Source organism: Cylas formicarius, unplaced genomic scaffold (genome assembly GCF_029955315.1).
Source record: "Cylas formicarius isolate icCylForm1 unplaced genomic scaffold, icCylForm1.1 PGA_scaffold_16__1_contigs__length_5364039, whole genome shotgun sequence".
NCBI classification, from domain to species: Eukaryota; Metazoa; Arthropoda; class Insecta; order Coleoptera; family Brentidae; genus Cylas; species Cylas formicarius.
In genome coordinates, this window is record NW_026844246.1 from 3,390,628 (window position 1) to 3,534,806 (window position 144,179).

A 144,179-nucleotide genomic window follows, 5' to 3' on the forward strand; every position below is an offset into this window, starting at 1 on the left:
TAGAGAATCTGATTTCTAGTCAGACGCCTTAACCGACAGACCAGGGCTAAATCTGTTTGAAAATAGGACTATTTCTGGTGATGTGCCATTTGAAATATAAGGGCATATGTATGCATATTGTTTTAAATTTATGCACTCAATCCCCATAATTGACAAAATTTTCTGGGCTGAGCTGCTAATTACAAAAATTATATTTCAAGCAAAATAATGGCCGTTTGCAGTAGGTAGGTTTCGAACCTACGCTGCCATAGAGAATCTGAATTCTAGTCAGACGCCTTAACCGACAGACCAGGGCTAAATCTGTTTGAAAGTAGGACTATTTCTGGTGATGTGCCATTTGAAATATAAGGGCATATGTATGCATATTGTTTTAAATTTATGCACTCAATCCCCATAATTGACAAAATTTTCTGGGCTGAGCTGCTAATTACAAAAATTATATTTCAAGCAAAACAAATGGTCGTTTGCAGTAGGTAGGTTTCGAACCTATGCTGATAGAGAATCTGATTTCTAGTCAGACGCCTTAGCCGACAGACCAAGGCTAAATCTGTTAGAAAGTCGAACTATTTCTGGTGATGTGAAATGCGTTGAAATATAAGGCCATTATATTTTTATAAATTTATGTAGTCAATTCCCATATTTGAGGAAAATTTCTGGGCTGACCTGTTAATTAAAAAATATATATTTCAAGCAAAACAATGGCCGTTTGCAGTAGGTAGGTTTCGAACCTACGATGCCATGGAGAATCTGATTTCTTAACCGACAGACCAAGGTTAAATCTGTTTGAAAGTCGAACTATTTCTGGTGATGTGCCATGCGTTGAAATATAAGTCCATTATATTTTTAAAAATTTACGTACTCAATCCCCATATTTGCGAAAAATTTCTGGGCTGAGCTGTTAATTAAAAAATATATATTTCAAGCAAAATAATGACCGTTTGCAGTAGGTAGGTTTCGAAACTACGCTGCCATGGAGAATCTGATTTCTAGTCAGACGCCTTAACCGAGAGACCAAAGCTAAATCTGTTTGAAAGTCGAACTATTTCTGGTGATGTGCCATGCGTTGAAATATAAGGCCATTATATTTTTATAAATTTATGTAGTCAATCCCCATATTTGAGAAAACTTTCTGGGCTGAGCTGTTAATTAAAAAATATATATTTCAAGCAAAACAATGGTAATTTGCAGTAGGTAGGTTTCGAACCTATGTTTATAGAGAATCTGATTTCTAGTCAGACGCCTTAACCGACAGACCAAGGCTAAATCTGTTTGAAAGTCGAACTATTTCTGGTGATGTGCCATGCGTTGAAATATAAGGCCATAATATTTTTATAAATTTATGTAGTCAATCCCCATATTTGAGAAAAGTTTCTGGGCTGAGCTGTTAATTAAAAAATATATATTTCAAGCAAAACAATGGCCGTTTGCAGTAGGTAAGTTTCGAACCTACTCTGCCATAGAGAATCTGATTTCTAGTCAGACGCCTTAACCGACAGACCAGGGCTAAATCTGTTTGAAAGTAGAACTATTTCTGGTGATGTGCCATTTGAAATATAAGGGCATATGCATGCATATTGTTTTAAATTTATGCACTCAATCCCCATAATTGACAAAATTTTCTGGGCTGAGCTGCTAATTACAAAAATTATATTTCAAGCAAAACAAATGGTCGTTTGCAGTAGGTAGGTTTCGAAATTATGCTGATAGAGAATCTGATTTCTAGTGAGGCGCCTTAGCCGACAGACCAAGGCTAAATCTGTTTGAAAGTCGAACTATTTCTGGTAATGTGCCGTGCGTTGAAATATAAGGCCATTATATTTTTATAAAATTATGTACTCAGTCCACATATTTGAGGAAAATTTCTGTGCTGAGCTTTTAATTAAAAAATATATATTTCAAGCAAAACAATGCGCGTTTGCAGTAGGTAGGTTTCGAACCTACGCTGCCATAGAGAATCTGATTTCTAGTCAGACGCCTTAATCGACAGACCAGGGCTAAATCTGTTTGAAAGTAAAAATATTTCTGGTGATGTGCCATATGAAATATAAGGGCATTATATTGTTTTAAATTTATGAAATCAATCCCCATAATTGACAAAATTTTCTGGGATAAACTGCTATTTACGTAAATTATATTTCAAGCAAAACAATGGTCGTTTGCAGTAGGTAGGTTTCGAACCTATGCTGATAAAAATTCTGATTTTTAGTCAGACGCCTTAACCGACAGACCAAGACTAAATCTGTTTGAAAGTCGAACTATTTCTGTTGATGTGCCATTTGAAATATAAGGGCATATGCATGCATATTGTTTTAAATTTATGCACTCAATCCCCATAATTGACAAAATTTTCTGGGCTGAGCTGCTAATTACAAAAATTATATTTCAAGCAAAACAAATGGTCGTTTGCAGTAGGTAGGTTTCGAAATTGTGCTGATAGAGAATCTGATTTCTAGTGAGACGCCTTAGCCGACAGACCAAGGCTAAATCTGTTTGAAAGTCGAACTATTTCTGGTAATGTGCCATGCGTTGAAATATAAGGCCATTATATATTTATAAATTTATGTACTCAATCCCCATATTTGAGAAAAATTTCTGAGCGGAGCTGTTAATTAAAAAATATATATTTCACGCAAAACAATGGCCGTTTGCAGTAGGTAGTTATCGAACCTACGCTGCCATGGAGAATCTAATTTCTAGTCAGATGCCTTAACCGACAGACCAAGACTAAATCTGAAAGTCGAACTATTTCTGTTGATGTGCCATGCGTTGAAATATATGGCAATTATAGTTTTATAAATTTATGTATTCAATCCCCATATTTGAGAAAAATTTCTGGGCTGACCTGTTAATTAAAAAATATATATTTCAAGCAAAACAATTGCTGTTTGTAGTAGGTAGGTTTCGAACCTACGCTGCTATGGAGAATCTGATTTCTAGTCAGACGCCTTAACCGAGAGACCAAGGCTAAATCTGTTTGAAAGTCGAACTATTTCTGGTAATGTGCCGTGCGTTGAAATATAAGTCCTTTATATTTCTATAAATTTATGTAATCAATCCCCATATTTGAGAAAAATTTCTGAGCTGAGCTGTTAATGAAAAAATATATATTTCACGCAAAACCATGGACGTTTGCAGTAGGTAGTTATCGAACCTACGCTGTCATGGAGAATCTAATTTCTAGTCAGATGCCATAACCGACAGACCAAGGCCAAATCTGTTTGAAAGTCGAACTATTTCTGGTGATGTGCCATGCGTTGAAATATAAGGCCATTATATTTTTATAAATTTATGTATTCAATCCCCATATTTGAGAAAAATTTATGGGCTGAGCTGTTAATTAAAAAATATATATTTCAAGCAAAACAATGGTCGTTTGCAGGAGGTAGGTTTCGAAGCTATGCTGATAGAGGATCTGATTTCTAGTCAGACGCCTTAACCGACAGACCAAGGCTAAATCTCTTTGAAAGTCGAACTATTTCTGGTGATGTGCCATTGGTATTGGTATTGGTATTAAAGGGGTGCGCCCTCGCGGGCGTCCAAGCACTTAGGCCACCAGATGGGCCCGTTGTGCCCCCAGGCCGCTCTAGAGGGCGTCCAGAATGCCGCCCCTCCTGTAGAAGGTCAGCAACTCCTTTAGCCCAATACCGTGCACTGAGTCCGGATCGATCAGGGCCGTTCCGAAGACTCCCAATCTTGCCCATGTCAATTCAGGGCACTCGGTGAGCAGATGATACGGGGTCTCCTCCCCTTCCATGCACTACCTACACTCCGGGTCGTCTCCAATGCCTAGCAAGCAGAGATGCCTCCTAATCCTGCAATGTCCTGTATAGGCCCCTGTTAGTGCTCTACACTCCCTCCTGGTCAGTCTAAGCAGCTCCCTGGTGCGAGGAAGGGCGGGCCCATCCATCATAAGCCTCGCCTGCCTCATTCCCGGAGCAACTCTCCAGCCCCCCGCGGCCCGGTCTCTCGCCCAGTCTTCGAGAGCTCCCCGCCTCACACACGGGGCGATCCCCAAGCGGGGCTCTGACCCTATATGCCTATGCGAGGATCCCTCCCTGGCTAAGGCGTCCGCTGCCTCATTGCCCCGGACACCGGTGTGACCCGGGACCCAGACCAACGTGACCTTTCTCTCCTCAGCCACCCTCCTCAGTACCCCTTTGAACTCCCTTATCAACAAGGAGCGCGTACGCACTGACTTCAGCGCCATGAGTGCAGCCCTACTATCCGAGCAGAAGAAGACTCTCCTGCTTCCGTAGTTGACCCTAAGCACCTCTCTGGCCGCCATCAATAAAGCGAAAATTTCCGCCTAAAACACAGTGCAGTACTGACCCAGAGGGACCGACAAGCTTGATCCCGTTGTCTCGCAGTACGCTCCAGCTCCGGCCAGATCTCCCATTCTGGACCCGTCCGTGTACCAGACAAGTCCATCCCAGGAGCCGACTCTGCCCTCTCTCCAATCTTCCCTTGATGGAAAGAGAAAGGTCAATTTATCAAAGAAGGTCATCTCGGGGATCATGACGTCACTCGGCATGCCCATGACCCCGCGATCCCCGCGACAGCCCTCTAAAATGTCGTACGAACCCCGATTGAGGGTTCCCTCCCTCCAGAGCCCGCAGCTCGCCAGCCTCAAAGCTGTCCTGGCCGCCTCCATCTGCACCCGATCCGCCAGAGAGGGCAGCCCTACCAGAGCCTCCAGGGCCCTCGTGGGCGCCGTTCTCATGGCGCCCGTTATGCAGAGGCAAGCCAATCTCTGCAGTCTGTCAAGAACTAGCCTTGCTCCCGCTCTTTTGGTCCCCGGCCACCATGCCACTGCCCCATGCGTGAACATAGGCACCACCATGGTACCGTAGATCCACTGCATGATCTTCGGCCCCAGGCGCCAAGTGCCCTCTACCGCTCTCCGGCACGCCCACAGAGCTCCAAAGGCCGACCTGGTCCTTGATCTTATATGTTCCTGGAAGGTCAACTTAGAGTCCAACCATACGCCCAAGTACTTGACACTTCCGCTTGCAGAAAGAGGCACCCCATCCATCGAAATGTTGAGGTTGCACTCCATCTTTCTTTTCCTAGTGAAGATGACCATCTCCACCTTGCTAGGATTGACAGCCAACTTGCTGTCCATTCACCATTGTGAGAATCTTGCCAATGCCCCGTTCAGGAGCCCCTGCATTCTCCTCACGTCCGTCCCCTGCGTCATTATCACAAGGTCGTCTGCATATGCCTGAGCATAGACCCCGTGTTCTTCCCTCAGAATATGCAATATCTCGTTCACCACCAGGCACCACAGGAACGGGGACAAGACCCCGCCCTGTGGACAACCCCGTGATGAATCGATGGAGACCTGCTCCCCACCCAGTCTTGCCTCGACCCTCCTGTCTGTTAGCATGGAGCGGATCCACCTTACAATGGCCGTCCCCACTCCAGTACTCTCCACCGCCCTGCAGATCGAGTACAGGGCCGTGTTATTGAAAGCCCCTTCGATGTCAGCGAACACGCACACCGACAGCCGTCCCGAGCCCATACCCTCCTCCAACCTGGAAGTCAGATGGTGAAGAGCTGAGCCCACAGACCCGCCACTTCGGTACGCATGCTGAGCTGGCTCTAAAGGGGCCTCCAGCTCCACCCAGTCCCTCAGATACCGGTCCACCAGCCTCTCCAGAGTCTTCATAATGAAGCTGGTTAGGCAAACAGGCCGGTACGACTTCGGGTCTGTATAGTCACTCTTCCCTACCTTGGGAATGAACACTACCCTGCTGTGTCTCCACAGCTCGGGCACGTACCCCCTCGCAATGGAGGCCCTGAACAGGTCCATCAGCGGGCTGGTCAGGAGACCTCCGTCCCTTTGCAGCAGAGCCGGAAATACTCCATCCCCGCCCGCCGACTTGAAGGGGCCAAAGCTGTCAATAGCCCACCTCAGCCTACTATGGGTAACCACCCTCCTTGCCGTGGCGTAGTCGCCTCCAAGACGACCCCCGGCTTCAATATTCCCCCCTGTGTCCGGATCAGCGGACCCTGGGAAGTGCGTGTTCAGCAGCTGTTGTAGTGTGTCCGCTGGTCCCGCTGTGTAGCCACCGCCGGTCCTGCGGACCACCACCAGTCTTCCCGCAGGGTCACTTCTGAGTACCCTAAGGAGCCTAGCCGCGTCCGGGGTATTCATTACTCCGTCGCAGTAGCCCCTCCAGGCCCTCCTCCGTGATGCCCGTAGTTCTTTTTTGTACTGTCTGCGGACCTCCCTATAGAGATCCCAGTCCGCACCTTGGCTGCTGCTCCCCGCTGTATTGAACAGCCTCCGCACTTTCCTCCTGAGACGCTCCAGGAAAGAGCTCCACCAACGAGTCCTTTCCGCCCTATGCTCCTCTGTCTCAGGGCAACTATTCTCGAACGCCCGCATCATAGCGGAGCTGACTCGGTCGGCGGCCTCGTCAATCTCCTCCATTGTGCGGTGTTTCCTTGGTAAGCCCCCTAGACGCCAAGCAAGTTCCTCTCTATAGAGTTCCCAGTTTGTTGCCCGGGGGTTCCTAAATCTAACGGGTTCCCGAACACCCATCTCCAACCCAAAGGTGATGTATCCATGGTCCGACATAGAGTCTTCCCCACAGACACACCACCCAGTTATTTCCGGGAGCAGAGCCCTGGTACAAAGTGTTAAATCTATGACCGAGCTCCGACCCGTCGTGAAAAACGTGGTTTCTACCCCTCTGTTGGCCACCTGCAGCCCTGCAGAGGCCATGAACTCCACGAGGTCTCCCCCCCTTCTATTCGTTGCCGCGCTGCCCCACAAAACGTGGTGAGCATTGCTGTCGCAGCCAATCAAAAGAGGAAGATTCGCCTCCTCGCAGTAGGAGACCAAGTCACTGATCTGATGCGGAGGACAGCTGCGGTCGCCTGGAAAGCACGCAGAGGCGACCACTACCTCCCTCACGCCGTCCCGAGTGGGGGATCTGACCAGAATTGGAACCAGGTCCCTGGACGCCTTATCCCTTAGGAAAAAGGCCTCCAGCCCCATGGTTAGAATACAGGCCCTGGGACCGCCCTCTAAGGAGTCGACACTATGCAGCATCGATCCTCCCAGAGATAAGCCCCTAACCCTTGATTTTACAATCCAGGGCTCTTGGATCAGTACAATAGATGTACCGCTCTCCGAAATTTTCCTGCATAAGTGGGCCGTTGCAGCCCTGCTGTGTTGCAGGTTAATCTGTAATATCCCCGTGAAGATGTTATTGCGGGAATACCACCTGCGGGTCACGATGCTAGCCTCAGCCCGAATCCGAGCCCGAGGTAGCACCTCCCTCCGCTTCCGCTTCCTGACTGGTGGACCCTGATGGGATTCCCCGGTCAACTTCGATCTGAGATACCTCCTCGGTTCTCGCTTCCTCGGAGGGCCCTCCGGAGGTCTCCTCCACAGAAGCCGTGGGCGCCGCCTCTCCGACAGGCCCGCCAACCTCCATGGACGAGCCCTCCTCGCGTGAGCCCCCCGCGGCCACCTCATCCCCCTGCGGCCTCGGCGCCGCCAGGTTCACTTTTACCTGTGTCGCCAGGCAGAAGAGAAGTGAGCCCTTAGCCGTGATGGCGCTTGCCCACCACCAACCTTGTGCCCCTTACATCCTCCGTCCTCTGCCAGACCCTCCAGGCACGGCAATCTAGGCCATTCTGAGCTGCCAGGCAGCGGACTAGTGCCTCATTCGAGACACCCGCCCCCAGGCCCGGAATCCATATCGCCGCCCTTCTCAGTCTCAATCCTTCCGGATCGACCTCCACCAGGTTTGCGAGCCCCCAGGGCCTGACGTTAATCAGCTCCCTGCGAACCCACTCCCTGGTTTCTTCATCCATCATCTCGATCAGGATGTGGCTCCTCCACAGCATAACCGAGCGTATCCGGGGAGGGGGTGTATTGCCCCCCCTGCATGATATACATGCTTATGCGGAGGTTAAGAGACCCTATGAACCGCAGCAGGTCCTCGGAAGACAGGTCAGTTTCCTGTCCTCTGAGGCCCACCACCAGTTCAGGCCCCCCCGCCTCCGCTTGTGCGTAGGACCGAGCCCCCCTCTCAGAGCCCCCCCGGGACGGCCCGCCTTTCCCGGGCCTAGCTTTCGCCGGGCCACGTGTCGGCCGCCGACCCCCGGCAGGTGCCCCAACCTGGGTGATCTCTCCCATTTTTCTTTTCCGTTTCCCGCCTGCCGTTTCCGGTGTGCCCCCTATGGAGCCCTCCGTTGACGGCGTGGCAGGATTCCTGGGCGACGGAAGAGAGCCCGTCTGCGGTTCCGAAACCGTCACCGCGAGTCTCTTCTTCTTCGCCCTCCTTTTTTCCGCCCCACTCCTATGTCTGGGGCGGTGTGTCATCGAGGTGGTGTTCCCGGTTTGTACCGAGCCCTCCACCCCGCTGGCGACCTGGGGATCCTGTTCGGATCGCATTTGGAGGGGGCCTACCTGAGGACGCCCCTGCTTGCTGGAGCCCCCCTGGGTCCCCTCCTCTTTCTTCATTACTTCGCATTTCATTTTTGGTTCCATAAAGGTCCCACGAGTAGCTAGGGAAACATAACGGTCCACCTCTGCAGAGCCCCGCATGCAGAGGTAAGGCTTCCTTCCCCGAGGTGCGCCCGGTGCCTCGGAGTTGGGATCGGTAGAGACTGATCTTCTATTCAGAGATGCATCCCCTAGGCCCGACCCCCCAAAGTAGGATTTAGGATTTTTATTGAGGTTTACTCCTCTTGGTCCAAGTGGTGGAGCTCAGACCCCCCGCGTCGCATGCCCACTCGTCGAGCCGGCCCCGACGCCTGGTTTATCAACCGACTACAAGCCAGTTGGCACCGTTATACCCTGTGCAGGCCCTTAGCCACGACACGACAGCTGGGCAGGGTGAGCTGATCCACGACTGGTTATCTGTCAGCCCTATTGGATTTTTACCTCCTCATGCCTCCTTATTCCCAGCCACCCAGGCCCGTGAGGGCCTGGGCGCCCCCATCCGCCACCCGGGGTGCGCGCCTCATGGATTGCTCAACCACAGAGGGTGATGTGCCGCGCGTTGAAATATAAATCCATTATATTTTTATAAATTTATGTAGTCAATCCCCATATTTGAGAAAAATTTCTGGGCTGACCTATTAATTAAAAAATATATATTTCAAGCAAAACAATGGCCGTTTGCAGTAGGTAGGTTTCGAACCTACGCTGCCATAGAGAATCTGATTTCTAGTCAGACGCCTTAACCGACAGACCATGGCTAAATCTGTTTGAAAGTAGGACTATTTCTGGTGATGTGCCATTCGAAATATAAGGGCATATGTATGCATATTGTTTTAAATTTATGCACTCAATCCCCATAACTGACAAAATTTTCTGGGCTGAGATGCTAATTAAAAATGATTTTTAGTCAGACGCTTTAACCGACAGACCAAGGCTAAATCTGTTTGAAATTCGAACTATTTCTGGTAATGTGCCATGCGTTGAAATATAAGGCCATTATATATTTATAAATTTATGTACTCAATCCCCATATTTGAGAAAAATTTCTGAGCTGAGCTGTTAATTAAAAAATATATGTTTCACGCAAAACAATGGCCGTTTGCAGTAGGTAGGTTTCGAACCTACGCTGTCATGGAGAATCTGACTTCCAGTCAGACGCCTTAGCCGACAGACCAAAGCTAAATCTCTTTGAAAGTCGAACTATTTCTGGTGATGTGCCATGCGTTGAAATATAAGGCCATTATATTTTTATAAAATTATGTACTCAATCCACATATTTGAGGAAAATTTCTGGGCTGAGCTTTTAATTAAAAAATATATATTTCAAACAAAACAATGCGCGTTTGCAGTAGGTAGGTTTCGAACCTACGCTGCCATAGAGAATCTGATTTCTAGTCAGACGCCTTAATCGACAGACCAGGGCTAAATCTGTTTGAAAGTAAAAATATTTCTGGTTATGTGCCATATGAAATATAAGGGCATTATATTGTTTTAAATTTATGAACTCAATCCCCATAATTGACAAAATTTTCTGGGATAAACTGCTATTTACGTAAATTATATTTCAAGCAAAACAATGGTCGTTTGCAGTAGGTAGGTTTCGAACCTATGCTGATAAAAAATCTGATTTTTAGTCAGACGCTTTAACCGACAGACCAAGGCTAAATCTGTTTGAAATTCGAACTATTTCTGGTAATGTGCCATGCGTTGAAATATAAGGCCATTATATATTTATAAATTTATGTACTCAATCCCCATATTTGAGAAAAATTTCTGAGCTGAGCTGTTAATTAAAAAATATATATTTCACGCAAAACAATGGCCGTTTGCAGTAGGTAGGTTTCGAACCTACGCTGAAATGGAGAATCTGATTTCTAGTCAGACGCCTTAATCGACAGACCAAGGCTAAATCTGTTTGAAAATCGAACTATTTCTGGTGATGTGCCATGCGTTGAAATATAAGTCCATTATATTTTTTTAAATTTATGTATTCAATCCCCATATTTGAGAAAAATTTTTGGGCTGAGCTGTTAATTAAGAAATATATATTTCAAGCAAAACAATGGCCGTTTGCAGTAGGTAGGATTCGAACCTACGCTGTCATGGAGAATCTGACTTCCAGTCAGACGCCTTAGCCGACAGACCAAGGCTAAATCTCTTTGAAAGTCGAACTATTTCTGGTGATGTGCCATGCGTTGAAATATAAGGCCATTATATTTTTATAAAATTATGTACTCAATCCACATATTTGAGGAAAATTTCTGGGCTGAGCTTTTAATTAAAAAATATATATTTCAAACAAAACAATGCGCGTTTGCAGTAGGTAGGTTTCGAACCTACGCTGCCATAGAGAATCTGATTTCTAGTCAGACGCCTTAATCGACAGACCAGGGCTAAATCTGTTTGAAAGTAAAAATATTTCTGGTTATGTGCCATATGAAATATAAGGGCATTATATTGTTTTAAATTTATGAACTCAATCCCCATAATTGACAAAATTTTCTGGGATAAACTGCTATTTACGTAAATTATATTTCAAGCAAAACAATGGTCGTTTGCAGTAGGTAGGTTTCGAACCTATGCTGATAAAAAATCTGATTTTTAGTCAGACGCTTTAACCGACAGACCAAGGCTAAATCTGTTTGAAATTCGAACTATTTCTGGTAATGTGCCATGCGTTGAAATATAAGGCCATTATATATTTATAAATTTATGTACTCAATCCCCATATTTGAGAAAAATTTCTGAGCTGAGCTGTTAATTAAAAAATATATATTTCACGCAAAACAATGGCCGTTTGCAGTAGGTAGGTTTCGAACCTACGCTGAAATGGAGAATCTGATTTCTAGTCAGACGCCTTAATCGACAGACCAAGGCTAAATCTGTTTGAAAATCGAACTATTTCTGGTGATGTGCCATGCGTTGAAATATAAGTCCATTATATTTTTTTAAATTTATGTATTCAATCCCCATATTTGAGAAAAATTTCTGGGCTGAGCTGTTAATTAAGAAATATATATTTCAAGCAAAACAATGGCCGTTTGCAGTAGGTAGGTTTCGAACCTACGCTGTCATGGAGAATCTGACTTCCAGTCAGACGCCTTAACCGACAGACCAAGGCTAAATCTGTTTGAAAGTCGAACTATTTCTGGTGATGTGCCATGCGTTGAAATATAAGGCCATTATATTTTTATAAAATTATGTACTCAATCCACATATTTGAGGAAAATTTCTGGGCTGAGCTTTTAATTAAAAAATACATATTTCAAACAAAACAATGCGCGTTTGCAGTAGGTAGGTTTCGAACCTACGCTGCCATAGAGAATCTGATTTCTAGTCAGACGCCTTAATCGACAGACCAGGGCTAAATCTGTTTGAAAGTAAAAATATTTCTGGTTATGTGCCATATGAAATATAAGGGCATTATATTGTTTTAAATTTATGAACTCAATCCCCATAATTGACAAAATTTTCTGGGATAAACTGCTATTTACGTAAATTATATTTCAAGCAAAACAATGGTCGTTTGCAGTAGGTAGGTTTCGAACCTATGCTGATAAAAAATCTGATTTTTAGTCAGACGCCTTAACCGACAGACCAAGGCTAAATCTGTTTGAAATTCGAACTATTTCTGGTAATGTGCCATGCGTTGAAATATAAGGCCATTATATATTTATAAATTTATGTACTCAATCCCCATATTTGAGAAAAATTTCTGAGCTGAGCTGTTAATTAAAAAATATATATTTCACGCAAAACAATGGCCGTTTGCAGTAGGTAGGTTTCGAACCTACGCTGAAATGGAGAATCTGATTTCTAGTCAGACGCCTTAATCGACAGACCAAGGCTAAATCTGTTTGAAAATCGAACTATTTCTGGTGATGTGCCATGCGTTGAAATATAGGTCCATTATATTTTTTTTAAATTTATGTATTCAATCCCCATATTTGAGAAAAATTTCTGGGCTGAGCTGTTAATTAAGAAATATATATTTCAAGCAAAACAATGGCCGTTTGCAGTAGGTAGGTTTCGAAACTACGCTGTCATGGAGAATCTGACTTCCAGTCAGACGCCTTAACCGACAGACCAAGGCTAAATCTGTTTGAAAGTCGAACTATTTCTGGTGATGTGCCATGCGTTGAAATATAAGGCCATTATATTTTTATAAAATTATGTACTCAATCCACATATTTGAGGAAAATTTCTGGGCTGAGCTTTTAATTAAAAATATATATTTCAAACAAAACAATGCGCGTTTGCAGTAGGTAGGTTTCGAACCTACGCTGCCATAGAGAATCTGATTTCTAGTCAGACGCCTTAATCGACAGACCAAGGCTAAATCTGTTTGAAATTCGAACTATTTCTGGTAATGTGCCATGCGTTGAAATATAAGGCCATTATATATTTATAAATTTATGCACTAAATCCCCATAATTGACAAAAGTTTCTTGGCTGAGCTGCTAATTAAAAAAATTATATTTCAAGCAAAACAATACCGACAGACCAGGGCTAAATATGTTTGAAAACAGAACTATTTCTGGTGATGTGCCATTTGAAATATAAGGGCATTATATTGTTTTAAATGTATGCACTCAATCCCCATAATTGACAAAATTTTCTGGACTGAGCTGCTAATTACAAAAATTACATTTCAAGCAAAAAAATTTCCGTTTGCAGTAGGTAGGTTTCGAACCTACGCTGCCATGGAGAATCAGATTTCTAGACAGACGCCTTAATCGACAGAACAAATCTAAATCTGTTTGAATGTCGAACTATTTATATGGCCATTATATTTTTGCAAATTTATGTACTCAATGCCCATATCTGAGAAAAATTTCTGGGCTGAGCTGTTAATTAAAAAATATATATTTCAAGCCAAACAATATCCGTTTGCAATAGGTAGGTTTCGAACCTACGCTGAAATGGAGAATCTGATTTCTAGTCAGACGCCTTAATCGACAGACCAAGGCTAAATCTGTTTGAAAGTCGAACTATTTCTGGTGATGTGCCATGCGTTGAAATATAAGGCCATTATATTTTTATAAATTTATGTATTCAATCCCCATATTTGAGAAAAATTTCTGGGCTGAGCTGTTAATTAAAAAATATATATTTCAAGCAAAACAATGGCCGTTTGCAGTAGGTAGGTTTCGAACCTACGCTGCCGTGGAGAATCTGATTTCTAGTCAGACGCCTTAACCGACAGACCAAGGCTAAATCAATTTGAAAGTCGAACTATTTCTGGTGATGTGCCATGCGTTGAAATATAAGGCCGTTATATTTTTATAAATGTATGTATTCAATCCCCATATTTGAGAAAAATTTCTGGGCTGAGCTGTTAATTAAAAAATATATATTTCAAGCAAAACAATGGCCGTTTGCAGTAGGTAGGTTTCGAACCTACGCTGCCGTGGAGAATCTGATTTCTAGTCAGACGCCTTAACCGACAGACCAAGGCTAAATCTATTTGAAAGACGAACTATTTCTGGTGATGTGCCATGCGTTGAAATATAAGGCCGTTATATTTTTATAAATGTATGTATTCAATCCCCATATTTGAGAAAAATTTCTGGGCTGAGCTGTTAATTAAAAAATATATATTTCAAGCAAAACAATGGCCGTTTGCAGTAGGTAGGTTTCGAAACTACGCTGCCATGGAGAATCTGGTTTCTAGTCAGACGCCTTAACCGACAGACCAAGGCTAAATCTGTTTGAAATTCGAACTATTTCTGGTAATGTGCCATGCGTTGAAATATAAGGCCATTATATATTTATAAATTTATGTACTCAATCCCCATATTTGAGAAAAATTTCTGAGCTGAGCTGTTAATTAAAAAATATATATTTCACGCAAAACAATGGCCGTTTGCAGTAGGTAGGTTTCGAACCTACGCTGAAATGGAGAATCTGATTTCTAGTCAGACGCCTTAATCGACAGACCAAGGCTAAATCTGTTTGAAAATCGAACTATTTCTGGTGATGTGCCATGCGTTGAAATATAAGTCCATTATATTTTTTTAAATTTATGTATTCAATCCCCATATTTGAGAAAAATTTCTGGGCTGAGCTGTTAATTAAGAAATATATATTTCAAGCAAAACAATGGCCGTTTGCAGTAGGTAGGTTTCGAACCTACGCTGTCATGGAGAATCTGACTTCCAGTCAGACGCCTTAACCGACAGACCAAGGCTAAATCTGTTTGAAAGTCGAACTATTTCTGGTGATGTGCCATGCGTTGAAATATAAGGCCATTATATTTTTATAAAATTATGTACTCAATCCACATATTTGAGGAAAATTTCTGGGCTGAGCTTTTAATTAAAAAATACATATTTCAAACAAAACAATGCGCGTTTGCAGTAGGTAGGTTTCGAACCTACGCTGCCATAGAGAATCTGATTTCTAGTCAGACGCCTTAATCGACAGACCAGGGCTAAATCTGTTTGAAAGTAAAAATATTTCTGGTTATGTGCCATATGAAATATAAGGGCATTATATTGTTTTAAATTTATGAACTCAATCCCCATAATTGACAAAATTTTCTGGGATAAACTGCTATTTACCTAAATTATATTTCAAGCAAAACAATGGTCGTTTGCAGTAGGTAGGTTTCGAACCTATGCTGATAAAAAATCTGATTTTTAGTCAGACGCCTTAACCGACAGACCAAGGCTAAATCTGTTTGAAATTCGAACTATTTCTGGTAATGTGCCATGCGTTGAAATATAAGGCCATTATATATTTATAAATTTATGTACTCAATCCCCATATTTGAGAAAAATTTCTGAGCTGAGCTGTTAATTAAAAAATATATATTTCACGCAAAACAATGGCCGTTTGCAGTAGGTAGGTTTCGAACCTACGCTGAAATGGAGAATCTGATTTCTAGTCAGACGCCTTAATCGACAGACCAAGGCTAAATCTGTTTGAAAATCGAACTATTTCTGGTGATGTGCCATGCGTTGAAATATAGGTCCATTATATTTTTTTTAAATTTATGTATTCAATCCCCATATTTGAGAAAAATTTCTGGGCTGAGCTGTTAATTAAGAAATATATATTTCAAGCAAAACAATGGCCGTTTGCAGTAGGTAGGTTTCGAAACTACGCTGTCATGGAGAATCTGACTTCCAGTCAGACGCCTTAACCGACAGACCAAGGCTAAATCTGTTTGAAAGTCGAACTATTTCTGGTGATGTGCCATGCGTTGAAATATAAGGCCATTATATTTTTATAAAATTATGTACTCAATCCACATATTTGAGGAAAATTTCTGGGCTGAGCTTTTAATTAAAAATATATATTTCAAACAAAACAATGCGCGTTTGCAGTAGGTAGGTTTCGAACCTACGCTGCCATAGAGAATCTGATTTCTAGTCAGACGCCTTAATCGACAGACCAAGGCTAAATCTGTTTGAAATTCGAACTATTTCTGGTAATGTGCCATGCGTTGAAATATAAGGCCATTATATATTTATAAATTTATGCACTAAATCCCCATAATTGACAAAAGTTTCTTGGCTGAGCTGCTAATTAAAAAAATTATATTTCAAGCAAAACAATACCGACAGACCAGGGCTAAATATGTTTGAAAACAGAACTATTTCTGGTGAAGTGCCATTTGAAATATAAGGGCATTATATTGTTTTAAATGTATGCACTCAATCCCCATAATTGACAAAATTTTCTGGACTGAGCTGCTAATTACAAAAATTACATTTCAAGCAAAAAAATTTCCGTTTGCAGTAGGTAGGTTTCGAACCTACGCTGCCATGGAGAATCAGATTTCTAGACAGACGCCTTAATCGACAGAACAAATCTAAATCTGTTTGAATGTCGAACTATTTATATGGCCATTATATTTTTGCAAATTTATGTACTCAATGCCCATATCTGAGAAAAATTTCTGGGCTGAGCTGTTAATTAAAAAATATATATTTCAAGCCAAACAATATCCGTTTGCAATAGGTAGGTTTCGAACCTACGCTGAAATGGAGAATCTGATTTCTAGTCAGACGCCTTAATCGACAGACCAAGGCTAAATCTGTTTGAAAGTCGAACTATTTCTGGTGATGTGCCATGCGTTGAAATATAAGGCCATTATATTTTTATAAATTTATGTATTCAATCCCCATATTTGAGAAAAATTTCTGGGCTGAGCTGTTAATTAAAAAATATATATTTCAAGCAAAACAATGGCCGTTTGCAGTAGGTAGGTTTCGAACCTACGCTGCCGTGGAGAATCTGATTTCTAGTCAGACGCCTTAACCGACAGACCAAGGCTAAATCAATTTGAAAGTCGAACTATTTCTGGTGATGTGCCATGCGTTGAAATATAAGGCCGTTATATTTTTATAAATGTATGTATTCAATCCCCATATTTGAGAAAAATTTCTGGGCTGAGCTGTTAATTAAAAAATATATATTTCAAGCAAAACAATGGCCGTTTGCAGTAGGTAGGTTTCGAACCTACGCTGCCGTGGAGAATCTGATTTCTAGTCAGACGCCTTAACCGACAGACCAAGGCTAAATCTATTTGAAAGACGAACTATTTCTGGTGATGTGCCATGCGTTGAAATATAAGGCCGTTATATTTTTATAAATGTATGTATTCAATCCCCATATTTGAGAAAAATTTCTGGGCTGAGCTGTTAATTAAAAAATATATATTTCAAGCAAAACAATGGCCGTTTGCAGTAGGTAGGTTTCGAACCTACGCTGCCATGGAGAATCTGGTTTCTAGTCAGACGCCTTAACCGACAGACAAAGGCTAAATCTGTTTGAAAGTGGAACTATTTCTGGTGATGTGCCATGCGTTGAAATATAAGTCCACAATATTTTTATAAATTTATGTACTCAATCCCCATATTTGTGAAAAATTTCTGGGCTGAGCTGTTAATTAAAAAATGCATATTTCAAGCAAAACAACTTCCGTTTGCAGTATGTAGGTTTCGAATCTACGCTGCCATAGAGAATCTGATTTCTAGTCAGAAACCCTGACCGACCGACCAGGGCTAAATCTGATTGAAAGTAGAATTATCTATGGTGATGTGCCGTTTGAAATATAAGGGCATTATATTGTTTTAAATGCTTGCACTCAATACCCATAATTGACAAAATTTTCTGGACTGAGCTGCTAATTACAAAAATTATATTTCAAGCAAAGCAATTTCCGTTTGCGTTAGGTGGGTTTGGAAACTACGCTGCTATGGAGAATCTGATTTTTAGTCAGATGCCTAAATCGGCATACCAAATCTTATTCTGTTTGATAGTAAGTTTGATAGTGATATTTCTGGTGATATGAAATGCGTTGAAATATAGGGCCTTTATGTTTTTATAAATTTATGTACTCATTCCCCATATCTGAGAAAAACTTCCGGACTGAGCTGTTAATTAAAAAATATATATTTCAAGCAAAACAATTTCCGTTTGCAGTAGGTAGGTTTCGAACCTACGCTGCCATCTAAAATTTGATTTCTAGTCAGACGCCCTTATCGACAGACCAGGGCTAAATCTGTTTGAAAGTTGAACTATTTCTGGTAATGTGCCATGTAAAATATAAGGGCATTATATTGTTTTAAATGTATGCACTCAATCCCCATAATTGACAAAATTTTCTGGACTGGGCTGCTAATTTCAAAAATTGTATTTCAAGCAAAACAAATGGTCATTTGCAGCAGGTAGGTTTCGAACCTACGCTGCCATGGAGAATCTGATTTCTAGTCAGAAACCCTGACCGACAGACCAGGGCTAAATCTGTTTGAAAGTCGAACTATTTCTGGTGATGTGCCATGCGTTAAAATATAAGTCCATTATATTTTTATAAATTTATGTACTCAATTCCCATATTTGAGAAAAATTTCTGGGCTGAGCTGTTAATTAAAAAATATATATTTCAAGCAAAACCATGGCCGTTTACAGTAGGTAGGTTTCGAACCTACGCTGCCATGGAGAATTTAATTTCTAGTCAGACGCCTTAACCGACAGATCAAGGCTAAATCTGTTTGAAAGTCGAACTATTTCTGGTGATGTGCTATGCGTTGAAATATAAGTCTATAATATTTTTATAAACTTATGTACTCAATCCCCATATTTGAGAAAAATTTCTGGGTTGAGCTGTTAATTAAAAAATGTATATTTCAAGCAAAACAATTTCCGTTTGCAGTAGGTTGGTTTAGAACCTACGCTGCCATGGGGAATCTGTGATTTCATGTCAGACGCCTTAACCGACCGACCAGGGCTAAATCTGTTTGAAAGTAAAACTATTTCTGGTGATGTGCCATTTGAAATATAAGGGCATTATATTGTTTTAAATGTATGCACTCAATCCCCATAATTGGCAAAATTTTCTGTACTGAGCTACTAATTACAAAAATTATATTTCAAGCAAAACAAATGGTCGTTTGCAGTAGGTAGGTTACGAACCTACGCTGCCATGGAGAATCTGATTTCTAGTCAGACGCCTTAACCGACAGACCAAGGCTAAATCTGTTTGAAAGTAGAACTATTTCTGGTAATGTGTCATGTAAAATATAAGGGCATTATATTGTTTTAAATGTATGCACTCAATCCCCATAATTGACAAAATTTTCTGGACTGAACTGCTAATTTCAAAAATTGTATTTCAAGCAAAACAAATGGTCGTTTGCAGTAGGTAGGTTTCGAACCTACGCTGCCATGGAGAATCTGATTTCAAGTAAGACGCCTTAACCGACAGACCAAGGCTAAATCTGTTTGAAAGTCGAACGATTTCTGGTAATGTGCCATGCGTTGAAATATAAATCCATTATATTTTTATAAATTTATGTACTCAATTCCCATATTCGAGAAAAATTTCTGGGCTGAGCTGTTAATTAAAAAATGTATATTTCAAGCAAAACAACTTCCGTTTGCAGTATGTAGGTTTCGAAACTACGCTGCCATAGAGAATCTGATTTCTAGTCAGAAACTTTGACGGACAGTCCAGGGCTAAATCTGTTTGAAAGTAGAATTATTTCTGGTGATGTGCCGTTTGAAATATAAGGGCATTATATTGTTCTAAATGTATGCACTCAATCCCCATAAATGACAAAATTTTCTGGACTGAGCTGCTACTTATAAAAATTATATTTCAAGCAAAACAAATGGTCGTTTGCAGTAGGTAGGTTTCGAACCTACGCTGCCATGCAGAATCTGATTTCTAGTCCAACGCCTTAACCGACAGACCAAGGCTAAATCTGTTTGAAAGTCGAACTATTTTGAAATATTAGTACATTATATTTTTATATATATGTACTCAATCCCCATATTTGAGAAAAATTTCTGGGCTGAGCTGTTAATCAAAAAATATATATTTCAAGCAAAACAATGCCCGTTTGCAGTAGGTAGGTTTCGAACCTACGCTGCCATGGAGAATCTGATTTCTAGTCAGATGCCTTAGCCGTCAGACCAAGGCTAAATCTGTTTGAAAGTGGAACTATTTCTAGTGATTTGCCATGCGTTGAAATGTAAGGCCATTATATTTTTATAAATTTATGTACTCAATCCCCATATTTGAGAAAAATTTCTGGGTTGAGTTGTTAATTAAAAAATGTATATTTCAAGCAAAACAATTTCCGTTTGCAGTAGGTTGGTTTAGAACCTACGCTGCCATGGGGAATCTGATTTCATGTCAGACGCCTTAACCGACAGACCAGGGCTAAATCTGTTTGAAAGTAAAACTATTTCTGGTGATGTGCCATTTGAAATATAAGGGCATTATATTGTTTTAAATGTATGCACTCAATCCCCATAATTGACAAAATTTTCTGGACTGAGCTACTAATTACAAAAATTATATTTGAAGCAAAACAAATGGTCGTTTGCAGTAGGTGGGTTTCGAACCTACGCTGCCATGGAGAATCTGATTTCTAGTCAGAAACCCTGACGGACAGACCAGGACTAAATCTGCTTGAAAGTAGAATTATTTCTGGTGATGTGCCGTTTAAAATATAAGGGCATTATATTGTTCTGGATGTATGCACTCAATCCCCATAATTGACAAAATTTTCTGGACTGAGCTGCTAATTACAAAAATTATATTTCAAGCAAAACAAATGGTCGTTTGCAGTAGGTAAGTTTCGAACCTACGCTGCCATTGAGAATCTGATTTCAAGTAAGACGCCTTAACCGACAGACCAAGGCTAAATCTGTTTGAAAGTCGAACAATTTCTGGTGATGTGCCATGCGTTGAAATATAAGGCCATTATATTTTTATAAATTTAGGTATTCAATCCCCATATTTGAGAAAAATTTCTGGGCTGAGCTGTTAATTAAAAAATATATATTTCAAGCAAAACAATGGCCGTTTGCAGTAGGTAGGTTTCGAACCTACGCTGCCGTGGAGAATCTGATTTCTAGTCAGACGCCTTAACCGACATACCAAGGCTAAATCTGTTTGAAAGTCGAACTATTTCTGGTGATGTGCCATGCGTTGAAATATAAGTCCACAATATTTTTATAAATTTATGTACTCAATCCCCATATTTGTGAAAAATTTCTGGGCTGAGCTGTTAATTAAAAAATGTATATTTCAAGCAAAACAACTTCCGTTTGCAGTAGGTAGGTTTCGAACCTACGCTGCCATAGAGAATCTGATTTCTAGTCAGAAACCCTGACGGACAGACCAGGGCTAAATCTGTTTGAAAGTAGAATTATTTCTGGTGATGTGCCGTTTAAAATATAAGGGCATTATATTGTTCTGAATGTATGCCCTCAATCCCCATAATTGACAAAATTTTCTGGACTGAGCTGCTAATTACAAAAATTATATTTCAAGCAAAACAAATGGTCGTTTGCAGTAGGTAAGTTTCGAACCTACGCTGCCATGGAGAATCTGATTTCTAGTCAGACGCCTTAACCGACAGACCAAGGCTAAATCTGTTTGAAAGTAGAATTATTTCTGGTGATGTGCCGTTTAAAATATAAGGGCATTATATTGTTCTGAATGTATGCCCTCAATCCCCATAATTGACAAAATTTTCTGGACTGAGCTGCTAATTACAAAAATTATATTTCAAGCAAAACAAATGGTCGTTTGCAGTAGGTAAGTTTCGAACCTACGCTGCCATGGAGAATCTGATTTCTAGTCAGACGCCTTAACCGACAGACCAAGGCTAAATCTGTTTGAAAGTAGAACTATTTCTGGTGATGTGCCATGCGTTGAAATGTAAGGCCATTAAATTTTTATAAATTTATGTACTCAATCCCCATATTTGAGAAAAATTTCTGTGCTCAGCTATTAATTAAAAAATGTATATTTCAAGCAAAATAACTTCCGTTTGCAGTATGTAGGTTTCGAATCTACGCTGCCATAGAGAATCTGATTTCTAGTCAGAAACCCTGACGGACAGTCCAGGGCTAAATCTGTTTGAAAGTGGAATTATTTCTGGTGATGTGCCGTTTGAAATATAAGGGCATTATATTGTTCTAAATGTATGCACTCAATCCCCATAATTGACAAAATTTTCTGGACTGAGCTGCTAATTACAAAAATTATATTTCAAGCAAAACAAATGGTCGTTTGCAGTAGGTAAGTTTCGAACCTACGCTGCCATGGAGAATCTGATTTCTAGTCAGACGCCTTAACCGACAGACCAAGGCTAAATCTGTTTGAAAGTAGAACTATTTCTGGTGATGTGCCATGCGTTGAAATGTAAGGCCATTATATTTTTATAAATTTATGTACTCAATCCCCATATTTGAGAAAAATTTCTGGGCTGAGCTGTTAATTAAAAAATGTATATTTCAAGCAAAACAACTTCCGTTTGCAGTATGTAGGTTTCGAAACTACGCTGCCATAGAGAATCTGATTTCTAGTCAGAAGCTTTGACGGACAGTCCAGGGCAAAATCTGTTTGAAAGTAGAATTATTTCTGGTGATGTGCCGTTTGAAATATAAGGGCATTATATTGTTCTAAATGTATGCACTCAATCCCCATAATTGACAAAATTTTCTGGACTGAGCTGCTACTTATAAAAATTATATTTCAAGCAAAACAAATGGTCGTTTACAGTAGGTAAGTTTCGAACCTACGCTGCCATGCAGAATCTGATTTCTAGTCCGACGCCTTAACCGACAGACTAAGGCTAAATCTGTTTGAAAGTCGAACTATTTTGAAATATTAGTACATTATATTTTTATATATATGTACTCAATCCCCATATTTGAGAAAAATTTCTGGGCTGAACTGTTAATCAAAAAATATATATTTCAAGCAAAACAATGCCCGTTTGCAGTAGGTAGGTTTCGAACCTACGCTGCCATGGAGAATCTGATTTCTAGTCAGATGCCTTAGCCGTCAGACCAAGGCTAAATCTGTTTGAAAGTGGAACTATTTCTAGTGATTTGCCATGCGTTGAAATGTAAGGCCATTATATTTTTATAAATATATGTACTCCATCCCCATATTTGAGAAAAATTTCTGGGTTGAGCTGTTAATTAAAAAATATATATTTTAAGCAAAACAATGGCCGTTTGCAGTAGGTAGGTTTCGAACCTACGCTGCCATAGAGAATCTGATTTCTAGTAAGACGCCTTAACCGACAGACCAAGGTTAAATCTGTTTGAAAGTCGAACTATTTCTGGTGATGTGCCATGCGTTGAAATATAAGTAAATTATATTTTTATAAGTTTATGTACTCAATCCCCATATTTAAGAAAAATTTCTGTGCTGAACTGGTAATTAAAAATTATATATTTCAAGCAAAACAATGGCCGTTTGCAGTAGGTAGGTTTCGAAACTACGCTGCCATAGAAAATCTGATTTCCAATCAGACGCCTTAACCGACAGACCAGGGATAAATCTGTTTGAAAGTAGAACTATTTCCGGTGATGTGCCATTTGAAATATGAGGTCATTTTATTGTTTTAAATTTATAAACTCAATATCCATAATTGACAAAATTTTCTGGGATAAGCTGCTATTTACGAAAATTATAGTTCATGCAAAATAATGATCGTTTGCAGTGGCGAACCTATGCTGATAGAGAATCTGATTTCTAGTCAGACGCCTTAACCGAGAGACCAAGGTTAAATCTGTTTGAAAATCGAACTATTTCTGGTGATGTGCCATGCGTTGAAATGAAAGGCCATTATATTTTTTTAAATTTATGTAGTCAATCCCCATATTTGAGAAAAATTTCTGAGCTGAGCTGTTAATTAAAAAATATATATTTCAAGCAAAACAATGGCCGTTTGCAGTAGGTAGGTTTCGAACCTACGCTGCCATGGAGAATCTGATTTCTAGACAGACGCCTTAACCGACAGACCAAGGCTAAATCTGTTTGAAAGTCGAACTATTTCTTGTGATATGCCATGCGTTGAAATATAAGGCCATTATATTTTTTTAAATTTTTTAGTCAATCCCCATATTTAAGAAAAATTTCTGGGCTGAGCTCTTAATTAAAAAATATATATTTTAAGCAAAACAATGGCCGTTTGCAGTAGGTAGGTTTCGAACCTACGCTGCCATAGAGAATCTGATTTCTAGTCAGACGCCTTAACTGACAGACCAAGGCCTATTCTGTTTGAAAGTCGAACTATTTCTGGTGATGTGCTATGCGTTGAAATACAAGTAAATTATATTTTTAAAAATTTATATACTCAATCCACATATTTAAGAAAAATTTCTTTGCTGAGCTGTTAATTAAAAATTATATATTTCAAGCAAAACAATGGCCGTTTGCAGTAGATAGGTTTCGAACTTACGCTGTCATGGAGAATCTGATTTCTAGTCAGACGCCTTGACCGACAGACCAGGGCTAAATCTGTTTGAAAGTCGAACTATTTCTGGTGTTGTGCCATTTGAAACATAAGGGCATTACATTGTTATAAATTTATGCACTCAATCCCCATAATTGACAAAATTTTCTGGGCTGAGCTGCTAATTACAAAAATTATATTTCAAGCAAAACAATGGTTGTTTGCAGCAGGTAGGTTTCGAACCTACGCTGCCATAGAGAATCTGATTTCTAGTCAGACGCCTTAACCGACAGACCAGGGCTAAATCTGTTTGAAAGTAGAACTATTTCCGGTGATGTGCCATTTGAAATATAAGGGCATTATATTGTTATAAATTTATGCACTCAATCCACATAATTGACAAAATTTTCTTGGCTGAGCTGCTAATTACAAAAATTATATTTCAAGCAAAACAATGGTGGTTTGCAGCAGGTAGGTTTCGAACCTACGCTGCCATGGAGAATCTGATTTCTAATCAGACGCCTTAACCGACAGACCACGGCTAAATCTGTTTGAAAGTAGAACTATTTCTGGTGTTGTGCCATTTGAAATATAAGGGCATTACATTGTTATAAATTTATGCACTCAATCCCCATAAATGACAAAATTTTCTGGGCTGAGCTGTTAACTAAAAAATATATATTTCAAGCAAAACAATGGCCGTTTGCAGTAGGTAGGTTTCGAACCTACGCTGCCATGGAGAATCTGATTTCTAGACAGGCGCCTTAACCGACAGACCAAGGCTAAATCTGTTTGAAAGTCGAACTATTTCTGGTGATGTGCCATTTGAAAGATAAGGGCATTATATTGTTATAAATTGATTCACTCAATCTCCATAATTGACAAAATTTTCTTGGCTGAGCTGCTAATTACAAAAATTATATTTCAAGCAAAACAATGGTCGTTTGCAGAGGCGAACCTATGCTGATAGAGAATCTGATTTCTAGTCAGACGCCTTAACCCACAGACCAAGGCTAAATCTGTTTGAAAGTCGAAATATTTCTGGCATATAAAACCATTATATTTTTATAAATTTATGCACTCAACCCCATATTTGAGAAAAATTTCTGAGCTAATTTGTTAATTAAAAAATATATATTTTAAGTAAAACAATGGCCGTTTGCAGTAGGTAGGTTTCGAACCTACGCTGCCATAGAGAATCTGATTTCTAGTAAGACGCCTTAACCGACAGACCAAGGTTAAATCTGTTTGAAAGTCGAACTATTTCTGGTGATGTGCCATGCGTTGAAATATAAGGCCATTATGTTTTTTTAAATTTATGTGGTCAATCCCCATATTTGAGAAAAGTTTCTGGGCTGAGCTGTTAATTAAAAAATATATGTTTCAAGCAAAACAATGGACGTTTGCAGTAGGTAGGTTTCGAACCTATGCTGCCATAGAGAATCTGATTTCTAGTCAGACGCCTTAACCGACAGACCAGGACTAAATCTGTTTGAAAGTAGAACTGTTTCCGGTGATGTGCCATTTGAAAAATAAGGGCATTATTTTGTTTTAAATTTATGAACTCAATCCCCATAATTGACAAAATTTTCTGGGATAAGCTGCTATTTACGAAAATTATATTTCAAGCAAACCAATGGTCGTTTGCAGAGGCGAACCTATGCTGATAGAGAATCTGATTTCTAGTCAGACGCCTTAACCGACAGACCAAGGCTTAATCTGTTTGAAAGTCGAATTATTTCTGGTGATGTGCCATGCGTTGAAATATAAGTAAATTATATTTTTATAAATTTATGTACTCAATCCCCATATTTGAGAAAAATTTCTGGGCTGAGCTGTTAATTAAAAAATATATATTTTAATCAAAACAATGGACGTTTGCAGTAGGTAGCTTTCTTACCTATGCTGCCATAGGGAATCTGATTTCTAGTCAGATGCCTTAACCGACAGACCAAGGCTAAATCTGTTTTAAAGTCGAACTATTTCCGGTGAAGTGCCATTTGAAATATAAGGGCATTATATTGTTATAAATTTTTGCACTCAATCTCCATAATTGACAAAATTTTCTTGGCTGAGCTGCTAATTACAAAAATTATATTTTAAGCAAAACAATGGTCGTTTGCAGCAGGTAGGTTTCGAACCTACGCTGCCATAGGGAATCTGATTTCTAGTCAGATGCCTTAACCGACAGACCAAGGCTAAATCTGTTTTAAAGTCGAACTATTTCCGGTGAAGTGCCATTTGAAATATGAGGGCATTATATTGTTATAAATTTTTGCACTCAATCTCCATAATTGACAAAATTTTCTTGACTGAGCTGCTAATTACAAAAATTATATTTCAAGCAAAACAATGGTCGTTTGCAGAGGCGAACCTATGCTGATAGAGAATCTGATTTCTAGTCAGACGCCTTAACCGACAGACCAAGGCTAAATCTGTTTGAAAGTCGAAATGTTTCTGGCATATAAAACCATTATATTTTTATAAATTTATGCACTCAACCCCATATTTGAGAAAAATTTCTGAGCTGATTTGTTAATTAAAAAATATATATTTTAAGCAAAACAATGGCCGTTTGCAGTAGGTAGGTTTCGAACCTACGCTGCCATAGAGAATCTGATTTCTAGTCAGACGCCTAAACCGACAGACCAAGGCTAAATCTGTTTGAAAGTCGAAATATTTCTGGTATATAAAACCATTATATTTTTATACAATTATGAATTCAACCCCATATTTGAGAAAAATTTCTGAGCTGAGCTGTTAATTAAAAAATATATATTTCAAGCAAAACAATGGCCGTTTGCAGTAGGTAGGTTTCGAACCTACGCTGCCATAAAAAGTCTGATTTCTAGTCAGACGCCTTGACCGACAGACCAGGGCTAAATCTGTTTGAAAGTCGAACTATTTCTGGTGATGTGCCATTTGAAATATAATTGCATTATATTGTTATAAATTTATGCACTCAATTAACATAATTTACAAAATTTTCTTGGCTTAGCTGCTAATTACAAAAATTATATTTCAAGCAAAACAATGGTGGTTTGCAGCAGGTAGGTTTCGAACCTACGCTGAAATGGAGATTCTGATTTCTAGTCAGACGCATTAACCGACAGACCAGGGCTAAATCTGTTTGAAAGTAGATCTATTTCTGGTGATGTGCCATTTGAAATATAAGGGCATTACAGTGTTATAAATTTATGCACTCAATCCCAATAATTGACAAAATTTTCTTGGCTGAGCTGCTAATTACAAAAATTATATTTCAAACAAAACAATGGTCGTTTGCAGCAAGTAGGTTTCGAACCTACGCTGCCATAGAGAATCTGATTTCTAGTCAGACGCCTTAACCGACAGACCAGGGCTAAATCTGTTTGAAAGTAGAACTATTTCCGGTGATGTGCCATTTGAAATATCAGGGCATTTTATTGTTTTAAATTTATGAACTCAATCCCCATAATTGACAAAATTTTCTTGGCTGAGCTGCTAATTACAAAAATTATATTTCAAGCAAAACAATGGTGGTTTGCAGCAGGTAGGTTTCGAACCTACGCTGAAATGGAGATTCTGATTTCTAATCAGACGCCTTAACCGACAGACCATTGCCAAATTGGTTTGAAAGTAGAACTATTTCTGGTGATGTGCCATTTGAAATATAAGGGCATTATATTGTTATAAATTTATGCACTCAATCCCCATAATTGACAAAATTTTCTTGGCTGAGCTGCTAATTACATAAATTATATTTCAAGCAAAACAATGGTCGTTTGCAGCAGGTAGGTTTCGAACCTACGCTGCCATGGAGAATCTGATTTCTATTTAGATGCCTTAACCGACAGACCAGGGCTAAATCTGTTTGAAATTAGAACTACTTCTGGTGATGTGCCATTTGAAATATAAGGGCATTACATTGTTATAAATTTATGCACTCAATCCCGATAATTGACAAAATTTTCTTGGCTGAGCTGCTAATTACAAAAATTATATTTCAAGCAAAACAATGGTCGTTTGCAGCAGGTAGGTTTCGAACCTACGCTGCCATAGAGAATCTGATTTCTAGTCAGACGCCTTAACCGACAGACTAGGGCTAAATCTGTTTGAAAGTAGAACTATTTCTAGTGATGTGCCATTTGAAATATAAGGGCATTATATTATTTTAAATTTATGAACTCAATCTCCATAATTGACAAAATTTTCTGGGATAAGCTGCTATTCACGAAAATTATATTTCAAGCAAAACAATGGCCGTTTGCAGTAGGTAGGTTTCGAACCTACGCTGCCATAGAGAATCTGATTTCTAGTCAGACGCCTTAACTGACAGACCAAGGCTTATTCTGTTTGAAAGTCGAACTATTTCTGGTGATGTGCTGTGCGTTGAAATACAAGTAAATTATATTTTTATAAATTTATATACTCAATCCCCATATTTAAGAAAAATTTCTTTGCTGAGCTGTTAATTAAAAATTATATATTTCAAGCAAAACAATGGCCGTTTGCAGTAGGTAGGTTTCGAACCTACGCTGCCATAGAGGATCTGATTTCTAGTCAGACGCCTTAACCGACAGACCAGGGCTAAATCTGTTTTAAAGTTGAACTATATCTGGTGATGTGCCATTTGAAATATAAGGGCATTTTATTGTTATAAATTTATGCACTCAATCCCCATAATTAACCACATTTTTGGGCTGGGCTGCTAATTACAAAAATTCTATTTCAAGCAAAACAAATTTTCGTTTGCAGTAGATAGGTTTCGAACTTACGCTGTCATGGAGAATCTGATTTCTAGTCAGACGCCTTGACTGAGAGACCAGGGCTAAATCTGTTTGAAAGTGGAAATATTTCTGGTGTTGTGTCATTTGAAACATAAGGGCATTACATTGTTATAAATTTATGCACTAAATCCCCATAATTGTCAAAATTTTCTTGGCTGAGCTGCTAATTACAAAAATTATATTTCAAGCAAAACAATGGTTGTTTGCAGCAGGTAGGTTTCGAACCTACGCTGCCATGGAGAATCTGATTTCTAATCAGACCCCTTAACCGACAGACCACGGCTAAATCTGTTTGAAAGTAGAACTATTTTTGGTGTTGTGCCTTTTGAAATATAAGGGCATTACATTGTTATAAATTTATGCACTCAATCCCCATAAATGACAAAATTTTCTGGGCTGAGCTGTTAACTAAAAAATATATATTTCAAGCAAAACAATGGCCGTTTGCAGTAGGTAGGTTTCGAACCTACGCTGCCATAGAGAATCTGATTTCTAGTAAGACGCCTTAACCGACAGACCAAGGTTAAATATGTTTGAAAGTCGAACTATTTCTGGTGATGTGCCATGCGTTGAAATATAAGGCCATTATATTTTTTCAAAATTTATGTGGTCAATCCCCATATTTGAGAAAAGTTTCTGGGCTGAGCTGTTAATTAAAAAATATATGTTTCAAGCAAAACAATGGCCGTTTGCAGTAGATAGGTTTCGAACCTACGCTGCCATAGAGAATCTGATTTCTAGTCAGACGCCTTAACCGACAGACCAGGGCCAAATCGTTTTGAAAGTAGAACTATTTCTGGTGATGTGCCATTTGAAATATAAGGGCATTATATTGTTTTAAATTTATGCACTCAATCCCCATAATTGACAAAATTTTCTTGGCTGAGCTGCTAATTACAAAAATTATTTTTCAAGCAAAACAATGGTCGTTTGCAGCAGGTAGGTTTAGAACCTTCGCTGCCATAGAGAATCTGATTTCTAATCAGACGCCTTAACCGACAGACCACGGCTAAATCTGTTTGAAAGTAGAACTATTTCTGGTGTTGTGCCATTTGAAATATAAGGGCATTACATTTTTATGAATTTATGCACTCAATCCCCATAAATGACAAAATTTTCTGGGCTGAGCTGTTAACTAAAAAATATATATTTCAAGCAAAACAATGGCCGTTTGCAGTAGGTAGGTTTCGAACCTACGCTGCCATAGGGAATCTGATTTCTAGTCAGATGCCTTAACCGACAGACCAAGGCTAAATCTGTTTTAAAGTCGAACTATTTCCGGTGAAGTGCCATTTGAAATATAAGGGCATTATATTGTTATAAATTTTTGCACTCAATCTCCATAATTGACAAAATTTTCTTGGCTGAGCTGCTAATTACAAAAATTATATTTCAAGCAAAACAATGGTCGTTTGCAGCAGGTAGGTTTCGAACCTACGCTGCCATGGAGAATCTGATTTCTAGTCAGACGCCTTAACCGACAGACCAAGGCTTAATCTGTTTGAAAGTCGAATTATTTCTGGTGATGTGCCATGCGTTGAAATATAAGTCCATTATATTTTTATAAATTTATGTACTCAATCCCCATATTTGAGAAAATTTTCTGGGCTGAGCTGTTAATTAAAAAATATATATTTTAATCAAAACAATGGCCGTTTGCAGTAGGTAGCTTTCTTACCTACGCTGCCATAGGGAATCTGATTTCTAGTCAGATGGCTTAACCGAGAGACCAAGGCTAAATCTGTTTTAAAGTCGAACTATTTCCGGTGAAGTGCCATTTGAAATATAAGGGCATTATATTGTTATAAATTTTTGCACTCAATCTCCATAATTGACAAAATTTTCTTGGCTGAGCTGCTAATTGCAAAAATTATATTTCAAGCAAAACAATGGTCGTTTGCAGAGGCGAACCTATGCTGATAGAGAATCTGATTTCTAGTCAGACGCCTTAACCGACAGACCAAGGCTAAATCTGTTTGAAAGTCGAAATATTTCTGGCATATAAAACAATTATATTTTTATAAATTTATGCACTCAACCCCATATTTGAGAAAAATTTCTGAGCTGATTTGTTAATTAAAAAATATATATTTTAAGCAAAACAATGGCCGTTTGCAGTAGGTAGGTTTCGAACTTACGCTGCCATAGAGAATCTGAGTTCTAGTCAGACGCCTTAACCGACAGACCAAGGCTTAATCTGTTTGAAAGTCGAACTATTTCTGCTGATGTGCCATGCGTTGAAATATAAGTCCAATATATTTTTATAAATTTATGTACTCAATCCCCATATTTGAGAAAAATTTGTGGGCTGAGCTGTTAATTAAAAAATATATATTTCAAGCAAAACATTGGCCGTTTGCAGTAGGTAGGTTTCGAAACTACGCTGCCATGGAGAATTTGATTTCTAGACAGACGCCTTAACCGACAGACCAGGGCTAAATCTGTTTGAAAGTAGAACTATTTCTAATGATGTGCCGTTTGAAATATAAGGGCATTACATTACACTACATGACCAAAGCTAAATCTGTTTGAAAATCGAACTATTTCTGGTGATGTGCCATGCGTTGAAATAAAAGGCCATTATATTTTTTTAAATTTATGTAGTCAATCCCCATATTTGAGAAAAATTTCTGGGCTGAGCTGTTAATTAAAAAATATATATTTCAAGCAAAACAATGGCCGTTTGCAGTAGGTAGGTTTCGAATCCACGCTGCTATAGAGAAACTGATTTCAAGTCAGACGCCTTAACCGACAGACCAAGGCTAAATCTGTTTGGAAGTCCAAATATTTCTGGTGATGTGCCATGCGTTGAAATATAAGTAAATTATATTTTTATAAATTTATGTACTCAATCCCATATTTAAGAAAAATTTCTGGGCTGAGCTGGTAATTAAAAAATATATGTTTCAAGCAAAACAATGGCCGTTTGCAGTAGGTAGGTTTCGAACCTACGCTGCCATAGAGAATCTGATTTCTAGTCAGACGCCTTGACCGAGAGACCAGGGCCACATCGTTTTGAAAGTAGAACTATTTCTGGTGTTGTGCCATTTGAAATATAAGGGCATTACATTTTTATGAATTTATGCACTCAATCCCCATAAATGACAAAATTTTCTGGGCTGAGCTGTTAACTAAAAAATATATATTTCAAGCAAAACAATGGCCGTTTGCAGTAGGTAGGTTTCGAACCTACGCTGCCATAGAGAATCTGATTTCTAGTAAGACGCCTTAACCGACAGACCAAGGTTAAATCTGTTTGAAAGTCGAACTATTTCTGGTGATGTGCCATGCGTTGAAATATAAGTAAATTATATTTTTATAAATTTATGTACTCAATCCCCATATTTAAGAAAAATTTCTGGGCTGAGCTGGTATTTAAAAATTATATATTTCAAGCAAAACAATGGCCGTTTGCAGTAGGTAGGTTTCGAAACTACGCTGCCATAGAAAATCTGATTTCTAATCAGACGCCTTAACCGACAGACCAGGGATAAATCTGTTTGAAAATCGAACTATTTCTGGTGATGTGCCATGCGTTGAAATAAAAGGCCATTATATTTTTTTAAATTTATGTAGTCAATCCCCATATTTGAGAAAAATTTCTGAGCTGAGCTGTTAATTAAAAAATATATATTTCAAGCAAAACAATGGCCGTTTGCAGTAGGTAGGTTTCGAACCTACGCTGCCATGGAGAATCTGATTTCTAGACAGACGCCTTAACCGACAGACCAAGGCTAAATCTGTTTGAAAGTCGAACTATTTCTTGTGATATGCCATGCGTTGAAATATAAGGCCATTATATTTTTTTAAATTTTTTAGTCAATCCCCATATTTAAGAAAAATTTCTGGGCTGAGCTGTTAACTAAAAAATATATATTTCAAGCAAAACAATGGCCGTTTGCAGGAGGTAGGTTTCGAACCTACGCTGCCATAGAGAATCTGATTTCTAGTAAGACGCCTTAACCGACAGACCAAGGTTAAATCTGTTTGAAAGTCGAACTATTTCTGGTGATGTGCCATGCGTTGAAATATAAGGCCATTATGTTTTTTTAAATTTATGTGGTCAATCCCCATATTTGAGAAAAGTTTCTGGGCTGAGCTGTTAATTAAAAAATATATGTTTCAAGCAAAACAATGGCCGTTTGCAGTAGGTAGGTTTCGAACCTATGCTGCCATAGAAAATCTGATTTCTAGTCAGACGCCTTAACCGACAGACCAGGGCTAAATCTGTTTGAAAGTAGAACTGTTTCCGGTGATGTGCCATTTGAAAAATAAGGGCATTATTTTGTTTTAAATTTATTAACTCAATCCCCATAATTGACAAAATTTTCAGGGATAAGCTGCTATTTACGATAATTATAGTTCATGCAAAATAATGATCGTTTGCAGTGGCGAACCTATGCTGATAGAGAATCTGATTTCTAGTCAGACGCCTTAACCGACAGACCAAGGTTAAATCTGTTTGAAAATCGAACTATTTCTGGTGATGTGCCATGCGTTGAAATAAAAGGCCATTATGTTTTTTTAAATTTATGTAGTCAATCCCCATATTTGAGAAAAATTTCTGAGCTGAGCTGTTAATTTAAAAATATATATTTCAAGCAAAACAATGGCCGTTTGCAGTAGGTAGGTTTCGAACCTACGCTGCCATGGAGAATCTGATTTCTAGACAGACGCCTTAACCGACAGACCAGGGCTAAATCTGTTTGAAAGTAGAACTGTTTCCGGTGATGTGCCATTTGAAAAATAAGGGCATTATTTTGTTTTAAATTTATGAACTCAATCCCCATAATTGACAAAATTTTCTGGGATAAGCTGCTATTTACGAAAATTATAGTTCATGCAAAATAATGATCGTTTGCAGTGGCGAACCTATGCTGATAGAGAATCTGATTTCTAGTCAGACGCCTTAACCGACAGACCAAGGTTAAATCTGTTTGAAAATCGAACTATTTCTGGTGATGTGCCATGCGTTGAAATAAAAGGCCATTACATTTTTTTAAATTTATGTAGTCAATCCCCATATTTAAGAAAAATTTCTGGGCTGAGCTGTTAATTAAAAAATATATATTTTAAGCCAAACAATGGCCGTTTGCAGTAGGTAGGTTTCGAAACTACGCTGCCATAGAGAATCTGATTTCTAGTCAGACGCCTTAACTGACAGACCAAGGCCTATTCTGTTTGAAAGTCGAATTATTTCTGGTGATGTGCTATGCGCTGAAATACAAGTAAATTATATTTTTATAAATTTATATACTCAATCCACATATTTAAGAAAAATTTCTTTGCTGAGCTGTTAATTAAAAATTATATATTTCAAGCAAAACAATGGCCGTTTGCAGTAGATAGGTTTCGAACTTACGCTGTAATGGAGAATCTGATTTCTAGTCAAACGCCTTGACCGACAGACCAGGGCTAAATCTGTTTGAAAGTCGAACTATTTCTGGTGTTGTGCCATTTGAAACATAAGGGCATTACATTGTTATAAATTTATGCACTCAATCCCCATAATTGACAAAATTTTCTTGGCTGAGCTGCTAATTACAAAAATTATATTTCAGGCAAAACAATGGTTGTTTGCAGCAGGTAGGTTTCGAACCTACGCTGCCATAGAGAATCTGATTTCTAGTCAGACGCCTTAACCGACAGACCAGGGCTAAATCTGTTTGAAAGTAGAACTATTTCCGGTGATGTGCCATTTGAAATATAAGGTCATTATATTGTTATAAATTTATACACTCAATCCACATAATTGACAAAATTTTCTTGGCTGAGCTGCTAATTACAAAAATTATATTTCAAGCAAAACAATGGTGGTTTGCAGCAGGTAGGTTTCGAACCTATGCTGCCATGGAGAATCTGATTTCTAATCAGACGCCTTAACCGACAGACCACGGCTAAATCTGTTTGAAAGTAGAACTATTTCTGGTGTTGTGCCATTTGAAATATAAGGGCATTACATTGTTATAAATTTATGCACTCAATCCCCATAAATGACAAAATTTTCTGGGCTGAGCTGTTAACTAAAAAATATATATTTCAAGCAAAACAATGGCCGTTTGCAGTAGGTAGGTTTCGAACCTAAGCTGCCATAGAGAATCTGATTTCTAGTAAGACGCCTTAACCGACAGACCAAGGTTAAATCTGTTTGAAAGTCGAACTATTTCTGGTGATGTGCCATGCGTTGAAATATAAGGCCATTATGTTTTTTTAAATTTATGTGGTCAATCCCCCTATTTGAGAAAAGTTTCTGGGCTGAGCTGTTAATTAAAAAATATATGTTTCAAGCAAAACAATGGCCGTTTGCAGTAGGTAGGTTTCGAACCTATGCTGCCATAGAGAATCTGATTTCTAGTCAGACGCCTTAACCGACAGACCAGGGCTAAATCTGTTTGAAAGTAGAACTGTTTCCGGTGATGTGCCATTTGAAAAATAAGGGCATTATTTTGTTTTAAATTTATGAACTCAATCCCCATAATTGACAAAATTTTCTGGGATAAGCTGCTATTTACGAAAATTATATTTCAAGCAAACCAATGGTCGTTTGCAGAGGCGAACCTATGCTGATAGAGAATCTGATTTCTAGTCAGACGCCTTAACCGACAGACCAAGGCTTAATCTGTTTGAAAGTCGAATTATTTCTGGTGATGTGCCATGCGTTGAAATATAAGTCCATTATATTTTTATAAATTTATGTACTCAATCCCCATATTTGAGAAAAATTTCTGGGCTGAGCTGTTAATTAAAAAATATATATTTTAATCAAAACAATGGCCGTTTGCAGTAGGTAGCTTTCTTACCTACGCTGCCATAGGGAATCTGATTTCAAGTCAGATGCATTAACGGACAGACCAAGGCTAAATCTGTTTTAAAGTCGAACTATTTCCGGTGAAGTGCCATTTGAAATATAAGGGCATTATATTGTTATAAATTTTTGCACTCAATCTCCATAATTGACAAAATTTTCTTGGCTGAGCTGCTAATTACAAAAATTATATTTTAAGCAAAACAATGGTCGTTTGCAGCAGGTAGGTTTCGAACCTACGCTGCCATAGGGAATCTGATTTCTAGTCAGATGCCTTAACCGACAGACCAAGGCTAAATCTGTTTTAAAGTCGAACTATTTCCAGTGAAGTGCCATTTGAAATATGAGGGCATTATATTGTTATAAATTTTTGCACTCAATCTCCATAATTGACAAAATTTTCTTTGCTGAGCTGCTAATTACAAAAATTATATTTCAAGCAAAACAATGGTCGTTTGCAGAGGCGAACCTATGCTGATAGAGAATCTGATTTCTAGTCAGACGCCTTAACCGACAGACCAAGGCTAAATCTGTTTGAAAGTCGAAATATTTCTGGCATATAAAACCATTATATTTTTATAAATTTATGCACTCAACCCCATATTTGAGAAAAATTTCTGAGCTGATTTGTTAATTAAAAAATATATATTTTAAGCAAAACAATGGCCGTTTGCAGTAGGTAGGTTTCGAACCTACGCTGCCATAGAGAATCTGATTTCTAGTCAGACGCCTTGACCGACAGACCAGGGCTAAATCTGTTTGAAAGTCGAACTATTTCTGGTGATGTGCCATTTGAAATATAAGGGCATTATATTGTTATAAATTTATGCACTCAATTAACATAATTGACAAAATTTTCTTGGCTGAGCTGCTAATTACAAAAATTATATTTCAAGCAAAACAATGGTCGTTTGCAGAGGCGAACCTATGCTGATAGAGAATCTGATTTCTAGTCAGACGCCTTAACCGACAGACCAAGGCTAAATCTGTTTGAAAGTCGAAATATTTCTGGCATATAAAACCATTATATTTTTATAAATTTATGCACTCAACCCCATATTTGAGAAAAATTTCTGAGCTGATTTGTTAATTAAAAAATATATATTTTAAGCAAAACAATGGCCGTTTGCAGTAGGTAGGTTTCGAACCTACGCTGCCATAGAGAATCTGATTTCTAGTCAGACGCCTTAACCGACAGACCAGGGCTAAATCTGTTTGAAAGTAGAACTATTTCTAGTGATGTGCCATTTGAAATATAAGGGCATTATATTATTTTAAATTTATGAACTCAATCCCGATAATTGACAAAATTTTCTGGAATAAGCTGCTATTTACGAAAATTATATTTCAAGCAAAACAATGGTCGTTTGCAGTAGGTAGGTTTCGAAACTAAGCTGATAGAGAATCTGATTTCTAGTCAGACGCCGTAACCGACGGACCAAAGCTAAATCTGTTTGAAAGTCGAACTATTTCTTGTGATATGCCATGCGTTGAAATATAAGGCCATTACATTTTTTTTAATTTTTTAGTCAATCCCCATATTTGAGAAAAATTTCTGGGCTGAGCTGTTAATTAAAAAATATATATTTTAAGCAAAACAATGGCCGTTTGCGGTAGGTAGGTTTCGAACCTACGCTGCCATAGAGAATCTGATTTCTAGTCAGACGCCTTAACCGACAGACCAAGGCTTATTCTGTTTGAAAGTCGAACTATTTCTGGTGAAGTGCCATTTGAAATATAAGGGCATTATATTGTTATAAATTTATGCACTCAATCCCCATAATTGACAAAATTTTCTTGGATGAGCTGCTAATTACAAAAATGACATTAAAAGCAAAACAATGGTCGTTTGCAGCAGGTAGGTTTCGAACCTACGCTGCCATGAAGAATCTGATTTCTAGTCAGACGCCTAAACCGACAGACCAAGGCTAAATCTGTTTGAAAGTCGAAATATTTCTGGTATATAAAACCATTATATTTTTATACATTTATGCATTCAACCCCATATTTGAGAAAAATTTCTGAGCTGAGCTGTTAATTAAAAAATATATATTTCAAGCAAAACAATGGCCGTTTGCAGTAGGTAGGTTTCGAACCTACGCTGCCATAGAGAATCTGATTTCTAGTCAGACTCCTTGACCGACAGACCAAGGCTAAATCTGTTTGAAAGTCGAACTATTTCTGGTGATGTGCCATTTGAAATATAAGGGCATTATATTGTTATAAATTTATGCACTCAATTAACATAATTGACAAAATTTTCTTGGCTTAGCTGCTAATTACAAAAATTATATTTCAAGCAAAACAATGGTGGTTTGCAGCAGGTAGGTTTCGAACCTACGCTGAAATGAAGATTCTGATTTCTAGTCAGACGCATTAACCGACAGACCAGGGCTGAATCTGTTTGAAAGTAGATCTATTTCTGGTGATGTGCCATTTGAAATATAAGGGCATTACAGTGTTATAAATTTATGCACTCAATCCCAATAATTGACAAAATTTTCTTGGCTGAGCTGCTAATTACAAAAATTATATTTTAAGCAAAACAATGGTCGTTTGCAGCAAGTAGGTTTCGAACCTACGCTGCCATAGAGAATCTGATTTCTAGTCAGACGCCTTAACCGACAGACCAGGGCTAAATCTGTTTGAAAGTAGAACTATTTCCGGTGATGTGCCATTTGAAATATAAGGGCATTTTATTGTTTTAAATTTATGAACTCAATCCCCATAATTGACAAAATTTTCTGGGATAAGCTGCTATTTACGAAAATTATAGTTCATGCAAAATAATGGTCGTTTGCAGTGGCGAACCTATGCTGATAGAGAATCTGATTTCTAGTCAGACGCCTTAATTGACAGACCAAGGTTAAATCTGTTGGAAAGTCGAACTATTTCTGGTGATGTGCCATGCGTTGAAATATAAGGAAATTATATTTTTTTTAATTTATGTAGTCAATCCCCATATTTGAGAAAAGTTTCTGGGCTGAGCTGTTAATTAAAAAATATATGTTTCAAGCAAAACAATGGCCGTTTGCAGTAGGTAGGTTTCGAACCTACGCTGCCATAGAGAACCTGATTTCTAGTCAGACGCCTTAACCGACAGACCTGGGCCAAATCGGTTTGAAAGTAGAACTATTTCTGGTGATGTGCCATTTGAAATATGAGGGCATTATATTGTTATAAATTTATGCACTCAATTAACATAATTGACAAAATTTTCTTGGCTGAGCTGCTAATTACAAAAATTATATTTCAAGCAAAACAATGGTGGTTTGCAGCAGGTAGGTTTCGAACCTACGCTGAAATGGAGATTCTGATTTCTAATCAGACGCCTTAACCGACAGACCAGGGCCAAATCGGTTTGAAAGTAGAACTATTTCTGGTGATGTGCCATTTGAAATATAAGGGCATTAAATTGTTATAAATTTATGCACTCAATCCCCATAATTGACAAAATTTTCTTGGCTGAGCTGCTAATTACATAAATTATATTTCAAGCAAAACAATGGTCGTTTGCAGCAGGTAGGTTTCGAACCTACGCTGCCATGGAGAATCTGGTTTCTAGTCAGACGCCTTAACCGACAGACCAAGGCTAAATATGTTTGAAAGTCGAAATACTTCTGGCATATAAAACCATTATATTTTTATACATTTATGCATTCAACCCCATATTTGAGAAAAATTTTTGAGCTGAGCTGTTAATTAAAAAAAACATATTTTAATCAAAACAATGGCCGTTTGCAGTAGGTATCTTTCTTACTTACGCTGCCATAGGGAATCTGATTTCTAGTCAGATGCCTTAACCGACCGACCAAGGCTAAATCTGTTTTAAAGTCGACTATTTCCGGTGAAGTGCCATTTGAAATATGAGGGCATTATATTGTTATAAATTTTTGCACTCAATCTCCATAATTGACAAAATTTTCTTGGCTGAGCTGCTAATTACAAAAATTATGTTTCAAGCAAAACAATGGTCGTTTGCAGCAGGTAGGTTTCGAACCTAGGCCGCCATGGAGAATCTGATTTCTAGTCAGACGCCTTAACCGACAGACCAAGGCTAAATCTGTTTGAAAGTCGAAATATTTCTGCCATATAAAACCATTATATTTTTATAAATTTATGCACTCAACCCCATATTTGAGAAAAATTTCTGAGCTGATTTGTTAATTAAAAAATATATATTTTAAGCAAAACAATGGCCGTTTGCAGTAGGTAGGTTTCGAACTTACGCTGCCATAGAGAATCTGATTTCTAGTCAGACGCCTTAACCGACAGACCAAGGCTTAATCTGTTTGAAAGTCGAACTATTTCTGCTGATGTGCCATGCGTTGAAATATAAGTCCATTATATTTTTATAAATTTATGTACTCAATCCCCATATTTGAGAAAAATTTGTGGGCTGAGCTGTTAATTAAAAAATATATATTTCAAGCAAAACATTGGCCGTTTGCAGTAGGTAGGTTTCGAACCTACGCTGCCATGGAGAATTTGATTTCTAGACAGACGCCTTAACCGACAGACCAAGGCTAAATCTGTTTGAAAGTCAAACTATTTCTGGTGATGTGTCATTTGAAATATAAGGGCATTATATTGTTTTAAATTTATGCACTCAATCCCCATAATTGACAAAATTTTCTTGGCTGAGCTGCAAATTACAAAAATTATTTTTCAAGCAAAACAATGGTCGTTTGCAGCAGGTAGGTTTAGAACCTTCGCTGCCATAGAGAATCTGATTTCTAGTCAGACGCCTTAACCGACAGACCAAGGCTAAATATGTTTGAAAGTCGAAATAATTCTGGCATATAAAACCATTATATTTTTATACATTTATGCATTCAACCCCATATTTGAGAAAAATTTTTGAGCTGAGCTGTTAATTAAAAAAAATATATTTTAATCAAAACAATGGCCGTTTGCAGTAGGTAGCTTTCTTACTTACGCTGCCATAGGGAATCTGATTTCTAGTCAGATGCCTTAACCGACAGACCAAGGCTAAATCTGTTTTAAAGTCGACTATTTCCGGTGAAGTGCCATTTGAAATATGAGGGCATTATATTGTTATAAATTTTTGCACTCAATCTGCATAATTGACAAAATTTTCTTGGCTGAGCTGCTAATTACAAAAATTATGTTTCAAGCAAAACAATGGTCGTTTGCAGCAGGTAGGTTTCGAACATACGCCGCCATGGAGAATCTGATTTCTAGTCAGACGCCTTAACCGACAGACCAAGGCTAAATCTGTTTGAAAGTCGAAATATTTCTGCCATATAAAACCATTATATTTTTATAAATTTATGCACTCAACCCCATATTTGAGAAAAATTTCTGAGCTGATTTGTTAATTAAAAAATATATATTTTAAGCAAAACAATGGCCGTTTGCAGTAATTAGGTTTCGAACTTACGCTGCCATAGAGAATCTGATTTCTAGTCAGACGCCTTAACCGACAGACCAAGGCTTAATCTGTTTGAAAGTCGAACTATTTCTGCTGATGTGCCATGCGTTGAAATATAAGTCCATTATATTTTTATAAATTTATGTACTCAATCCCCATATTTGAGAAAAATTTGTGGGCTGAGCTGTTAATTAAAAAATATATATTTCAAGCAAAACATTGGCCGTTTGCAGTAGGTAGGTTTCGAACCTACGCTGCCATGGAGAATTTGATTTCTAGACAGACGCCTTAACCGACAGACCAAGGCTAAATCTGTTTGAAAGTCGAACTATTTCTGGTGATGTGCCATTTGAAATATAAGATCATTATATTGTTATAAATTTATGCACTCAATCCCCATAATTGACAATATTTTCTTGGCTGAGCTGCTAATTACAAAAATTATATTTCAAGCAAAACAATGGTCGTTTGCAGAGGCGAACCTATGCTGATAGAGAATCTGATTTCTAGTCAGACGCCTTAACCGACAGACCAGGGAAAATTCGTTTTGAAATTAGAACTATTTCTGGTGATGTGCCATTTGAAATATAAGGGCATTATATTGTTTTAAATTTATGCACTCAATCCCCATAATTGACAAAATTTTCTTGGCTGAGCTGCAAATTACAAAAATTATTTTTCAAGCAAAACAATGGTCGTTTGCAGCAGGTAGGTTTAGAACCTTCGCTGCCATAGAGAATCTGATTTCTAATCAGACGCCTTAACCGACAGACCACGGCTAAATCTCTTTGAAAGTAGAACTATTTCTGGTGTTGTGCCATTTGAAATATAAGGGCATTACATTGTTATAAATTTATGCACTCAATCCCCATAAATGACTAAATTTTCTGGGCTGAGCTGTTAACTAAAAAATATATATTTCAAGCAAAACAATGGCCGTTTGCAGTAGGTAGGTTTCGAACCTACGCTGCCATAGAGAATCTGATTTCTAGTAAGACGCCTTAACCGACAGGCCAAGGTTAAATCTGTTTGAAAGACGAACTATTTCTAGTGATGTGCCATGCGTTGAAATATAAGGCCATTATATTTTTTTAAATTTATGTGGTCAATCCCCATAAATGACAAAATTTTCTGGGCTGAGCTGTTAACTAAAAAATATATATTTCAAGCAAAACAATGGCCGTTTGCAGTAGGTAGGTTTCGAACCTACGCTGCCATAGAGAATCTGATTTCTAGTAAGACGCCTTAACCGACAGACCAAGGTTAAATATGTTTGAAAGTCGAACTATTTCTGGTGATGTGCCATGCGTTGAAATATAAGGCCATTATATTTTTTTAAATTTATGTGGTCAATCCCCATATTTGAGAAAAGTTTCTGGGCTGAGCTGTTAATTAAAAAATATATGTTTCAAGCAAAACAATGGCCGTTTGCAGTAGGTAGGTTTCGAACCTACGCTGCCATAGAGAATCTGATTTCTAGTCAGACGCCTTATCCGACAGACCAGAGCTAAATCTGCTTGAAAGTAGAACTGTTTCCAGTGATGTGCCATTTGAAAAATAAGGGCATTATTTTGTTTTAAATTTATGAACTCAATCCCCATAATTGACAAAATTTTCTGGGATAAGCTGCTATTTACGAAAATTATATTTCAAGCAAACCAATGGTCGTTTGCAGAGGCGAACCTATGCTGATAGAGAATCTGATTTCTAGTCAGACGCCTTAACCGACAGACCAAGGCTTAATCTGTTTGAAAGTCGAATTATTTCTGGTGATGTGCCATGCGTTGAAATATAAGTCCATTATATTTTTATAAATTTATGTACTCAATCTCCATATTTGAGAAAAATTTCTGGGCCGAGCTGTTAATTAAAAAATATATATTTTAATCAAAACAATGGCCGTTTGCAGTAGGTAGCTTTCTTACCTACGCTGCCATAGGGAATCTGATTTCAAGTCAGATGCCTTAACCGACAGACCAAGGCTAAATCTGTTTTAAAGTCGAACTATTTCCGGTGAAGTGCCATTTGAAATATAAGGGCATTATATTGTTATAAATTTTTGCACTCAATCTCCATAATTGACAAAATTTTCTTGGCTGAGCTGCTAATTACAAAAATTATATTTCAAGCAAAACAATGGTCGTGTGCAGCAGGTAGGTTTCGAACCTACGCTGCCATGGAGAATCTGATTTCTAGTCAGACGCCTTAACCGACAGACCAAGGCTAAATATGTTTGAAAGTCGAAATATTTCTGGCATATAAAACCATTATATTTTTATACATTTATGCATTCAACCCCATATTTGAGAAAAATTTTTGAGCTGAGCTGTTAATTAAAAAAAATATATTTTAATCAAAACAATGGCCGTTTGCAGTAGGTAGCTTTCTTACTTACGCTGCCATAGGGAATCTGATTTCTAGTCAGATGCCTTAACCGAGAGACCAAGGCTAAATCTGTTTTAAAGTCGACTATTTCCGGTGAAGTGCCATTTGGAATATGAGGGCATTATATTGTTATAAATTTTTGCACTCAATCTCCATAATTGACAAAATTTTCTTGGCTGAGCTGCTAATTACAAAAATTATGTTTCAAGCAAAACAATGGTCGTTTGCAGAGGCGAACCTATGCTGATAGAGAATCTGATTTCTAGTCAGACGCCTTAACCGACAGACCAAGGCTAAATCTGTTTGAAAGTCGAAATATTTCTGGCATATAAAACCATTATATTTTTATAAATTTATGCACTCAACCCTATATTTGAGAAAAATTTCTGAGCTGATTTGTTAATTAAAAAATATATATTTTAAGCAAAACAATGGCCGTTTGCAGTAGGTAGGTTTCGAACTTACGCTGCCATAGAGAATCTGATTTCTAGTCAGACGCCTTAACCGACAGACCAAGGCTTAATCTGTTTGAAAGTCGAACTATTTCTGCTGATGTGCCATGCGTTGAAATATAAGTCCAATATATTTTTATAAATTTATGTACTCAATCCCCATATTTGAGAAAAATTTGTGGGCTGAGCTGTTAATTAAAAAATATTTATTTCAAGCAAAACATTAGCCGTTTGCAGTAGGTAGGTTTCGAAACTACGCTGCCATGGAGAATTTGATTTCTAGACAGACGCCTTAACCGACAGACCAGGGCTAAATCTGTTTGAAAGTAGAACGATTTCTAATGATGTGCCGTTTGAAATATAAGGGCATTACATTGTTATAAATTTATGCACTCAATCCCGATAATTGACAAAATTTTCTTGGCTGAGCTGCTAATTACAAAAATTATATTTCAAGCAAAACAATGGTCGTTTGCAGTAGGTAGGTTTCAAACCTATGCTGATAGAGAATCTGATTTCTAGTCAGACGCTTTAACCGACAGACCAAAGCTAAATCTGTTTGAAAATCGAACTATTTCTGGTGATGTGCCATGCGTTGAAATAAAAGGCCATTATATTTTTTTAAATTTATGTAGTCAATCCCCATATTTGAGAAAAATTTCTGGGCTGAGCTGTTAATTAAAAAATATATATTTCAAGCAAAATAATGGCCGTTTGCAGTAGGTAGGTTTCGAACCCACGCTGCTATAGAGAAACTGATTTCAAGTCAGACGCCTTAACCGACAGACCAAGGCTAAATCTGTTTGGAAGTCCAAATATTTCTGGTGATGTGCCATGCGTTGAAATATAAGTAAATTATATTTTTATAAATTTATGTACTCAATCCCCATATTTAAGAAAAATTTCTGGGCTGAGCTGGTAATTAAAAATTATATATTTCAAGCAAAACAACGGCCGTTTGCAGTAGGTAGGTTTCGAAACTACGCTGCCATAGAAAATCTGATTTCTAATCAGACGCCTTAACCGACAGACCAGGGATAAATCTGTTTGAAAGTAGAACTATTTCCGGTGATGTGCCATGCGTTGAAATATAAGGCCATTATATTTTTTTAAATTTATGTAGTCAATCCCCATATTTGAGAAAAGTTTCTGAGCTGAGCTGTTAATTAAAAAATATATATTTCAAGCAAAACAATGGCCGTTTGCAGTAGGTAGGTTTCGAACCTACGCTGCCATGGAGAATCTGATTTCTCGACAGACGCCTTAACCGACAGACCAAGGCTAAATCTGTTTGAAAGTCGAACTATTTCTGGTGATGTGCCATTTGAAATATAAGTTCATTATATTGTTATAAATTTATGCACTCAATCCCCATAATTGACAAAATTTTCTTGGCTGAGCTGCTAATTACAAAAATTATATTTCAAACAAAACAATGGTCGTTTGCAGCAGGTAGGTTTCGAACCTACGCTGCCATAGAGAATCTGATTTCTAGTCAGACGCCTTAACCGACAGACCAGGGCTAAATCTGTTTGAATGTAGAACTATTTCTGGTGATGTGACATTTGATATATAAGGGCATTATATTGTTATAAATTTATGCACTCAATCCCCATAATTGACAAAATTTTCTTGGCTGAGCTGCTAATTACAAAAATTATATTTCAAGCAAAACAATGGTCGTTTCCAGCAGGTAGGTTTCGAACCTACGCTGCCATGGAGAATCTGATTTCTAGTCAGACGCCTTAACCGACAGACCAAGGCTAAATCTGTTTGAAAGTCGAAATATTTCTGGCATATAAAACCATTATATTTTTATAAATTTATGCACTCAACCCCATATTTGAGAAAAATTTCTGAGCTGATTTGTTAATTAAAAAATATATATTTTAAGCAAAACAATGGCCGTTTGCAGTAGGTAGGTTTCGAACTTACGCTGCCATAGAGAATCTGATTTCTAGTCAGACGCCTTAACCGACAGACCAAGGCTTAATCTGTTTGAAAGTCGAACTATTTCTGCTGATGTGCCATGCGTTGAAATATAAGTCCATTATATTTTTATTAATTTATTTACTCAATCCCCATATTTGAGAAAAATTTGTGTTCTGAGCTGTTAATTAAAAAATATATATTTCAAGCAAAACATTGGCCGTTTGCAGTAGGTAGGTTTCGAACCTACGCTGCCATGGAGAATTTGATTTCTAGACAGACGCCTTAACCGACAGACCAAGGCTAAATCTGTTTGAAAGTCGAACTATTTCTGGTGATGTGCCATTTGAAATATAAGTTCATTATATTGTTATAAATTTATGCACTCAATCCCCATAATTGACAAAATTTTCTTGGCTGAGCTGCTAATTACAAAAATTATATTTCAAGCAAAACAATGGTCGTTTGCAGCAGGTAGGTTTCGAACCTACGCTGCCATGGAGAATCTGATTTCTAGTCAGACGCCTTAACCGACAGACCAAGGCTAAATCTGTTTGAAAGTCGAAATATTTCTGGCATATAAAACCATTATATTTTTATAAATTTATGCACTCAACCCCATATTTGAGAAAAATTTCTGAGCTGATTTGTTAATTAAAAAATATATATTTTAAGCAAAACAATGGCCGTTTGCAGTAGGTAGGTTTCGAACTTACGCTGCCATAGAGAATCTGATTTCTAGTCAGACGCCTTAACCGACAGACCAAGGCTTAATCTCTTTGAAAGTCGAACTATTTCTGCTGATGTGCCATGCGTTAAAATATAAGTCCATTATATTTTTATAAATTTATTTACTCAATCCCCATATTTGAGAAAAATTTGTGGGCTGAGCTGTTAATTTAAAAATATATATTTCAAGCAAAACATTGGCCGTTTGCAGTAGGTAGGTTTCGAACCTACGCTGCCATGGAGAATTTGATTTCTAGACAGACGCCTTAACCGACAGACCAAGGCTAAATCTGTTTGAAAGTCGAACTATTTCTGGTGATGTGCCATTTGAAATATAAGTTCATTATATTGTTATAAATTTATGCACTCAATCCCCATAATTGACAAAATTTTCTTGGCTGAGCTGCTAATTACAAAAATTATATTTCAAGCAAAACAATGGTCGTTTGCAGAGGCGAACCTATGCTGATAGAGAATCTGATTTCTAGTCAGACGCCTTAACCGACAGACCAGGGCCAAATGGTTTTGAAAGTAGAACTATTTCTGGTGATGTGCCATTTGAAATATAAGGGCATTATATTGTTTTAAATTTATGCACTCAATCCCCATAATTGACAAAATTTTCTTGGCTGAGCTGCTAATTACAAAAATTATTTTTCAAGCAAAACAATGGTCGTTTGCAGCAGGTAGGTTTAGAACCTTCGCTGCCATAGAGAATCTGATTTCTAATCAGACGCCTTAACCGACAGACCACGGCTAAATCTGTTTGAAAGTAGAACTATTTCTGGTGTTGTGCCATATGAAATATAAGGGCATTACATTGTTATAAATTTATGCACTCAATCCCCATAAATGACAAAATTTTCTGGGCTGAGCTGTTAACTAAAAAATATATATTTCAATCAAAACAATGGCCGTTTGCAGTAGGTAGGTTTCGAACCTACGCTGCCATAGAGAATCTGATTTCTAGTAAGACGCCTTAACCGACAGACCAAGGTTAAATCTGTTTGAAAGTCGAACTATTTCTGGTGATGTGCCATGCGTTGAAATATAAGGCCATTATATTTTTTTAAATTTATGTGGTCAATCCCCATATTTGAGAAAAGTTTCTGGGCTGAGCTGTTAATTAAAAAATATATGTTTCAAGCAAAACAATGGCCGTTTGCAGTAGGTAGGTTTCGAACCTACGCTGCCATAGAGAATCTGATTTCTAGTCAGACGCCTTAACCGACAGACCAGGGCTAAATCTGTTTGAAAGTAGAACTGTTTCCGGTGATGTGCCATTTGAAAAATAAGGGCATTATTTTGTTTTAAATTTATGAACTCAATCCCCATAATTGACAAAATTTTCTGGGATAAGCTGCTATTTACGAAAATTATATTTCAAGCAAACCAATGGTCGTTTGCAGAGGCGAACCTATGCTGATAGAGAATCTGATTTCTAGTCAGACGCCTTAACCGACAGACCAAGGCTTAATCTGTTTGAAAGTCGAATTATTTCTGGTGATGTGCCATGCGTTGAAATATAAGTCCATTATATTTTTATAAATTTATGTACTCAATCCCCATATTTGAGAAAAATTTCTGGGCTGAGCTGTTAATTAAAAAATATATATTTTAATCAAAACAATGGCCGTTTGCAGTAGGTAGCTTTCTTACCTACGCTGCCATTGGGAATCTGATTTCTAGTCAGATGCCTTAACCGACAGACCAAGGCTAAATCTGTTTTAAAGTCGAACTATTTCCGGTGAAGTGCCATTTGAAATATAAGGGCATTATATTGTTACAAATTTTTGCACTCAATCTCCATAATTGACAAAATTTTCTTGGCTGAGCTGCTAATTACAAAAATTATATTTCAAGCAAAACAATGGTCGTTTGCAGCAGGTAGGTTTCGAACCTACGCTGCCATGGAGAATTTGATTTCTAGTCAGACGCCTTAACCGACAGACCAAGGCTAAATATGTTTGAAAGTCGAAATACTTCTGGCATATAAAACCATTATATTTTTATACATTTATGCATTCAACCCCATATTTGAGAAAAATTTTTGAGCTGAGCTGTTAATTAAAAAAAATATATTTTAATCAAAACAATGGCCGTTTGCAGTAGGTAGCTTTCTTACTTACGCTGCCATAGGGAATCTGATTTCTAGTCAGATGCCTTAACCGACAGACCAAGGCTAAATCTGTTTTAAAGTCGACTATTTCCGGTGAAGTGCCATTTGAAATATGAGGGCATTATATTGTTATAAATTTTTGCACTCAATCTCCATAATTGACAAAATTTTCTTGGCTGAGCTGCTAATTACAAAAATTATGTTTCAAGCAAAACAATGGTCGTTTGCAGAGGCGAACCTATGCTGATAGAGAATCTGATTTCTAGTCAGACGCCTTAACCGACAGACCAAGGCTAAATCTGTTTGAAAGTCGAAATATTTCTGGCATATAAAACTATTATATTTTTATAAATTTATGCACTCAACCCCATATTTGAGAAAAATTTCTGAGCTGATTTGTTAATTAAAAAATATATATTTCAAACAAAACAATGGTCGCTTGCAGCAGGTAGGTTTCGAACCTACGCTGCCATAGAGAATCTGATTTCTAGTCAGACGCCTTAACCGACTGACCAGGGCTAAATCTGTTTGAAAGTAGAACTATTTCTGGTGATGTGACATTTGATATATAAGGGCATTATATTGTTATAAATTTATGCACTCAATCCCCATAATTGACAAAATTTTCTTGGCTGAGCTGCTAATTACAAAAATTATATTTCAAGCAAAACAATGGTCGTTTGCAGCAGGTAGGTTTCGAACCTACGCTGCCATGGAGAATCTGATTTCTAGTCAGACGCCTTAACCGACAGACCAAGGCTAAATCTGTTTGAAAGTCGAAATATTTCTGGCATATAAAACCATTATATTTTTATAAATTTATGCACTCAACCCCATATTTGAGAAAAATTTCTGAGCTGATTTGTTAATTAAAAAATATATATTTTAAGCAAAACAATGGCCGTTTGCAGTAGGTAGGTTTCGAACTTACGCTGCCATAGGGAATCTGATTTCTAGTCAGACGCCTTAACCGACAGACCAAGGCTTAATCTGTTTGAAAGTCGAACTATTTCTGCTGATGTGCCATGCGTTGAAATATAAGTCCATTATATTTTTATGAATTTATGTACTCAATCCCCATATTTGAGAAAAATTTGTGGGCTGAGATGTTAATCAAAAAATATATATTTCAAGCAAAACATTGGCCGTTTGCAGTAGGTAGGTTTCGAACCTACGCTGCCATGGAGAATTTGATTTCTAGACAGACGCCTTAACCGACAGACCAGGGCTAAATCTGTTTGAAAGTAGAACTATTTCTAATGATGTGCCGTTTGAAATATAAGGGCATTACATTGTTATAAATTTATGCACTCAATCCTGATAATTGACAAAATTTTCTTGGCTGAGCTGCTAATTACAAAAATTATATTTCAAGCAAAACAATGGTCGTTTGCAGTAGGTAGGTTTCAAACTTATGCTGATAGAGAATCTGATTTCTAGTCAGACGCTTTAACCGACAGACCAAATCTAAATCTGTTTGAAAATCGAACTATTTCTGGTGATGTGCCATGCGTTGAAATAAAAGGCCATTATATTTTTTTAAATTTATGTAGTCAATCCCCATATTTGAGAAAAATTTCTGGGCTGAGCTGTTAATTAAAAAATATATATTTCAAGCAAAACCATGGCCGTTTGCAGTAGGTAGGTTTCGAACCCACGCTGCTATAGAGAAACTGATTTCAAGTCAGACGCCTTAACCGACAGACCAAGGCTAAATCTGTTTGGAAGTCCAAATATTTCTGGTGATGTGCCATGCGTTGAAATATAAGTAAATTATATTTTTATAAATTTATGTACTCAATCCCCATATTTAAGAAAAATTTCTGGGCTGAGCTGGTAATTAAAAATTATATATTTCAAGCAAAACAATTGCCGTTTGCAGTAGGTAGGTTTCGAAACTACGCTGCCATAGAAAATCTGATTTCTAATCAGACGCCTTAACCGACAGACCAGGGATTAATCTGTTTGAAAGTAGAACTATTTCCGGTGATGTGCCATTTGAAATATGAGGTCATTTTATTGTTTTAAATTTATGAACTCGATATCCATAATTGACAAAATTTTCTGGGATAAGCTGCTATTTACGAAAATTATAGTTCATGCAAAATAATGTTCGTTTGCAGTGGCGAACCTATGCTGATAGAGAATCTGATTTCTAGTCAGACGCCTTAACCGACAGACCAAGGTTAAATCTGTTTGAAAGTCGAACTATTTCTGGTGATGTGCCATGCGTTGAAATATAAGGCCATTATATTTTTTTAAATTTATGTAGTCAATCCCCATATTTGAGAAAAGTTTCTGAGCTGAGCTGTTAATTAAAAAATATATATTTCAAGCAAAACAATGGCCGTTTGCAGTAGGTAGGTTTCGAACCTACGCTGCCATGGAGAATCTGATTTCTAGACAGACGCCTTAACCGACAGACCAAGGCTAAATCTGTTTGAAAGTCGAAATATTTCTGGTGATGTACATAGTGAATCTGATTTCAAGTCAGACGCCTTGACCGACAGACCAGGGCTAAATCTGTTTGAAAGTCGAACTATTTCTGGTGATGTGCCATTTGAAATATAAGGGCATTATATTGTTATAAATTTATGCACTCAATCCACATAATTGACAAAATTTTCTTGGCTGAACTGCTAATTACGAAAATTATATTTCAAGCAAAACAGTGGTCGCTTGCAGCAGGTAGGTTTCGAACCTACGCTGCCATGGAGAACCTGATATCTAATCAGACGCCTTAACCGACAGACCAAAGCTAATTCCGTTTGAATGTCGAACTATTTCTGGTAATGTGCCATGCGTTGAAATATAAGGGCAATTTATTTTAATAAATTTATGTAATCAATCCCCATATTTTAGAAAAATTTCTGGGCTGAGCTGTGAATTAAAAAATACATATTTCAAGCAAAATAATTTCCGCTTGCAGTAGGTAGGTTTCGAACCTACGCTGCCATTGAGAATCTGATTTCCAGTCTGACGCCTTAACCGACAGACCAGGAATAAATCTGTTTGAAAGTTAAACTATATCTGGTGATGTGCCATCATTTGAAATATAAGGGCATTATATTGTTATAAATTTATGCACCCAATCCCCATAATTGACAAAATTTGCTTGGCTGAGCTTCTAATTACAAAAATTATATTTCAAGCAAAACAATGGCCGTTTGCAGTAGGTAGGTTTCGAACCTACGCTGCCATAGAGAATCTGATTTCTAGTCAGACGCCTTAATCGACAGACCAAGGCTAAATCTGTTTGAATGTGGAACTATTTCTGGTGATGTGCCATGCGTTGAAATATAAGGCCATTATATTTTTTTAAATTTATATAGTCAATCCCAATATTTGAGAAAAATTTCTGGGCTGAGCTGTTAATTAAAAAATATATATTTCAAGCAAAGCAATGGCCGTTTGCAGTAGGTAGGTTTCGAACCTACGCTGCCATAGAGAATCTGATTTCTAGTCAGACGCCTTAACCGACAGACCAGGACTAAAACTGTTTGAAAGTACTATTTGAAATATAAGGGCATTATATTGTTTTAAATTTATGCACTCAATCCCCATAATAGGCAAAATTTGCTTGGCTGAGCTGCTAATTACAAAAATTATATTTCAAGCAAAACAATGGTCGTTTGCAGCAGGTAGGTTTAGAACCTACGCTGCCATAGAGAATCTGATTTCTAGTCAGACGCCTTAACCGACAGACCAAGGCTAAATCTGTTTGAAAGTCGAACTATTTCTGGTGATGTGCCATTTGAAATATAAGGGCATTATATTGTTTTGAATGTATGCACTCAATCCCCATAATTGACAAAATTTTCTGGACTGAGCTGCTAATTACAAAAATTATATTTCAAGCAAAACAATGGTCGTTTGCAACAGGCAGGTTTCGAACCTACGCTGCCATAGAGAATCTGATTTCTAGTCAGACGCCTTAACCGACAGACCAAGGCTAAATCTGTTTGAATGTGGAACTTTTTTTTATGATGTGCCATGCGTTGAAATATAAGGCCATTATATTTTTATAAATTTAAGTATTCAATCCCCATATTTGAGAAAAATTTCTGGGCTGAGCTGTTAATTAAAAAATATATATTTCAAGCAAAACAATGGTCGTTTGCAGCAGGTAGGTTTCGAACCTACGCTGCCATGGAGAATCTGATTTCTAGTCAGACGCCTCAACCGACAGACCAAAGCTAAATCTGTTTGAAAGTCGAACTATTTCTTATAATGTGCCATGCGTTGAAATATAAGTATAAGTATATTTTTATAAATTTATGTACTCAATCCCCATATTGGAGAAAAATTTCTGGTCTGAGCTGTTAATTACAAAAATTATATTTCAAGGAAAACAAATGGTTGTTTGCAGTAGGTAGGTTTCGAACCCACGCTGTAATGGAGAATCTGATTTATAGTCAGACGCCTTAACCGAAAGACCAAGGCTAAATCTGTTTGAAAGTAGAACTATTTCTGGTGATGTGCCATTTGAAATATAAGGGCAATATATTGTTATAAATTTATGCACTCATTCCCCATAATTGACAAAATTTTCTTGGCTGAGCTGCTAATTACAAAAATCATATTTCAAGCAAAACAATGGTCGTTTGCAGCAGGAAGGTTTCGAAATTACGCTGCCATAAAGAATCTGATTTCTAGTCAGGCGCCTTAACCGACAAACCAGGGCTAAATCTGTTTGAAAGTAGAACTATTTCTGGTGATGTGCCATTTGAAATATAAGGGCATTATATTATTTTAAATTTATGAACTCAACCCGATAATTGACAAAATTTTTTGTGATAAGCTGCTATTTACGAAAATTATATTTCAAGCAAAACAATGGTCGTTTGCAGTAGGTAGGTTTCGAACTTATGCTGATAGAGAATCTGATTACTACTCAGACGCCTTAACCGACAGACCAAAGCTAAATCTGTTTGAAAGTCGAACTATTTCTGGTGATGTGCCATGCGTTGAAATATAAGGCCATTATATTTTTTTAAATTTATGTATTCAATACCCATATTTGAGAAAAATTTCTGGGCTGAGCTGTTAATTAAAAAATATATATTTCAAGCAAAACAATGGCCGTTTGCAGTAGGTAGGTTTCGAACCTACGCTGCCTTAGAGAATCTGATTTCAAGTCAGACGCCTTGACCGACAGACCAGGGCTAAATCTGTTTGAAAGTCGAACTATTTCTGGTGATGTGCCATTTGAAATATAAGGGCATTATATTGTTATAAATTTATGCACTCAATCCCCATAATTGACAAAATTTTCTTGGCTGAGCTGCTAATTACAAAAATTATATTTCAAGCAAAGCAATGGTCGTTTGCAGCAGGTAGGTTTCGAACTTACGCTGCCATGGAGAACCTGATTTCTAATCAGACGCCTTAACCGACAGACCAGGGCTAAATCTGTTTGAAAGTCGAACTATTTCTGGTGATGTGCCATTTGAAATATAAGGGCATTATATTGTTTATAAATTTATGCACTCAATCCACATAATTGACAAAATTTTCTTGGCTGAGCTGCTAATTACAAAAATTATAATTCAAGCAAAACAATGGTGGTTTGCAGCAGGTAGGTTTCGAACCTACGCTGATAGAGAATCTGATTAATAGTCAGATGCCTTAACCGACAGATCAGGGCTAAATCTGTTTGAAAGTAGGACTATTTCTGGTGATGTGCCATTTCAAATATAAGGGTATTACATTGTTATAAATTTATGCACTCAATCCCCATAATTGACAAAATTTTCTTTACTGAGCTGCTAATTACAAAAATTATATTTCAAGCAAAACAATGGTCGTTTGCAGCAGGTAGGTTTCGAAACTACGCTGCCAAAGAGAATCTGATTTCTAGTCAGACGCCTTAACCGACAGACCAAGGCTAAATCTGATTGAAAATCAAACTATTTCTGGTGATGTGTAATGCGTTGAAATATAGAAATATAAGGCCATTATATTTTTATAAATTTATGTATTCAATCCCCATATTTGAGAAAAATTTCTGGGCTGAGCTGTTAATTAAAAAATATATATTTCAAGCAAAATAAGGGCCGTTTGCAGTAGGTAGGTTTCGAAACTAGGCTGCCATAGAGGATCTAATTTCTAGTCAGACGCCTTAACCTACAGACCAATTCTAAATCTGTTTGAATGTGGAACTTTTTTTTATGATGTGCCATGCGTTGAAATATAAGGCCATTATGTTTTTATAAATTTAAGTTTTCAATCCCCATATTTGAGAAAAATTTCTTTGTTGAGCTGTTAATTAAAAAATAAATATTTCAAGCAAAACAATGGCCGTTTGCAGTAGGTAGGTTTCGAACCTACGCTGCCATGGAGAATCTGATTTCTAGTCAGACGCCTTAACGGACAGACCAAGGCCTAACCTGTTTGAAAGTAGAACTATTTATGGTGATGCGCCATTTGAAATATAAGGCCATTATATTTTTATAAATTTATGTATTCAATCCCCATATTTGAGAAAAATTTCTGGGTTGAGCTGTTAATTAAAAAATATATATTTCAAGCAAAACAATGGCCGTTTGCAGTAGGTAGGTTTCAAACCTACGCTGCCCTAGAGAATCTGATTTCTAGTCAGACGCCTTAATCGACAGACCAAGGCTAAATCTGTTTTAATGTCGAACTATTTCTGGTGATGTTCCATGCGTTGAAATATAAGGCCAATTTATTTTAATAAATTTATGTACTCAATCCCTATATTTTAGAAAAATTTCTGGGCTGAGCTGTTAATTAATAAATACATATTTCAAGCAAAACAATTTCCGACTGCAGTAGGTAGGTTTCGAACCTACGCTGCCATTGTCAATCTGATTTTCAGTCAGACGCCTTAACCGACAGACCAGGGCTAAATCTGTTTGAAAGTTAAACTATTTCTGGTGATGTGCCATTTGAAATATAAGGGCATTATATTGTTTTAAATGTATGCACTTAATTCTCATAATTGACAAAATTTTCTGGACTGAGCTTCTAATTACAAATATTATATTACAAGCAAAACAAATGGTCGTTTGCAGTAAGTAGGTTTTAAACCTACGTTGCCATGGAGAAACTGATTTCTAGTCAGACGCCTTAACCGACAGACCAAGTCTAAATCTGTTTGAAAGTCGAACTATTTCTCGTGATGTGCCATGCGTTGAAATATAAGCCCATTACATTTTTATAAATTTATGTACTCAATCCACATATTTGAGAAAAATTTCTGGGCTGAGCTGTTAATTAAAAAATATATATTTCAAGCAAAACAATGGCCGTTTGCAGTAGGTAGGTTTCGAACCTACGCTGCCATAGAGAATCTGATTTCTAGTAAGACGCCTTAACCGACAGACCAAGGTTAAATCTGTTTGAAAGTCGAACTATTTCTAGTGATGTGCCATGCTTTGAAATATAAGGCCATTATATTTTTTTAAATTTATGTGGTCAATCCCCATATTTGAGAAAAGTTTCTGGGCTGAGCTGTTAATTAAAAAATATATGTTTCAAGCAAAACAATGGCCGTTTGCAGTAGGTAGGTTTCGAACCTACGCTGCCATAGAGAATCTGATTTCTAGTCAGACGCCTTAACCGACAGACCAGGGCTAAATCTGTTTGAAAGTAGAACTGTTTCCGGTGATGTGCCATTTGAAAAATAAGGGCATTATTTTGTTTTAAATTTATAAACTCAATCCCCATAATTGACAAAATTTTCTGGGATAAGCTGCTATTTACGAAAATTATATTTCAAGCAAACCAATGGTCGTTTGCAGAGGCGAACCTATGCTGATAGAGAATCTGATTTCTAGTCAGACGCCTTAACCGACAGACCAAGGCTTAATCTGTTTGAAAATCGAATTATTTCTGGTGATGTGCCATGCGTTGAAATATAAGTCCATTATATTTTTATAAATTTATGTACTCAATCCCCATATTTGAGAAAAATTTCTGGGCTGAGCTGTTAATTAAAAAATATATATTTTAATCAAAACAATGGCCGTTTGCAGTAGGTAGCTTTCTTACCTACGCTGCCATAGGGAATCTGATTTCTAGTCAGATGCCTTAACCGACAGACCAAGGCTAAATCTGTTTTAAAGTCGAACTATTTCCGGTGAAGTGGCATTTGAAATATAAGGGCATTATATTGTTATAAATTTTTGCACTCAATCTCCATAATTGACAAAATTTTCTTGGCTGAGCTGCTAATTACAAAAATTATATTTCAAGCAAAACAATGGTCGTTTGCAGCAGGTAGGTTTCGAACCTACGCTGCCATGGAGAATCTGATTTCTAGTCAGACGCCTTAACCGACAGACCAAGGCTAAATATGTTTGAAAGTCGAAATACTTCTGGCATATAAAACCATTATATTTTTATACATTTATGCATTCAACCCCATATTTGAGAAAAATTTTTGAGCTGAGCTGTTAATTAAAAAAAATATATTTTAATCAAAACAATGGCCGTTTGCAGTAGGTAGCTTTCTTACTTACGCTGCCATAGGGAATCTGATTTCTAGTCAGATGCCTTAACCGACAGACCAAGGCTAAATCTGTTTTAAAGTCGACTATTTCCGGTGAAGTGCCATTTGAAATATGAGGGCATTATATTGTTATAAATTTTTGCACTCAATCTCCATAATTGAAAAAATTTTCTTGGCTGAGCTGCTAATTACAAAAATTATGTTTCAAGCAAAACAATGGTCGTTTGCAGAGGCGAACCTATGCTGATAGAGAATCTGATTTCTAGTCAGACGCCTTAACCGACAGACCAAGGCTAAATCTGTTTGTAAGTCGAAATATTTCTGGCATATAAAACCATTATATTTTTATAAATTTATGCACTCAACCCCATATTTGAGAAAAATTTCTGAGCTGATTTGTTAATTAAAAAATATATATTTTAAGCAAAACAATGGCCGTTTGCAGTAGGTAGGTTTCGAACTTACGCTGCCATAGAGAATCTGATTTCTAGTCAGACGCCTTAACCGACAGACCAAGGCTTAATCTGTTTGAAAGTCGAACTATTTCTGCTGATGTGCCATGCGTTGAAATATAAGTCCAATATATTTTTATAAATTTATGTACTCAATCCCCATATTTGAGAAAAATTTGTGGGCTGAGCTGTTAATTAAAAAATATTTATTTCAAGCAAAACATTGGCCGTTTGCAGTAGGTAGGTTTCGAAACTACGCTGCCATGGAGAATTTGATTTCTAGACAGACGTCTTAACCGACAGACCAGGGCTAAATCTGTTTGAAAGTGGAACGATTTCTAATGATGTGCCGTTTGAAATATAAGGGCATTACATTGTTATAAATTTATGCACTCAATCACTATAATTGACAAAATTTTCTTGGCTGAGCTGCTAATTACAAAAATTATATTTCAAGCAAAACAATGGTCGTTTGCAGTAGGTAGGTTTCAAACCTATGCTGATAGAGAATCTGATTTCTAGTCAGACGCTTTAACCGACAGACCAAAGCTAAATCTGTTTGAAAATCGAACTATTTCTGGTGATGTGCCATGCGTTGAAATAAAAGGCCATTATATTTTTTTAAATTTATGTAGTCAATCCCCATATTTGAGAAAAATTTCTGGGCTGAGCTGTTAATTAAAAAATATATATTTTAATCAAAACAATGGCCGTTTGCAGTAGGTAGCTTTCTTACCTACGCTGCCATAGGGAATCTGATTTCTAGTCAGATGCCTTAACCGACAGACCAAGGCTAAATCTGTTTTAAAGTCGAACTATTTCCGGTGAAGTGGCATTTGAAATATAAGGGCATTATATTGTTATAAATTTTTGCACTCAATCTCCATAATTGACAAAATTTTCTTGGCTGAGCTGCTAATTACAAAAATTATATTTCAAGCAAAACAATGGTCGTTTGCAGCAGGTAGGTTTCGAACCTACGCTGCCATGGAGAATCTGATTTCTAGTCAGACGCCTTAACCGACAGACCAAGGCTAAATATGTTTGAAAGTCGAAATACTTCTGGCATATAAAACCATTATATTTTTATACATTTATGCATTCAACCCCATATTTGAGAAAAATTTTTGAGCTGAGCTGTTAATTAAAAAAAATATATTTTAATCAAAACAATGGCCGTTTGCAGTAGGTAGCTTTCTTACTTACGCTGCCATAGGGAATCTGATTTCTAGTCAGATGCCTTAACCGACAGGCCAAGGCTAAATCTGTTTTAAAGTCGACTATTTCCGGTGAAGTGCCATTTGAAATATGAGGGCATTATATTGTTATAAATTTTTGCACTCAATCTCCATAATTGAAAAAATTTTCTTGGCTGAGCTGCTAATTACAAAAATTATGTTTCAAGCAAAACAATGGTCGTTTGCAGAGGCGAACCTATGCTGATAGAGAATCTGATTTCTAGTCAGACGCCTTAACCGACAGACCAAGGCTAAATCTGTTTGAAAGTCGAAATACTTCTGGCATATAAAACCATTATATTTTTATACATTTATGCATTCAACCCCATATTTGAGAAAAATTTTTGAGCTGAGCTGTTAATTAAAAAAAATATATTTTAATCAAAACAATGGCCGTTTGCAGTAGGTAGCTTTCTTACTTACGCTGCCATAGGGAATCTGATTTCTAGTCAGATGCCTTAACCGACAGGCCAAGGCTAAATCTGTTTTAAAGTCGACTATTTCCGGTGAAGTGCCATTTGAAATATGAGGGCATTATATTGTTATAAATTTTTGCACTCAATCTCCATAATTGAAAAAATTTTCTTGGCTGAGCTGCTAATTACAAAAATTATGTTTCAAGCAAAACAATGGTCGTTTGCAGAGGCGAACCTATGCTGATAGAGAATCTGATTTCTAGTCAGACGCCTTAACCGACAGACCAAGGCTAAATCTGTTTGTAAGTCGAAATATTTCTGGCATATAAAACCATTATATTTTTATAAATTTATGCACTCAACCCCATATTTGAGAAAAATTTCTGAGCTGATTTGTTAATTAAAAAATATATATTTTAAGCAAAACAATGGCCGTTTGCAGTAGGTAGGTTTCGAACTTACGCTGCCATAGAGAATCTGATTTCTAGTCAGACGCCTTAACCGACAGACCAAGGCTTAATCTGTTTGAAAGTCGAACTATTTCTGCTGATGTGCCATGCGTTGAAATATAAGTCCAATATATTTTTATAAATTTATGTACTCAATCCCCATATTTGAGAAAAATTTGTGGGCTGAGCTGTTAATTAAAAAATATTTATTTCAAGCAAAACATTGGCCGTTTGCAGTAGGTAGGTTTCGAAACTACGCTGCCATGGAGAATTTGATTTCTAGACAGACGCCTTAACCGACAGACCAGGGCTAAATCGGTTTGAAAGTAGAACGATTTCTAATGATGTGCCGTTTGAAATATAAGGGCATTACATTGTTATAAATTTATGCACTCAATCCCTATAATTGACAAAATTTTCTTGGCTGAGCTGCTAATTACAAAAATTATATTTCAAGCAAAACAATGGTCGTTTGCAGTAGGTAGGTTTCAAACCTATGCTGATAGAGAATCTGATTTCTAGTCAGACGCTTTAACCGACAGACCAAAGCTAAATCTGTTTGAAAATCGAACTATTTCTGGTGATGTGCCATGCGTTGAAATAAAAGGCCATTATATTTTTTTAAATTTATGTAGTCAATCCCCATATTTGAGAAAAATTTCTGGGCTGAGCTGTTAATTAAAAAATATATATTTCAAGCAAAACAACGGCCGTTTGCAGTAGATAGGTTTCGAACCCACGCTGCTATAGAGAAACTGATTTCAAGTCAGACGCCTTAACCGACAGACCAAGGCTAAATCTGTTTGGAAGTCCAAATATTTCTGGTGATGTGCCATGCGTTGAAATATAAGTAAATTATATTTTTATAAATTTATGTACTCAATCCCCATATTTAAGAAAAATTTCTGGGCTGAGCTGGTAATTAAAAATTATATATTTCAAGCAAAACAACGGCCGTTTGCAGTAGGTAGGTTTCGAAACTACGCTGCCATAGAAAATCTGATTTCTAATCAGACGCCTTAACCGACAGACCAGGGATAAATCTGTTTGAAAGTAGAACTATTTCCGGTGATGTGCCATTTGAAATATGAGGTCATTTTATTGTTTTAAATTTATGAACTCAATATCCATAATTGACAAAATTTTCTGGGATAAGCTGCTATTTACGAAAATTATAGTTCATGCAAAATAATGATCGTTTGCAGTGGCGAACCTATGCTGATAGAGAATCTGATTTCTAGTCAGACGCCTTAACCGACAGACCAAGGTTAAATTTGTTTGAAAGTCGAACTATTTCTGGTGATGTGCCATGCGTTGAAATATAAGGCCATTATATTTTTTTAAATTTAAGTAGTCAATCCCCATATTTGAGAAAAGTTTCTGAGCTGAGCTGTTAATTAAAAAATATATATTTCAAGCAAAACAATGGCCGTTTGCAGTAGGTAGGTTTCGAACCTACGCTGCCATGGAGAATCTGATTTCTAGACAGACGCCTTAACCGACAGACCAAGGCTAAATCTGTTTGAAAGTCGAACTATTTCTACTGATGTGCCATTTGAAATATAAGTTCATTATATTGTTATAAATTTATGCACTCAATCCCCATAATTGACAAAATTTTCTTGGCTGAGCTGCTAATTACAAAAATTATATTTCAAGCAAAACAATGGTCGTTTGCAGCAGGTAGGTTTCGAACCTACGCTGCCATGGAGAATCTGATTTCTAGACAGACGCCTTAACCGACAGACCAAGGTTAAATCTGTTTGAAAGTCGAACTATTTCTGGTGATGTGCCATGCGTTGAAATATAAGGCCATTATATTTTTTTAAATTTATTTGGTCAATCCCCATATTTGAGAAAAGTTTCTGGGCTGAGCTGTTAATTAAGAAATATATGTTTCAAGCAAAACAATGGCCGTTTGCAGTAGGTAGGTTTCGAACCTACGCTGCCATGGAGAATCTGATTTCTAGACAGACGCCTTAACCGACAGACCAAGGCTAAATCTGTTTGAAAGTCGAACTATTTCTGGTGTTGTGCCATATGAAATATAAGGGCATTACATTGTTATAAATTTATGCACTCAATCCCCATAAATGACAAAATTTTCTGGGCTGAGCTGTTAACTAAAAAATATATATTTCAAGCAAAACAATGGCCGTTTGCAGTAGGTAGATTTCGAACCTACGCTGCCATAGAGAATCTGATTTCTAGTAAGACGCCTTAACCGACAGACCAAGGTTAAATTTGTTTGAAAGTCGAACTATTTCTGGTGATGTGCCATTCGTTGAAATATAAGGCCATTATATTTTTTTAAATTTATGTAGTCAATCCCCATATTTGAGAAAAGTTTCTGAGCTGAGCTGTTAATTAAAAAATACATATTTCAAGCAAAACAATGGCCGTTTGCAGTAGGTAGGTTTCGAACCTACGCTGCCATGGAGAATCTGATTTCTAGACAGACGCCTTAACCGACAGACCAAGGCTAAATCTGTTTGAAAGTCGAACTATTTCTGGTGATGTGCCATTTGAACTATAAGTTCATTATATTGTTATAAATTTATGCACTCAATCCCCATAATTGACAAAATTTTCTTGGCTGAGCTGCTAATTAGAAAAATTATATTTCAAGCAAAACAATGGTCGTTTGCAGCAGGTAGGTTTCGAACCTACGCTGCCATGGAGAATCTGATTTCTAGTCAGACGCCTTAACCGACAGACCACGGCTAAATCTGTTTGAAAGTAGAACTATTTCTGGTGTTGTGCCATATGAAATATAAGGGCATTACATTGTTATAAATTTATGCACTCAATCCCCATAAATGACAAAATTTTCTGGGCTGAGCTGTTAACTAAAAAATATATATTTCAAGCAAAACAATGGCCGTTTGCAGTAGGTAGGTTTCGAACTTACGCTGCCATAGAGAATCTGATTTCTAGTCAGACGCCTTAACCGACAGACCAAGGCTAAATCTGTTTGAAAGTCGAACTATTTCTGGTGATGTGCCATTTGAAATATAAGTTCATTATATTGTTATAAATTTATGCACTCAATCCCCATAATTGACAAAATTTTCTTGGCTGAGCTGCTAATTACAAAAATTATATTTCAAGCAAAACAATGGTCGTTTGCAGAGGCGAACCTATGCTGATAGAGAATCTGAATTCTAGTCAGACGCCTTAACCGACAGACCAGGGCCAAATGGTTTTGAAAGTAGAACTATTTCTGGTGATGTGCCATTTGAAATATAAGGGCATTATATTGTTCTAAATTTATGCACTCAATCCCCATAATTGACAAAATTTTCTTGGCTGAGCTGCTAATTACAAAAATTATTTTTCAAGCAAAACAATGGTCGTTTGCAGCAGGTAGGTTTAGAACCTTCGCTGCCATAGAGAATCTGATTTCTAATCAGACGCCTTAACCGACAGACCACGGCTAAATCTGTTTGAAAGTAGAACTATTTCTGGTGTTGTGCCATATGAAATATAAGGGCATTACATTATTATAAATTTATGCACTCAATCCCCATAAATGACAAAATTTTCTGGGCTGAGCTGTTAATTAAAAAATATATATTTCAAGCAAAACAATGGCCGTTTGCAGTAGGTAGGTTTCGAACCTACGCTGCCATAGAGAATCTGATTTCTAGTAAGACGCCTTAACCGACAGACCAAGGTTAAATCTGTTTGAAAGTCGAACTATTTCTGGTGATGTGCCATGCGTTGAAATATAAGGCCATTATATTTTTTTAAATTTATGTGGTCAATCCCCATATTTGAGAAAAGTTTCTGGGCTGAGCTGTTAATTAAAAAATATATGTTTCAAGCAAAACAATGGCCGTTTGCAGTAGGTAGGTTTCGAACCTACGCTGCCATAGAGAATCTGATTTCTAGTCAGACGCCTTAACCGACAGACCAGGGCTAAATCTGTTTGAAAGTAGAACTGTTTCCGGTGATGTGCCATTTGAAAAATAAGGGCATTATTTTGTTTTAAATTTATGAACTCAATCCCCATAATTGACAAAATTTTCTGGGATAAGCTGCTATTTACGAAAATTATATTTCAAGCAAACCAATGGTCGTTTGCAGAGGCGAACCTATGCTGATAGAGAATCTGATTTCTAGTCAGACGCCTTAACCGACAGACCAAGGCTTAATCTGTTTGAAAGTCGAATTATTTCTGGTGATGTGCCATGCGTTGAAATATAAGTCCATTATATTTTTATAAATTTATGTACTCAATCCCCATATTTGAGAAAAATTTTTGAGCTGAGCTGTTAATTAAAAAATATATATTTTAATCAAAACAATGGCCGTTTGCAGTAGGTAGCTTTCTTACTTACGCTGCCATAGGGAATCTGATTTCTAGTCAGATGCCTTAACCGACAGACCAAAGCTAAATCTGTTTTAGAGTCGACTATTTCCGGTGAAGTGCCATTTGAAATATGAGGGCATTATATTGTTATAAATTTTTGCACTCAATCTCCATAATTGACAAAATTTTCTTGGCTGAGCTGCTAATTACAAAAATTATGTTTCAAGCAAAACAATGGTCGTTTGCAGAGGCGAACCTATGCTGATAGAGAATCTGATTTCTAGTCAGACGCCTTAACCGACAGACCAAGGCTAAATCTGTTTGAAAGTCGAAATATTTCTGGCATATTAAACCATTATATTTTTATAAATTTATGCACTCAACCCCATATTTGAGAAAAATTTCTGAGCTGATTTGTTAATTAAAAAATATATATTTCAAACAAAACAATGGTCGCTTGCAGCAGGTAGGTTTCGAACCTACGCTGCCATAGAGAATCTGATTTCTAGTCAGACGCCTTAACCGACAGACCAGGGCTAAATCTGTTTGAAAGTAGAACTATTTCTGGTGATGTGACATTTGATATATAAGGGCATTATATTGTTATAAATTTATGCACTCAATCCCCATAATTGACAAAATTTTCTTGGCTGAGCTGCTAATTACAAAAATTATATTTCAAGCAAAACAATGGTCGTTTGCAGCAGGTATGTTTCGAACCTACGCTGCCATGGAGAATCTGATTTCTAGTCAGACGCCTTAACCGACAGACCAAGGCTAAATCTGTTTGAAAGTCGAAATATTTCTGGCATATAAATCCATTATATTTTTATAAATTTATGCACTCAACCCCATATTTGAGAAAAATTTCTGAGCTGATTTGTTAATTAAAAAATATATATTTCAAGCAAAACATTGGCCGTTTGCAGTAGGTAGGTTTCGAACCTACGCTGCCATGGAGAATTTGATTTCTAGACAGACGCCTTAACCGACAGACCAGGGCTAAATCTGTTTGAAAGTAGAACTATTTCTAATGATGTGCCGTTTGAAATATAAGGGCATTACATTGTTATAAATTTATGCACTCAATCCTGATAATTGACAAAATTTTCTTGGCTGAGCTGCTAATTACAAAAATTATATTTCAAGCAAAACAATGGTCGTTTGCAGTAGGTAGGTTTCAAACCTATGCTGATAGAGAATCTGATTTCTAGTCAGACGCTTTAACCGACAGACCAAATCTAAATCTGTTTGAAAATCGAACTATTTCTGGTGATGTGCCATGCGTTGAAATAAAAGGCCATTATATTTTTTTAAATTTATGTAGTCAATCCCCATATTTGAAAAAAATTTCTGGGCTGAGTTGTTAATTAAAAAATATATATTTCAAGCAAAACAATGGCCGTTTGCAGTAGGTAGGTTTCGAACCCACGCTGCTATAGAGAAACTGATTTCAAGTCAGACGCCTTAACCGACAGACCAAGGCTAAATCTGTTTGGAAGTTCAAATATTTCTGGTGATGTGCCATGCGTTGAAATATAAGTAAATTATATTTTTATAAATTTATGTACTCAATCCCCATATTTAACAAAAATTTCTGGGCTGAGCTGGTAATTAAAAATTATATATTTCAAGCAAAACAATTGCCGTTTGCAGTAGGTAGGTTTCGAAACTACGCTGCCATAGAAAATCTGATTTCTAATCAGACGCCTTAACCGACAGACCAGGGATTAATCTGTTTGAAAGTAGAACTATTTCCGGTGATGTGCCATTTGAAATATGAGGTCATTTTATTGTTTTAAATTTATGAACTCGATATCCATAATTGACAAAATTTTCTGGGATAAGCTGCTATTTACGAAAATTATAGTTCATGCAAAATAATGATCGTTTGCAGTGGCGAACCTATGCTGATAGAGAATCTGATTTCTAGTCAGACGCCTTAACCGACAGACCAAGGTTAAATCTGTTTGAAAGTCGAACTATTTCTGGTGATGTGCCATGCGTTGAAATATAAGGCCATTATATTTTTTTAAATTTATGTAGTCAATCCCCATATTTGAGAAAAGTTTCTGAGCTGAGCTGTTAATTAAAAAATATATATTTCAAGCAAAACAATGGCCGTTTGCAGTAGGTAGGTTTCGAACCTACGCTGCCATGGAGAATCTGATTTCTAGACAGACGCCTTAACCGACAGACCAAGGCTAAATCTGTTTGAAAGTCGAACTATTTCTGGTGATGTGTCATTTGAAATATAAGTTCATTATATTGTTATAAATTTATGCACTCAATCCCCATAATTGACAAAATTTTCTTGGCTGAGCTGCTAATTACAAAAATTATATTTCAAGCAAAACAATGGTCGTTTGCAGCAGGTAGGTTTCGAACCTACGCTGCCATGGAGAATCTGATTTCTAGTCAGACGCCTTAACCGACAGACCAAGGCTAAATCTGTTTGAAAGTCGAAATATTTCTGGCATATAAAACCATTATATTTTTATACATTTATGCATTCAACCGCATATTTGAGAAAATTTTCTGAGCTGAGCTGTTAAATAAAAAATATATATTTCAAGCAAAACAATGGCCGTTTGCAGTAGGTAGTTTACGAACCTACGCTGCCATGGAGAATCTGATTTCTAGACAGACGCCTTAACCGACAGACCATGGCTAAATCTGTTTGAAAGTCGAAATATTTCTGGTGATGTACATAGAGAATCTGATTTCAAGTCAGACGCCTTGACCGACAGACCAGGGCTAAATCTGTTTGAAAGTCGAACTATTTCTGGTGATGTGCCATTTGAAATATAAGGGCATTATATTGTTATAAATTTATGCACTCAATCCACATAATTGACAAAATTTTCTTGGCTGAACTGCTAATTACGAAAATTATATTTCAAGCAAAACAGTGGTCGCTTGCAGCAGGTAGGTTTCGAACCTACGCTGCCATGGAGAACCTGATATCTAATCAGACGCCTTAACCGACAGACCAAAGCTAAATCCGTTTGAATGTCGTACCATTTCTGGTAATGTGCCATGCGTTGAAATATAAGGGCAATTTATTTTAATAAATTAATGTAATCAATCCCCATATTTTAGAAAAATTTCTGGACTGAGCTGTTAATTAAAAAATACATATTTCAAGCAAAATAATTTCCGCTTGCAGTAGGTAGGTTTCGAACCTACGCTGCCATTGAGAATCTGATTTCCAGTCTGACGCCTTAACCGACAGACCAGGAATAAATCTGTTTGAAAGCTAAACTATATCTGGTGATGTGCCATCATTTGAAATATAAGGGCATTATATTGTTATAAATTTATGCACCCAATCCCCATAATTGACAAAATTTGCTTGGCTGAGCTTCTAATTACAAAAATTATATTTCAAGCAAAACAATGGCCGTTTGCAGTAGGTAGGTTTCGAACCTACGCTGCCATAGAGAAACTGATTTCTAGTCAGACGCCTTAATCGACAGACCAAGGCTAAATCTGTTTGAATGTCGAACTATTTCTGGTGATGTGCCATGCGTTAAAATATAAGGCCATTATATTTTTTTAAATTTATGTAGTCAATCCCCATATTTGAGAAAAATTACTGGGCTGAGCTGTTTATTAAAAAATATATATTTCAAGCAAAGCAATGGCCGTTTGCAGTAGGTAGGTATCGAACCTACGCTGCCATAGAGAATCTGATTTCTAGTCAGACGCCTTAACCGACAGACCAGGACTAAAACTGTTTGAAAGTACTATTTGAAATATAAGGGCATTATATTGTTTTAAATTTATGCACTCAATCCCCATAATAGGCAAAATTTGCTTGGCTGAGCTGCTAATTACAAAAATTATATTTCAAGCAAAACAATGGTCGTTTGCAGCAGGTAGGTTTAGAACCTACGCTGCCATAGAGAATCTGATTTCTAGTCAGACGCCTTAACCGACAGACCAAGGCTAAATCTGTTTGAAAGTCGAACTATTTCTGGTGATGTGCCATTTGAAATATAAGGGCATTATATTGTTTTGAATGTATGCACTCAATCCCCATAATTGACAAAATTTTCTGGACTGAGCTGCTAATTACAAAAATTATATTTCAAGCAAAACAATGGTCGTTTGCAACAGGCAGGTTTCGAACCTACGCTGCCATAGAGAATCTGATTTCTAGTCAGACGCCTTAACCGACAGACCAAGGCTAAATCTGTTTGAATGTGGAACTTTTTTTTATGATGTGTCATGCGTTGAAATATAAGGCCATTATATTTTTATAAATTTAAGTATTCAATCCCCATATTTGAGAAAAATTTCTGGGCTGAGCTGTTAATTAAAAAATATATATTTCAAGCAAAACAATGGTCGTTTGCAGCAGGTAGGTTTCGAACCTACGCTGCCATGGAGAATCTGATTTCTAGTCAGACGCCTCAACCGACAGACCAAAGCTAAATCTGTTTGAAAGTCGAACTATTTCTGATAATGTGCCATGCGTTGAGATATAAGTATAAGTATATTTTTATAAATTTATGTACTCAATCCCCATATTGGAGAAAAATTTCTGGTCTGAGCTGTTAATTACAAAAATTCTATTTCAAGGAAAACAAATGGTTGTTTGCAGTAGGTAGGTTTCGAACCCAGGCTGTAATGGAGAATCTGATTTATAGTCAGACGCCTTAACCGACAGACCAGGGCTAAATCTGTTTGAAAGCAGAACTATTTCTGGTGATGTGCCATTTGAAATATAAGGGCAATATATTGTTATAAATTTATGCACTCATTCCTTATAATTGACAAAATTTTCTTGGCTGAGCTGCTAATTACAAAAATCATATTTCAAGCAAAACAATGGTCGTTTGCAACAGGAAGGTTTCGAAAATACGCTGCCATAAAGAATCTGATTTCTTGTCAGGCGCCTTAACCGACAGACCAGGGCTAAATCTGTTTGAAAGTCGAACTATTTCTGGTGATGTGCCATGCGTTGAAATATAAGGCCATTATATTTTTTTAAATTTATTTATTCAATCCCCATATTTGAGAAAAATTTCTGGGCTGAGCTGTTAATTAAAAAATATATATTTCAAGCAAAACAATGGCCGTTTGCAGTAGGTAGGTTTCGAACCTACGCTGCCATAGAAATTCTGATTTCAAGTCAGACGCCATGACCGACAGACCAGGGCTAAACCTGTTTGAAAGTCGAACTATTTCTGGTGATGTGCCATTTGAAATATAAGGGCATTATATTGTTATAAATTTATGCACTCAATCCACATAATTGACAAAATTTTCTTGGCTGAGCTGCTAATTACAAAAATTATAATTCAAGCAAAACAATGGTGGTTTGCAGCAGGTAGGTTTCGAACCTACGCTGCCATGGAGAACCTGATTTCTAATCAGACGCCTTAACCGACAGACCAGGGCTAAATCTGTTTGAAAGTAGAACTATTTCTGGTGTTGTGCCATTTGAAATATAAGGGCATTACATTGTTATAAATTTATGCACTCAATCCCCATAATTGACAAAATTTTCTTGGCTGAGCTGCTAATTACAAAAATTATATTTCAAGCAAAACAATGGTCGTTTGCAGCAGGTAGGTTTCGAACCTACGCTGCCATGGAGAACCTGATTTCTAATCAGACGCCTTAACCGACAGACCAGGGCTAAATCTGTTTGAAAGTCGAACTATTTCTGGTGATGTGCCATTTGAAATATAAGGGCATTATATTGTTATAAATTTATGCACTCAATCCACATAATTGACAAAATTTTCTTGGCTGAGCTGCTAATTACAAAAATTATAATTCAAGCAAAACAATGGTGGTTTGCAGCAGGTAGGTTTCGAACCTACGCTGATAGAGAATCTGATTAATAGTCAGATGCCTTAACCGACAGACCAGGGCTAAATCTGTTTGAAAGTAAGACTATTTCTTTTGATGTGCCATTTCAAATATAAGGGTATTACATTGTTATAAATTTATGCACTCAATCCCCATAATTGACAAAATTTTCTTTACTGAGCTGCTAATTACAAAAATTATATTTCAAGCAAAACAAATGGTCGTTTGCAGTAGGTAGGATTCGAACCTATGCTGATAGAGAATCTGATTTCTAGTCAGACGCCTTAACCGACAGACCAAAGCTAAATCTGTTTGAAAGTCGAACTATTTCTGGTGCTGTGCCATGCGTTGAAATATAAGGCCATTATATTTTTATAAATTTATGTAGTCAATCCCCATATTTGACAAAAATTTCTGGGTTGATCTGTTAATTAAAAAATATATATTTCAAGCAAAACAATGGCCGTTTGCAGTAGGTAGGTTTCGAAACCTACGCTGCCAAAGAGAATCTGATTTCTAGTCAGACGCCTTAACCGACAGACCAAGGCTAAATCTGATTGAAAATCGAACTATTTCTGGTGATGTGTAATGCGTTGAAATATAGAAATATAAGGCCATTATATTTTTATAAATTTATGTATTCAATCCCCATATTTGAGAAAAATTTCTGGGCTGAGCTGTTAATTAAAAAATATATATTTCAAGCAAAATAAGGGCCATTTGCAGTAGGTAGGTTTCGAAACTAGGCTGCCATAGAGGATCTAATTTCTAGTCAGACGCCTTAACCTACAGACCAATTCTAAATCTGTTTGAATGTGGAACTTTTTTTTATGATGTGCCATGCGTTGAAATATAAGGCCATTATATTTTTATAAATTTATGTAGTCAATCCCCATATTTGACAAAAATTTCTGGGTTGATCTGTTAATTAAAAAATATATATTTCAAGCAAAACAATGGCCGTTTGCAGTAGGTAGGTTTCGAAACCTACGCTGCCAAAGAGAATCTGATTTCTAGTCAGACGCCCTAACCGACAGACCAAGGCTAAATCTGATTGAAAATCGAACTATTTCTGGTGATGTGTAATGCGTTGAAATATAGAAATATAAGGCCATTATATTTTTATAAATTTATGTATTCAATCCCCATATTTGAGAAAAATTTCTGATTTGAGATGTTAATTAAAAAATATATATTTCAAGCAAAACAATGGCCGTTTGCAGTAGGTAGGTTTCGAACCTACGCTGCCATGGAGAATCTGATTTCTAGTCAGACGCCTTAACGGACAGACCAAGGCCTAACCTGTTTGAAAGTAGAACTATTTATGGTGATGCGCCATTTGAAATATAAGGCCATTATATTTTTATAAATTTATGTATTCAATCCCCATATTTGAGAAAAATTTCTGGGTTGAGCTGTTAATTAAAAAATATATATTTCAAGCAAAACAATGGCCGTTTGCAGTAGGTAGGTTTCGAACCTACGCTGCCCTAGAGAATCTGATTTCTAGTCAGACGCCTTAATCGACAGACCAAGGCTAAATCTGTTTTAATGTCGAACTATTTCTGGTGATGTTCCATGCGTTGAATTTATTTTAATAAATTTATGTACTCAATCCCTATATTTTAGAAAAATTTCTGGGCTGAGCTGTTAATTAAAAAATACATATTTCAAGCAAAACAATTTCCGCCTGCAGTAGGCAGGTTTCGAACCTACGCTGCCATTGTCAATCTGATTTTCAGTCAGACGCCTTAACCGACAGACCAGGGCTAAATCTGTTTGAAAGTTAAACTGTTTCTGGTGATGTGCCATTTGAAATATAAGGGCATTATATTGTTTTAAATGTATGCACTTAATTCTCATAATTGACAAAATTTTCTGGACTGAGCTGCTAATTACAAAAATTATATTACAAGCAAAACAAATGGTCGTTTGCAGTAAGTAGGTTTTAAACCTACGTTGCCATGGAGAAACTGATTTCTAGTCAGACGCCTTAACCGACAGACCAAGTCTAAATCTGTTTGAAAGTCGAACTATTTCTCGTGATGTGCCATGCGTTGAAATATAAGCCCATTACATTTTTATAAATTTATGTACTCAATCCACATATTTGAGAAAAATTTCTGGGTTGAGCTGTTAATTAAAAAATATATATTTCAAGCAAAACAAATGGTCGTTTGCAGTAGGTAGGTTTCGAACCTACGCTGCCATGGAGAATCTGACTTCTAGTCAGACGCCTTAACCGACAGATAAAGGCTAAATCTGTTTGAAAGTCGAACTATTTCTGGTGATTTGCCATGCGTTGAAATATAAGGGCATTATATTGTTTTAAATGTATGCACTTAATTCACATAATTGACAAAATTTTCTGGACTGAGCTGCTAATTATAAAAATTATATTACAAGCAAAACAAATGGTCGTTTGCAGTAAGTAGGTTTTAAACCTACGCTGCCATGGAGAAACTGATTCACTCAATCCACATATTTGAGAAAAATTTCTGAGCCGAGCTGTTAATTAAAAAATATATATTTCAAGCAAAACAATGGCCGCTTGCATTAGGTAGATTTCGAACCTACGCTACCAACGACCATTGTTTTGCTTGAAATATAATTTTTGTAATTAGCAGCTCAGCCAAGAAAATTTTGTCAATTATGGGGATTGAGTGCATAAATTTATAACAATATAATGCCCTTATATTTCAAATGGCACATCACCAGAAATAGTTCTACTTTCAAACAGATTTAGCCCTTGTCTGTCGGTTAAGGCGTCTGACTAGAAATCAGATTCTCCATGGCATCGTAGGTTCGAAACCTACCTACTGCAAACGGCCATTGTTTTGCTTGAAATATAATTTTTGTAAGTAGCAGCTTAGCCCAGAAAATTTTGTCAATTATGGGGATTGAGTGCATAAATTTATAAAAATATAATGCCCTTCTATTTCAAATGGCACATCGCCAGAAATAGTTCTACTTTCAAACAGATTTAGCCCTGGACTCTCGGTTAAGGCGTCTGACTGGAAATCAGATTCTCCATTAGCAGCTCAGTCCAGAAAATTTTGTCAATTACGTGCATTGAGTGCATACATTTAAAACAATATAATGCCATTATATTTCAAATGGAACATCACCAGATATAGTTCCACTTTCAAACAGATTTAGGGGGATTGAGTGCATAAATTTATAAAAATATAATGCCCTTCTATTTCAAATGGCACATCGCCAGAAATAGTTCTACTTTCAAACAGATTTAGCCCTGGACTCTCGGTTAAGGCGTCTGACTGGAAATCAGATTCTCCATGGCATCGTAGTTTCAAAACCTACTTACTGCAAACAACCATTGGTTTCCTTGAAATATAGTTTTAAATTAGCAGCTCATCCAAGAAAATTTTGTCAATTATGGGGATTGAGTGCATAAATTTATAACAATATAATGCCCTTATATTTCAAATGAACATCACCGGAAATAGTTCTACTTTCAAACAGGTTTAGCCCTGGTCTGTCGGTTAAGGCGTCTGACTAGAAATCAGATTCTCTATGGCAGCGTAGCTTGGAAATCTACTTGCTGCAAACTACCATTGTTTTGCTTAAAATATAATTTTTGTAATTAGCAGCTCAGCCAAGAAAATTTTGTCAATTATGGGGATTGAGTGCATAAATTTATAACAATATAATGCCCTTCTATTTCAAATGGCACATCGCCAGAAATATTTCTACTTTCAAATAGATTTAGCCCTGGTCCGTCGGTTAAATCGTCTGACTAGAAATCAGATTCTCTATCAGCATAGGTTCGAAACCTACCTACTGCAAACGAATTATGGGGATTCAGTGCATAAATTTAAAACAATATGCACACATATGCCCTTATATTTCAAATGGCACATCACCAGAAATAGTCCTACTTTCAAACAGATTTAGCCCTGGTCTGTCGGTTAAAGCGTTTGACTAGAAATCAGATTCTCTATGGCAGCGTAGGTTTCGAAACCTACCTACTGCAAACGGCCATTGTTTTGCTTGAAATATATATTTTTTAATTAACAGATCAACCCAGAAATTTTTGTCAAATATGGGGATTGACTACATAAATTTATAAAAATATAATGGCCTCATATTTCAACGCATGGCACAGCACCAGAAATAGTTCGACTTTCAAACAGATTTAGCTTTGGTCTGTCGGTTAAGGCGTCTGACTAGAAATCAGATTCTCTATCAGCATAGGTTCGAAACCTACCTACTGCAAACGACCATTTGTTTTGCTTGAAATATAATTTTTGTAATTAGCAGCTCAGCCCAGAAAATTTTGTCAATTATGGGGATTGAGTGCATAAATTTAAAACAATATGCATACATATGCCCTTATATTTCAAATGGCACATCACCAGAAATAGTCCTACTTTCAAACATTTTTAGCCCTGGTCTGTCGGATAAAGCGTCTGACTAGAAATCAGATTCTCTATGGCAGCGTAGGTTCGAAACCTACCTACTGCAAACGGACATTGTTTTGCTGGAAATATTTATTTTTTAATTAACAGGTCAGCCCAGAAATTTTTCTCAAATATGGGGATTGACTACAAAAATTTATAAAAATATAATGGCCTTATATTTCAACGCATGGCACATCACCAGAAATAGTCCTACTTTCAAACAGATTTAGCCCTGCTCTGTCGGTTAAGGCGTCTAACTAGAAATCAGATTCTCAATGGCAGCGTAGGTTCGAAACCTACCTACTGCAAACGGTAATTGTTTTGCTTGAAATATATATTTTTTAATTATCAGCTCAGCCCAGAAATTTTTCTCAAATATGGGGATTGAATACATAAATTTATAAAAATATAATGGCCTTATATTTCAACGCATGGCACATCACCAGAAATATTTCGACTTGCAAACAGATTTAGCCTTGGTCTCTCAGTTAAGGCGTCTGACTAGAAATAAGATTCCCTATGGCAGCGTAGGTTCGAAACCTACCTACTGCAAACGGTAATTGTTTTGCTTGAAATATATATTTTTTAATTAACAGCTCAGCCCAGAAATTTTTCTCAAATATGGGGATTGAATACATAAATTTATAAAAATATAATGGCCTTATATTTCAACGCATGGCACATCACCAGAAATAGTCCGACTTTCAAACAAATTTAGCCCTGGTCTCTCCGTTAAGGCGTCACCGGAGGTTCGAAACCGACCTAACGCAAACGACCATTGTTTTGCTTGAATTATAATTTTTTTAATTAGCAGCTCAGCCAAGAAACTTTTGTCAATTATGGGGATTTAGTGCATAAATTTATAACAATGTAATGCCCTTATGTTTCAAATGGCACATCACCAGAAATAGTTCTACTTTCAAACAGATTTAGCCCTGGTCTGTCGGTTAAGGCGTCTGACTAGAAATCAGATTCTCTATGGCAGCGTAGGTTCGAAACCTGCCTACTGCAAACGGCCATTGTTTTGCTTGAAATATATATTTTTTAATTAACAGGTCAGCCCAGAAATTTTTCTCAAATATGGGGATTGATTACAAAAATATATAAAAATATAATGGCCTTATATTTCAACGCATGGCACATCACCAGAAATAGTCCTACTTTCAAACAGATTTAGCCTTGGTCTGTCGGTTAAGGCGTCTGACTAGAAATCAGATTCCCTATGGCAGCATAGTTTCGAAACTTACCTACTGCAAACGACCATTGTTTTGCTTGAAATATATATTTTTTAATTAACAGCTCAGCCCAGAAATTTTTCTCAAATATGGGGATTGAATACATAAATTTATAAAAATATAATGACCTTATATTTCAGCGCATGGCACATCACCAGAAATAGTTCGACTTTCAAACAGATTTAGCCTTGGCCTGTCGGTTAAAGCGTCCGACTAGAAATCAGATTCCCTATGGCAGCGTAGGTTCGAAACCTACCTACTGCAAACGACCATTGTTTTGCTTGAAATATATATTTTTTAATTAACAGCTAAGCCCAGAAAATTTTCTCAAATATGGGGACTGAATACATAAATTTATAAAAATATAATGGCCTTATATTTCAACGCATGGCACAACAACAGAAATAGTTCGACTTTCAAACAGATTTAGCCTTGGTCTGTCGGTTAAGGCGTCTGACTAGAAATCAGATTAACTAAGGCAGCGTAGGTTCGAAACCTACCTACTGCAAACGGCCATTGTTTTGCTTGAAATATATATTTTTTAATTAACAGGTCAGCCCAGAAATTTTTCTCAAATATGGGGATTGAATACATAAATTTATAAAAATATAATGGCCTTATATTTCAACGCTTGGCACATCACCAGAAATAGTTCGACTTTCAAACAGATTTAGCCTTGGCCTGTCGGTTAAAGCGTCTGACTAGAAATCAGATTCCCTATGGCAGCGTAGGTTCGAAACCTACCTACTGCAAACGGCCATTGTTTTGCTTGAAATATATATTTTTTAATTAACAGCTCAGCCCAGAAATTTTTCTCAAATATGGGGAGTGAATACATAAATTTATAAAAATATTATGGCCTTATATTTCAACGCATGGCACATCACCAGAAATAGTTCGACTTTCAAACAGATTTAGCCTTGGTCTGTCGGTTAAGGCGTCTGACTAGAAATCAGATTCCCTATGGCAGAGTAGGTTCGAAACCTACCTACTGCAAACGGCCATTGTTTTGCTTGAAATATATATTTTTTAATTAACAGCTCAGCCCAGAAATTTTTCTCAAATATGGGGATTGAATACATAAATTTATAAAAATATTATGGCCTTATATTTCAACGCATGGCACATCACCAGAAATAGTTCGACTTTCAAACAGATTTAGCCTTGGTCTGTCGGTTAAGGCGTCTGACTAGAAATCAGATTCTCTATCAGCATAGGTTATAAACCTACCTACTGCACACGACCATTTGTTTTGCTTGAAATATAATTTTTGTAATTAGCAGCTCAGCCCAGAAAATTTTGTCAATTATGGGTATTGAGTGCATAAATTTAAAGCAATATGCATACATATGCCCTTATATTTCAAATGGCACATCACCAGAAATAGTCCTACTTTCAAACAGATTTAGCCCTGGTCTGTCGGTTAAGGCGTCTGAGTAGAAATCAAATTCTCCATGGCAGCGTAGGTTCGATACCTACCTACTGCAAACGGCCATTGTTTTGCGTGAAATATGTATTTTTTAATTAACAGCTCAGCTCAGAAATTTTTCTCAAATATGGGGATTGAGTACATAAATTTATAAAAATATAATGGACTTATATTTCAACGCATGGCACATTACCAGAAATAGTTCGACTTTCAAACAGATTTAGCCTTGGTCTGTCGGTTAAGGCGTCTGACTAGAAATCAGATTCTCTATCAGCATAGGTTATAAACCTACCTACTGCAAACGACCATTTGTTTTGCTTGAAATATAATTTTTGTAATTAGCAGCTCAGCCCAGAAAATTTTGTCAATTATGGGTATTGAGTGCATAAATTTAAAACAACATGCATACATATGCCCTTATATTTTAAATGGCACATCACCAGAAATAGTCCTACTTTCAAACAGATTTAGCCCTGGTCTGTCGGTTAAGGCGTCTGACTAGAAATCAGATTCTCCATGGCAGCGTATGTTCGACAACTACCTACTGCAAATGGCCATTGTTTTGCGTGAAATATATATTTTTTAATTAACAGCTCAGCCCAGAAATTTTTCGCAAATATGGGGATTGAGTACGTAAATTTATAAAAATATAATGGACTTATATTTCAACGCATGGCACTTCACCAGAAATAGTTCGACTTTCAAACAGATTTAGCCTTGGTCTCTCGGTTAAGGCGTCTGACTAGAAATCAGATTCTCCATGGCAGCGTAGGTTCGAAACCTACCTACTGCAAACGGCCAATGTTTTGCTGAAATATATATTTTTTAATTAACAGGTCAGCCCAGAAACTTTTCCCAAATATAGGGATTGAGTACGTAAATTTATAAAAATATGACGGACTTATATTTCAACGCATGGCACATCACCAGAAATAGATCGACTTTCAAACAGATTTAGCCTTGTTCTGTCGGTTAAGGCGTCTGACTAGAAATCAGATTCTCTATCAGCATAGGTTCGAAACCTACCTACTGCAAACGACCATTTGTTTTGCTTGAAATATAATTTTTGTAATTAGCAGCTCAGCCCAGAAAATTTTGTCAATTATGGGGATTGAGTGCATAAATTTAAAACAATATGCATACATATGCCCTTATATTTCAAATGGCACATCACCAGAAATAGTCCTACTTTCAAACAGATTTAGCCCTGGTCTGTCGGTTAAGGCGTATGACTAGAAATCAGATTCTCTATGGAAGCGTAGGTTCGAAACCTACCTACTGCAAACGACCATTGTTTTGCTTGAAATATATATTTTTTAATTAACAGCTAAGCCCAGAAAATTTTCTCAAATATGGGGTTGAATACATAAGTTTATAAAAATATAATGGCCTTATATTTCAACGCATGGCTCAACAACAGAAATAGTTCGACTTTCAAACAGATTTAGCCTTGGTCTGTCGGTTAAGGCGTCTGACTAGAAATCAGATTCCCTACGGCAGCGTTGGTTCGAAACCTACCCACTGCAAACGGCCATTGTTTTGCTTGAAATATATATTTTTGAATTAACAGCTCAGCCCAGAAATTTTTCTCAAATATGGGGATTGAATACATAAATTTATAAAAATATAATGGCCTTCTATTTCAACGCATGGCACATCAACAGAAATAGTTCGACTTTCAAACAAATTTAGCCTTGGTCTGCCGGTTAAGGCGTCTGACTAGAAATCAAATTCTCTATGGCAGCGTAGGTTCGAAACCTACCTACTGCAAACGGCCATTGTTTTGCTTGAAATATATATTTTTTAATTAACAGCTCAGCCCAGAAATTTTTCTCAAATATGGGGATTGAATACATAAATTTATAAAAATATAGGGGCCTTATATTTCAACGCATGGCACATCACCAGAAATAGTTCGACTTTCAAACAGATTTAGCCTTGGCCTGTCGGTTAAAGCGTCTGACTAGAAATCAGATTCCCTATGGCAGCGTAGGTTCGAAACCTACCTACTGCAAACGGCCATTGTTTTGCTTGAAATATATATTTTTTAATTAACAGCTCAGCCCAGAAATTTTTCTCAAATATGGGGATTGAATACATAAATTTATAAAAAAATAATGGCCTTATATTTCAACGCATGGCACATCACCAGAAATAGTTCGACTTTCAAACAGATTTAGCCTTGGTCTGTCGGTTAAGGCGTCTGACTAGAAATCAGATTCTCCATGGCAGCGTAGGTTCGAAACCAACCTACTGCAAACGGCCATTGTTTTGCTTGAAATATATATTTTTTAATTAACAGGTCAGCCCAGAAATTTTCCTCAAATATGGGAATTGACTAAATAAATTTATAAAAATATAATGGCCTTTTATTTCAACGCATGGCACATCACCAGAAATAGTTCGACTTTCAAACAGATTTAGCCTTGGTCTGTCAGTTAAGGCGTCTGACTAGAAATCAGATTCTCTATCAGCATAGGTTAGAAACCTACCTACTGCAAACGACCATTTGTTTTGCTTGAAATATAATTTTTGTAATTAGCAGCTCAGCCCAGAAAATTTTGTCAATTATGGGGATTGAGTGCATAAATTTAAAACAATATGCATACATATGCCCTTATATTTCAAATGGCACATCACCAGAAATAGTCCTACTTTCAAACAGATTTAGCCTTGGTCTGCCGGTTAAGGCGTCTGACTAGAAATCAGATTCTCTATGGCAGCGTAGGTTCGAAACCTACCTACTGCAAACGGCCATTGGTTTGCTTGAAATATATATTTTTTAATTAACAGCTCAGCCCAGAAATTTTTCTCAAATATGGGGATTGAATACATAAATTTATAAAAATATAATGGCCTTATATTTCAACGCATGGCACATCACCAGAAATAGTTCGACTTTCAAACAGATTTAGCCTTGGCCTGTCGGTTAAAGCGTCTGACTAGAAATCAGATTCCCTATGGCAGCGTAGGTTCGAAGTAGTAATTATTCGTGACTTGACCGTCCCCCGTCCCCCGGGGGAGATTTTGTGATTGCAAATTTACAGATTCCCAAGCAACCGAAAAAAAAAAAAAATTAGTTTGACCATTCTACGAGAGATGTCGCCACCCATTAAGAGCTCAGGTTTCGATCGCCAGATGTCACCCTGAATGGGGGGTAGGGGGTAGTTTTCGCGTTAGTGCCTTTTTGGCAATTTCGCCCCGCTAGGGGTAGTTTTTGCGTTAGTGCCTTTTTGTTTTGACGTATTTTTGCGCGAGGTGAAAAAAGCGACCGGTGTGTCGCGCGCGGTCGGGGGATTCGAACCTCGAACCCCGCGCGCTACGTTAGTCGAGCCTAGCCGAGCCTAGCCGACGACGATTTCGGCGGCGACGATAAGAGAATTCAACTAATAAAAGGTCGTCGAGGTAGTATTGACATCCGACATGTTTAAAATGCGCGAATTCAATAAACACATTTTTATTAACTTACAATGTATCTGATAACGATAAAAAACATTATACGTAAATAAAGCATATATATTCCATATTTGCTAATGTGATGAAATTTTGTTTAAATTCATCAAGTGTGACCCCGAGGTTAGCTACTTTGTGCGAAATTGCATTGTTCTGTTTCCGCATAAATATAATAAAAGGTCGTCGAGGTCGCGTAAAATATAATTAAATTAAATAAATGTGCACCGATAAAATTTATGATGTAACATTTTTATGAAATATCGCTAACAAATGGCAAGTTGAGTTAGCCAGGTCCCTTTTTTGACTTAAAGTAAGTTGGTGGTGTATGTTGTTTTGCGGTCAGACAGAAACAAATTATAGACCAGTATATGTTTACGAATTAAATGAAAAATGACATAAACCAAATACGTGTTACTAATAAAATTATTTATTGATTATATATATTTACATCTCGGTTATGTATATTTACATCTCGGTATAAATTCATAGCTTTAAAAAGACTGTGCCTTTTTGACATAATTTTTTCAATATCTTCTCTTTCGAGAAAAATTTGCGACCGTCCATTTTTTAATAGCCTCAAATCACAAAGCTCTTCTTCGTTCCAATACATCACCTCTATGTCGTCACCGATGTGTGCTGAAACGTCGTTCCACTTTAGATGTTCTCCTACTTCTTCGTTTAGAAAATTGAGAAAATCCAAGAACTCTTCTAGTTGAAAATCCATATGTTCGTCCCTGCTGGTGAAACGAACGCCAGTGTTGTAAATTTCAAACAGCATATTTTCGTCAATCCTAACAACATCAGTGGCCATTTTAATTTTTTTTTTTTTTGCTGCGTTAAGTACACTTTTCGAGTCACAGTCGATTGAAGAGTTTTGGAATATATGCGAACAATTTATACATCCACATATTCCTACTTGCGAAGATGGGCGGAGCAATGAATTTTTGTCAACTTCTATAAGCACTTTGATAGTAATAGGAAACAAGCACCCGTAACTAGATACAGTAGAATCAAAACCTTTTGGAGGTCTGTCCCAAAATTTTCCTCCTTATCACTACGATAGCTGATATTATTGAAAGCAATCGTTTGCCATTCGCCGTGGTCGCCGAAACTGCGATCAAAGAAAACCAAACGGACTTTGTAATTTAGATACTGAGCGGTAACGTTTGGTAACCTTGCTCCAAAAATGTGTAGCTTATCGTTACCGTTAACTGTCATGGGATACAGCTGACTCCATTCTTCCGGCCAAACGCCACTGATATTGTTATTTTTAAAACAAACGTACGCTTCGATAACCCCATTGGGTTTATTTAAGTAGAACATATTTTGCACTATCGCTGTTAATAAAACATATTGAGCACTTAACAAAGCCATGTTTCTCACTATATTGAGGCGATTTAAATCAATGAACTACTTTTTATAACACTCAAACAAAGCGGACATTTATTTTGTGGAGGCACGGGTCCGTCGATATGAGTTCTACTATCCGGTCGATTATAGTGAATAAAACAAGGCAAATGAGTCTGCAGGTCGAAATTGTTTTTCTGCTTGTCGGATAACCTATGCCACATAGCCAGCAAGTCGTAGGATTTCACGTATTTGATTAGGTATTCCGCGGGAAGCTCATCGACGTTGCTTATAGGGCGATTCATCACTTAACACTTGAGAATTAATTTTGATTTGCTCGCTTTGCGTTAGTCTGTTTTATATGTTGCCGCACAAAATAAAATTGCAAATTTTGAAAGCACATCTTTTTATTGTCATTTTCATATAGGAATTTTAGCATATAACCAATTGAATAATAATACAGAGTTTCGTAAGGCACACATGCGTAATCCACCATTCATATGAAAGGTGCACTTAGGTCGATCCAATTCAAATTTGAGCGGTATCAGCCAACTGTCGTCGAATTTTTCGATATTAACAATCAAAGGAAGGTGTAGCTGTAGTTGTTGGATCTTCGAAGTCAAAAAATCAATTTTCGGTTGCCCTCTGAGGTATATAATGTCCGCGGTTTCAACCAAACGCCTAACCAATTCGTCGATAAAGTTATAGTCTATAAGACCTGTACTATATTTTAATCCGTGGTGAAAACGCTCGAGCCAACGTACGCTTCGCTTATCAGCATGAGTCAACGTTAAAAAATCTCTCGGCGGCTTCATTATGTAGTGGGCCATTTGATTTCCGTCGTAAATTGCAATTTCTTTAGCGACGAAACCTTCACCGTCCTTCAGATTAAACCCTTGTATATCTAGTGCCACGATCCGCATGATGACAACTGTCAAAAATGTACTGTTTCGCCTGATATTTATGGCAAATTTTTTGAACATCTGCGAATCGGGTTTTTAAAATCCGTTACATTTGTTTTACTATTTTAGTTAGCGGATTGTAACTAAATACTTTGTCATGTAAAATGAGACAATAAACCGATGTATCCTTCTTGATATTAGCGCTAGTTTCAAATTCAATTCGCATTACCACGGAACCAGTTTGTAGAGACTCTCTTTGATGAGAACAATCGATGTGTGTAACGGGACATTTTTCTTTGAAATGCTGCGGTGTGAAAATTGGCTCATTGGAAATCCCGTAATAAGAGTGTCTAAAATTAGCAAACATATCATACAGAGTCGAATACTTGTTTTCTTTAAAATTTAGGTTTAAATCATGGTACGGATATCGTTCCGAATTTAAAAATACTTTTATATTAGTTAAATCGACGTCATCAAATTGACTCATATCCTTTTCTACTCGACCTTTCCTATTTTCGTGGAAGGCGATAATGATATGACGTGGAGTTTCTAGTTTATTTGTTGTTTTCACTGGCCACGTGTGAGTTGTGGTTCCAGGCAGAGATGAATATTCAATAATTTCCCAAGATCTGAAACCGATTGTTATCTCTTTATTAGACTCCATGATTTTCGTTAAAACAAGTTCTTCTGCAATATTTGTCATTATTTTTGGGATTTTCCAATATATCTTTTTAAGCGAAACTTTAGGTATTTCGGGAGTTGTGGTTTTTGGTTCATTGTCGTCTAAAAAAAGGACCGCATCTAAATCGTTGCTGGCTCGTATTAAAACTAACTCTTGCTTCATATTCAATACAATTTTTTGATAATCTTCGAAGAATCCTGATAGCATTTTCAACGGAATAGAGATGTTAAATTTTCCGTGATCATCGACCATAATTCTGTCACTTGCATTTCGATTTGGAAACCATCCTGCATTTTGAAGTTTTATACTTTCGTTGGTATTATAGGAAAGATATGCTTTTAATGTTGATGCCAAACCAACGTTCCTGACTGCGTCCAAGGTGACGCCATTAAGTTCGTACCGGATCTCTCTAAAGAGAAAAGCAATTCCATTGTTAATAAACCTTAATTTTCCAGTGTACTTGTCATCTTCATTAGTAAGGACCCCCTCGATGTACAACACACTTTCACAGGGTAAAGTGAAGGAATCTAGTTCCTGAATTGGTATGCGTATTTCGTCGTTATAGTTGAATTTTGAAGACACGAATGGTTGATAAGTATGAAACTCTGAACTTACGATGGAGTTGTCGATATAGAGTTTTTCGTTAACATTTAAAATTGTCATTTTAAGAGCACTTGGAATCCTAATGATTTCAAAAAGGTGCGGTTTGTACGTGTTAAACGTTGGCCGTTTCTAGTGGCACTGGATTTGCAAACAATATTTCTCTTTTTATAGTTTTTTTTTTGTGATTGTACTGTAACCACTGATGGTTCTCTTATAAAAGTCCTGTTATATCTGGTAACCATTATTGCTTTTTTAAATGCAACCTCACTGTTATCGTTTCGTTTCTAAAATTAATAAGATCTCCGTCTTGGTCGATGATTTTTATAGTGATATTATTAATTGTCTTAACACTGATTGGAAAATAAAGTATAGGTAGGGGCGACTCGACTATTTTATACCCAGGAGCTACAGCCGGAAAAAACTGATGTATTATGTGAACCGGTTTACCATTACTGTATGAGCCAACACATATATTACAATCGACGCAAATAGCATTGACTTTATTAATATTTACTACTTTATCCGACTGTTCTGTAGTCGATGAATCATTCGAGGAAAAGTCAATTCGTTTAGAACAAAAAATTGAACTCTTTAAAGTGTTGGAATTTGATTAAAGAATAAAATCGACCTTCTCTTTAAATATCTTTTTCACTTGGTTTTTGACGTATTTCTCGATATCTGTTAAATCGTACGTTCCCTCTGGAATAGTTATAACTTTCTCTCCTATATGTAACTTGTTATTACCGGGTTCAATATTTGGTATGCTCATGTACGTCTCGAAATCTGCTAGTCCCAAAAAGTATTCCTTATCATCATCTAAATAAATTGGCGGATTGAAATCGGCGGATAATATAGAAGTTTTCCCACTTATGGAAATCGTAGTGGACATTGCGAATCTAAATTAATCACTGACGTTTCACTTTAACGGCATGTTATTATATAGAAATTTTAGTGACAGATGTCCGCAATTGTAAGAACTGGACTTTTGTTTGGTTTCATAAGTGTAATATATGTTAACATTTCCGTTAGAATTAAGATATTTAACTAATTCTACAGGCGGTTTCAAATTTCCGTAACCATCAAAGTAGAAAGCCTTAGTTTTGTCCTTTATGTAGCTGACCCAATGAGTTCCCTAGTTTTTCTCACTATCCAAGTTAACAATTCCGCATTCTTCAATTTTAATTTTTCGCGTTAAATTATCACGCATAAAAACGCCCCTGAAATGCGGAATTTGTAGTATTTTTGCATATTTTTCCAGATCGAAATTTGTCAAAGCTCTTCGAGGTAAATTTATTTGGACTTTTTTTTTCTCTTTCGGGTATTTTTCTCCTTCGACACAACACCGCCCTTATATGGTTTAATATAAAGACCTTTTCCTTCACTTCTACTGTTTTTAAACGGTTTTACGTATAGTCCTTTGCCTTGGGCTTCGATGGCTCTGTTATGACGTTCTTGTTCTGCCAACTGCTCTTTGGCCGCTTTAGCATCGTTTACTGCTTTCGCGATACCTGCCGCTCCTCCGCCTAGCGCGCCAAGTGCTCCCAATATCGGTAGTAAAAGAGGTAAAAATCCACCAATTTTATTAGGTGTTTTTATAATACGCTTTTTTTTGCCCGCTTTCATTTTGCTTGCTTTTTTAACACCCATTCCCAATTTTCGCTTTCCTTTCATTACACCTGTTATGCCTAAAGCGGCTGTTTTTTCTCCAAACGAAGAGTCCTTTGCTTTAACCCTCTACCAAGCTTTATCTTCTAAGATCTTGTCTGCTTCGTGTCTCTTTGTTAAATTGTTAGACTGAGAGTATGCTATATCGTGCTCTTTACAAGCAGCGTCTAAGGGATTTATACCTGGATCACCTCTATTTATTCTCTTCTGTAAATGAGTACCCGGTCCGCAGAATTGGTAACCAGGGATATGCAGTTCGATAGGAAGTTTGTTTATAAGTTTATTTACCAATCCTGAACCTTTCGCCCTGTTTCGATGTACAATCATGAGAGTGTTTGGAAATACTGTTTAAATATTTAGGAATTATGCTATAAATACTTTTGCAGGTTCTTGTTAATGCCTCAGTCGAAATGAAAGTTGTTAAGCAAGCCTTTTCTTTACCCGTAAAAAACCACGATGCAAGCTTGGTCCGCGAATTTCAAAAGCACGGCGATCTCTTTGGAGGTAGTTGCAAGAGGGCACTAATTGTAGGACCCTCAAATTCGGGTAAAACCAACGTCATGTTATCATTGCTCGAACATCCTAATGGAATTAGATTTGAAAACGTTTACTTATATTCCAAATCCCTGCAACAGCCAAAATACGTGTAATTGAGAGAACTGCTAAAGCCTTTACAAGAGATTGGCTTTTTTGAGTTTGAGATCGATGAGAATATCGTTTCTCCTCAGGAAATTAAACCCAATTCTGTTATAATATTTGATGATATTCCTTGTCACGACCAAAGTGTCATTAGAGATTATTTCACTCACGGTAGGCATAAAAACACCGATTGTTTCTTTATTTTTCAAGGATATTCTTCTATACTCAAGCGACTTATCAGGGAAATCGCCAACCTTCTGATTTTATTCAAGCAAGACATGATGAGTTTAAAGCATATATATAACGATCACTGTATGTTGGACATGTCATTTGAACAGTTTAGAAATATCTGTGTGTACTGCTGGAACGAACCTTATAATTTTCTTGTGATTGACAAAGATTGTGAGTTAGATAAGGGCAGATATAGGAAAAACTTCGATTCCTTCATTTATATATAATATCCCAAAATGGATAAACGCCTAGCGACGGAGCTAATAAAATCAAGAAACGCAGTTAGAGAAAAATATCAAAGGCTAAAACAAGCCGCAAGTGAATCCCAGACGCAACTCGAACAAACCTATAAACCGATAACTCAGCCTCTGCAGCAATTAATTTCATCAATAAATAAAACGGATATCAAACAAGAACCGTTTGAAGAAAAAGAAAATATTAAACATGAAGTGTTAACCTCGACGCCTACCAAAATAAAGGAGAAAAGAACCGGAAGAACCCCAATCTTACCTTCAGAATTGCCCTCATTTTTTGATACCTCCTTTCCGTCGATCCAACAACAAAGCAATGTTGTAGCTGAAAGTACGGGTCTTTCGGACAGCGATACTACGTTGGGAAATCTGTCAGATATTTTAGAACAAACTAAGCAAGCTATGCAGGATTACGTCGACACTCCCGCTTACGAGCAATGGTTGAATGACTTTAATAAATTACCACGAACATACATTGATGACAGCGTAAAAGATACCCAACATATATTTGACCATAATTATGGTATCGTTCATGACATAGAAAACGATAAATTTTTTCTGGGCTTAACCCAAAAAGCTGTGGAAATTGTCGGTAAAGATGTGAAGGTACAAGGTATTACATACCCTGGGACTGTGGGTTTGTATGAGTTACTTTTCAAGAAGGTGCCGGTCGGTTTCAAATCGCAAGATCTAGATAATTATATGGATATACTGAAAAGAACAAACGCGTATCGGAGAAACCATGACCCTAATGGACAAGTGCAAGGAAATGCATCATATAAATATATAAATATAATTGGACCTTATTTACAGGAGCGAGGAATAACAAAAACAAAAAACCCGGTGAGACGACTAGCTGACGCATTTTCTAAAGTGCCTCCGCCTTATAGGACAATCAAAACTGGGACGGGGTTAACTTTAAAATCAAATAAAGAAAATACAGATTATATTTATTGGGATAATGTTAACGAGCTTGTCGATAGATTAAGACTGTTATTGGCATCTACTGCTGCGGGGCACACGGGACATGAGAACGAAATAGCGTCAATTATTGAAGAACTAAGAGAGGGGAAAAGTTATCTTATAAAATAAGCACGACTGAGAGTTAGAAAATTATTTGAGTAACAACCGCTGTCATGACTATTAATAAATTTGGAACACACATTAATCACCACCTTAACGAGAAATACGATAATTCAATGAAGGAGTTGGAAAAACATTTATCCAAAATAGAAGAGCTTGAGAAGACATTAAAGAACTATCAGGCAGATATCAATTCCCAACTTAATAAACTTTTGCCACAACAAAACCGATATACACAATGGGTGAACAAATACAATACGAGTTTGGACCAAATAAATCAGTTAGCGACAACAACTAATGAATGATTTAAAATGGTGTTTAATTCAAATTGACGGGCAATCGACAAAGTAATGAGCAGTGAGAAAGCACAACTCGTCCGAGAGCTGCACAAGCCGGCACGCAGAAATTACGCGCGTCGCAGAACTATAATACGAGGGCCGGATGATTTGTGGCAAGCGGATTTGGCTCAGCTAGACCGATATGCGAAACAAAATAAAAACTTTAAATTCATACTAGTCGTGATCGATTGCTTTTCAAAATACGTGTGGTGTCGACCGTTAAAAACAAAAACCGGTGTTGAAGTTACCAAAGCGTTTACCCAAATTCTCAAAGAAGGACGCCGGCCGCAAAATCTGCAAACTGATCTCGGCAAAGAGTTTTATAATATCCATTTTAAAAAAATGACGGGTAGGTTTGACATAAATCACTACAGTACATATAGCAACGTGAAAGCTGCCGTAGCCGAGAGAGTTATACGTACTCTCAAGGAAAAATTATTTAGATATTTTTCGTTAAACGGCACCTACAAATGGATAGATGTTTTATCCTCTGTTGTCGAAAAATATAACAGTAGCGTGCACAGGACCACCGGAATGAAACCTAAAGAAGTGAACAAAGATAACGCGCCTAGTTTGCTGAAATCAGCGTACAGTCACTTGAAAATTGTAGGACCATCTAAACTTAAACTGGACGACGTTGTAAGAATCAGCAAGACCAAGCACGTGTTTAGCAAAGGTTATACTCCCAACTGGACCACGGAATTGTTTAAAATCGTAAAAGTGCAGATTACAAATCCGGTAACTTATCTGTTGGAAGATATGAAGGGTAAGCCTGTAATGGGCGCTTTTTACCAGGAAGAATTGCAGAAAACCGTTGACCCTGACGTCTATCTCGTCGAAAAGGTGTTGCGCAAACGAGGAAATAAGGTTCTCGAGCGCTGGTTGGGCTTGGACAAGTCACATGATTCATGGATCGACACCGGGAATATCCTATAAATTTCTTCTATTATTTTTGATTTTGTGAGCGTCCGAGACAGACATGGAACAAATTGTGTTGCCGGATAATTTTTTAAATTTATTGCAAGAGAATGGTTTGATGGGTCCACCAACAGATATTCCAAAACGTAAGCGTACTGCTGCAAATTCACGAGTTAAGAAAATAAAAATTGAATCTCTACCGCAAGCACAAGGAGAATGGTTCGAGGCGTTCAAAGATGACAACGAAAAAAGGATAGTTTGTGAGGCGTTCAATTTGAAAAACAATTTGGAAAATCAGCTGATGCAATGTGAAGAAGGTATCCAGCAGCTCGAAACTCAGATAGCAGTTGTTCAGGCCGATCTCCAAATACTGCGCTTACGTGTGGAAGAATACAAAGCAAAAATCGGATATTTCCAAAATTTGGCTCCAGGACATATTGCATAAAAATGAAAAAATATTCAGTAACTGTATTTTGATATAAAAATAAAATCGCGTTAAAATATTTTCATTTTATTTCAAATGTTAGCCAGGACGCTTTTGGTCAGATTTAAATTAGGTCTAAAATATCTATGGAACAGCTCTCGAACAGGTCTAGGACAGCCTTAAACAGACCCAAAACCTCTACGGAACAGGTTTCTACAGGTCCGACACAGATATGGACCATTTTGCTTCTTTAAACAGGAATGTTTATTTCGCATTGCGATCGAACAATTATTTTTGGTGACGCAAAGTATAACATACTGCCAAAATGAAATTACGGAGTGAGATTTTTTTTTTGCGTTTTTGTTCGCGTCGAAGGAAATGCGACGATAAACTCGATGTCGAAGGAAACGCATGCGGTAAGAATATCAAACGTTTCGATTAAACCATTTCTTGTGTCGCAGGAAAACACGTATGCCGTTCCTAAGCGGTCTAATATGAAAGTCTCGTTTAAAACAAAGTTTAGTTTAAACATTTCGCAAAGCGATGATGTCATGCATCCGCTGCCGCACACCGACGACGCGGCGGGCAATGATATCAGCCAGTTGTCAAACGCGACGGCGGCGGTACGCCTACGACCAATTTTATCAGCGGGTCGCGTTATATTGCGGAATTCTCGCCAACACAAATCTTAATTATTCTGAAGGAACGTTCTCGAATGTAATTTTAAATTCATTACCCCAGACAAATTGGCTTAATTAACAAGTGACCGCCGCCATAGTGAGACTTCATTCTTTGGATTTTTGTTTGTGTTTCACCACTTAAAAAAGGTAAGTGTCAAGTAGAGATCTGGAACAGTTGGAGAGTGAGACGCCTATTCCTCGCAGCAAATAAAAATGTTCACCTGCGAATATTGCAACCGCTCGTTCAGCCGTAAAGACCACCTGGCGAGGCACGGGGACTGTCGCGCAGCAGTACAAATTTGTGACGTTTGCGGCGGGATATACAAATCCGAGGGGGCTCTCCGACGCCATAAACGCGAGAAGCATGAGGTTCCCAAGGCGAAAAGACCTGCCGCCGCCCCTATTGCTGCAGACGAACCCAAGCGCCCGAGACTTGACCTACCGGAAGGTAAGGATTTTTGATTTTATATCCCAAACAATTCTCATATTGTATTTTATAGCTTCGACATCATCATCATCACCATCATCCACGCGCCATTGTACGCAGTGTAACTTGACCATTCCTGCAATGAGATGGCAAGGACACTTGCGTACTTTGGCTCACCGCCAAAAATGCAGCGTGGTGCAGGAGCCAGGAGTAGAAATGATACAGACCTCCTTCCGTAACCGCATAGTTACATACCGTCTGGCGTCCACCATTAACCCTACCGACGTTAAGGGCTTCTTGGACCACCTTAGGTCCAAAATCCTTACGTTGGTAGAGTCGAACGTCCGACGCTACGGCAACGTAAAAGTCGGTATGGAGCTATTCGGAAACTTCCTCTTACAGACGAAGGAACAAGAGGAGGTCAAGTCCTTCAATACCAAATATCGGCTGGTGAGCGGAAACACCGATCTGGAGGAGCTATACGTCCAGTTCGTCGACATCTTGGCTACCAAAGCGTCCGAGTTTCAGGAAAGGGACAGCGGTATGATTCATAAAAATGTATATTTCCGAACTAATTTCTTTCTCTTTTTTACAGGCTGGGCGTTGGAGGAACTTCTCCATTTAGAAATAGGGATTAACAAGTACAATCCCCTAAGGGCGTCGTCCTATGTTAGTCTGCCCAAGGAAATCGAAGCCAAAAAAGCTGTTTTGAACTTGCAAAATACGGACGAAAAATGCTTTATGTGGTCGATCTTGGCTGCTCTTCACCCAATTCACTGGACAAATAACGCTAACAGGGTCAGTAACTATGTAGAATTTCAGAACGAGCTGGATTTTACAGGTATCGATTTTCCCGTTAAACTTAAGGACATATCCACTTTTGAACGACTTAATGAAATTTCGGTCAATGTCTATGGCCTCGAGAGAGTCTATAACAAAGTCCGTAATGATGTTGAGGTCGTTGGTCCTTTGCATTTTACTGAATCTCGTAAAGAGAGACATGTAAACCTATTATTAATTAGTAATGACTATGGAGAAAATCATTATTGTTTAATAAGAAGTATGTCTCGGTTGGTTTCAAAACAATTAACTAAAAGGTCCTCTACAAAGTTTTTATGCGATGGGTGTTTGGTTTATTTTTATAACGAAGAAAAACTAAAGCGTCATAAAGAACACGACTGCACTCACATTTCCATCAAACTTCCGACCACCGAATTGCGCAAGGATAAATACGGTAAAGATGTTCCCGCGAATAAGCTCAAATTTGAAGAATTTGAAAAGAAATTAAAAGTTCCTTTTGTTGTGTACGCGGACTTTGAAACAGTCATGACTCCTTTACAGGTGGAAGGCGAACCGAATCCCGACAAATCGTTTACCGTCAAAACTCATATTCACGAGCCTTACTCTTTCGCCTACTATGTCAAATGTGACTTTGACGATTCCCAGTCTACTTTTAAACAGTACAGAGGTCGGGGCGCACACAAAATTTTCATTGAATGGTTGGAGAGCGACTGCAAAGCGCTCTACAACAAGTTCATGAAAACTTCCGTGCCCATGACCACTCTATCGTTTGAACAAGAGACCGGCTTTCGAAACGCTGTGGCTTGTCACATTTGCGAGAAGCCATTTAATGCAGAGGACGAAAAAGTAAGGGATCATTGTCATATGACGGGCGAATTTCGAGGTGCGGCTCACTTCACTTGCAACTTGAATTTCAAAGTTCCGCGGCACATCCCTGTCTTTTTTCACCATTTAGGTTTCGACAGTCATTTATTTGTAAAAGTTATGGCTTAAGAAGGGGAAAAGATCGATATCATCGCCCAAAACAAGGAACGTTACATTTCCTTTACGAAACATGTCCTAGTCGATAACATTGAGTCGGAGAAAGGAGGCAAAGGGAAAAGGGTATTTTTAAAACTCCGATTTTTAGATTCATTTCGATTTATGGCATCCAGTTTGGACAGATTGAGTCGAAATTTGAACGATAGTCAGTGTCGGGAAGTCAAAAAATTTTTTAAAAATGAACAAGAATTTCAACTTATTCGACAGAAGGGCGTTTTTCCATATACGTATCTAGATTCTTTTTCAAAATTAGACGAAACCAAACTGCCATCGCACGAGGACTTTTATGACTCCATGCGAAAGAGCAACATAACCAGGGAGGATTACAAGCGTGCCTGGACTGTGTGGAATTTGTTCAAATGTAAAACTTTAGGCGAATATTCAGATATTTATTTAAAATCCGACGTTTTACTTTTAGCCGATATTTTTGAAAACTTCAGAGAGGTGTGTCTGAAAACGTACGGTCTGGACCCGAGTCAGTTTTATACGACACCGGGTCTATCATGGACGAGCGCCCTGAAGGCGACAAAGGTCGAACTGGACCTGTTGACCGACGTGGACATGATACACTTCTTGAAGCACGGTATCCGCGGAGGAGTCAGTCAGTGTAGTGTGAGAAAGGCCGCGGCTAATAATAAATTTTTACCTCATTACGACCCTTCCAAACCTATTTCTTACGTCATGTACTTGGACGCTACCAATTTATACGGGGCGGCCATGTCACAATACCTCCCAACGGGAAACTTCGAGTGGTTGGAGGAGGGCAAAATTCAAAATTTAGATATTACGCGTATCCCCAACGATTCACCTAGGGGCTATATTTTCGAAGTAGATTTGGACTATCCGGAAGTGCTGCATGACGCACACAACGAACTGCCTTTTTGCCCGGAATCCATCGTTTCGCCAATCGCGAAAACCAAAATGAGAAAACTTATTCCAAATTTAAACAATAAACGTAATTATGTATTGCATTATAGGAATCTGCAACAGGCTTTAAGCAACGGTTTAAAGCTTGTTCGCATCCATCGCGTTCTTGTTTTCGATCAATCTCCCTGGCTAAAACAATACATAGACTTGAATACGGCGATGCGTAATACAGCTAAAAATAAGTTTAAAAAAGATTTTTTCAAACTTATGAATAACGCTGTGTTTGGAAAAACGATGGAAAATGTGGACAAAAGGGTGGACGTGCGGCTCGTTTCCCATTGGGAAAATATTGGGAAAAGGTTGGGGGCAGAAGCGTTAATCGCGAGACCTAATTTTAAAAATGTCGCCATATTTAGCGAAAATCTAGTAGCTCTCCAGATGGAAAGGACTAAAGTCGTATATGATAAGCCTATTTACGCCGGATTTTGCATTTTGGACATATCCAAGACTCTCATATACGACTTTTTTTACGGCTATCTAAAGGCTAAGTACGGCGACAAAGCCGTCTTACTCTACACCGATACCGACAGCCTCGTTGTCCAAATTTTTTGCGAAAATTTCTACGAAGATATGAAAGAAAATTTGGACAAATTCGATACTTCTAATTACTCGGAGAACAACCAACACGGCATTCCTGTAAACAAGTCCGTTCTTGGTAAAATGAAGGACGAGTACGCAGGACGGCCGTTGTGGGAATTCTTGGGTACGGGAGCGAAAGCTTATTGCGTAAATGTGGACGGCAACGAGTTGACCAAAAAGGCCAAGGGCGTTGCTGACTCGGTCAGCCAGCGCGAACTTAGTCTCGACGACTATAAGCGCGCTGTCCACGAGGAAGGCACGCTAATCTTGCGCCAAATGTCTTCGTTTCGCTCACATTTACATGACATGTACGTCGAACTGAAAAATAAGGTGGCGTTGTCTTACGCGGATGACAAACGACATCTTATACCCGGCTCAGAGTACACGCTAGCGGGGCGAAATTGCCAAAAAGGCACTAACGCGAAAACTACCCCCTACCCCCATTCAGGGTGACATCTGGCGATCGAAACCTGAGCTCTTAATGGGTGGCGACATCTCTCGTAGAATGGTCAAACTATTTTTATTTTTTTTTTTTCGGTTGCTTGGGAATCTGTAAATTTGCAATCACAAAATCTCCCCCGGGGGGCGGGGGATGGTCAAGTCACGAATAATTACTACTGTCATTATATTTTTATAAATTTACTTACTCAATCCCCATATTTGAGAAAAATTTCTGGGCTGAGCTGTTATTTAAAAAATATATATTTTAAGCAAAATAATGGCCGTTTGCAGTAGGTAGGTTTCGAACCTACGCTGCCATAGAGATTCTGATTATAAGTCAGATGCCTTAAAAGACAGACCAAGGCTAAATCTGTTTGGAAGTAGAACTATCTCTGGTGATGTGCCATTTGAAATATAAGGGCATTATATTGTTTTAAATTTATGAACTCAATCCCCAGAATTGACCAAATTTTCTGGACTGAGTTGATAATTACGAAAATTATATTTCAAGCAAATCAATGGTCGTTTGCAGTAGGTAGGTTCCGAACCTATTCTGATAGAGAATCTGGTTTCTAGTCAGACGCATTAACCGACAGACCAAGGCTAAATCTGTTTGAAAGTCGAACTATTTCTGGTGATGTGCCATGCATTGAAATATAAGGCCATTATATTTTTATAAATTTATGTACTCAATCCCCATATTTTAGGAAAATTTCTGGGCTGAGCTGTTAATTAAAAAATATGTATTTTAAGCAAAACAATTTCCGTTTGCAGTACGTAGGTTTCGAACCTTCGCTGCCATAGAGAATCTGATTTCCAGTCAGACGCCTTAACCGACAGTCTAGAGCTAAATCTGTTTGAAAATAGAAATATTTCTGGCGATGTGCCATTTGAAATATAAGGGCATTATATTGTCATAAATTTATGCACTCAATCCCCATAATTGACAAATTTTCTTGGCTGAGCTGCTAATTACAAAAATTATATTTCAAGCAAAACAATGGTCGTTTGCAGCAGGTAGGTTTCGAACCTACGCTGCCATGGGGAATCTGATATCTAGTCAGACGCCTTAACCGACAGACCAAGGCTAAATCTGTTTGAAAGTCGAACTAGTTCTGGTGATGTCCCATGCGTTGCAATATAAGTTAATTATATTTTTATAAATTTATGTACTCATTCCCCATATTTGAGAAAAATTTCTGGGCTGAGCTGTTAATTAAAAAATATATATTTCAAGCAAAATAAATGGTCGTTTGCAGTAGGTAGGTTTCGAATCTACGCTGCCATGTAGAATCTGATTTCAATTCAGACGCCTCAACCGACAGACCAGGGCTAAATCTGTTTGAAAGTAGAACTATTTCTGGTGATGTGCCATTTGAAATGTAAGGGCATTATATTGTTTTAAATGTATGCACTCAATCCCTATAATTGACAAAATTTTCTGGACTGAGCTGCTAATTACAAAAATTATATTCCAAGCAAAACAAATGGTCGTTTGCAGTAGGTAGGTTTCGAACCTACGCTGATAGAGGATCTGATTTCTAGTCAGACGCCTTTACCGACAGACCAAATCTAAATCTGTTTGAAAGTGGAACTATTTCTGGTGATGTGCCATGCGTTGAAATATAAGGCCATTATATTTTTATAAATTTATGTACTCAGTCCCCATATCTGAGAAAAATTTCTGGGCTGAGCTGTAAATTAAAAAATAAAGATTTCAAGCAAAATAATTTCTGTTTGCAGTAGGTAGGTTTCGAACCTACGCTGACATGGAGAATCTGATTTCTAGTCAGAAGCCTTAACCGACACACAAGGCTAAATCTGTTTGAAAGTCGAACTATTTCTGGTGATGTGCCATGCGTTGAAATATAAGTCCATTATATTTTTATAAATTTATGTACTCAATCCTTATAATTGAGAAAAATTTCTGGGCTGAGCTGTTAATTAAAAAATACATATTTCAGGCGAAACAATGGCCGTTTGCAGTACGTAGGTTTCGAACCTACGCTGCCATAGAGAATCTGATTTCTAGTCAGACGCCTTAACCGATAGACCAAGGCTAAATCTGTATGAAAGTCGAACTGTTTCTGGTGATGTGCCTTGTGTTGAAATATAAGGCCATTACATTTTTATAAATTTATGTAGTCAATCCCCATATCTGAGAAAAATTTCTGGGCTGAGCTGTTAATTAAAAAATATATATTTCAAGCAAAACAATGGCCGTTTTCAGCATATAGGTTTCGAACCTACGCTGCCATGGAGAATCTGATTTCTAGTCAGAAGCCTTAACCGACAGACCTAGGCTAAATCTGTTTGAAAGTCGAACTATTTCTGGTGATGTGCCATGCGTTGAAATATAAGTCCATTCTATTTTTATAAATTTATGTACTCAATCCTTATATTTGAGAAACATTTCCGGGCTGAGCTGTTAATTAAAAAATATATATTTCAAGCAAAACAATGGCCGTTTGCAGTAGGTAGGTTTCGAACCTACGCTGCCATAGAGAATCTGATTTCTAGTAAGACGCCTTAACCGACAGACCAAGGCTAAATCTGTATGAAAGTCGAAATATTTCTGGTGATGTGCCTTGTGTTGAAATATAAGGCCATCACATTTTTATAAATTTATGTAGTCAATCCCCATATCTGAGAAAAATTTCTGGGCTGAGCTCTTAATTAAAAAATATATATTTCAAGCAAAACAATGGCCGTTTGCAGCATATAGGTTTCGAACCTACGCTGCCATGGAGAATCTGATTTCTAGTCAGAAGTCTTAACCGACAGACCAAGGCTAAATCTGTATGAAAGTCGAACTATTTCTGGTGATGTGCCTTGTGTTGAAATATAAGGCCATTACATTTTTATATATTTATGTATTGAATCCCCATATTTGAGATAAATTTCTGGGCTGAGCTGTTAATTAAAAAATATATATTTCAAGCAAAACAATGGCCGTTTGCAGTATGTAGGTTTCGAACCTACGCTGCCATAGAGAATCTGATTTCTAGTCAGACGCCTTAACCGACAGACCAAGGCTAAATCTGTTTGAAAGTCGAACTATTTCTGGTGATGTGCCATGCGTTGAAATATAAGCCCATTATATTTTTATACATTTATGTACTCAATCCTTATATTTGAGAAAAATTTCTGGGCTGAGCTGTTAATTAAAAAATATATATTTCAAGCAAAACAATGGCCGTTTGCAGTAGGTAGGTTTCGAACCTACCCTGCCATAGAGAATCTGATTTCTAGTCAGACGCCTTAACCGACAGACCAAGGCTAAATCTGTATGAAAGTCGAACTATTTCTGGTGATGTGCCTCGCGTTGAAATAAAAGGCCATTATATTTTTATAAATTTATGTACTCAATCCCCATATCTGAGAAAAATTTGTGGGCTGAGCTGTTAATTAAAAAATATATATTTCAAGCAAAACAATGGCCGTTTGCAGCATATAGGTTTGGAACCTACGCTGCCATGGAGAATCTGATTTCTAGTCAGAAGCCTTAACCGACAGACCAAGGCTAAATCTGTTTGAAAGTCGAACTATTTCTGGTGATGTGCCATGCGTTGAAATATAAAGCCATTATATTTTTATAAATTTATGTATTGAATCCCCATATTTGAGAAAAATTTCTGGGCTGAGCTGTTAATTAAAAAATATATATTTCAAGCAAAACAATGGCCGTTTGCAGTAGGTAGGTTTCGAAACTACCCTGCCATAGAGAATCTGATTTCTAGTCAGACGCCTTAACCGACAGACCAAGGCTAAATCTGTATGAAAGTCGAACTATTTCTGGTGATGTGCCATGCGTTGAAATATAAAGCCATTATATTTTTATAAATTTATGTATTGAATCCCCATATTTGAGAAAAATTTCTGGGCTGAGCTGTTAATTAAAAAATATATATTTCAAGCAAAACAATGGCCGTTTGCAGTAGGTAGGTTTCGAACCTACCCTGCCATAGAGAATCTGATTTCTAGTCAGACGCCTTAACCGACAGACCAAGGCTAAATCTGTATGAAAGTCGAACTATTTCTGGTGATGTGCCTCGCGTTGAAATATAAGGCCATTATATTTTTATAAATTTATGTACTCAATCCCCATATCTGAGAAAAATTTGTTGGCTGAGCTGTTAATTGAAAAATATATATTTCAAGCAAAACAATGGCCGTTTGCAGCATATAGGTTTCGAACCTACGCTGCCATGGAGAATCTGATTTCTAGTCAGAAGTCTTAACCGACAGACCAAGGCTAAATCTGATTGAAAGTAGAACTATTTCTGGTGATGTGCCATGCTTTGAAATATAAGGCCATTATATTTTTATAAATTTATGTATTGAATCCCCATATTTGAGAACAAATTCTGATATAGAGAATCTGGTTTCTAGTCAGACACCTTAACCGACAGACCAAGGCAAAATCTGTTTGAAAGTCGAAATATTTCTGGTATATAAAACCATTATATTTTTATAAATTTATGCACTCAACCCCATATTTGAGAAAAATTTCTGAGCTGAGCTGTTAATTAAAAAATATATATTTTATACAAAACAATGTCCGTTTGCAGGAGGTAGGTTTCGAACTTACGATGCCATAGAGAATCTGATTTCTAGTCAGACGCCTTAACCGACAGACCAAGGCTTAATCTGTTTGAAAGTCGAACTTTTTCTGGTGATGTGCCATGCGTTGAAATATAAGTCCATTATATTTTTATAAGTTTATGTACTCAATCCCAATATTTGAGAAAAATTTTTGGGCTGAGCTGTTAATTAAAAAATATATATTTCAAGCAAAACAATGGCCGTTTGCAGGAGGTAGGTTTCGAACCTACGCTGTCATAGAGAATCTGATTTCTAGTCAGACGCCTTCACCGACAGACCAGGGCTTAATCTGTTTTAAAGTAGCAATATATCTCGTGATGTGCCATTTGTATTGTATTATATTATTATTATTATTGTATTGTATTATTTTAAATTTATGAACTCAATCCCCATAATGGACAAAATTTTCTGGGATAAGCTGCTATTTACGAAAATTATGTTTCAAGCAAAACAATATTCGTTTCCAGTAGGTAGGTTTCGAAACTATACTGATAGAGAATCTGATTTCTAGTGAGACGCCCTAACCGTCAGACCAAGGCTAAATCTCTTTGAGAGTCGAACTAATTCTGGTGATGTGCCATGTGTTGAAATATAAGGCCATTATATTTTTTTAAATTTATATAGTCAATCCATATATTTTAGAAAAATTTCTGGGCTGAGCTGTTAATTAAAAAATATATATTTCAAGCAAAACAATGGCTGTTTGCAGTAGGTAGGTTTCGAACCTACGCTGCCATGGAGAATCTGATTTCTAGTCAGACGCCTTAACTTGCAGACCAGGGCTAAATCTCAGTGAAAGTAGAACTATTTCCGTTGATGTGCAATTTGAAATATAAGGGCATTACATTGTTTTAAATTTATGAACTGAATCCCCATAATTGACAAAATTTTCTGGGCTAAGCTGCTATTTACAAAAATTATGTTTCAAGCAAAACAATTTTCGTTTGCAGCAGGTAGGTTTCGAACCTACGCTGCCATAGAGAATCTGATTTCTAGTCAGACGCCTTCACCGACAGACCAGGGCTGTTTGAAAGTAGAACTATATCTGGTGATGTGCCATGCGTTGAAATATAAGGCCATTATATTTTTTTAAATTTATATAGTCAATCCCAATATTTGAGAAAAATTTCTGGGCTGGGCTGTTAATTAAAAAATATATATTTCAAGCAAAACAATGGCCGTTTGCAGTAGGTAGGTTTCGAACCTACGCTGTTATGGAAAATCTGATTTCTAGACAGACGCCTTAACCGACAGACCAAGGCCAAATCTGTTTGAAAGTCGAACTATTTCTGGTGATGTGCCATTTGAAAGATAAGGGCATTATATTGTTATAAATTTATGCACTCAATCCCCATAATTGACAGAATTTTCTTGACTGACCTGCTAATTACAAAAATTATATTTCAAGCAAAACAATGGTCGTTTGCAGCAGGTAGGTTTCGAACGTATGCTGCCATGGAGAATCTGATTTCTATTCAGACGCCTTAACCGACAGACCAGGGCTAAATCTGTTTGAAAGTAGAACTGTTTCTGGTGATGTGCCATTTGAAATATTAGGGTATTACATTGTTATAAATTTATGCACTCAATCCGAATAATTGACAAAATTTTCTTGGCTGAGCTGCTAATTACAAAAATTATATTTCAAGAAAAACAATGGTCGTTTTGCAGCAGGTAGGTTTCAAACCTACGCTGCCATAGAGAATCTGATTTCTAGTCAGACGCTTTAATCGACAGACCAAGGCTAAATCTGTTTGAAAGTCGAAATATTTCTGGTATATAAAACCATTATATTTTTATAAATTTATGCACTCAACCCCATATTTGAGAAAAATTTCTGAGCTGAGCTGTTAATTAAAAAATATATATTTTATGCAAAACAATGGCCGTTTGCAGTAGGTAGGTTTCGAACTTACGCTGCCATAGAGAATCGGATTTCTAGTCAGACGCCCTAACCGACAGACCAGGGCTAAATCTGTTTGAAAGTAAAACTATTTCCGGTGATGTTCATTTGAAATATAAGGGCATTATATTGTTTTAAATTTATGAACTCAATCCCCATAATTGACAAAATTTTCTGGGATAAGCTGCTATTTAAGAAAATTATATTTCAAACAAAATAATGGTGGTTTGCAGTAGCGAACCTATGCTGCTAGAGAATCTGATTTCTAGTCAGACGCCTTAACCTGCAGACTAGGGCTAAATCTCAGTGAAAATAGAACTATTTCTGGTGATGTGCAATTTGAAATATAAGGGCATTACATTGTTTTAAATTTATGAACTCAATCCCCATAATTGACAAAATTTTCTGGGCTAAGCTGCTATTTACAAAAATTATGTTTCAAGCAAAACAATTTTCGTTTGCAGCAGGTAGGTTTCGAACCTACGCTGAAATAGAGAATCTGATTTCTAGTCAGACGCCTTCACCGACAGACCAGGGCTGTTTGAAAGTAGAACTATATCTGGTGATGTGCCATGCGTTGAAATATAAGGCCATTATATTTTTTTAAATTTATATAGTCAATCCCAATATTTGAGAAAAATTTCTGGGCTGGGCTGTTAATTAAAAAATATATATTTCCAGCAAAACAATGGCCGTTTGCAGTAGGTAGGTTTCGAACCTACGCTGTTATGGAAAATCTGATTTCTAGACAGACGCCTTAACCGACAGACCAAGGCCAAATCTGTTTGAAAGTCGAACTATTTCTGGTGATGTGCCATTTGAAAGATAAGGGCATTATATTGTTATAAATTTATGCACTCAATCCTCATAATTGACAGAATTTTCTTGACTGACCTGCTAATTACAAAAATTATATTTCAAGCAAAACAATGGTCGTTTGCAGCAGGTAGGTTTCGAACGTATGCTGCCATGGAGAATCTGATTTCTAGTCAGACGCCTTAACCGACAGACCAGGGCTAAATCTGTATATATATAAGGGTTAATTTGTGTTCGGTTACGCAACAAATTTGTGTATAAATTTGTTGGTACCAAGATCACTCTGGTTCCCCGAATCCGAAGTAAAATGACCGTAATCATGCCCTGACTTACCCCAAATTTCCTTGTGGAGGATGTGCTGGGTTGAAGGGAATGCGCTGCACGGTTCTACCGGAGGGTTCGACTCTTGAGGGTGTTGCACACTGCTTTTCAAAACAGGTGTTCAAATTTCCGACTCGCAACGCGCAATTCTCGATTCCGGCACGGCCGCTCGCGAAGTGCCGGAGGCAGGTAAAAATGGAGTGACAAAAAATGTATATATAAAAGAAGGAAAGGTTTCCCGGGAATAAAGGAGGGAGAACAAGACGGAGTATACAGTTGTCAAGGCATGTATATACGCACAAAATAATAATAATTAAACTATATCCCGAAACCCAAAGCACTTCTTAAAGTGAATGAATACCACCCAACGTAAACAAAAAAATCATTCGTAAAGTTAAATAAAAGTAAGATAAAAAAAGAAAAAGAAATACAAAAGTAAAGGCAGACAGAACATTCCGCCCTCCCTGAAAATACCTGAGGGATCGGAAATTTATTTTCTGAATCAGATCGCTAGAGGAAGAGGGCAAAGCTTAACTAGGGGTCGCTTAATCAAACCCTTTGCTGTCCTTACGGTAGCTACTCTTGCAATATTATCTGCACCGGGATGCAGTTCTGCTATGCGACCTATTGCCCATTTTAATGGAGAAGTCTGTTCGTCTTTGATTAAGACCATAGTATTGGAGTCAACGGACGCATTGTGGTCGTTCCACTTTGCTCGTTGTTGCAGTGTATGTAGGTAGTCTTTGTGCCACCGACGCCAAAAGTCGCGATGCAATCTTTGCAAAGGTTGCCATCTAGATAACAAGTTCAATTTTAACTGACTTGTATCGGGATTTGGAATAACCGACAGAGGCTCTAAGGATAAAAATGGCCCGGCGTCAACGCGGTCAAATCGCTTGGGTCCGTGCTAACGGGACATAAGGGTCTAGAGTTCAAGATAGCTTCGACTTGAGTCGTGCAAGTGTAAAGCTCCTCAAAGGTAAGAATTTGTTCGCCGATAACACGCAGTAAATGTGTTTTCGCCGACTTAATGTTACTTTCCCATAGGCCCCCCATATGGGGTGCAGAGGGAGGGTTGAAATGCCATCGGATTGACTCGTGTAATGCTACGTGAGCATAGATTTCTTTAAGATATTTTGAGTCGGCAACAAAATTAGTGCCGTTGTCCGAGTAAACATTACTGACGCGGCCACGCCGTGCTATGAAACGTCGAAATGCGGCTAAAAAAGTATCGGCCGATAAATCGGAGACAGTTTCCAAGTGCACTGCTTTACTGCAGCAGCAAATAAACAGTACGATGTAGGCTTTAAGTCTCTTGGCGCCGCGTAAGCGATTCATGGTAATAGGAAAACTTCCCGTTAGATCAACACCCACGTTTTCAAAAGCTTTGGCTTGTGAAACCCGAAATTTTGGCAAGTTTCCCAGAAGGGGCTGAAAAGGCGTCGGGTGCGTACGCCAGCAAGTGATACAACGCGAAATTATTTTGCGTATAAGTTTCTTAGCCCCACATATCCAGTAATTTTGGAAAAGTAGAAAGAGTGTGGTTTGTACGCCGGTATGCATATATTTCTCGTGCAAATCCTTAATAAGTAAATCTGTAAACCGAGAATTTCTGGGTAAGAGTATCGGACATTTTTTATCGTAATCTAGTTCTGAATTACATAGACGTCCGCCAACACGACAAATATCATTTTGATCTAAGAACGGATTGAGCTTCCTGAAAACTTTAGGTAGACGTTTACCTTTTTTGAGGAGTGAAATTTCGTTATCAAAATAGCTCTGTTGAATATGTTTAACAAAGGTGTTAGTTGCGCTTTGTAATTCGAAAAAGAGTAGCCATGAAGGAGCAGTAAGAACCTTTGGTTCGTAAAATGTTTTGGAACGAATATTATGTATAAATCTTAGAACGTAGCCTAAAACCCGAATAAGTTTTCTAGCATTAGAGATGTTGTTTAACATAGTGTCTAAAAAGTGTGGTGTTATCGTCGACGTGAGTACAATTCTGCGCTCTTCTTCGAAGGCTTCGGAAGGGGTTTCGATTTTAATTTTAGTAAATTCCCACAATTCTTGCGAAGTGCGAAGAAATGCGGGTCCCTGCCACCAAAGCGTACATTGTATTAAATCCGAGGGAAGTAAACCACGTGACCCGGGATCCGCGGCGTTGAATTCGGACGGAACGTGGTTCCAGTCGCAAGCCGCAATTTTTTCTTGAATATAAGTCACCCGGTTGGCCACGAAAGTTTTCCACCCGAAAGAAGCACCTTTTATCCACGAAAGGGCGACGGTACTATCCGTAAAGGCGATGACGTTTTGGAAAATTATCTTGTTAGCAAAGGAGCGTTGTACAAAATGCATTAATTTGGCAAGTAAGACCGCAGAACAAAGTTCTAATCTTGGAAGGCTAATTCTCTTAACTGGCGCTACTTTCGACTTTGCGCACACAAAGTACGATTGGTAGGTGCCATCCTGGTTCGAAACGCGAAAAAATATAGTGGCGCACATGCCTCGCTCAGACGCGTCGCAGAAGCCCACAATCTGACAAAAAATGGAATTCGAAAGGTCAATCGAACGGGGTATTTTAAAATCCGAAAACAAATTAAGTTCGCTGACGAATGTTTTCCATTTTAAAATAATGTCCGCGGGTGCAAGCTCATCCCAATCCAATTTCAATTGCCACAAGTATTGAATTAGAGTTTTTGCCAGAAATGTGACCGGGGTAAGCATACCTAGTGGATCATAACATCTAGCAAGTGTACTAAGTAAATTTCTTTTGGTGCATAATTTAGAAGTGCAAGTAAAAGAGTAAAAAAAAAGGTCTGTTTGCGGATCCCACCGCAAACCTAGTATATTTAACGGAGTATCATTCTCCAAATCGAGGGAAAAGTCGCGAATCCGTATGTGGGTTTCTGGTAAATCCGCGAGTAATTTAGGTTCATTGGAAGTCCATTTTTTAAGTTCGAAACCTCCCCTACGGAGCAATTCTATTAGCTGGTTTTTCATAAGCGAAAGTTGCTCTAAATCTGGACAAGAAACCGCACAATCATCTATATAAACCGACTCTTTTAGAATCTTAGAAGCGAGGGGTAGGTCGTGATAATCATCAGCTAATTGTAACAGCGTTCGAATCGCCACGTATGGAGAGCAATTTATCCCAAAAGTTACGGTTTGTAATTCGTAATCGGACACTGGATCCTCGGGATTAAAACGCCATAAGATTCTTTGGTATTTCCTTTGACTTGATTCAACATTTATCATGCGATACATTTTTGAAATGTCAGTGACGAAACAATATTTATGTAGTCGAAAATTAAGCAGAATGGTTACCAAATCGCGTTGTAACTTAGGACCGGCGTATAACACCTGATTTAGACTTGGCTTATTGGTTGCATGACTTGACGCATCGAATACAATACGTACGGGAGTACTTCGAGAACCTTCTTTTATAACCGCGTGATGCCCGATATAAAAATATTCGTGCAAATGTTCATCGCTGGGGCGCGAAACCGGACGCATATGGCCCATGGCTAAATATTCCTCCATGATCTCGGAATAGGTATGGTATAAGTCTTTGTTACGTAGCAACCGGTTTTCTAAAGAGTAAAACCGCTTAAGGGTGAGAGCTCGGGTATCTCCAAAATCCGGAGATGTGATTCGGAATGGTAAAGAAACTGTATATCTACCGTTCGTATCGCGGGTAGTTGTATCTGCATAGTATTTTTCGCAATAAATATCTGAAGGTGGCTTTTGAAGCACATTGGGAATTTCCTCGGTTTCCCAGAATTTTTGTAGGGCATTATTTAGATCGATATTTGACACCGTAGTAAAATACGCGGATATGGTTTTAGAATTGGATGGGCCGGCATCCAAAGGCATTTTACCGATTAAGGTAGAACCGAAGACTGTATTTAACCAAGTAGGGACATTGGGTCCAAAGTAAAGACGACCGTCCTGTATAAGAGATCCATAAATTTCAGCACCAATAAGAAGTTGTACTTCGGATTGAGTATACCATTGAGGATCAGCGAGCTTTAGTCCTTTTAAAAATTATAAAGAATTTGGATCAAACGACATGTTTGGCATTTTGTTACAAATTTGATCGACTACAACAGTTTCTACATGAAACGTGTGTGATTTGGTAACAAGTGGCGCAATTTCGCAATGTACCGCGCTGTATGCGGACATACTCATACTTTCTAAGCCGTTAATACTTATTGAAATATTGTATTTAGAAAGACCCAGCATTATAGCGCACCTTTTTGTAAGAAATGAGGTTTGAGCACCCGAATTGGATGCCAATTCCCATGAACGTCACGAATATGTAATAACGCGGTCGAAAGCAGGGTATCGTGATCATTTAGAGCTATGCCGACAATGATATTTCTGTGTAGAGTCAGTTCGTCTGATTCTTGTATACTCCGAGATTCCGAAACTGGTGATCCCGGGGGAGAGGAAGGGTTGTCTTTTAAACATAAAAGGCTATGATGCTTGTAACCGCAATGTCTGCATCTTTTCTGTGAAGAATATTGGGCCACGACATGTAAGTTTGCCAAGCAATTAGTGCAACCTTTGTTATTTTTAATGAAATTAAGGCGTTCGTGCACCGGTTGAGCCAAAAAGGCATCGCATCTGTATATCAAATGACCTTTCTTGCACCAAAAACATGTGTTCTGTTTTAACGATAAAGGTCGTTGACTTTTATTTGTAAAAAAGGCGTTAGTATGTTTACGAGGGGATCGCGTAAAGTTCGAATGATTGGTTTTCGGCGGAACGTTTTGTTTTAGTGATAACTCGAGCGACTCTAACGCGGTGCAGTGCTGCTCAAGAAAATTATAAATGTCACCGTATGTGGGCATTTCATTAGATGAATGCTTTTGTTCAAACAGTTTACGCGTGACTGGATCTAAGCGGTCCAGTAAAATATTTGCCATAATAAAACACCACTGCGACGTCACGTAACCCATGTTTTGTAAACAGTCTAAGTTGTCTTTAAATGTATCTAAGAGCCTACGGAGACTAATGACGTCATCACTCGGAAGGCGCGGAGAATGTTCTATAGCTTTCCAATAAGAAACAGCACGTAAGCGTTTATTGTCATACCTATTTATTAACGCGTCATAGGCCGTAGTATAATTCTCACCAATTAATTTAATATTTGTTATTAAATTTAAAGCCGGCCCCTTTAAGACAGTACGCAGATATTTAAACTTTTCAATATCGGAACATCCCCGTGAATGTATTATCGCGTTATATATTTCAATGAATGAGGGAAACTCCTCGATGTCTCCAGAAAAACTAGGGACGTTTAGTTTGGGCAAAGAATATTCTTGTTCTGGTACAATTATAGTTTGATTGTGTTCCCTGCTTTGGGTTAAATCACCCCTTTCTGTTTCGAATAAATCAAAATAAGTGGACTCGATTTCTACGCATCTCGTTAAGAAATTGGTTTGAATGTTATGTTCCTCCGCAAGAGCCTCGGAATCGTCTGCAAGTAGAGAGATTACCGCAAGGTGATGTTTTTCAAAATTCTTGCTACATGAATCCAACTTTTTAAAATTAATTTTAAATTTGGAGTGGGAGGCAGGGTTCGTTTTGGCATGATTAGCCGAGGATTCGATCAGGTCCAACTGATTAAGCACGGTTTGACGCAGGGCTTGAGCGCACGCAATTTTTCTTTCTTTCTCACCTGCAGGAGGCATGGTAGAAGTAGTAGGATTATGATTCGTAAATAGCGAAACAAATACCAAATTTATTAGGTACTTTTGGAAGCGCCCCCGTATTCTACACTCAACGGTCGCGTTTGGGATGGCTTCCAACAACAAGTCTAATGTTTATGGATTCGTAAAGAAAAATAATAATTGTATTGAGAATTCAAAGTAAATTATTGAATTTGGCAGGCACCGTACTCACCGGCAGGTGAGACAAAAAAAAAGGGATTTCGCCGGAGCGCGTTCGCCATTATTTTTTGTCGTCTTTGGAACGAGAAAGACAACCTACATACACGTGCAAATAGCAGAAATCAAGATGTATTTTTTGATTTAGAATCGTTCGTTTCTCAATTTGTATATTGAGAGTTTATGACACCATTTTCTAGGGGGCATACGAAGGCATAGTAGTATATTGAAGAAATAAGTAATAACCTAGGATGTGCTTTGGAAAAGTAAAATGAATAAAAGGAAAAATATTCTTGGGTAAATGAGCGGTTATGCAATGTCTCAAGAGTAAGGATTCGGCTCACAGAGAATCCGGCTCGAAGGACCAATAATTTGTGTTCGGTTACGCAACAAATTTGTGTATAAATTTGTTGGTACCAATCTGTAATTCCAAGATCACTCTGGTTCCCCGAATCCGAAATAAAATGACCGTAATCATGCCCTGACTTACCCCAAATTTCCTTGTGGAGGATGTGCTGGCTTGAAGGGAATGCGCTGCACGGTTCTACCGGAGGGTTCGACTCTTGAGGGTGTTGCACACTGCTTTTCAAAACAGGTGTTCAAATTTCCGACTCGCAACGCGCAATTCTCGATTCCGGCACGGCGGCTCGCGAAGTGCCGGAGGCAGGTAAAAATGGAGTGACAAAAAATCTATATATAAAAAAGAAGGAAAGGTTTCCCGGGAATAAAGGAGGGAGAACAAGACGGAGTATACAGTTGTCAAGGCATGTATATACGCACAAAATAATAATAATTAAACTATATCCCGAAACCCAAAGCACTTCCTAAAGTGAATGAATACCACCCAACGTAAACAAAAAAATCATTCGTGAAGTTAAATAAAAGTAAGATAAAAAAAGAAAAAGAAATACAAAAGTAAATGGAGACAGAACAAGGTTATTACATTGTTATAAATTTATGCACTCAATCCGGATAATTGACAAAATTTTCTTGGCTGAGCTGCTAATTACAAAAATTATATTTCAAGAAAAACAATGGTCGTTTGCAGCAGGTAGGTTTCAAAACTACGCTGCCATAGAGAATCTGATTTCTAGTCAGACGCTTTAATCGACAGACCAAGGCTAAATCTGTTTGAAAGTCGAAATATTTCTGGTATATAAAACCATTATATTTTTATAAATTTATGCACTCAACCCCATATTGGAGAAAAATTTCTGCGCTGAGCTGTTAATTAAAAAATATATATTTTATGCAAAACAATGGCCGTTTGCAGTAGGTAGGTTTCGAACTTACGCTGCCATAGAGAATCTGATTTCTAGTCAGACGCCTTAACCGACAGACCAAGGCTTAATCTGTTTAAAAGTCGAACTTTTTCTGGTGATGTGCCATGCGTTGAAATATAAGTCCATTATATTTTTATAAATTTATGTACTCAATCTCAATATTTGAGAAAAATTTCTGGGCTGGGCTGTTAATTAAAAAATATATATTTCAAGCAAAACAATGGCCGTTTGCAGTAGGTAGGTTTCGAACCTACGCTGCCATGGAGATTCTGATTTCCAGACAGACGCCTTAATCGACAGACGAAGGCTAAATCTGTTTGAAAGTCGAACTATTTCTGGTGATGTGCCATTTGAAAGATAAGGGCATTATATTGTTATAAATTTATGTACTCAATCCCCATATTTGAGAAAAATTTCTGGGCTGAGCTGTTGATTAAAAAATATACATTTCAAGCAAAACAATGGCCGCTTGCAGTAGGTAGGTTTCGAACCTACGCTGCCATGGAAAATCTGATTTCTAGTCAGACGCCTTCACCGACAGACCAGGGCTAAATCTGTTTGAAAGTAGAACTATTTCTGATTATGTGCCATGCGTTGAAATATAAGTCCATTATACATTTATAAATTTATGTACTCAATCCTCATATTTGAGAAAAATTTCTGGGCTGAGCTGTTAAATAAAAAATACATATTTCAAGCAAAACAATATCCGTTTGCAGTAGGTAGGTTTCGAACCTACGCTGCCATGGAGAATCTGATTTCTAGTCAGACGCCTTAACCGACAGACCAAGGCTAAATCTGTTTGAAAGTCGAACTATTACTGATTATGTGCCATGCGTTGAAATATAAGGCCATCATATTTTTATAAATTTATGTATTGAATCCCCATATTTGAGAAATTTCGGGGCTGAGCTGTTAATTAAAAAATATATATATCAAGCAAAACAATGGCCGTTTGCAGCATATAAGTTTCGAACCTACGCCGCCATGGAGAATCTGATTTCTAGTCAGAAGACTTAACCGACAGACCAAGGCTAAATCTGTTTGAAAGTCGAACTATTTCTGATTATGTGCCATGCGTTGAAATATAAGTCCATAATATTTTTATAAATTTATGTACTCAATCCTTATATTTGAGAAAAATTTCTGGGCTGAGCTGTTAATTAAAAAATATATATTTCAAGCAAAACAAAGCCCGTTCGCAGTAGGTAGGTATCGAACCTACGCTGCCATGGAGAATCTAATTTCTAGTCAGACGCCTTAACCGACAGACCAAGGATAAATCTGTTTGAAAGTCGAACTATTTCTGATTATGTGCCATGCGTTGAAATGTAAGTCCATTATATTTTTATAAATTTATGAATTGGATCCCCATATTTGAGAAAAATTTCTGGGCTGAGCTGTTAATTAAAAAATATATATTTCAAGCAAAATAATGGCCGTTCGCAGTAGGTAGGTTTCGAACCTACGATGCCATGGAAAATTTGATTTCTAGTCAGAAGCCTTAACCGACAGACCAAGGCTAAATCTGTTTGAAAGTCGAACTATTACTGATTATGTGCCATGCGTTGAAATATAAGGCCATCATATTTTTATAAATTTATGTATTGAATCCCCATATTTGAGAAATTTCGGGGCTGAGCTGTTAATTAAAAAATATATATATCAAGCAAAACAATGGCCGTTTGCAGCATATAAGTTTCGAACCTACGCCGCCATGGAGAATCTGATTTCTAGTCAGAAGACTTAACCGACAGACCAAGGCTAAATCTGTTTGAAAGTCGAACTATTTCTGATTATGTGCCATGCGTTGAAATATAAGTCCATAATATTTTTATAAATTTATGTACTCAATCCTTATATTTGAGAAAAATTTCTGGGCTGAGCTGTTAATTAAAAAATATATATTTCAAGCAAAACAAAGCCCGTTCGCAGTAGGTAGGTATCGAACCTACGCTGCCATGGAGAATCTAATTTCTAGTCAGACGCCTTAACCGACAGACCAAGGATAAATCTGTTTGAAAGTCGAACTATTTCTGATTATGTGCCATGCGTTGAAATGTAAGTCCATTATATTTTTATAAATTTATGAATTGGATCCCCATATTTGAGAAAAATTTCTGGGCTGAGCTGTTAATTAAAAAATATATATTTCAAGCAAAATAATGGCCGTTCGCAGTAGGTAGGTTTCGAACCTACGATGCCATGGAAAATTTGATTTCTAGTCAGAAGCCTTAACCGACAGACCAAGGCTAAATCTGTTTGAAAGTCGAACTATTTCTGGTGATGTGCCATGCGTTGAAATATAAGGCCATTATATTTTTATAAATTTATGTATTGAATCTCCATATTTGAGAAAAATTTCTGGGCTGAGCTGTTAATTAAAAAATATATATTTCAAGCAAAACAATGGCCGTTTGCAGTAGGTAATTTTCGAACCTACGCTGCCATAGAGAATCTGATTTCTAGTCAGACGCCTTAACCGACAGACCAAGGCTAAATCTGGTTGACAGTCGAACTATTTCTGGTGATGTGCCATGCGTTGAAATATATTGCCAATTTATTTTTATAAATTTATGTAATCAATCCCCATATTTTATAAAAATTTCTGGGCTGAGCTGTTAATTAAAAAATATGTATTTCAAGCAAAACAATGGCCGTTCGCAGTAGGTAGGTATCGAACCTACGCTGAAATGGGGAATCTGATTTCTAGTCAGACGCCTTAACCGACAGACCAAGGCTAAATCTGTTTGAAAGTCGAACTATAACTGATTATGTGCCATGCGTTGAAATATAAGGCCATTATAATTTTATAAATTTATGTATTGAATCCCCATATTTGAGAAAAATTTCGGAACTGAGCTGTTAATTAAAAAATATATATTTCAAGCAAAACAATGCCCGTTCGCAGTAGGTAGGTATCGAACCTACGCTGCCATGCGTTGAAATATAAGGCCAATTTATTTTTATAAATTTATGTAATCAATACCCATATTTTATAAAAATTTCTGGGCTGAGCTGTTAATTAAAAAATATATATTTCAAGCAAAACAATGGCCGTTCGCAGTAGGTAGGTATCGAACCTACGCTGCCATGGAGAATCTGATATCTAGTCAGACGCCTTAACCGACAGACCAAGGCTAAATCTGTTTTAAAGTCGAACTATTTCTGATTATGTGCCATGCGTTGAAATATAAGTCCATTATATTTTTATAAATTTATGTACTCAATCCTTATATTTGAGAAAAATTTCTGGGCTGAGTTGTTAATTAAAAAATATATATTCAAGCAAAACAATGGCCGTTTGCAGCAGGTAGGTTTCGAAACTACGTTGCCATGGAGAATCTGATTTCTAGTCAGAAGCCTTAACCGACACACAAGGCTAAATCTGTTTGAAAGTCGAACTATTTCTGGTGATGTGCCATGCGTTGAAATATAAAGCCATTACATTTTTATAAATTTATGTATTGAATCCCCATATTTGAGAAAAATTTCTGGGCTGAGCTGTTAATTAAAAAATATATATTTCAAGCAAAACAATGGCCGTTTGCAGCATATAGGTTTCGAAATTACGCTGCCATGGAGAATCTGATTTCTAGTCAGAAGCCTTAACCGACAGACCAAGGCTAAATCTGTTTGAAATGCGTTGAAATATAAGGCCAATATATTTTTATAAATTTATGTACACAATCCCCATATCTGAGAAAAATTTCTGGGCTGAGCTGCTAATTAAAAAATTAATATTTCAAGCAAAACAATGGCCGTTCGCAGTAGGTAGGTATCGAACCTACGCTGCCTTGGAGAATCTGATTTCTAGTCCGACGCCTTAACCGACAGACCAAGGCTAAATCTGTTTGAAAGTCGAACTATTACTGATTATGTGCCATGCGTTGAAATATAAGACCATTATATTTTCATAAATTTATGTATTGAATCCCCATATTTGAGTAAAATTTCGGAACTGAACTGTTAATTAAAAAATATATATTTCAAGCAAAACAATGCCCGTTCGCAGTAGGTAGGTATCGAGCCTACGCTGCCATGGAGAATCTGATTTCTAGTCAGACGCCTTAACCGACAGACCAAGGCTAAATCTGTTTGAAAGTCGAACTATTTCTGATTATGTGCCATGCGTTGAAATATAAGTCCATTATATTTTTATAAATTTATGTACTCAATCCTTATATTTGTGAAAAATTTCTGGGCTGAGCTGTTAATTAGAAAATATATATTTGAAGCAAAACAATGGCCGTTTGCAGTAGGTGGGTTTCGAACCTACGATGCCATGGAAAATCTGATTTCTAGTCAGAAGCCTTAACCGACAGACCAAGGCTAAATCTGTTTGAAAGTCGAACTATTTCTGGTGATGTGCCATGCGTTGAAATATAAGGCCATTATATTTTTTTAAATTTATGTATTGAATCCCCATATTTGAGAAAAATTTCTGCGCTGAGCTGTTAATTAAAAAATATATATTTTATGCAAAACAATGGCCGTTTGCAGTAGGTAGGTTTCGAACTTACGCTGCCATAGAGAATCGGATTTCTAGTCAGACGCCCTAACCGACAGACCAGGGCTAAATCTGTTTGAAAGTAAAACTATTTCCGGTGATGTTCATTTGAAATATAAGGGCATTATATTGTTTTAAATTTATGAACTCAATCCCCATAATTGACAAAATTTTCTGGGATAAGCTGCTATTTAAGAAAATTATATTTCAAACAAAATAATGGTGGTTTGCAGTAGCGAACCTATGCTGCTAGAGAATCTGATTTCTAGTCAGACGCCTTAACCTGCAGACTAGGGCTAAATCTCAGTGAAAATAGAACTATTTCTGGTGATGTGCAATTTGAAATATAAGGGCATTACATTGTTTTAAATTTATGAACTCAATCCCCATAATTGACAAAATTTTCTGGGCTAAGCTGCTATTTACAAAAATTATGTTTCAAGCAAAACAATTTTCGTTTGCAGCAGGTAGGTTTCGAACCTACGCTGAAATAGAGAATCTGATTTCTAGTCAGACGCCTTCACCGACAGACCAGGGCTGTTTGAAAGTAGAACTATATCTGGTGATGTGCCATGCGTTGAAATATAAGGCCATTATATTTTTTTAAATTTATATAGTCAATCCCAATATTTGAGAAAAATTTCTGGGCTGGGCTGTTAATTAAAAAATATATATTTCCAGCAAAACAATGGCCGTTTGCAGTAGGTAGGTTTCGAACCTACGCTGTTATGGAAAATCTGATTTCTAGACAGACGCCTTAACCGACAGACCAAGGCCAAATCTGTTTGAAAGTCGAACTATTTCTGGTGATGTGCCATTTGAAAGATAAGGGCATTATATTGTTATAAATTTATGCACTCAATCCTCATAATTGACAGAATTTTCTTGACTGACCTGCTAATTACAAAAATTATATTTCAAGCAAAACAATGGTCGTTTGCAGCAGGTAGGTTTCGAACGTATGCTGCCATGGAGAATCTGATTTCTAGTCAGACGCCTTAACCGACAGACCAGGGCTAAATCTGTATATATATAAGGGTTAATTTGTGTTCGGTTACGCAACAAATTTGTGTATAAATTTGTTGGTACCAAGATCACTCTGGTTCCCCGAATCCGAAGTAAAATGACCGTAATCATGCCCTGACTTACCCCAAATTTCCTTGTGGAGGATGTGCTGGGTTGAAGGGAATGCGCTGCACGGTTCTACCGGAGGGTTCGACTCTTGAGGGTGTTGCACACTGCTTTTCAAAACAGGTGTTCAAATTTCCGACTCGCAACGCGCAATTCTCGATTCCGGCACGGCCGCTCGCGAAGTGCCGGAGGCAGGTAAAAATGGAGTGACAAAAAATGTATATATAAAAGAAGGAAAGGTTTCCCGGGAATAAAGGAGGGAGAACAAGACGGAGTATACAGTTGTCAAGGCATGTATATACGCACAAAATAATAATAATTAAACTATATCCCGAAACCCAAAGCACTTCTTAAAGTGAATGAATACCACCCAACGTAAACAAAAAAATCATTCGTAAAGTTAAATAAAAGTAAGATAAAAAAAGAAAAAGAAATACAAAAGTAAAGGCAGACAGAACATTCCGCCCTCCCTGAAAATACCTGAGGGATCGGAAATTTATTTTCTGAATCAGATCGCTAGAGGAAGAGGGCAAAGCTTAACTAGGGGTCGCTTAATCAAACCCTTTGCTGTCCTTACGGTAGCTACTCTTGCAATATTATCTGCACCGGGATGCAGTTCTGCTATGCGACCTATTGCCCATTTTAATGGAGAAGTCTGTTCGTCTTTGATTAAGACCATAGTATTGGAGTCAACGGACGCATTGTGGTCGTTCCACTTTGCTCGTTGTTGCAGTGTATGTAGGTAGTCTTTGTGCCACCGACGCCAAAAGTCGCGATGCAATCTTTGCAAAGGTTGCCATCTAGATAACAAGTTCAATTTTAACTGACTTGTATCGGGATTTGGAATAACCGACAGAGGCTCTAAGGATAAAAATGGCCCGGCGTCAACGCGGTCAAATCGCTTGGGTCCGTGCTAACGGGACATAAGGGTCTAGAGTTCAAGATAGCTTCGACTTGAGTCGTGCAAGTGTAAAGCTCCTCAAAGGTAAGAATTTGTTCGCCGATAACACGCAGTAAATGTGTTTTCGCCGACTTAATGTTACTTTCCCATAGGCCCCCCATATGGGGTGCAGAGGGAGGGTTGAAATGCCATCGGATTGACTCGTGTAATGCTACGTGAGCATAGATTTCTTTAAGATATTTTGAGTCGGCAACAAAATTAGTGCCGTTGTCCGAGTAAACATTACTGACGCGGCCACGCCGTGCTATGAAACGTCGAAATGCGGCTAAAAAAGTATCGGCCGATAAATCGGAGACAGTTTCCAAGTGCACTGCTTTACTGCAGCAGCAAATAAACAGTACGATGTAGGCTTTAAGTCTCTTGGCGCCGCGTAAGCGATTCATGGTAATAGGAAAACTTCCCGTTAGATCAACACCCACGTTTTCAAAAGCTTTGGCTTGTGAAACCCGAAATTTTGGCAAGTTTCCCAGAAGGGGCTGAAAAGGCGTCGGGTGCGTACGCCAGCAAGTGATACAACGCGAAATTATTTTGCGTATAAGTTTCTTAGCCCCACATATCCAGTAATTTTGGAAAAGTAGAAAGAGTGTGGTTTGTACGCCGGTATGCATATATTTCTCGTGCAAATCCTTAATAAGTAAATCTGTAAACCGAGAATTTCTGGGTAAGAGTATCGGACATTTTTTATCGTAATCTAGTTCTGAATTACATAGACGTCCGCCAACACGACAAATATCATTTTGATCTAAGAACGGATTGAGCTTCCTGAAAACTTTAGGTAGACGTTTACCTTTTTTGAGGAGTGAAATTTCGTTATCAAAATAGCTCTGTTGAATATGTTTAACAAAGGTGTTAGTTGCGCTTTGTAATTCGAAAAAGAGTAGCCATGAAGGAGCAGTAAGAACCTTTGGTTCGTAAAATGTTTTGGAACGAATATTATGTATAAATCTTAGAACGTAGCCTAAAACCCGAATAAGTTTTCTAGCATTAGAGATGTTGTTTAACATAGTGTCTAAAAAGTGTGGTGTTATCGTCGACGTGAGTACAATTCTGCGCTCTTCTTCGAAGGCTTCGGAAGGGGTTTCGATTTTAATTTTAGTAAATTCCCACAATTCTTGCGAAGTGCGAAGAAATGCGGGTCCCTGCCACCAAAGCGTACATTGTATTAAATCCGAGGGAAGTAAACCACGTGACCCGGGATCCGCGGCGTTGAATTCGGACGGAACGTGGTTCCAGTCGCAAGCCGCAATTTTTTCTTGAATATAAGTCACCCGGTTGGCCACGAAAGTTTTCCACCCGAAAGAAGCACCTTTTATCCACGAAAGGGCGACGGTACTATCCGTAAAGGCGATGACGTTTTGGAAAATTATCTTGTTAGCAAAGGAGCGTTGTACAAAATGCATTAATTTGGCAAGTAAGACCGCAGAACAAAGTTCTAATCTTGGAAGGCTAATTCTCTTAACTGGCGCTACTTTCGACTTTGCGCACACAAAGTACGATTGGTAGGTGCCATCCTGGTTCGAAACGCGAAAAAATATAGTGGCGCACATGCCTCGCTCAGACGCGTCGCAGAAGCCCACAATCTGACAAAAAATGGAGTTCGAAAGGTCAATCGAACGGGGTATTTTAAAATCCGAAAACAAATTAAGTTCGCTGACGAATGTTTTCCATTTTAAAATAATGTCCGCGGGTGCAAGCTCATCCCAATCCAATTTCAATTGCCACAAGTATTGAATTAGAGTTTTTGCCAGAAATGTGACCGGGGTAAGCATACCTAGTGGATCATAACATCTAGCAAGTGTACTAAGTAAATTTCTTTTGGTGCATAATTTAGAAGTGCAAGTAAAAGAGTAAAAAAAAAGGTCTGTTTGCGGATCCCACCGCAAACCTAGTATATTTAACGGAGTATCATTCTCCAAATCGAGGGAAAAGTCGCGAATCCGTATGTGGGTTTCTGGTAAATCCGCGAGTAATTTAGGTTCATTGGAAGTCCATTTTTTAAGTTCGAAACCTCCCCTACGGAGCAATTCTATTAGCTGGTTTTTCATAAGCGAAAGTTGCTCTAAATCTGGACAAGAAACCGCACAATCATCTATATAAACCGACTCTTTTAGAATCTTAGAAGCGAGGGGTAGGTCGTGATAATCATCAGCTAATTGTAACAGCGTTCGAATCGCCACGTATGGAGAGCAATTTATCCCAAAAGTTACGGTTTGTAATTCGTAATCGGACACTGGATCCTCGGGATTAAAACGCCATAAGATTCTTTGGTATTTCCTTTGACTTGATTCAACATTTATCATGCGATACATTTTTGAAATGTCAGTGACGAAACAATATTTATGTAGTCGAAAATTAAGCAGAATGGTTACCAAATCGCGTTGTAACTTAGGACCGGCGTATAACACCTGATTTAGACTTGGCTTATTGGTTGCATGACTTGACGCATCGAATACAATACGTACGGGAGTACTTCGAGAACCTTCTTTTATAACCGCGTGATGCCCGATATAAAAATATTCGTGCAAATGTTCATCGCTGGGGCGCGAAACCGGACGCATATGGCCCATGGCTAAATATTCCTCCATGATCTCGGAATAGGTATGGTATAAGTCTTTGTTACGTAGCAACCGGTTTTCTAAAGAGTAAAACCGCTTAAGGGTGAGAGCTCGGGTATCTCCAAAATCCGGAGATGTGATTCGGAATGGTAAAGAAACTGTATATCTACCGTTCGTATCGCGGGTAGTTGTATCTGCATAGTATTTTTCGCAATAAATATCTGAAGGTGGCTTTTGAAGCACATTGGGAATTTCCTCGGTTTCCCAGAATTTTTGTAGGGCATTATTTAGATCGATATTTGACACCGTAGTAAAATACGCGGATATGGTTTTAGAATTGGATGGGCCGGCATCCAAAGGCATTTTACCGATTAAGGTAGAACCGAAGACTGTATTTAACCAAGTAGGGACATTGGGTCCAAAGTAAAGACGACCGTCCTGTATAAGAGATCCATAAATTTCAGCACCAATAAGAAGTTGTACTTCGGATTGAGTATACCATTGAGGATCAGCGAGCTTTAGTCCTTTTAAAAATTATAAAGAATTTGGATCAAACGACATGTTTGGCATTTTGTTACAAATTTGATCGACTACAACAGTTTCTACATGAAACGTGTGTGATTTGGTAACAAGTGGCGCAATTTCGCAATGTACCGCGCTGTATGCGGACATACTCATACTTTCTAAGCCGTTAATACTTATTGAAATATTGTATTTAGAAAGACCCAGCATTATAGCGCACCTTTTTGTAAGAAATGAGGTTTGAGCACCCGAATTGGATGCCAATTCCCATGAACGTCACGAATATGTAATAACGCGGTCGAAAGCAGGGTATCGTGATCATTTAGAGCTATGCCGACAATGATATTTCTGTGTAGAGTCAGTTCGTCTGATTCTTGTATACTCCGAGATTCCGAAACTGGTGATCCCGGGGGAGAGGAAGGGTTGTCTTTTAAACATAAAAGGCTATGATGCTTGTAACCGCAATGTCTGCATCTTTTCTGTGAAGAATATTGGGCCACGACATGTAAGTTTGCCAAGCAATTAGTGCAACCTTTGTTATTTTTAATGAAATTAAGGCGTTCGTGCACCGGTTGAGCCAAAAAGGCATCGCATCTGTATATCAAATGACCTTTCTTGCACCAAAAACATGTGTTCTGTTTTAACGATAAAGGTCGTTGACTTTTATTTGTAAAAAAGGCGTTAGTATGTTTACGAGGGGATCGCGTAAAGTTCGAATGATTGGTTTTCGGCGGAACGTTTTGTTTTAGTGATAACTCGAGCGACTCTAACGCGGTGCAGTGCTGCTCAAGAAAATTATAAATGTCACCGTATGTGGGCATTTCATTAGATGAATGCTTTTGTTCAAACAGTTTACGCGTGACTGGATCTAAGCGGTCCAGTAAAATATTTGCCATAATAAAACACCACTGCGACGTCACGTAACCCATGTTTTGTAAACAGTCTAAGTTGTCTTTAAATGTATCTAAGAGCCTACGGAGACTAATGACGTCATCACTCGGAAGGCGCGGAGAATGTTCTATAGCTTTCCAATAAGAAACAGCACGTAAGCGTTTATTGTCATACCTATTTATTAACGCGTCATAGGCCGTAGTATAATTCTCACCAATTAATTTAATATTTGTTATTAAATTTAAAGCCGGCCCCTTTAAGACAGTACGCAGATATTTAAACTTTTCAATATCGGAACATCCCCGTGAATGTATTATCGCGTTATATATTTCAATGAATGAGGGAAACTCCTCGATGTCTCCAGAAAAACTAGGGACGTTTAGTTTGGGCAAAGAATATTCTTGTTCTGGTACAATTATAGTTTGATTGTGTTCCCTGCTTTGGGTTAAATCACCCCTTTCTGTTTCGAATAAATCAAAATAAGTGGACTCGATTTCTACGCATCTCGTTAAGAAATTGGTTTGAATGTTATGTTCCTCCGCAAGAGCCTCGGAATCGTCTGCAAGTAGAGAGATTACCGCAAGGTGATGTTTTTCAAAATTCTTGCTACATGAATCCAACTTTTTAAAATTAATTTTAAATTTGGAGTGGGAGGCAGGGTTCGTTTTGGCATGATTAGCCGAGGATTCGATCAGGTCCAACTGATTAAGCACGGTTTGACGCAGGGCTTGAGCGCACGCAATTTTTCTTTCTTTCTCACCTGCAGGAGGCATGGTAGAAGTAGTAGGATTATGATTCGTAAATAGCGAAACAAATACCAAATTTATTAGGTACTTTTGGAAGCGCCCCCGTATTCTACACTCAACGGTCGCGTTTGGGATGGCTTCCAACAACAAGTCTAATGTTTATGGATTCGTAAAGAAAAATAATAATTGTATTGAGAATTCAAAGTAAATTATTGAATTTGGCAGGCACCGTACTCACCGGCAGGTGAGACAAAAAAAAAGGGATTTCGCCGGAGCGCGTTCGCCATTATTTTTTGTCGTCTTTGGAACGAGAAAGACAACCTACATACACGTGCAAATAGCAGAAATCAAGATGTATTTTTTGATTTAGAATCGTTCGTTTCTCAATTTGTATATTGAGAGTTTATGACACCATTTTCTAGGGGGCATACGAAGGCATAGTAGTATATTGAAGAAATAAGTAATAACCTAGGATGTGCTTTGGAAAAGTAAAATGAATAAAAGGAAAAATATTCTTGGGTAAATGAGCGGTTATGCAATGTCTCAAGAGTAAGGATTCGGCTCACAGAGAATCCGGCTCGAAGGACCAATAATTTGTGTTCGGTTACGCAACAAATTTGTGTATAAATTTGTTGGTACCAATCTGTAATTCCAAGATCACTCTGGTTCCCCGAATCCGAAATAAAATGACCGTAATCATGCCCTGACTTACCCCAAATTTCCTTGTGGAGGATGTGCTGGCTTGAAGGGAATGCGCTGCACGGTTCTACCGGAGGGTTCGACTCTTGAGGGTGTTGCACACTGCTTTTCAAAACAGGTGTTCAAATTTCCGACTCGCAACGCGCAATTCTCGATTCCGGCACGGCGGCTCGCGAAGTGCCGGAGGCAGGTAAAAATGGAGTGACAAAAAATCTATATATAAAAAAGAAGGAAAGGTTTCCCGGGAATAAAGGAGGGAGAACAAGACGGAGTATACAGTTGTCAAGGCATGTATATACGCACAAAATAATAATAATTAAACTATATCCCGAAACCCAAAGCACTTCCTAAAGTGAATGAATACCACCCAACGTAAACAAAAAAATCATTCGTGAAGTTAAATAAAAGTAAGATAAAAAAAGAAAAAGAAATACAAAAGTAAATGGAGACAGAACAAGGTTATTACATTGTTATAAATTTATGCACTCAATCCGGATAATTGACAAAATTTTCTTGGCTGAGCTGCTAATTACAAAAATTATATTTCAAGAAAAACAATGGTCGTTTGCAGCAGGTAGGTTTCAAAACTACGCTGCCATAGAGAATCTGATTTCTAGTCAGACGCTTTAATCGACAGACCAAGGCTAAATCTGTTTGAAAGTCGAAATATTTCTGGTATATAAAACCATTATATTTTTATAAATTTATGCACTCAACCCCATATTGGAGAAAAATTTCTGAGCTGAGCTGTTAATTAAAAAATATATATTTTATGCAAAACAATGGCCGTTTGCAGTAGGTAGGTTTCGAACTTACGCTGCCATAGAGAATCTGATTTCTAGTCAGACGCCTTAACCGACAGACCAAGGCTTAATCTGTTTGAAAGTCGAACTTTTTCTGGTGATGTGCCATGCGTTGAAATATAAGTCCATTATATTTTTATAAATTTATGTACTCAATCTCAATATTTGAGAAAAATTTCTGGGCTGGGCTGTTAATTAAAAAATATATATTTCAAGCAAAACAATGGCCGTTTGCAGTAGGTAGGTTTCGAACCTACGCTGCCATGGAGATTCTGATTTCCAGACAGACGCCTTAATCGACAGACGAAGGCTAAATCTGTTTGAAAGTCGAACTATTTCTGGTGATGTGCCATTTGAAAGATAAGGGCATTATATTGTTATAAATTTATGTACTCAATCCCCATATTTGAGAAAAATTTCTGGGCTGAGCTGTTGATTAAAAAATATACATTTCAAGCAAAACAATGGCCGCTTGCAGTAGGTAGGTTTCGAACCTACGCTGCCATGGAAAATCTGATTTCTAGTCAGACGCCTTCACCGACAGACCAGGGCTAAATCTGTTTGAAAGTAGAACTATTTCTGATTATGTGCCATGCGTTGAAATATAAGTCCATTATACATTTATAAATTTATGTACTCAATCCTCATATTTGAGAAAAATTTCTGGGCTGAGCTGTTAAATAAAAAATACATATTTCAAGCAAAACAATATCCGTTTGCAGTAGGTAGGTTTCGAACCTACGCTGCCATGGAGAATCTGATTTCTAGTCAGACGCCTTAACCGACAGACCAAGGCTAAATCTGTTTGAAAGTCGAACTATTACTGATTATGTGCCATGCGTTGAAATATAAGGCCATCATATTTTTATAAATTTATGTATTGAATCCCCATATTTGAGAAATTTCGGGGCTGAGCTGTTAATTAAAAAATATATATATCAAGCAAAACAATGGCCGTTTGCAGCATATAAGTTTCGAACCTACGCCGCCATGGAGAATCTGATTTCTAGTCAGAAGACTTAACCGACAGACCAAGGCTAAATCTGTTTGAAAGTCGAACTATTTCTGATTATGTGCCATGCGTTGAAATATAAGTCCATAATATTTTTATAAATTTATGTACTCAATCCTTATATTTGAGAAAAATTTCTGGGCTGAGCTGTTAATTAAAAAATATATATTTCAAGCAAAACAAAGCCCGTTCGCAGTAGGTAGGTATCGAACCTACGCTGCCATGGAGAATCTAATTTCTAGTCAGACGCCTTAACCGACAGACCAAGGATAAATCTGTTTGAAAGTCGAACTATTTCTGATTATGTGCCATGCGTTGAAATGTAAGTCCATTATATTTTTATAAATTTATGAATTGGATCCCCATATTTGAGAAAAATTTCTGGGCTGAGCTGTTAATTAAAAAATATATATTTCAAGCAAAATAATGGCCGTTCGCAGTAGGTAGGTTTCGAACCTACGATGCCATGGAAAATTTGATTTCTAGTCAGAAGCCTTAACCGACAGACCAAGGCTAAATCTGTTTGAAAGTCGAACTATTTCTGGTGATGTGCCATGCGTTGAAATATAAGGCCATTATATTTTTATAAATTTATGTATTGAATCTCCATATTTGAGAAAAATTTCTGGGCTGAGCTGTTAATTAAAAAATATATATTTCAAGCAAAACAATGGCCGTTTGCAGTAGGTAATTTTCGAACCTACGCTGCCATAGAGAATCTGATTTCTAGTCAGACGCCTTAACCGACAGACCAAGGCTAAATCTGGTTGACAGTCGAACTATTTCTGGTGATGTGCCATGCGTTGAAATATATTGCCAATTTATTTTTATAAATTTATGTAATCAATCCCCATATTTTATAAAAATTTCTGGGCTGAGCTGTTAATTAAAAAATATGTATTTCAAGCAAAACAATGGCCGTTCGCAGTAGGTAGGTATCGAACCTACGCTGAAATGGGGAATCTGATTTCTAGTCAGACGCCTTAACCGACAGACCAAGGCTAAATCTGTTTGAAAGTCGAACTATAACTGATTATGTGCCATGCGTTGAAATATAAGGCCATTATAATTTTATAAATTTATGTATTGAATCCCCATATTTGAGAAAAATTTCGGAACTGAGCTGTTAATTAAAAAATATATATTTCAAGCAAAACAATGCCCGTTCGCAGTAGGTAGGTATCGAACCTACGCTGCCATGCGTTGAAATATAAGGCCAATTTATTTTTATAAATTTATGTAATCAATACCCATATTTTATAAAAATTTCTGGGCTGAGCTGTTAATTAAAAAATATATATTTCAAGCAAAACAATGGCCGTTCGCAGTAGGTAGGTATCGAACCTACGCTGCCATGGAGAATCTGATATCTAGTCAGACGCCTTAACCGACAGACCAAGGCTAAATCTGTTTTAAAGTCGAACTATTTCTGATTATGTGCCATGCGTTGAAATATAAGTCCATTATATTTTTATAAATTTATGTACTCAATCCTTATATTTGAGAAAAATTTCTGGGCTGAGTTGTTAATTAAAAAATATATATTCAAGCAAAACAATGGCCGTTTGCAGCAGGTAGGTTTCGAAACTACGTTGCCATGGAGAATCTGATTTCTAGTCAGAAGCCTTAACCGACACACAAGGCTAAATCTGTTTGAAAGTCGAACTATTTCTGGTGATGTGCCATGCGTTGAAATATAAAGCCATTACATTTTTATAAATTTATGTATTGAATCCCCATATTTGAGAAAAATTTCTGGGCTGAGCTGTTAATTAAAAAATATATATTTCAAGCAAAACAATGGCCGTTTGCAGCATATAGGTTTCGAAATTACGCTGCCATGGAGAATCTGATTTCTAGTCAGAAGCCTTAACCGACAGACCAAGGCTAAATCTGTTTGAAATGCGTTGAAATATAAGGCCAATATATTTTTATAAATTTATGTACACAATCCCCATATCTGAGAAAAATTTCTGGGCTGAGCTGCTAATTAAAAAATTAATATTTCAAGCAAAACAATGGCCGTTCGCAGTAGGTAGGTATCGAACCTACGCTGCCTTGGAGAATCTGATTTCTAGTCCGACGCCTTAACCGACAGACCAAGGCTAAATCTGTTTGAAAGTCGAACTATTACTGATTATGTGCCATGCGTTGAAATATAAGACCATTATATTTTCATAAATTTATGTATTGAATCCCCATATTTGAGTAAAATTTCGGAACTGAACTGTTAATTAAAAAATATATATTTCAAGCAAAACAATGCCCGTTCGCAGTAGGTAGGTATCGAGCCTACGCTGCCATGGAGAATCTGATTTCTAGTCAGACGCCTTAACCGACAGACCAAGGCTAAATCTGTTTGAAAGTCGAACTATTTCTGATTATGTGCCATGCGTTGAAATATAAGTCCATTATATTTTTATAAATTTATGTACTCAATCCTTATATTTGTGAAAAATTTCTGGGCTGAGCTGTTAATTAGAAAATATATATTTGAAGCAAAACAATGGCCGTTTGCAGTAGTTGGGTTTCGAACCTACGATGCCATGGAAAATCTGATTTCTAGTCAGAAGCCTTAACCGACAGACCAAGGCTAAATCTGTTTGAAAGTCGAACTATTTCTGGTGATGTGCCATGCGTTGAAATATAAGGCCATTATATTTTTATAAATTTATGTATTGAATCTCCATATTTGAGAAAAATTTCTGGGCTGAGCTGTTAATTAAAAAATATATATTTCAAGCAAAACAATGGCCGTTTGCAGTAGGTAATTTTCGAACCTACGCTGCCATAGAGAATCTGATTTCTAGTCAGACGCCTTAACCGACAGACCAAGGCTAAATCTGGTTGACAGTCGAACTATTTCTGGTGATGTGCCATGCGTTGAAATATATTGCCAATTTATTTTTATAAATTTATGTAATCAATCCCCATATTTTATAAAAATTTCTGGGCTGAGCTGTTAATTAAAAAATATGTATTTCAAGCAAAACAATGGCCGTTCGCAGTAGGTAGGTATCGAACCTACGCTGAAATGGGGAATCTGATTTCTAGTCAGACGCCTTAACCGACAGACCAAGGCTAAATCTGTTTGAAAGTCGAACTATAACTGATTATGTGCCATGCGTTGAAATATAAGGCCATTATAATTTTATAAATTTATGTATTGAATCCCCATATTTGAGAAAAATTTCGGAACTGAGCTGTTAATTAAAAAATATATATTTCAAGCAAAACAATGCCCGTTCGCAGTAGGTAGGTATCGAACCTACGCTGCCATGCGTTGAAATATAAGGCCAATTTATTTTTATAAATTTATGTAATCAATACCCATATTTTATAAAAATTTCTGGGCTGAGCTGTTAATTAAAAAATATATATTTCAAGCAAAACAATGGCCGTTCGCAGTAGGTAGGTATCGAACCTACGCTGCCATGGAGAATCTGATATCTAGTCAGACGCCTTAACCGACAGACCAAGGCTAAATCTGTTTTAAAGTCGAACTATTTCTGATTATGTGCCATGCGTTGAAATATAAGTCCATTATATTTTTATAAATTTATGTACTCAATCCTTATATTTGAGAAAAATTTCTGGGCTGAGTTGTTAATTAAAAAATATATATTCAAGCAAAACAATGGCCGTTTGCAGCAGGTAGGTTTCGAAACTACGTTGCCATGGAGAATCTGATTTCTAGTCAGAAGCCTTAACCGACACACAAGGCTAAATCTGTTTGAAAGTCGAACTATTTCTGGTGATGTGCCATGCGTTGAAATATAAAGCCATTACATTTTTATAAATTTATGTATTGAATCCCCATATTTGAGAAAAATTTCTGGGCTGAGCTGTTAATTAAAAAATATATATTTCAAGCAAAACAATGGCCGTTTGCAGCATATAGGTTTCGAAATTACGCTGCCATGGAGAATCTGATTTCTAGTCAGAAGCCTTAACCGACAGACCAAGGCTAAATCTGTTTGAAATGCGTTGAAATATAAGGCCAATATATTTTTATAAATTTATGTACACAATCCCCATATCTGAGAAAAATTTCTGGGCTGAGCTGCTAATTAAAAAATTAATATTTCAAGCAAAACAATGGCCGTTCGCAGTAGGTAGGTATCGAACCTACGCTGCCTTGGAGAATCTGATTTCTAGTCCGACGCCTTAACCGACAGACCAAGGCTAAATCTGTTTGAAAGTCGAACTATTACTGATTATGTGCCATGCGTTGAAATATAAGACCATTATATTTTCATAAATTTATGTATTGAATCCCCATATTTGAGTAAAATTTCGGAACTGAACTGTTAATTAAAAAATATATATTTCAAGCAAAACAATGCCCGTTCGCAGTAGGTAGGTATCGAGCCTACGCTGCCATGGAGAATCTGATTTCTAGTCAGACGCCTTAACCGACAGACCAAGGCTAAATCTGTTTGAAAGTCGAACTATTTCTGATTATGTGCCATGCGTTGAAATATAAGTCCATTATATTTTTATAAATTTATGTACTCAATCCTTATATTTGTGAAAAATTTCTGGGCTGAGCTGTTAATTAGAAAATATATATTTGAAGCAAAACAATGGCCGTTTGCAGTAGGTGGGTTTCGAACCTACGATGCCATGGAAAATCTGATTTCTAGTCAGAAGCCTTAACCGACAGACCAAGGCTAAATCTGTTTGAAAGTCGAACTATTACTGATAATGTGCCATGCGTTGAAATATAAGGTTATTATATTTTTATAAATTTATGTATTGAATCCCCATATTTGAGAAAAATTTCGGGGCTGAGCTGTTAATTAAAAAATATATATTTCAAGCAAAACAATGGCCGTTTGCAGCATATAGGTTTCGAACCTACGCCGCCATGGAGAATCTGATTTCTAGTCAGAAGCCTTAACCGACAGACCAAAGCTAAATCTGTTTGAAAGTCGAACTATTTCTGATTATGTGCCATGCGTTGAAATATAAGTTCATTATATTTTTATAAATTTATGTATTGGATCCCCATATTTGAGAAAAATTTCTGGGCTGAGCTGTTAATTAAAAAATATATATTTCAAGAAAAACAATGGCCGTTCGCAGTAGGTAGGTATCGAACCTACGCTGCCATGGAGAATCTGATTTCTAGTCAGAAGCCTTGACCGAGAGACCAAGGCTAAATCTGTTTGAAATGCGTTGAAATATAAGGCCATTATATTTTTATAAATTTGTGTACACAATCCCCATATCTGAGAAAAATTTCTGCGCTGAGCTGTTAATTAAAAAATATATATTTCAAGCAAAACAATGGCCGTTTGCAGTAGGTAGGTTTCGAACCTACGATGCCATGGAAAATCTGATTTCTAGTCAGAAGCCTTAACCGACAGACCAAGGCTAAATCTGTTTGAAAGTCGAACTATTTCTGGTGATGTGCCATGCGTTGAAATATAAGGCCATTATATTTTTATAAATTTATGTATTGAATCCCCGTATTTGATAAAAATTTCTGGGCTGAGCTGTTAATTAAAAAATATATATTTCAAGCAAAACAATGGCCGTTTGCAGTAGGTAGGTTTCGAACTTACGCTGCCATAGAGAATTTGATTTCTAGTCAGAAGCCTTAACCGACACACAAGGCTAAATCTGTTTGAAAGTCGAACTATTTCTGGTGATGTGCCATGCGTTGAAATATAAGGCCATTATATTTTTATAAATTTATGTATTGAATCCCCATATTTGAGAAAAATTTCTGGGCTGAGCTCTTAATTAAAAAATACATATTTCAAGCAAAACAATGGCCGTTCGCAGTAGGTAGGTATCGAACCTACGCTGCCATGGAGAATTTGATTTCTAGTCAGACGACTTAACCGACAGACCAAGGTTAAATCTGTTTGAAACTCGAACTATTTCTGATTATGTGCCATGCGTTGAAATATAATTCCATTATATTTTTATAAATTTATGTACTCAATCCTTATGTTTGAGAAAAATTTCTGGGCTGAGCTGTTAATTAAAAAATATATATTTCAAGCAAAACAATGGCCGTTTGCAGTAGGTAGGTTTCGAACCTAAACTGCCATAGAGAATCTGATTTCTAGTCAGACGCCATAACCGACAGACCAAGGCTAAATCTGTATGAAAGTCGAACTATTTCTGGTGATGTGCCTTGCGTTGAAATATAAGGCCATTATATTTTTATAAATTTATGTACTCAATCAACATATCTGAGAAAAATTTCTGGGCTGAGCTGTTAATTAAAAAATATATATTTCAAGCAAAACAATGGCCGTTTGCAGCAGGTAGGTTTCGAACCCACGCTGCTATGGAGAATCTGATATCTAGTCAGAATCCTTAACCGGCAGACCAAGGCTAAATCTGTTTGAAAGTCGAACTATTTCTGATTATGTGCCATGCGTTGAAATATAAGTCCATTATATTTTTATAAATTTATGTATTGGTTCCCCATATTTGAGAAAAATTTCTGGGCTGAGCTGTTAATTAAAAAATATATATTTCAATCAAAGCAATGGCCGTTCGCAGTAGGTAGGTATCGAACCTACGCTGCCATGGAGAATCTGATATCTAGTCAGAATCCTTAACCGACAGACCAAGGCTAAATCTGTTTGAAATTCGAGCTATTTCTGGTGATGTGCCATGCGTTGAAATATAAGGCCATTATATTTTTATAAATTTATGTATTGAATCCCCATATTTGAGATAAATTTCTGGGCTAAGCTGTTAATTAAAAAATATATATTTTAAGCAAAACAATGGCCGTTCGCAGTAGGTAGGTTTCGAACCTACGCTGCCATGGAGAATCTAATTTCTAGTCAGAAGCCTTAACCGACAGACCAAGGCTAAATCTGTTTGAAATGCGTTGAAATATAAGGCCAATATATTTTTATAAATTTATGTACACAATCCCCATATCTGAGAAAAATTTCTGGGCTGAGCTGCTAATTAAAAAATTAATATTTCAAGCAAAACAATGGCCGTTCGCAGTAGGTAGGTATCGAACCTACGCTGCCATGGAGAATCTGATTTCTAGTCCGACGCCTTAACCGACAGACCAAGGCTAAATCTGTTTGAAAGTCGAACTATTACTGATTATGTGCCATACGTTGAAATATAAGGCCATTATATTTTTATAAATTTATGTATTGAATCCCCATATTTGAGAAAAATTTCGGAACTGAGCTGTTAATTAAAAAATATATATTTCAAGCAAAGCAATGCCTGTTCGCAGTAGGTAGGTATCGAGCCTACGCTGCCATGGAGAATCTGATTTCTATTCAGACGCCTTAACCGACAGACCAAGGCTAAATCTGTTTGAAAGTCGAACTATTTCTGATTATGTGCCATGCGTTGAAATATAAGTCCATTATATTTTTGTAAATTTATGTACTCAATCCTTATATTTGTGAAAAATTTCTGGGCTGAGCTGTTAATTAGAAAATATATATTTGAAGCAAAACAATGGCCGTTTGCAGTAGGTAGGTTGCGGACCTACGATGCCATGGAAAATCTGATTTCTAGTCAGAAGCCTTAACCGAGAGACCAAGGCTAAATCTGTTTGAAAGTCGAACTATTTCTGGTGATGTGCCATGCGTTGAAATATAAGGCCATTATATTTTTTTAAATTTATGTATTGAATCCCCATATTTGAGAAAAATTTCGGGGCTGAGCTGTTAATTAAAAAATATATATTTCAAGCAAAACAATGGCCGTTCGCAGTAGGTAGGTATCGAACCTACGCTGCCATGGAGAATCTGATTTCTATTCAGAAGCCTTAACCGAGAGACCAAGGCTAAATCTGTTTGAAATGCGTTGAAATATAAGGCCATTATATATTTATAAATTTATGTATTGAATCCCCATATTTGAGAAAAATTTCGGAACTGAGCTGTTAATTAAAAAATATATATTTCAAGCAAAGCAATGCCTGTTCGCAGTAGGTAGGTATCGAGCCTACGCTGCCATGGAGAATCCGATTTCTATTCAGACGCCTTAACCGACAGACCAAGGCTAAATCTGTTTGAAAGTCGAACTATTTCTGATTATGTGCCATGCGTTGAAATATAAGTCCATTATATTTTTATAAATTTATGTACTCAATCCTTATATTTGTGAAAAATTTCTGGGCTGAGCTGTTAATTAAAAAATATATATTTCAAACAAAACAATTAGCCGTTCGCAGTAGGTAGGCATCGAACCTACGCTGCCATGGAGAATCTGATATCTAGTCAGACGCCTTAACCGACAGACCAAGGCTAAACCTGTTTGAAAGTCGAACTATTACTGATTATGTGCCATGCGTTGAAATATAAGGCCATTATATTTTTATAAATTTATGTATTGAATCCCCATATTTGAGAAAAATTTCGGGGCTGAGCTGTTAATTAAAAAATATATATTTCAAGCAAAACAATGGCCGTTCGCAGTAGGTAGGTATCGAACCTACGCTGCCATGGAGAATCTGATTTCTATTCAGAAGCCTTAACCGAGAGACCAAGGCTAAATCTGTTTGAAATGCGTTGAAATATAAGGCCATTATATATTTATAAATTTATGTATTGAATCCCCATATTTGAGAAAAATTTCGGAACTGAGCTGTTAATTAAAAAATATATATTTCAAGCAAAGCAATGCCTGTTCGCAGTAGGTAGGTATCGAGCCTACGCTGCCATGGAGAATCCGATTTCTATTCAGACGCCTTAACCGACAGACCAAGGCTAAATCTGTTTGAAAGTCGAACTATTTCTGATTATGTGCCATGCGTTGAAATATAAGTCCATTATATTTTTATAAATTTATGTACTCAATCCTTATATTTGTGAAAAATTTCTGGGCTGAGCTGTTAATTAGAAAATATATATTTGAAGCAAAACAATGGCCGTTTGCAGTAGGTAGGTTTCGGACATACGATGCCATGGAAAATCTGATTTCTAGTCAGAAGCCTTAACCGACAGACCAAGGCTAAATCTGTTTGAAAGTCGAACTATTTCTGGTGATGTGCCATGCGTTGAAATATAAGGCCATTATATTTTTTTAAATTTATGTATTGAATCCCCATATTTGAGAAAAATTTCTGCGCTGAGCTGTTAATTAAAAAATATATATTTCAAACAAAACAATGGCCGTTCGCAGTAGGTAGGCATCGAACCTAAGCTGCCATGGAGAATCTGATATCTAGTCAGACGCCTTAACCGACAGACCAAGGCTAAATCTGTTTGAAAGTCGAACTATTACTGATTATGTGCCATGCGTTGAAATGTAAGTCCATTATATTTTTATAAATTTATGAATTGGATCCCCATATTTGAGAAAAATTTCTGGGCTGAGCTGTTAATTAAAAAATATATATTTCAAGCAAAATAATGGCCGTTCGCAGTAGGTAGGTTTCGAACCTACGATGCCATGGAAAATTTGATTTCTAGTCAGAAGCCTTAACCGACAGACCAAGGCTAAATCTGTTTGAAAGTCGAACTATTTCTGGTGATGTGCCATGCGTTGAAATATAAGGCCATTATATTTTTATAAATTTATGTATTGAATCTCCATATTTGAGAAAAATTTCTGGGCTGAGCTGTTAATTAAAAAATATATATTTCAAGCAAAACAATGGCCGTTTGCAGTAGGTAATTTTCGAACCTACGCTGCCATAGAGAATCTGATTTCTAGTCAGACGCCTTAACCGACAGACCAAGGCTAAATCTGGTTGACAGTCGAACTATTTCTGGTGATGTGCCATGCGTTGAAATATATTGCCAATTTATTTTTATAAATTTATGTAATCAATCCCCATATTTTATAAAAATTTCTGGGCTGAGCTGTTAATTAAAAAATATGTATTTCAAGCAAAACAATGGCCGTTCGCAGTAGGTAGGTATCGAACCTACGCTGAAATGGGGAATCTGATTTCTAGTCAGACGCCTTAACCGACAGACCAAGGCTAAATCTGTTTGAAAGTCGAACTATAACTGATTATGTGCCATACGTTGAAATATAAGGCCATTATATTTTTATAAATTTATGTATTGAATCCCCATATTTGAGAAAAATTTCGGAACTGAGCTGTTAATTAAAAAATATATATTTCAAGCAAAGCAATGCCTGTTCGCAGTAGGTAGGTATCGAGCCTACGCTGCCATGGAGAATCTGATTTCTATTCAGACGCCTTAACCGACAGACCAAGGCTAAATCTGTTTGAAAGTCGAACTATTTCTGATTATGTGCCATGCGTTGAAATATAAGTCCATTATATTTTTGTAAATTTATGTACTCAATCCTTATATTTGTGAAAAATTTCTGGGCTGAGCTGTTAATTAGAAAATATATATTTGAAGCAAAACAATGGCCGTTTGCAGTAGGTAGGTTGCGGACCTACGATGCCATGGAAAATCTGATTTCTAGTCAGAAGCCTTAACCGAGAGACCAAGGCTAAATCTGTTTGAAAGTCGAACTATTTCTGGTGATGTGCCATGCGTTGAAATATAAGGCCATTATATTTTTTTAAATTTATGTATTGAATCCCCATATTTGAGAAAAATTTCGGGGCTGAGCTGTTAATTAAAAAATATATATTTCAAGCAAAACAATGGCCGTTCGCAGTAGGTAGGTATCGAACCTACGCTGCCATGGAGAATCTGATTTCTATTCAGAAGCCTTAACCGAGAGACCAAGGCTAAATCTGTTTGAAATGCGTTGAAATATAAGGCCATTATATATTTATAAATTTATGTATTGAATCCCCATATTTGAGAAAAATTTCGGAACTGAGCTGTTAATTAAAAAATATATATTTCAAGCAAAGCAATGCCTGTTCGCAGTAGGTAGGTATCGAGCCTACGCTGCCATGGAGAATCCGATTTCTATTCAGACGCCTTAACCGACAGACCAAGGCTAAATCTGTTTGAAAGTCGAACTATTTCTGATTATGTGCCATGCGTTGAAATATAAGTCCATTATATTTTTATAAATTTATGTACTCAATCCTTATATTTGTGAAAAATTTCTGGGCTGAGCTGTTAATTAAAAAATATATATTTCAAACAAAACAATTAGCCGTTCGCAGTAGGTAGGCATCGAACCTACGCTGCCATGGAGAATCTGATATCTAGTCAGACGCCTTAACCGACAGACCAAGGCTAAACCTGTTTGAAAGTCGAACTATTACTGATTATGTGCCATGCGTTGAAATATAAGGCCATTATATTTTTATAAATTTATGTATTGAATCCCCATATTTGAGAAAAATTTCGGGGCTGAGCTGTTAATTAAAAAATATATATTTCAAGCAAAACAATGGCCGTTCGCAGTAGGTAGGTATCGAACCTACGCTGCCATGGAGAATCTGATTTCTATTCAGAAGCCTTAACCGAGAGACCAAGGCTAAATCTGTTTGAAATGCGTTGAAATATAAGGCCATTATATATTTATAAATTTATGTATTGAATCCCCATATTTGAGAAAAATTTCGGAACTGAGCTGTTAATTAAAAAATATATATTTCAAGCAAAGCAATGCCTGTTCGCAGTAGGTAGGTATCGAGCCTACGCTGCCATGGAGAATCCGATTTCTATTCAGACGCCTTAACCGACAGACCAAGGCTAAATCTGTTTGAAAGTCGAACTATTTCTGATTATGTGCCATGCGTTGAAATATAAGTCCATTATATTTTTATAAATTTATGTACTCAATCCTTATATTTGTGAAAAATTTCTGGGCTGAGCTGTTAATTAGAAAATATATATTTGAAGCAAAACAATGGCCGTTTGCAGTAGGTAGGTTTCGGACATACGATGCCATGGAAAATCTGATTTCTAGTCAGAAGCCTTAACCGACAGACCAAGGCTAAATCTGTTTGAAAGTCGAACTATTTCTGGTGATGTGCCATGCGTTGAAATATAAGGCCATTATATTTTTTTAAATTTATGTATTGAATCCCCATATTTGAGAAAAATTTCTGCGCTGAGCTGTTAATTAAAAAATATATATTTCAAACAAAACAATGGCCGTTCGCAGTAGGTAGGCATCGAACCTAAGCTGCCATGGAGAATCTGATATCTAGTCAGACGCCTTAACCGACAGACCAAGGCTAAATCTGTTTGAAAGTCGAACTATTACTGATTATGTGCCATGCGTTGAAATATAAGGCCATTATATATTTATAAATTTATGTAATGAATCCCCATATTTGAGAAAAATTTCGGGGCTGAGCTGTTAATTAAAAACTATATATTTCAAGCAAAACAATGGCCGTTCGCAGTAGGTAGGTATCGAACCTACGCTGCCATGGAGAATCTGATATCTAGTCAGAATCCTTAACCGACAGACCAAGGCTAAATCTGTTTGAAAGTCGAACTATTTCTGATTATGTGCCATGCGTTGAAATATAGGTCCATTATATTTTTATAAATTTATGTACTCAATCCTTATATTTGAGAAAAAATTCTGTGCTGAGCTGTTAATTAAAAAATATATATTTCAAGCAAAACAATGGCCGTTTGCTGTAGGTAGGTTTCGAACCTACGATTCCATGGAAAATCTGATTTCTAGTCAGAAGCCTTAACCGACAGACCAAGGCTAAATCTGTTTGAAAGTCGAACAATTTCTGGTGATGTGCCATGCGTTGAAATATAAGGCCATTATATTTTTATAAATTTATGTATTGAATCCCCGTATTTGAGAAAAATTTCTGGGCTGAGCTGTTAATTAAAAAATATATATTTCAAGCAAAACAATGGCCGTTTGCAGTAGGTAGGTTTCGAACTTACGCTGCCATAGAGAATTTGATTTCTAGTCAGAAGCCTTAACCGACACACAAGGCTAAATCTGTTTGAAAGTCGAACTATTTCTGGTGATGTGCCATGCGTTGAAATATAAGGCCATTATATTTTTATAAATTTATGTATTGAATCCCCATATTTGAGAAAAATTTCTGGGCTGAGCTCTTAATTAAAAAATACATATTTCAAGCAAAACAATGGCCGTTCGCAGTAGGTAGGTATCGAACCTACGCTGCCATGGAGAATTTGATTTCTAGTCAGACGACTTAACCGACAGACCAAGGTTAAATCTGTTTGAAACTCGAACTATTTCTGATTATGTGCCATGCGTTGAAATATAATTCCATTATATTTTTATAAATTTATGTACTCAATTCTTATGTTTGAGAAAAATTTCTGGGCTGAGCTGTTAATTAAAAAATATATATTTCAAGCAAAACAATGGCCGTTTGCAGTAGGTAGGTTTCGAACCTAAACTGCCATAGAGAATCTGATTTCTAGTCAGACGCCATAACCGACAGACCAAGGCTAAATCTGTATGAAAGTCGAACTATTTCTGGTGATGTGCCTTGCGTTGAAATATAAGGCCATTATATTTTTATAAATTTATGTACTCAATCAACATATCTGAGAAAAATTTCTGGGCTGAGCTGTTAATTAAAAAATATATATTTCAAGCAAAACAATGGCCGTTTGCAGCAGGTAGGTTTCGAACCCACGCTGCTATGGAGAATCTGATATCTAGTCAGAATCCTTAACCGACAGACCAAGGCTAAATCTGTTTGAAAGTCGAACTATTTCTGATTATGTGCCATGCGTTGAAATATAAGTCCATTATATTTTTGTAAATTTATGTATTGGTTCCCCATATTTGAGAAAAATTTCTGGGCTGAGCTGTTAATTAAAAAATATATATTTCAATCAAAGCAATGGCCGTTCGCAGTAGGTAGGTATCGAACCTACGCTGCCATGGAGAATCTGATATCTAGTCAGAATCCTTAACCGACAGACCAAGGCTAAATCTGTTTGAAATTCGAGCTATTTCTGGTGATGTGCCATGCGTTGAAATATAAGGCCATTATATTTTTATAAATTTATGTATTGAATCCCCATATTTGAGATAAATTTCTGGGCTAAGCTGTTAATTAAAAAATATATATTTTAAGCAAAACAATGGCCGTTCGCAGTAGGTAGGTTTCGAACCTACGCTGCCATGGAGAATCTGATTTCTAGTCAGAAGCCTTAACCGACAGACCAAGGCTAAATCTGTTTGAAATGCGTTGAAATATAAGGCCAATATATTTTTATAAATTTATGTACACAATCCCCATATCTGAGAAAAATTTCTGGGCTGAGCTGCTAATTAAAAAATTAATATTTCAAGCAAAACAATGGCCGTTCGCAGTAGGTAGGTATCGAACCTACGCTGCCATGGAGAATCTGATTTCTAGTCCGACGCCTTAACCGACAGACCAAGGCTAAATCTGTTTGAAAGTCGAACTATTACTGATTATGTGCCATACGTTGAAATATAAGGCCATTATATTTTTATAAATTTATGTATTGAATCCCCATATTTGAGAAAAATTTCGGAACTGAGCTGTTAATTAAAAAATATATATTTCAAGCAAAGCAATGCCTGTTCGCAGTAGGTAGGTATCGAGCCTACGCTGCCATGGAGAATCTGATTTCTATTCAGACGCCTTAACCGACAGACCAAGGCTAAATCTGTTTGAAAGTCGAACTATTTCTGATTATGTGCCATGCGTTGAAATATAAGTCCATTATATTTTTGTAAATTTATGTACTCAATCCTTATATTTGTGAAAAATTTCTGGGCTGAGCTGTTAATTAGAAAATATATATTTGAAGCAAAACAATGGCCGTTTGCAGTAGGTAGGTTGCGGACCTACGATGCCATGGAAAATCTGATTTCTAGTCAGAAGCCTTAACCGAGAGACCAAGGCTAAATCTGTTTGAAAGTCGAACTATTTCTGGTGATGTGCCATGCGTTGAAATATAAGGCCATTATATTTTTTTAAATTTATGTATTGAATCCCCATATTTGAGAAAATTTTCTGCGCTGAGCTGTTAATTAAAAAATATATATTTCAAACAAAACAATTAGCCGTTCGCAGTAGGTAGGCATCGAACCTACGCTGCCATGGAGAATCTGATATCTAGTCAGACGCCTTAACCGACAGACCAAGGCTAAACCTGTTTGAAAGTCGAACTATTACTGATTATGTGCCATGCGTTGAAATATAAGGCCATTATATTTTTATAAATTTATGTATTGAATCCCCATATTTGAGAAAAATTTCGGGGCTGAGCTGTTAATTAAAAAATATATATTTCAAGCAAAACAATGGCCGTTCGCAGTAGGTAGGTATCGAACCTACGCTGCCATGGAGAATCTGATTTCTATTCAGAAGCCTTAACCGAGAGACCAAGGCTAAATCTGTTTGAAATGCGTTGAAATATAAGGCCATTATATATTTATAAATTTATGTATTGAATCCCCATATTTGAGAAAAATTTCGGAACTGAGCTGTTAATTAAAAAATATATATTTCAAGCAAAGCAATGCCTGTTCGCAGTAGGTAGGTATCGAGCCTACGCTGCCATGGAGAATCCGATTTCTATTCAGACGCCTTAACCGACAGACCAAGGCTAAATCTGTTTGAAAGTCGAACTATTTCTGATTATGTGCCATGCGTTGAAATATAAGTCCATTATATTTTTATAAATTTATGTACTCAATCCTTATATTTGTGAAAAATTTCTGGGCTGAGCTGTTAATTAGAAAATATGTATTTGAAGCAAAACAATGGCCGTTTGCAGTAGGTAGGTTTCGGACATACGATGCCATGGAAAATCTGATTTCTAGTCAGAAGCCTTAACCGACAGACCAAGGCTAAATCTGTTTGAAAGTCGAACTATTTCTGGTGATGTGCCATGCGTTGAAATATAAGGCCATTATATTTTTTTAAATTTATGTATTGAATCCCCATATTTGAGAAAAATTTCTGCGCTGAGCTGTTAATTAAAAAATATATATTTCAAACAAAACAATGGCCGTTCGCAGTAGGTAGGCATCGAACCTAAGCTGCCATGGAGAATCTGATATCTAGTCAGACGCCTTAACCGACAGACCAAGGCTAAATCTGTTTGAAAGTCGAACTATTACTGATTATGTGCCATGCGTTGAAATATAAGGCCATTATATATTTATAAATTTATGTAATGAATCCCCATATTTGAGAAAAATTTCGGGGCTGAGCTGTTAATTAAAAACTATATATTTCAAGCAAAACAATGGCCGTTCGCAGTAGGTAGGTATCGAACTTACGCTGCCATGGAGAATCTGATATCTAGTCAGAATCCTTAACCGACAGACCAAGGCTAAATCTGTTTGAAAGTCGAACTATTTCTGATTATGTGCCATGCGTTGAAATATAGGTCCATTATATTTTTATAAATTTATGTACTCAATCCTTATATTTGAGAAAAAATTCTGTGCTGAGCTGTTAATTAAAAAATATATATTTCAAGCAAAACAATGGCCGTTTGCTGTAGGTAGGTTTCGAACCTACGATTCCATGGAAAATCTGATTTCTAGTCAGAAGCCTTAACCGACAGACCAAGGCTAAATCTGTTTGAAAGTCGAACAATTTCTGGTGATGTGCCATGCGTTGAAATATAAGGCCATTATATTTTTATAAATTTATGTATTGAATCCCCGTATTTGAGAAAAATTTCTGGGCTGAGCTGTTAATTAAAAAATATATATTTCAAGCAAAACAATGGCCGTTTGCAGTAGGTAGGTTTCGAACTTACGCTGCCATAGAGAATTTGATTTCTAGTCAGAAGCCTTAACCGACACACAAGGCTAAATCTGTTTGAAAGTCGAACTATTTCTGGTGATGTGCCATGCGTTGAAATATAAGGCCATTATATTTTTATAAATTTATGTATTGAATCCCCATATTTGAGAAAAATTTCTGGGCTGAGCTCTTAATTAAAAAATATATATTTCAAGCAAAACAATGGCCGTTCGCAGTAGGTAGGTATCGAACCTACGCTGCCATGGAGAATTTGATTTCTAGTCAGACGCCTTAACCGACAGACCAAGGTTAAATCTGTTTGAAAGTCGAACTATTTCTGATTATGTGCCATGCGTTGAAATGAAATATAATTCCATTATATTTTTATAAATTTATGTACTCAATCCTTATATTTGAGAAAAATTTCTGGGCTGAGCTGTTAATTAAAAAATATATATTTCAAGCAAAACAATCGCCGTTTGCTGTAGGTAGGTTTCGAACCTACCCTGCCATAGAGAATCTGATTTCTAGTCAGACGCCTTAACCGACAGTCCAAGGCTAAATCTGTATGAAAGTCGAACTATTTCTGGTGATGTGCCTTGCGTTGAAATATAAGGCCATTATATTTTTATAAATTTATGTACTCAATCCCCATATCTGAGAAAAATTTCTGGGCTGAGCTGTTAATTAAAAAATATATATTTCAAGCAAAACAATGGCCGTTTGCAGCAGGTAGGTTTCGAACCCACGCTGCTATGGAGAATATGATATCTAGCCAGAATCCTTAACCGACAGACCAAGGCTAAATCTGTTTGAAAGTCGAGCTATTTCTGGTGATGTGCCATGCGTTGAAATATAAGTCCATTATATTTTTGTAAATTTATATACTCAATCCTTATATTTGAGAAAAATTTCTGGGCTGAGCTGTTAATTAAAAAATATATATTTCAAGCAAAACAATGGCCGTTCGGAGCAGGTAGGTTTCGAACCTACGCTGCCATGGAGAATCTGATTTCTAGTCAGAAGCCTTAACCGACAGACCAAGGCTAAATCTGTTTGAAAGTCGAACTATTTCTGGTGATGTGCCATCCGTTGAAATAGAAGGCCATTATATTTTTATAAATTTATGTATTGAATCCCCATATTTGAGAAAAATTTCTGGGCTGAGCTGTTAATTAAAAAATTAATATTTCAAGCAAAACAATGGCCGTTCGCAGTAGGTAGGTATCGAGGCTACGCTGCCATGGAGAATCTGATTTCTAGTCAGACGCCTTAACCGACAGACCAAGGCTAAATCTGTTTGAAAGTCGAACTATTTCTGATTATTTTTATTATATTTTTTTAAATTTATGTATTGAATCCCCATATTTGAGAAAAATTTCTGGGCTGAGATGTTAATTAAAAAATATATATTTAAAGCAAAACTATGGCCGTTTGCAGTAGGTAGGTTTCGAACTTACGCTGCAATAGAGAATTTGATTACTAGTCAGACGCCTTAACCGACAGACCAAGGCTAAATCTGTTTGAAAGTCGAACTATTTCTGGTGATGTGCCATGCCTTGAAATATAAGGTCAATTTATTTTTATAAATTTATGTAATCAATCCCCATATTTTATAAAAATTTCTGGGCTGAGCTGTTAATTAAAAAATATATATTTCAAGCAAAACAATGGCCGTTTGCAGCATATAGGTTTCGAACCTACGCTGCCATGGAGAATCTGATTTCCACTCAGAAGCCTTAACCGACAGACCAAGGCTAAATCTGTTTGAAAGTCGAACTATTTCTGATTATGTGCCATGCATTGAAATATAAGTCCATTATATTTTTATAAATTTATGTACTCAATCCTTATATTTGAGAAAAATTTCTGGGCTGAGCTGTTAATTAAAAAATATATATTTCAAGCAAAACAATGGCCGTTTGCAGTAGGTAGGTTTCGAACTTACGCTGCCATAGAGAATCTGATTTCTAGTCAGACGCCTTAACCGACAGACCAAGGCTAAATCTGTATGAAAGTCGAACTATTTCTGGTGATGTGCCTTGTGTTGAAATATAAGGCCATTACATTTTTATAAATTTATGTAGTCAATCCCCATATCTGAGAAACATTTCTGGGCTGAGCTGTTAATTAAAAAATATATATTTCAAGCAAAACAATGGCCGTTTGCAGCATATAGGTTTCGAACCTACGCTGCCATGTAGAATCTGATTTCTAATCAGAAGCCTTAGCCGAAAGACCAAGGCTAAATCTGTTTGAAAGTCGAAATATTTCTGGTGATGTGCCATGAGTTGAAATATAAGGCCATCATATTTTTATAAATTTATGTATTGAATCCCATATTTGAGAAAAATTTCTGGGCTGAGCTGTTAATTAAAAAATATGTGTTTCAAGCAAAACAATTTCCGTTTGCAGCAGGTAGCTTTTGAACCTACGCTGCCATGTAGAATCTGATTTCTAGTCAGAAGCCTTAGCCGACAGACCAAGGCTAAATCTGTTTGAAAGTCGAAATATTTCTGGTGATGTGCCATGAGTTGAAATATAAGGCCATCATATTTTTATAAATTTATGTATTGAATCCCATATTTGAGATAAATTTCTGGGCTGAGCTGTTAATTAAAAAATATATATTTCAAGCAAAACAATGGCCGTTTGCAGCAGGTAGGTTTCGAACCTACGCTGCCATGGAGAATCTGATTTCTAGTCAGAAGCCTTAACGGACACACAAGGCTAAACCTGTTTGAAAGTCGAACTATTTCTGGTGATGTGCCATGCGTTGAAATATAGGGCCATTATATTTTTATAAATTTATGTATTGAATCCCCATATTTGAGAAAAATTTCTGGGCTGAGCTGTTAATTAAAAAATATATATTTCAAGCAAAACAATGGCCGTTTGCAGCATATAGGTTTCGAACCTACGCTGCCATGGAGAATCTGATTTCTAGTCAGAAGCCTAAACCGACAGACCAAGGCTAAATCTGTTTGAAAGTCGAACTATTTCTGCTGATGTGCCATGCGTTGAAATATAAGTCCATTATATTTTTATAAATTTATGTAATCAATCCTTATATTTGAGAAAAATTTCTGGGCTGAGCTGTTAATTAAAAAATATATATTTCAAGCAAAACAATGGCCGTTTGCAGCAGGTAGGTTTTAGAACATACGCTGCCATGGAGAATCTGATTTCTAGTCAGAAGCCTTAACCGACAGACCAAGGCTAAATCTGTTTGAAAGTCGAACTATTTCTGGTGATGTGCCATGCCTTGAAATATAAGTCCATTATATTTTTATAAATTTATGTAATCAATCATTATATTTGAGAAAATTTTCTGGGCTGAGCTGTTAATTAAAAAATATATATTTCAAGCAAAACAATGGCCGTTTGCAGCAGGTAGGTTTCGAACCTACGCTGCCATGGAGAATCTGATTTCTAGTCAGAAGCCTTAACCGACACACAAGGCTAAATCTGTTTGAAAGTCGAACTATTTCTATTGATGTGCCATGTGTTGAAATATAAGGCCATTATATTTTTATAAATTTACGTATTGAATCCCCATATTTGAGAAAAATTTCTGGACTGAGCTGTTAATTAAAAAATATGTATTTCAAGCAAAACAATGGCCGTTTGCAGCATATAGGTTTCGAACCTACGCTGCCATGGAGAATCTGATTTCTAGTCAGAAGCCTTAACCGACAGACCAATGCTAAATGTGTTTGAAAGTCGAACTACTTCTGGTGATGTGAAATGCGTTGAAATATAAGGCCATTATATTTTTATAAATTTATGTATTGAATCCCCATATTTGAGATAAATTTCTGGGCTGAGCTGTTAATTAAAAAATATATATTTCAAGCAAAACAATGGCCGTTTGCAGCAGGTAGGTTTTAGAACATACGCTGCCATGGAGAATCTGATTTCTAGTCAGAAGCCTTAACCGACAGACCAAGGCTAAATCTGTTTGAAAGTCGAACTATTTCTGGTGATGTGCCATGCCTTGAAATATAAGTCCATTATATTTTTATAAATTTATGTAATCAATCATTATATTTGAGAAAATTTTCTGGGCTGAGCTGTTAATTAAAAAATATATATTTCAAGCAAAACAATGGCCGTTTGCAGCAGGTAGGTTTCGAACCTACGCTGCCATGGAGAATCTGATTTCTAGTCAGACGCCTTAACCGACACACAAGGCTAAATCTGTTTGAAAGTCGAACTATTTCTATTGATGTGCCATGTGTTGAAATATAAGGCCATTATATTTTTATAAATTTACGTATTGAATCCCCATATTTGAGAAAAATTTCTGGACTGAGCTGTTAATTAAAAAATATGTATTTCAAGCAAAACAATGGCCGTTTGCAGCATATAGGTTTCGAACATACGCTGCCATGGAGAATCTGATTTCTAGTCAGAAGCCTTAACCGACAGACCAATGCTAAATGTGTTTGAAAGTCGAACTACTTCTGGTGATG